The 128,201-nt window shown below is 42.9% G+C and overlaps 7 protein-coding genes across 11 annotated transcripts in view; 4 read left to right on the top strand and 3 right to left on the bottom strand.

The window, feature by feature from the left end:
* Positions 1-1,467, top strand: part of LOC120030609 (arrestin red cell-like) — a 97,476-nt gene extending 96,009 nt beyond the window's left edge. Inside the window, exons 13-15 of the mRNA XM_038976034.1 lie at positions 1-8; positions 108-162; positions 286-1,467. The exon at positions 1-8 is cut by the window's left edge and continues 69 nt beyond it. Of these exons, the coding sequence (XP_038831962.1) occupies positions 1-8; positions 108-162; positions 286-379 (157 nt within the window). The 3' untranslated portion in view covers positions 380-1,467. The remainder of the gene's footprint in view (positions 9-107; positions 163-285) is intronic.
* Positions 1,468-6,875: 5,408 nt separating this feature from the next.
* LOC120030712 (mediator of RNA polymerase II transcription subunit 11) lies at positions 6,876-10,406 on the bottom strand. The gene is made up of 3 exons (XM_038976163.1): positions 10,161-10,406; positions 9,357-9,487; positions 6,876-7,419 (listed from the first exon to the last, which is right to left on the bottom strand). Exons 1-3 carry the CDS (start codon positions 10,228-10,230, stop codon positions 7,276-7,278), a joined length of 345 nt encoding a protein of 114 aa, XP_038832091.1. The 5' UTR covers positions 10,231-10,406; the 3' UTR covers positions 6,876-7,275.
* Positions 10,407-10,490: 84 nt separating this feature from the next.
* On the top strand, positions 10,491-30,569 carry LOC120030288 (proline-, glutamic acid- and leucine-rich protein 1-like). Its single transcript, XM_038975624.1, has 16 exons — positions 10,491-10,641; positions 10,888-11,058; positions 11,700-11,849; positions 18,588-18,659; positions 20,061-20,277; positions 20,397-20,529; positions 20,702-20,789; positions 20,879-20,967; positions 21,314-21,427; positions 21,530-21,680; positions 21,932-22,091; positions 22,305-22,360; positions 22,462-22,692; positions 26,024-26,863; positions 27,440-28,426; positions 29,653-30,569. The coding sequence occupies exons 1-16, from the start codon at positions 10,498-10,500 to the stop codon at positions 29,749-29,751; spliced, it is 3,702 nt and encodes a 1,233-aa protein (XP_038831552.1). The 5' UTR covers positions 10,491-10,497; the 3' UTR covers positions 29,752-30,569.
* A 2,798-nt stretch (positions 30,570-33,367) lies between these two features.
* LOC120030395 (polyunsaturated fatty acid lipoxygenase ALOX12-like) lies at positions 33,368-56,497 on the top strand. 2 transcript variants are annotated; one of them, XM_038975783.1, is made up of 15 exons: positions 33,368-33,654; positions 42,044-42,190; positions 42,439-42,640; positions 42,859-42,940; positions 43,108-43,230; positions 44,824-44,930; positions 46,148-46,320; positions 50,431-50,574; positions 50,713-50,916; positions 53,642-53,728; positions 53,990-54,159; positions 54,324-54,445; positions 54,735-54,835; positions 55,051-55,221; positions 56,223-56,497. In XM_038975783.1, the coding sequence occupies exons 2-15, from the start codon at positions 42,044-42,046 to the stop codon at positions 56,400-56,402; spliced, it is 2,013 nt and encodes a 670-aa protein (XP_038831711.1). In that variant the 5' UTR covers positions 33,368-33,654; the 3' UTR covers positions 56,403-56,497. The 2 variants fall into 2 exon arrangements, with proteins under 2 accessions (XP_038831711.1, XP_038831712.1); XM_038975784.1 differs by lacking the exon at positions 50,431-50,574 and having other exon boundaries at positions 33,372-33,654.
* Positions 56,498-59,016: 2,519 nt separating this feature from the next.
* LOC120030453 (ribonuclease kappa-A-like) lies at positions 59,017-61,699 on the bottom strand. The gene is made up of 3 exons (XM_038975866.1): positions 61,458-61,699; positions 60,884-60,966; positions 59,017-60,141 (listed from the first exon to the last, which is right to left on the bottom strand). Exons 1-3 carry the CDS (start codon positions 61,533-61,535, stop codon positions 59,997-59,999), a joined length of 306 nt encoding a protein of 101 aa, XP_038831794.1. The 5' UTR covers positions 61,536-61,699; the 3' UTR covers positions 59,017-59,996.
* Positions 61,700-62,507: 808 nt separating this feature from the next.
* Positions 62,508-71,016, top strand: LOC120030322 (chromatin complexes subunit BAP18-like). Of its 4 annotated transcripts, none has more exons than XM_038975685.1 (6): positions 62,508-62,847; positions 63,548-63,642; positions 64,728-64,829; positions 65,374-65,597; positions 65,872-65,967; positions 69,811-71,016. In XM_038975685.1, exons 1-6 carry the CDS (start codon positions 62,827-62,829, stop codon positions 69,873-69,875), a joined length of 603 nt encoding a protein of 200 aa, XP_038831613.1. In that variant the 5' UTR covers positions 62,508-62,826; the 3' UTR covers positions 69,876-71,016. The 4 variants fall into 4 exon arrangements, with proteins under 4 accessions (XP_038831613.1, XP_038831612.1, XP_038831615.1 ...); XM_038975684.1 differs by having other exon boundaries at positions 65,869-65,967; positions 69,811-70,552; XM_038975687.1 differs by lacking the exon at positions 64,728-64,829 and having other exon boundaries at positions 69,811-70,552.
* A 13,687-nt stretch (positions 71,017-84,703) lies between these two features.
* LOC120030604 (schwannomin-interacting protein 1-like) lies at positions 84,704-94,146 on the bottom strand. Its single transcript, XM_038976029.1, has 7 exons — positions 93,723-94,146; positions 91,013-91,304; positions 90,274-90,413; positions 87,357-87,450; positions 87,065-87,220; positions 85,870-85,987; positions 84,704-85,535 (listed from the first exon to the last, which is right to left on the bottom strand). The coding sequence occupies exons 2-7, from the start codon at positions 91,232-91,234 to the stop codon at positions 85,435-85,437; spliced, it is 831 nt and encodes a 276-aa protein (XP_038831957.1). The 5' UTR covers positions 91,235-91,304; positions 93,723-94,146; the 3' UTR covers positions 84,704-85,434.
* Positions 94,147-128,201: the final 34,055 nt, after the last annotated feature.

Raw genomic sequence — 128,201 nt, 5'->3', positions numbered from 1 at the left:
TCAATCAGGTACAGACCAATGTGTGTTTAATAGAGAAAAATATGGATTAGAAAAGTGTTTTGCGGGAATATTTACCTGTTTTGAAATGTCATTACTTTCACCCACAGTCGTCCCAGAAACATATGCCCCAGTTGGCAGTAACCTGATAGAGTTTGAGACAAAGTAAGAGAGAGAAAGTGTTTGTGTATCTCAAATTTAAATGTAACCTTGTTTGTTGAACACAATTTTAATCTCTCTTCCTCCTTCTCCCTCCCTCCATCCCTCCTCCATCTCTCTCTCTGTCAGTAATTTCTCTCAGGATGATGACTTTGTGTTCGAGGACTTTGCCCGTCTGCGGCTGAAAGGAACGAAGGACGATGAGGATGACCACTTGTGCTAGCTCTCCCTCCCCCAGGACCATGCACCTGAACCTGGGGAGAGGTGCTAGGCGAGTCCCTGGTCTCATGTTGTCTCCAGGCCAGTAGGCTAAACTTCAGAAAGGGGGAGCAGGAGCACTCATTTATATTCTATTTTTCATTTCCCCCCCTTCTACTTCTTCTTCTTCTCCTTCTTCTTCTTCTCTCTTCTTTATTGTATATCTTTGATTGCATTTTCCATTTCTACTCCTTTGTTTTGTCACGCGTTTGTTTGCGAAACAGAGAGAATGAGAGATGAAACACAGAGAGATGAGAGATTTATAGGAGTGTCGAGTCGACAGTCTCTGCTTTAGGAAATCCTTCTATATGTTTTGGATCCATTCTTTGATTCAGGGTTGATGTTATATGTTCTATACGCTCTATAGGTCCCAGCTTTATAAGAAGTGGGTAGACAGACAGATATACATTTGTCATTATTTACATGATTGAATACCATGGAACCTAAGGTTGCAAAATTCCCCAAATTCCCAGATTTTCCAAACATTCTGGTCAGAAGAATCTGGATTTCCAACTTATTCTCTCCTGATTCTGGGAATCTTCCAACCAAGATTTCTGGGAAAACCTGGGAATTTTGAGGAAAGTTTGGGGAATTTAGGCAATCCTCTATGTAACTGTAATGTACAGGACTGCGTTGCTGCACAACTACTTAGAGGGAACATGAGTTTAATATTTTAGTTAATTACATTGTTATGACATAGTTATAACCAGTTATTACACTGTAATTACATTGTTATTATGCTACTATTATTACACCTTTACCTTATCCTTGACACCCATTATACCCAATATGTAACTCAATACTTTACCCCTTTATGGCAAGTGTGAAACGATTACATATCCTCACAGTGAGGGAGTGAGTGTGTAAGTGTACTGTGTGTGCAGTGCACTTACAGTTATTGTCGCAGGGTGTAAAGTGTACTTACAGTCAGCTACAGTGAGCGTTTTAGTGTAGTGCAGTTACACTAAGGGTGTGAGTGTGATGCATTCAGCGTGAGGATGCAGGTGATCGTATGTACAGACAGTGTATTCTGTTAAGGACTACATAGGAGACTTCAGGCAGCAAAACCTACACACACACACCCACACACACACACACACACACACACACACACACACACACACACACACACACACACACACACACACACACACACACACACACACACACACACATGCACAGATACACACACATACACACACCCACACCGCCTACATTCAGCGGATGCCATGAACACGATAAATAGCTATTCTTTTACGTTCATGATTTTTCCAAAAGTCGTTTTCTTGGTAGGTCAGGTGTCAGTTTGATCGAACTCATCTGTCAATAAGATCAGGGCTCATGTCTATGACGATAGCCTACTGTACTGTACTGTACTGTACTGTACTGTACTGTACTGTACTGTACTGTACTGGGCCAATTATAAAGCTGTGGTTTTCTAGAGGAGTAGGAGTGCTGATCTAGGATCAGATCCCCCCGTCAATATAATCTTATTCATTTTGATCGACCAGGCCAAAAGTGATTGTAGATCAGCCAAGGATATTTTTTGACAGCTCACAAAGGGTGCCCCCTGGTGTGTGAAAAGCTGTAGTCTTCTGCAGGTCTATTAATAGAGTATTTAAAGGAGGTTGAAGGTGGAAGTTTCCCCCTCCACTGATACAGGGTAAGATTATTTTAGTGTAGGGCAGCGGTTCTCAAACTTGGTCCTCTGGAGCTGATTCAAATGATCAAAGCTTGATGATTAGTTGAGTATTTGAATCAGCTATGTAGTGCTAGGGCAAAAACCAAAACGTGCTCCCAGAGGGGGCCCCAGGACTGAGTTTGGGAAACCCTGTTGTAGGGTAATCTGATCCTAGATCTGTGGTTAGGGAGTGACTTCTACCTCAATTGTGCTAAGTTTAACATTGACCAACCTCTTAAACCTACTAGCATCCAACTTTAGCCCCAATCATCAGAATCACCAATGTAGGGAGCAGGGGAAAGGGGGGTGGGAGGAAAGGGGGTGGGAGGAAAGGGGTGGGAGGAAAGGGGGTGGGAGGAAAGGGGTGGGAGGAAAGGGGTGGGAGGAAAGGGGTGGGAGGAAAGAGGGTGGGAGGAAAGGGGTGGGAGGAAAGGGGGTGGGAGGAAAGGGGTGGGAGAAAAGGGGTGGGAGGAAAGGGGGTGGGAGGAAAGGGGTGGGAGGAAAGGGGTGGGAGAAAAGGGGTGGGAGGAAAGGGGGTGGGAGGAAAGGGGTGGGAGGAAAGGGGGTGGGAGGAAAGGGGTGGGAGAAAAGGGGTGGGAGGAAAGGGGTGGGAGGAAAGGGGTGGGAGAAAAGGGGTGGGAGGAAAGGGGTGGGAGAAAAGGGGTGGGAGGAAAGGGGTGGGAGGAAAGGGGGTGGGAGGAAAGGGGTGGGAGGAAAGGGGGTGGGAGGAAAGGGGTGGGAGGAAAGGGGTGGGAGAAAAGGGGTGGGAGGAAAGGGGGTGGGAGGAAAGGGGTGGGAGGAAAGGGGGTGGGAGGAAAGGGGTGGGAGGAAAGGGGTGGGAGAAAAGGGGTGGGAGGAAAGGGGGTGGGAGGAAAGGGGTGGGAGGAAAGGGGTGGGAGGAAAGGGGTGGGAGAAAAGGTATGGGAGGGTGGGAGGAAAGGGGTGGGAGGGAAATTAATGGAGAAAAAAACATTTATTTTTGTTGTAATAATCGGCAGAGATATATATGTACTTAAATGTTGCCATTATTTGTATTTTATTCTTAAGACATTGTTTTATTTTTTATTATTAAAAAGTCATAGGTGATAGGTGATATGAACCAACTGCTGTAAATATTCGTACTGTTCCGTTCAACTCAACAGCCAATAGGTGTTCACTATAGAACACTGCAGTCCAATGACCGAGCAAAGTTTATAGGATAATCAGTCACAGAATCCCACGGTTTATAGGATAATCAGTCACAGAATCCCAGTTTATAGGATAATCAGTCACAGAATTCCACAGTTTATAGGATAATCAGTCACAGAATCCCACAGTTTATAGGATAATCAGTCACAGAATCCCACGGTTTATAGGATAATCAGTCACAGAATCCCAGTTTATAGGATAATCAGTCACAGAATCCCACAGTTTATAGGATAATCAGTCACAGAATCCCACGGTTTATAGGATAATCAGTCACAGAATCCCAGTTTATAGGATAATCAGTCACAGAATCCCAGTTTATAGGATAATCAGTCACAGAATCCCACGGTTTATAGGATAATCAGTCACAGAATCCCACGGTTTATAGGATAATCAGTCACAGAATCCCACGGTTTATAGGATAATCAGTCACAGAATCCCACAGTTTATAGGATAATCAGTCACAGAATCCCACGGTTTATAGGATAATCAGTCACAGAATCCCACGGTTTATAGGATAATCAGTCACAGAATCCCACAGTTTATAGGATAATCAGTCACAGAATCCCACGGTTTATAGGATAATCAGTCACAGAATCCCACGGTTTATAGGATAATCAGTCACAGAATCCCACGGTTTACAGGATAATCAGTCACAGAATCCCACGGTTTATAGGATAATCAGTCACAGAATCCCACGGTTTATAGGATAATCAGTCACATAATCCCACAGTTTATAGGATAATCAGTCACAGAATCCCACGGTTTATAGGATAATCAGTCACAGAATCCCACAGTTTATAGGATAATCAGTCACAGAATCCCACGGTTTATAGGATAATCAGTCACAGAATCCCACAGTTTATAGGATAATCAGTCACAGAATCCCAGTTTATAGGATAATCGGTCACAGAATCCCAGTTTATAGGATAATCAGTCACAGAATCCCACGGTTTATAGGATAATCAGTCACAGAATTAACAGTTTATAGAATAATCAGTCACAGAATCCCACGGTTTATAGGATAATCAGTCACAGAATCCCAGTTTATAGGATAATCAGTCACAGAATCCCAGTTTATAGGATAATCAGTCACAGAATCCCACGGTTTATAGGATAATCAGTCACAGAATCCCAGTTTATAGGATAATCAGTCACAGAATCCCAGTTTATAGGATAATCAGTCACAGAATCCCACGGTTTATAGGATAATCAGTCACAGAATCCCACGGTTTATAGGATAATCAGTCACATAATCCCACAGTTTATAGGATAATCAGTCACAGAATCCCAGTTTATAGGATAATCGGTCACAGAATCCCACAGTTTATAGGATAATCAGTCACAGAATCCCACGGTTTATAGGATAATCAGTCACAGAATCCCACAGTTTATAGGATAATCAGTCACAGAATCCCAGTTTATAGGATAATCGGTCACAGAATCCCACAGTTTATAGGATAATCAGTCACAGAATCCCACGGTTTATAGGATAATCAGTCACAGAATTAACAGTTTATAGGATAATCAGTCACAGAATCCCACGGTTTATAGGATAATCTGTCACAAAATCCCACAGTTTATAGGATAATCAGTCACAGAATCCCACAGTTTATAGGATAATCAGTCACAGAATCCCAGTTTATAGGATAATCAGTCACAGAATCCCAGTTTATAGGATAATCAGTCACAGAATCCCAAATCCAGGTTCTCAAGGACCCCTTAGTATGCTGGTCTTAGTTCTGAAACTGTTTCAGTTAGTTAACTTACAATTATCTATCAACTTAATTTAAACATACCTCATCAATTGAATGTAGTTTCATAAGTCCACTTTAAATTTGATAAATAAGTTCCGTTTTGAATTGTATAGGAAATCAGAATAACCAGGGGCCCCTTGGGACCAGGATATGGAAAGATGGGCTAATACTGTATAATCTAGATTGTAGACACTTCATAGGCTATTACAGAGTACGTTGCAGTCAGTTATGGGTATACTGTATGTCTGTAAAGGTGTTTAGGTGCAGAATGAAGATAGATAGGGAGGATTGATTGATCGATTGACACTTGGCTCATTTATCAGATTGGAAATCACGGTGTTTGAACAGGTTATATATGTATATAACATAAAAGCGGAAAACTATCCACCTAATATATCATTTCAAAGAGGGACAAGCTTCAACTATGGCAAGCCAAGAGGAACAAATGACTAAGCCAGCAAATGCAATGTAACAACACTGATCACCTCTTCTTATGAAAAGTGTTGAATTGATTGTAGCCGTCGCCATTTTGGTTCAATGACAATAATGTTTTTTCTTAACATGAAATGTGTGGCTTCATTCAACTTGTGTAAACCCATCAACAATTGTCCATGGTTAATGAGATTTATATTGATGGTCACGTTAACAAACAATGTTGCACATTAGTTTTTACCCCTTTTAAATGCACCAGACTGTTACTAACACCCAGAGGATGACGTCATAGGCTGAGGTTATAAACAGGGTGTAATCATAGAAAGAGAATTTCTAGAATTGACATCTCCATTCAAGTCATGTTTATTTCCCTTCTTGTAATTATATTTCTATGGGTGTGATGATGTCAATCAAAACACACTAGTCATGAAGCTTCACAATTAGGTTATAAAGGTTCATAAGAAGGTAATAAACGTCATACTGTGTTCATGTTATGAATGGATCGACGCATGGCATTCTAAAAATGCAGTGTCTTAAAACATTATGAACAATTTAGTGATATAGAACTTTCAGAACCTCCAGAAGCTCTCTTAGGGACCATGTAAATGTTACAATGAGCTAGTTTGTATTTAAAGTGGCCTCTTATGAAGCAGTATGCCTTATGAACCTTCATAGCACCCTTATAAACAGCCATAAAGGATGATGAAACTGTGTAAAAGAAATAAGGCATGAAAGGCTGTCATATATTGATGTCACAGCTAAGGGGCCTCTTGTGCTTGCTTTAATATTCAGTTATATCATGTTTTATGACTGCATCATAAGGTGCTATGAATGTTTATATGGCATTATAAGACTTTGCAAGAGACCACTTCAGGTAGTTGTGTTACCAGCTTTTCCTTTGTTTGTTAATCTGGATGGTGATCGTCCTCGTCGGTCTATAAACCAGTCAAGTGTAGAGAAAAACAAAAAAACTTAAAGTGGAAGTTCAGTATTTCACAACTTAACCATGGATTAGTTTCCCCACAGACTACTTTTAGGTTGAGGAACCATCTAAAACACTCAGTAAAATACTGAACTTCCCCTTTAAAAACAAAGATCTTCTATTTTTTCTCCCCCTTCCAACTTAGTTGAGGTATCCATGGAAATGGACGGAATCATGTTGGTTTGTAGACTATTGAGTCAAGACTTCTATTTTATTTTAAGGACAATTTTAAGCTACTACAACTATTACTACTGCTAAAATTGAGATTCATAGAGAACTATACTTAAACGCTACCTGATAATTTAATAAATTCACAGATAAAGTAAGACAAAGTATATTGTTATTAAGGAAACCAAGATACTGTATAAGCAATATGTTATTTTAGTCAATAAAATTGAACAAAATCACAATGAAAAAAAAAATGTAAAAGGTTTAAAAGCATTGGAGAATATATGTCGCTTCTTTATTTTTTACTGCATTTTAGAAAATGTCCATTTTTAAAAACAGTTAACATACAAAACAGGTCTCAGTGTGTTTATTTGTTAGTGTGTACTGTCTGTGTGTATAAAATATGAAGGAACGTATCAAATGAATAGGGAAATGTAATGAAACACTAACTTTATTACAAAACATAGCCATATACATTTTCTGACTAATATCATATAAAAATCAAAAACAAAAGAAAAGTATTTCAGTCCCCATCTCTCCGCGGCAGGTGGGGCTAACACACCACGGTGACGCTAACACACCACGGTGACAACAAGCCATGGACACGTCCACCTACTGCGCTCTCCCGACCATCGTTCTGGTGTGACTGTTTTCTCTCAGGGTTGTGGATCCAGCATGACTTCGCAGGTGCGTCCCAGCTCTCCCAGTTTGACCCTGGCGTACTCTGCTCTGTTCAGGGCCATCTGACAGTCCTTCCTAGCTGAGTATGTGGAGCCTTCGTGGGGCTGACCTGTGGCAACCTGCAGGGGAGAGAGAGAGAGAAGGCAGTGTGTGAAAGGGAGAAATGTAAGTGTTCAGTTAGGTGAATGTGGGCCGTTCTGACTAGCAGAATGCTACACTACCAGGTGAATGTGGGCCGTTCTGACTAGCAGAATGCTACACTACCAGGTGAATGTGGGCCGTTCTGACTAGCAGAATGCTACACTACCAGGTGAATGTGGGCCGTTCTGACTAGCAGAATGCTACACTACCAGGTGAATGTGGGCCGTTCTGACTAGCAGAATGCTACACTACCAGGTGAATGTGGGCCGTTCTGACTAGCAGAATGCTACACTACCAGGTGAATGTGGGCCGTTCTGACTAGCAGAATGCTACACTACCAGGTGAATGTGGGCCGTTCTGACTAGCAGAATGCTACACTACCAGGTGAATGTGGGCCGTTCTGACTAGCAGAATGCTACACTACCAGGTGAATGTGGGCCGTTCTGACTAGCAGAATGCTACACTACCAGGTGAATGTGGGCCGTTCTGACTAGCAGAATGCTACACTACCAGGTGAATGTGGGCCGTTCTGACTAGCAGAATGCTACACTACCAGGTGAATGTGGGCCGTTCTGACTAGCAGAATGCTACACTACTAGGTGAATGTGGGCCGTTCTGACTAGCAGAATGCTACACTACCAGGTGAATGTGGGCCGTTCTGACTAGCAGAATGCTACACTACCAGGTGAATGTGGGCCGTTCTGACTAGCAGAATGCTACACTACCAGGTGAATGTGGGCCGTTCTGACTAGCAGAATGCTACACTACCAGGTGAATGTGGGCCGTTCTGACTAGCAGAATGCTACACTACCAGGTGAATGTGGGCCGTTCTGACTAGCAGAATGCTACACTACCAGGTGAATGTGGGCCGTTCTGACTAGCAGAATGCTACACTACCAGGTGAATGTGGGCCGTTCTGACTAGCAGAATGCTACACTACCAGGTGAATGTGGGCCGTTCTGACTAGCAGAATGCTACACTACCAGGTGAATGTGGGCCGTTCTGACTAGCAGAATGCTACACTACCAGGTGAATGTGGGCCGTTCTGACTAGCAGAATGCTACACTACCAGGTGAATGTGGGCCGTTCTGACTAGCAGAATGCTACACTACCAGGTGAATGTGGGCCGTTCTGACTAGCAGAATGCTACACTACCAGGTGAATGTGGGCCGTTCTGACTAGCAGAATGCTACACTACCAGGTGAATGTGGGCCGTTCTGACTAGCAGAATGCTACACTACTAGGTGAATGTGGGCCGTTCTGACTAGCAGAATGCTACACTACCAGGTGAATGTGGGCCGTTCTGACTAGCAGAATGCTACACTACCAGGTGAATGTGGGCCGTTCTGACTAGCAGAATGCTACACTACCAGGTGAATGTGGGCCGTTCTGACTAGCAGAATGCTACACTACTAGGTGAATGTGGGCCGTTCTGACTAGCAGAATGCTACACTACCAGCTGAATGTGGGCCGTTCTGACTAGCAGAATGCTACACTACCAGCTGAATGTGGGCCGTTCTGACTAGCAGAATGCTACACTACCAGCTGAATGTGGGCCGTTCTGACTAGCAGAATGCTACACCACAAGGTGAATGTGGGCCGTTCAGACTAGCAGAATGCTACACTACTAGGTGAATGTGGGCCGTTCTGACTAGCAGAATGCTACACTACCAGGTGAATGTAGAATATGCATAACTTTGATGTAGAAAGAAACCTATGCAACTAATGTACTTAGAAAAGCCAATAGGCTGTAGTGTAGTCACATAATGAGAGTCATATCTACACTGGCAAGTTACATTTATACGTTTCAGTTCCCGGTGTGGCACACCATGTGTGTGTGTGTGTGTGTGTCTGTGTGCAAGGCCACACATGTTTGTGTCAGTCTGTGTGTCTGTCTGTCTCTTCTTTGTCCTACCTGTGTGAGGTATTTGATCTGTGAGCTGAGTTCAGTCTCCACTCTGCTGACCGAGCCAGTAAACTGACTAAGCTGTCTGTCCAGGAAACTGGCATTGTGCTTGTCTTTAGACAGCTCCAACACGATGTTACCTAGAGAAGATTAACACAGTAAACAGTATTAGGCAGATATGTATTTACGTACAGATACGTACAGATATTGTGCCTGTCTTTAACAACTCCGGGGGATGTTACCTGCAGGAGTCAGAATATGAGCACACAAATCAACATTATCAAAGAGTAGTCTAGTCTACAGATATAGAGATAATAGAGCGAAAATGAAAGTCTATTCCTTCGAGAGCTCTATTTCTAATAGAATAAATGTGTGGCTACCTACCGCTAACTAGTTATATAGAACATGACACCGGTATAGCTAGCTCTGGTGCAGCAAGCCGCACTATGGATCAGAGCTAACCCACTGGGCAAAAACTGGTTAAATAAATGTCGTTTCCAAGTCATAAACAAATCCATTTGATGACGTTGAATCAACGAGGGAAACTGATTAGATTTGCAAAGTCATGAACGTAAGGTAATTTCGTATTGTTTTAAACTTTTAACGTAAATCCAATTACATTGTGAAATGTTTTGTTGATTTCACTCAACCAGGTGTACTGTAAATCAAAACCAGACGTTGAACTGACGTCTGTTCCCAGTGGGAATATATAACGTTAGCTAGCTAGGTACGTGTTTCTTATTACAGAGTAGTTAAACAGTTGTTGCTGCAGGCAGGGATAACGTTATACACCAAGTAACGTTAGCTACTAACCGGCGCACTGCAGAATCGTTGCAATTTGATTCTCAACCTCCTCCAAAGCTCTCAGTCGGTCATTCGCCATCACTTTCACTCACTGGGAGTAATACAATCAGAGAAACGAATCTTCCCAGAAGCGGCTACAGCACAATATCGTAGCTAACAGGTTGTTAACTCAATGCATTAATCCAAAATGCTGCTAAACTCATTCATGTCAAAACCACACACTACAGAAAGCGAACATCAACAAAAACCCTTCTGAGAAAGGGCGCATAGAAATAACGTCAACACATTCGGTGTGTAAACATTTCCGTCGTACAATGATGACGTTATAGCGTGGCGAAGTGGCAAGATGGCTGCAACAGCGGCTTGGATGCATGGGCCCGCCAATATGCGGTTAGCCGAGGGTCTGGTGTCTGTTCTGAAAGAGCAGCGGCCCGAATATTTACCTGCACTTTTAGCAAATTACCGGGAGCATGGAGTGGTTTCGACTCAGGTAAAATTAGCCAGCTATTATTGGAAGTAGCCACGGATGGCAGCATCCTATCGGCGCTTCAATCCGTATCATCTGTCTCAATGCAATGGACTCGTGCTAGTCTTTGTTTTCCCGTTTACTGTTGTGTCATAGCTATATAGCTTGCTACATAGCTAACTCTATTGAAGTTTTGCTTCTAAAGTGTGTATAGTAGGGTCGATCGCCTGGTTGCTGTCACTTACTTCTCGCTCGGCTTCTAACCCCCAGAGTTCGGCAGCAGTTGGTGGTCTCGTGGGACTCAGCAATGCCAAACTCGGAAACAGCAAAACCAGGTTTGAGGGCCTGTGTCTGCTGTCAGTGTTGGTCAAGGATAGTTCTAGCGATGTGTTCCAGCAACACTGTCTGTCCTGGCTAAGGTCCCTACAGCAGGTCATACAGGTAAGACACACATGTATGGACTGGAAACACCTGTAGACTTTCACCATAAACACACACCTATGGCAAACATCTGGGGTGTATTCATTACTTCTTGCAATGGTTATTGTTTCAGAACCAAACGGATGCAAGCAGCACAAACGTAATAAAATGAGGACCTACCTGAATATGTCCAATTAAAAACTCTAAACGTTTTGCAGCAGACTAAATGTTTTGAAACAGAATCGGTGTAATAAGTACAGCGCTCGATTAAGAAATGCAGGTATTGTAACTAGTAACTTCATCGGTCCAAAACATTCACAATGAGACAAATCAAACCTGCACAACACAAAGAAATAAAACACCTCTTTCTCATCTGAAATCATGGGGACGTCAGAAAGAGCTGGGGTGTATTGATTAGTTGCAGACTGTAGCAAAACGTTTTGCAACGGAAAGTGTCTACTCCAAATGTAAAAAAAATATATATAAAAAATTGCAACAAAAACAAGAGTTTCTATTGGACAAATTCAGGTAGGTTTTGTTTGATTCCTAGAGTTTCCTTTGAAAAATGTTTTGCAATGATCCAAATGTTTTGCTATGGTCTTCAACTCGAGGGCTAAATGTATTCCATTTCACACTTTTTTTTCTTCTTCTCTCTCCCCCAGTCCCAGGCCCCTCTCCCGTCTATCCAGCTAGCGGTGGGTGTTCTCCAGGACCTGCTCCAGTACTCCTCCCAGCTACCTGAGCTGGCCAGGGAGGTGGGCCTCAACTCTATCCTGGGGATCCTCACCTCCCTGCTAGGTCTCAAGTCTGAGGTAAGACTAACGCTTAAATTGGGCCAGTACACATTTGTACTGAGTTCTGGCACCTCCTAATTTTCAACAGCTTCACTACCAGCAGTTCTTATGGAATATTGGCTGTAAAATATGATGAGTACCAACACTCAAAATGAGTACCTGCACCTATTTAATTCCACTTCAAGCACTGTAATTGCGTAGGCTGAAGAATACCATTTGAAGCAAATTGTGATGGTGGCAAAATCTGCAAGATTTATTCTCTGTTGTAGAATGTTTCAGGTTGTAGGTAGAGCTGTTGCAGTGACCGTATTTCCACCACACCGTCAGTCATGACCACAGTCTAATTCCAGGTGACCGTTGAGTCACGGTAATCTCCTCTTATGCACTCTGGATATGTGTTGGTAGTAGAGGTCGACCGATTATGATTTTTCAACGCCGATACTGATTATTGGAGGACCTAAAAAAGCCAAATCCGATTAATTGGACGATTTAAAAACAATTTGATTTAAACATTTGTAATAATGACAATTACAACAATACTGAATGAACACTTTTATTTTAACTTAATATAATACATCAATAAAATCAATTTAGCCTCAAATAAATAATGAAACATGTTCAATTTGGTTTAAATAATGCAAAAACAAAGTGTTGGAGAAGAAAGTAAAAGTGCAATATGTGCCATGTAAAAAAGCTAACGTTTAAGTTCATTGCTCAGAACATGAGAACATATGAAAGCTGGTGGTTCCTTTTAACATGAGTCTTCAATATTCCCAGATAAGAAGTTTTAGGTTGTACTTATTAAAGGACTATTTATCTCTATACCATTTGTATTTCATATACCTTTGACTATTGGATGTTCTTATAGGCACTTTAGTATTGCCAGTGTAACAGTATAGCTTCCGTCCCTCTCCTCGCCCCTACCTGGGCTTGAACCAGGAACACATCGAAAACAGCCACCCTCGAAGCATCGTTATCCATTGCTCCACAAATGCCGCGGCCTTGCAGAGCAAGGGGAACAACTACTTCAAGGTCTCAGAGCGAGTGCCGTCACCGATTGAAACGCTATTAGCGCACACGCCGCGAACTAGCTAGCCATTTCACATTGGTTACACCAGCCTAATCTCGGGAGTTGATAGGCTTGAAGTCATAAACGGCTCAATGCTTGAAGCACAACGAAGAGCTGCTGGCAAATGCACTAAAGTGCTGTCTGAATGAATGCTTACGAGCCTGCTGCTGCCTACCACCGCTCAGTCAGACTGCTCTATCAAATATCAAATCATAGACTTAATTATAACATAATAACACACAGAAATACGAGCCTTAGGACATTAATATGGTCAAATCCGTAAACTATCATTTCGAAAACTAATTTTTTATTCTTTCAGTGAAATACAGAACCGTTCCGTATTTTATCTAACAGGTGGCATCCCTAAGTCTAAATATTGCTGTTACCTTGTACAACCTTCAATGTTATGTCATAATTATGTACAATTCTGGCAAATTAATTACGGTCTTTGTTAGGGATAAATGGTCTTCACACAGTTCGCAACAAGCCAGGCGGCCCAAACTGTTGCATATACCCTGACTGTTTGCACGGAACGCAAGAGAAGTGACACAATTTTCCTAGTTAAAAGAAAGTCATGTTAGCAGGCAATATTAACTAAATATGCAGGTTTAAAAATATATACCTTTGTATTGATTTTAAAGAAAGGCATTGATGTTTATGGTTAGGTACATTGGTGCAACGACAGCGCTTTTTTCGCAAATGCGCTTGTTAAATCATCACCGTTTGGAGAAGTAGGCTGTGATTCAATAATAAATTAACAGGCACCGCATCGATTATATGCAACGCAGGACACGCTAGATAAACTAGTAATATCATCAACCATGTGTAGTTAACTAGTGATTATGTTAAGGTTGATTGTTTTTTATAAGATAAGTTTAATGCTAGCTAGCAACTTACCTTGGCTACTTGCTGCACTCGCGTAACAGGTAGTCAGCCTGCCACGCAGGCTCCTCGTGGAGTGCAATGTAAGGCAGGTGGTTAGAGCGTTGGACTAGTAACCGGAAGGTTGCAAGATCGAATCCCCGAGCTGACAAGGTAAAAATCTGTCGTTCTGCCCCTGAACAAGGCAGTTAACCCACCGTTTCTAGGCCGTCATTGAAAATAAGAATGTGTTCTTAACTGACTTGCCTAGTTAAATAAAGTGAGAAAAAAAAATGTGTGCTTGTACGTATTTATTTGAATGAGAGTGTGTATATGCATGTGTACAAACACCTGAACGGCATCAGCCTCAGGCAAACCGGCATTAGTTGTAAAAACACTGCCACTTAGTGTCATTCAAATGTACTTATTATTATGATTTATTGGACTTAAAAACATTTCTTTTTTACTTTTATCTTTGACCATCATTCTCTCTCACACAGCAACTCCACTCCCACTTGTCTCCAATTCCACATACCAACCCTCAGCTTCCCTCAGCCCATCCCATCTATCTCTGCTGGCCACCCACTTTGGGTTTCTACGCAACACATATCTTTCAACTATACTGTGATGTTTAATGTACAATTTCAATATATCTAATCGAATAGAATGCACTGCGCATTGGTTCTCCGATCCTTGTTACTCTTCATCCTCAGAGGAGGAAGAGGAAAGCCGTTACAATCGCTAAAGATATAAATAAGCTCTCCACAATGAATTTCAATAGAAAACTTGTAAAAATAGACAATATCCTGCAATCATGGAGAGGTAAATACCTGTCTATTTATGGGAAAATTTCCCTGATTAACTCCTTAGTCATATCTCAGTTTACTCACTTACTTATGGCGCTGCCTACTCCTGATTATTCGTTTTTCAAATCATATGAACAAAAAATATTTTGCTTTATCTGGGAAGCTAAAACAGACAAAATAAAACGTGCCTATCTATATAATGAATATGAATTGGGTGGGTTGAGATTATTAAATATAAAAGCACTAGACCTCTCTCTAAAAGCTTCACTCATTCAAAAGTTTTATTTGAACCCTAAATTGTTCTCCAGTAGATTACTAAGAACAGTTCATCCATTGTTTAAAACTTCTTATGGCTGAGATCCCGTTAACGGGATCGATATGACAACAGCCAGTGAAAGTGCAGGGTGCCAAATTCAAACAACAGAAATCTCATAATTAAAATTCCTCAAACATACAAGTATCTTATACCATTTTAAAGGTAATCTTGTTGTTAATCCCACCACAGTGTCCGATTTCAAAAAGGCTTTACAGCGAAAGCACCACAAACTATTATGTTAGGTCACCGCCAAGTCACAGAAAAACACAGCCATTTTTCCAGCCAAAGACAGGAGTCACAAAAAGCAGAAATGGAGATAAAATTAATCACTAACCTTTGATGATCTTCATCAGATGACACTCATGGGACTTCATGTTACACAATACTTGTATGTTTTGTTCGGTAAAGTTCATATTTATTTAAAAAAATCTCAGTATACATTGGCGCGTTATGTTCAGTAGTTCCAAAAACATCCGGTGATTTTGCAGAGAGCCACATCAATTTCCATAAATACTCATAATAAACGTTGATCAAAGATACAAGTGTTATACATGGAATTTTAGATCCACTTCTCCTTAATGCAACCGCTGTGTCAGATTTAAAAAAATCTTTACGGAAAAAGCAAACCATGCAATAATCTGAGTACGGCGCTCAGAGACCCAACAAGCCAAAAAGATATCCGCCATATTGTGCATTGTGCAGTCAACAGAAGTCAGAAATAACATTATAAATATTCACTTACCTTTGACACTCCCAGGAATCCCAGTTCCACAATAAATGTTTGTTTTGTTCGATAATGTGACATTTATGACATTTATGTCCAAATAGCTACTTTTGTTAGCGCGTTTTGTAAACAAATCCAAAGTCACGAAGCGCGTTCACTAGGAGCAGACGAAATGTCAAAGTTCCGTTACAGTCCGTAGAAACATGTCAAACGATGTATAGAATCAATCTTTAGGATGTTTTTAACATAAATCTTCAATAATGTTCCAACCTGAGAATTCCTTTGTCTGTAGAAAAGCAATGGAACGAGAGCTCGCTCTCACGTGAACGAGCGTCATGAGTTTGTGGCACTCTGCCAGACCACTGACTCAAAGAGCCCTTATGAGCCCCTCCTTTACAGTAGAAGCCTCAAACAAGTTTCTAAAGACGGTTGACATCTAGTGGAAGCCTTAGGAAGTGCAACATGACCAATATCCCACTGTATTTTCAACAGGGAATGAGTTGAAAATCGACCAACCTCAGATTTCCCACTTCCTGGTTGGATTTTTTTCTCAGGTTTTTGCCTGCCATATGAGTTCTGTTATACTCACAGACATCATTCAAACAGTAATATGCATATATTAGCAACTGGGACTGAGTAGCAGGCAGTTTACTCTGGGCACCTTTGGGCACCTTATTCATCCAAGCTACTCAATACTGCCCCCAGCCATAAGAAGTTAATTCTGAGTGCAATGCATTTTGCTTGTATTTTTGCATCACAACATTGAAGTGTAGGGGGCCTCCAGTTTTTTTTTTTTTTTTTTTTTTTTTTTTGTCTTTATATTTGCCATCTGGGTCTTGTTTTAATAATAGAGAAATCAGACGTTCCTGCTGAGTACCTGACAGACTACCATGTCTATAGGAGTAGTTAAAACAATCTAACAATGGAGCTTTTAGTATATCAAAAAATACTTGATATACCTCTACCGGTATGCCATCAAGCCCTGGGGTTTTTCCAGACTGAAAGGATTTAATAGCCTCAAAAAGTTCTTCCTCTGTAATTTGGCCTTCGCACTGATCTTTCTGTACATTTGTTAATTTTCCATTTTTTATATTATTTGGAAAGAATTCCTTACCATAATCTTCATTCAGTGGGAAAGGATGAGACGCAGAAGAGAACATCTGCCTAAAACAATTAGCTTCCTCTTTTAAAATATAATTCGGGGAATCATAGATGACTCCGTCTTCAGTAACGAGTTTCTGCAAATAATTTTTTGTTAGCGTTCCTGTATTGAAGATTCAGGAAGAATTTTGTGAAATTTTGAACATATTCCATCCAGTTTGCTTTATTTTTGTAATAGATTACATGAGATCGTTCTTGAATAAGTTCCTCAAGTTCTTTTTGTTTTTCCTCTAACTTATTTTGTATCTCTAGTATCCATCCACATGTTAGAGCTTTTGCATACTCCCAAGCCCCCCCCCTCCAAAAAAACCTGAATTAAAATAGGGATTGTGCCTTTCTATATACAATACGTAGCTTAATAGCCTACTGCATATTACGCACATAGATTTAAGATGTCTTTGGTACATAATTGGTCTAACCTATACTGTAAAAATAAAAAATTCTAGTTATATCCTTTGAGTGTGGGCTGTATTATTATGTGTTCTGGATGGACTGGTTACATTGTGCTGCGCTCCAAACTTCCTGTCCATGAGTCTGGGAGAGAACGTATAGGATAGGGGATGCTGTCGGTTCATTGATTGTTCAGGGCGGCTTACAGAGTTAGCCTTACAATTGTAGTGAACTTGTATTTGGGCATTTTTTTAAAATATTGACATAATGATTAGGCTGTCGCTTTGCCTTTAGCTATGTAATATCTCACCACTGTGCGTTGCCATCTCCTCTCTCCTTCATTTCTTTCTTGAGGATGCAGAGAGAGGGGCTGTCAGTAGTTTATTTAAATCGGTTTAGTTGTGAAAACATACAGATGGAACACTGGGTAACCACAGCAATGTGGTTGTAGAGCCCATGATGTATAGAGTTTTGGTGGAACATCACCTGTCGCCCAGCAGTTGATGTGTGACGTGAAATACGTGTTGTTATAAGCCTAGACATTTCTTTATGCAATGCCGTGTGAAAACAGACTTTTGATGATTTTCACTAACAAGAGGAGGATCCTAGCTGCTAATATGTTGAAGGCATATTTTTCAGCTGCTCGTTATACAACCAGAGTAGCCTACCCGGCATGATTTATTAAACTGCGGGAAAGCGGCCTCCATTCACTATTTTGCTGTTAACTACATGTATTTCCCCCCCCCTTTTCCTACCCATTTGATAATGGGCCATTTCTAAATCGAAACAAATTTGACATATTAGTAAAGACACGATTAAATTGAGAATGGTCTAATGGGTGAAAATATGATATGAATACGAAATATATCATTCACAACTAAAGTTGGCAAGTAACTCTAAATCTAGCGTATAGGACCTGTTTCAAATGATCACTTTTACGCTCAACATAGCCACCCGCTCCGGAATGGGAAAAATATCATTTCTATTTTATTCAGCTAAGTTCAATTTTATTCTTCTTACTATATAATAATGCCACAGGACTTATAAGCATATCTTCTTGTCTGCTAAATGAACAAGCCTACAGCCTATGGCATGGAGCATAGCCAGATAACATACAGCAGGACGACTCACATTCTGTTCTTCTGAAATACATTTTCTTCACATCATAATGTTTCTTTAGACTTTAGACATTTCCTGTGATGTTTTATAATATATATTTTTAACTTTTTAAAAAAATGTAGATGTTCCAAAGGCGTGTGGAGACCTGGAGATGCTGGAGATGCTAAACCTGTTTATGTTAATTAACGGTCAATTACCGTGAGAGGGCAGTCATTAGCATGACCATAACCTGGCTGGCGTTATTTCATAACCGCCACACTCCTAATTGTAGTTACAGTTTGGAAAATACTTGTGTTTTTGTCTCTCCCAGTTTCACCTAGCTGCCATGGAGGGGATGACTGCATGTATGACCTTCTACCCCAGAGCCTGTGGCTCCCTGAGGGTGAGTAGTAGACATCACCCATTCATTAGATTACAAATGAGATGCTTGTCTTTTTGTATTCTGTTTGTTTGGGAGACGCTGTGTTCTATTTCTGTCTCTGCCAATTGGTGTTCTTCTGAAGAAACCCTGAGGGATATATGAAGAAGCAGGATCAAGCCAGCTAACTTAAATGGAAATAACTTTTTTGAAAGATAAGCTTATCATGGGCATGGTCTAATTAACTCAACAACCAAAAACAGATATCCAAGTTTAGCTTTCTTAATGAACCCCAAAATCAGTAGTTATTTCTGGTTGTTTATCCAAGTTAACAGCTAAATCATTGAACCTGCTTTGTAGTATACCCCTCTGATGAAGGCTACGGGCTGAAAGGCATTGGTGTTAATCCTTTTATCTCTATCTCAAGTTATAAAATACATCTAACCAAATCTGCCCTACTACCCCCCCATGGAGGACTCCATCTCTCCTTATGGAATCTCAATCGTTTCCCATTTGAAATATTTGGGAGTAGATTCCTTCCCTAGAGCGCTCAAATCAATCAAATTCCACCTCAGTAGATGGACTAATATCTCAGTTGCTTTAACCAGCCAAATATCGATTGTTAAAATGAATATATTACCAAGGCTGAATTTCTGTAGTTCAATGATTCCCCAAGTCCCCCTTCTGGCTGTTGGGATCAAATCCATAGTGCGGTTTAAAATGTATATGACATGTAAGCAAACCCGGATAAAAGTAACAAACTCAACAAGAGGGAAAGACATTGGAGAACTAAACTTTAAATTGTATTTCCAGGCACTAGAATTTCTCTCCATCCTAAATTGGTTTAGACATGACTCTTCTGCCCCCTGGCTGAGTATAAAGAGAAATATGATGTCTCCTATGGCCCTGGAAGAACTGGTCTCCAATGATATTTCCCTTAAACAATGTGAACTACACGTTGGTCCTATTATTGACCACATCATTTCTATTTGGTGCAACATTTAAAAACAATGTAACTGGGAATCAAAATGGCATGCACACACTCCATTATTTCACAATAATGCCTTGCGATCTGGAGGGTGGCCTTTTGGTCCAAATGTAGAATACGTACCCTTACCGATATCATGGACAGGGATGGTTCGAGACGTTTTAGGGATGGAAGCCCACTTCTTTTTATGTTTTATTTTCCTGTTTATACTGAATGTATTATTCAGCTTTATTTCTTACCCCTTTATTTTCTTTTGAGTGGCAGCTTACATGTTTTATAAACTTATCATTTGAAATGGATAATGTACCTGTAACCCCTCCCAACAAACAAAAAATAACAAAACAAATACATATTTGATCAAGTTTTTTTTTAATCAACTTTCACTGCCCTTCCACTGCTGTGGAATTTCCTCTTCACTGACAATTAGTCTTCAACAGGACAAGCTGGGTGCCTGTTTCCTATCCAAAATGGACAGTGTCAACCCTGAAGTCCAAGAGGTGGCGTGTGAGTGTTATGGTCGTCTGCCTTGTCTGGGCGGAGTCTTGGAGAGAGGGGGAGGCGGGCGTAGAGCCGAGGGATGGACCAATCAGCTTCACTGCCTGCTGGCCTCGGCCAATTGCATGCTGGCACAGCTCTACCAGGGCACAGAGTCCGGTAAAAGAACACTTCTATGAACTGAAATCTTGGAACAACATGGTGGTCTTAGACCAGTGTGTTGCTCATCCATGTCATGAGTATCTGATGTGATTCTCTCTCTCTCTCCTGTGGTCTAGAAGGGATGGTGCCGTATGAGGGGCCAGGTGTAGAGCTACCCTACCCTCCTCTGGACGACACGGACCCCCTCGTCCTCCTCCAGCTCCAACACAGATACAGAGGTGTCTGCCTGGCACTCAAACACACCCTCAGGTAGGTGCACTTTCCTCCAGTGTATAGAATATTTTAACACACTCAAACATACACACTCTGACCTTTATTTGTCTACTGTTGTATTTGAACCAAAAAGTCACTTTTCCAAGTAAAAAAACGAACGTTTATTTCTGTAAGTGGTGAGTGTTTGACAGTGATTTGTTTCTCTCAGTGTGGACCCGGCCTCTGCAGTGCGTTTGCCTGTACAGCAGGTTCTCAACCTGGTCTGTCGCGCCCTGGCCGTCAGCTCCAAGAGCATAGTGAGTTAACTTCCAGAATGTACAAGAACTGAGCGACCGTGTAGTTGGTGTATGAACACTAGTGTATCTCTGTGTGTCTTGCCTTCCAGAATTTAACAGGTGATGGGTCTGTGCGACTGCTGGTGTTACCTTCCATACACAACCATTCTGTAAAGGTTCTGCATGCTCTCATCACAGCGTAAGTACCCTACTGAAGGCAACCCAAATGCTAGCTGGGTCAAATATGACAAGCTGTATCCCATCTAGTCAAAACCTGTATGAAAACAAGCAAATTTGTTTTTGGTTGCCTGGGCAACGACCCCAATAATGCAGCAGAACACCTCTGTTGTGCTCATGCCAACTCTATTGCTGTCATTTTGTAGTCAAGCAATGCGTTGGCATGACAACACATACAGATCTGGTACTCGGGCTACCCCAGTGCTGGCTTTTAAAATAAAAGTGATTTATTGGGTGTGTTTTATTCATTGGTGGACTGATGGACTTAGTGATGGACTTCTCTTTACTCCCTGCTGTATGTACCTCAGTGTAGGCAGTGGGTTGGTGCAGTACTCAAGTATGTTACAGAGACTGTTCTCTCAGACTCTGTCTGCCTGGACCCCTCTACCTGAAACCAATCTGGGACAACAGCGAGCATTCAGGTAACTTACTTATATATATATATATATACACACACACACACACACACACTTACTTTTAAATCTCTTAATTTGTTTCCTATGTGTTTCTACTTTGACCCATAGTGCAGTGCGAGTGTCCCTGTACCGAACCTTGGAACTCTGGGTCAAGGTGGGAGGAGCCTCAGCTGGTGTGCTGCAGGGAAGCCCCACCCATTCCGAGATCCTACTGGCCCACCTGCTGGGTGACATCACGCCGGGAGCGGACTCTGTCAGGGTGATAAGATCTGATTGGTTTATTGGCAAGGCGAAAGCTTAGGATGGTCATTACTATGGCTATGTCTGAAATGGAACCTATTCCCTATGTAGTGCACTGCTTCTGGTCAACATTATTCACTCACCCTCCTAATGACTCCTAATGATTCACTCACCCTCTGTCTAACGCCAACCTCCCTTCTTTTTATCCCCCTCCACTTCTCTCTCCCCCTCCACCTCTCTCTCGCTCTCTCTCCGCTCTCCACCCCTCAGCTCCGTGCGGGACAGTCGACAGTGGCTGATCTGGTTTCCAGCAAGCCCTGCCCTAAAAGCCGGAAGCCTGGATTGGGTATGGGCAATGGGGGCGGAGCCTCTCTCCAGAGGAAAGGAGACTCGCTGGCCAATCAGGACACATGCATGTCTGCACTCAGAGGTGAGGGGGTGGGGTTTATCTCAAGCATTTACATTATTAGAGAAGTGTAAACTAAATAAATGATTTTGGTTGTCTTTTTAAAATTTTCTTCTGAGTCATGTTGCCAGTGAATATTTGTAGCATTATTACAGACAATCACAGGTGAATGATATCTTGACTAGCCGTGCTGTGGTGAGAGTACAGGGCCATTTGACTCTCTCTACTTCTTTGCAGCACTGAGACAGATCATACTGACCAGTGGAACTCTGCTGAAGGAAGACGTACACAAGGTCAGTTCTGTGTGTGTGGTATTCTTCTATAAACCTTCCCCATAGTGTTTGTTCATGATACTGTGTGTGTGTGTGTTAATGCTTTCTCTATCTTCCCCCAGCGTCTCCACGATGTCGTCCTCCCGTTGTGTGTACGCCTGCAGCAGCAGCATGGGGGAGACTGTGGGACCGGGGCTGGGGGTGTTAGTGGTCAATACGGTAGTGCCCTCCCTCGTAGGGAGCTGTACCGTCTGCTCCTAGCCCTGGTTCTAGTGCCCCCACCTCGATGGCCCCCACCCCTCACCTGTACGGTGTCCATACTCAGTCACGGACGCAGGGATAGGAGCCTGGAGGTAGGGGGAAATATGAATGCAGGGACTGCACAGGCAGGGACCCCCCCTCACACACACACACACACTGGATGCAGTCTTTAGGTATGGAGGGAGAGTAGAAGGGTAGGTATGGAGGGAGAGTAGAAGGGTGGGTATGGAGGGAGAGTAGAAGGGTGGGTATGGAGGGAGAGTAGAAGGGTAGGTGTGGAGGGAGAGTAGAAGGGTAGGTGTGGAGGGAGAGTAGAAGGGTAGGTGTGGAGGGAGAGTAGAAGGGTGGGTATGGAGGGAGAGTAGAAGGGTAGGTGTGGAGGGAGAGTAGAAGGGTAGGTGTGGAGGGAGAGTAGAAGGGTGGGTGTGGAGGGAGAGTAGAAGGGTGGGTGTGGAGGGAGAGTAGAAGGGTAGGTGTGGAGGGAGAGTAGAAGGGTAGGTGTGGAGGGAGAGTAGAAGGGTGGGTGTGGAGGGAGAGTAGAAGGGTGGGTGTGGAGGGAGAGTAGAAGGGTAGGTGTGGACTGGTCTAAATGTATGACTCTCTCTCACACACGGCTCTGTCGATGTCCTGGTGTTTTGTTTTGTTGGTCTGTGTTTAAGCAACCAAGTAAACATTTCTCGTGCCTCATCAATTACACTTGAAATAAAAACATACTAATATACACACACAACTACACCACACACACTAACTGATATAACACACGCCCCATATTTATAAATGGGGCGGTTGTAGCCCTAAATGCTGATTGGCTGCCAGCTGTGGTATATCAGACCGTAAACCATGGGTATGACGAAACATTTATTTTTACTGCTCTAGTTACGTTGGTAACCAATGGCGATAAGGCACCTCGGGGGTTTGTGGACCCCTTGACTTTTCCCTCATATTGTTATGTTACAGCCTTATTCTAAAATATATTAAAAACAATTGTTTCCCCTCAATCTACACGCAGTAGCCTATAATGACAAATCATAAAGAGTTTAAAAAGATATATATGCAAATGTGTTAATAATAATAATAAACTATCACATTTACATAAGTATTTAGACCCTTTACTCAGTACTTTGTTGAAGCACCTTTGGCAGCGATTACAGCCTCAAGTCTTCTTGGGTATGATGCTACAAGCTTGGCACACCTGTATTTGGGGAGTTTCTCGCATTCTTCTCTGCAGATCCTCTAAAGCTCTGTCAGGTTGGATGGGGAGCGTTGCTGCCCATCCAACCTGTGCCTCGACATTCAGAGACTTGTCCCAAAGCCACTCCTGCGTTGTCTTGGCTGTGTGCTTAGAGTCATTGTCCTGTTGGAAGGTGAACCTTCTCCCCAGTCTGAGGTCCTGAGCACTCTGGGGAAGGTTTTCATCAAGGATCTCTCTGTACTTTGCTCCGTTCCTCTTTCCATCGATCCTGACTAGTCTCCCAGTCCCTGCCACTGAAAAACATCCCCACAGCATGATGCCCCCACCACCATGCTTCACCGTAGAGATGGTGCCAGGTTTCCTCCAGACATGACGCTTGGCATTCAGGCCAAAGAGTTCGATCTTGGTTTCATCAGACCAGAGAATCTTGTTTCTCATGGTCTGAGAGTCATTTAGATGCCTCCATGTGGGCTGTCATGTGCCTTTTACTGAGAAGAGGCTTCCATCTGGCCACTCTACCATAAAGGCCTGGTTGGTGATGTGCTGCGGAGATGGTTGTCTTTCTGGAAGGTTCTCCCATCTCCACAGAGGAACTCTAGAGCTCTGTCAGAGTGACCATCGTGTTCTTGGTCACCTCCCGGACCAAGGCCCTTCTACCACGATTGCTCAGTTTGGCCGGGCGGCCAGCTCTAGAAAGAATCTTGGTGGTTCTGAACTTCTTACATTTAAGAATGATGGAGGCCACTGTGTTCTTGGGGACCTTCAATGCTGCAGAAATGTTTTGGTACACTTCCCCAGATCTGTGCCTCGACACAATCTTGTCTAGGAGCTCTATGGACAATTCCTTCGACCTCATGGCTTGGTTTTTGCTCTGACATGCACTGTCAACTGTGAGACCTTAAATAGACAGGTGTGTGCCTTTCCAAGTCATGTCCACTCAATAGAATTTACCACAGGTGGACTCCAATCAAGTTGTAGAAACATCTCAAGGATGATCAATGGAAACAGGATGCACCTGAGCTCAATTTCTAGTCTCATAGCAAAGGGTCTGAATACGTATGTAAATAAGGTATTTCAGTTTTTTTGAATTTGTTTGCAAAAAATTCATAACCTGTTTTTACTTTGTCATTATGGGGTATTGTGTGTAGTAGATTGGTGGGAATTCTTTCTTAATTTAATGCATTTTAGAATAAGGCTGCAACATAATGTAGGGAAGGGGTCAGAATACTTTACAAATGCACTATATATATATATATATTTTTTTTTTTTTTTGTAATTTTATCCCATTTTCTCCTCAATTTTCGTGGTCATCCAATCGCTAGTAATTACTATCTTGTCTCATCGCTACAACTCCCGTACGGGCTCGGGAGAGACGACGGTCGAAAGCCATGCGTCCTCCGAAACAAATCCCAACCAAGCCGCACTGCTTCTTAACACAGCGCGCCTCCAACCCGGAAGCCAGCCGCACCAATGTGTCGGAGGAAACACCGTGTACCTGGCCCCCTTGGTTAGCGCGCACTGCGCCCGGCCCGCCACAGGAGTCGCTGGAGCGTGATGAGACAAGGATATCCCTACCGGCCAAACCCTCCCTAACCCGGACGACGCTATGCCAATTGTGCGTCGCCCCACGGACCTCCCGGTCGCGGCCGGCTGCGACAGAGCCTGGGCGCGAACCCAGAGACTCTGGTGGCGCAGTTAGCACTGCGATGCAGTGCCCTAGACCACTGCGCCACCCGGGAGGCCTCAAATGCACTATATTTAAAGGAAAACGCCACCCAAAAACTATCTTTTGGTATTTGTTTAATTCGTCCACTGTTGATATAGTCCCAAAATGTTTTGCAGGTCAGCAATCAAGTTTTCAATATGTATAACTTTCAAAATACACAAATATAGCCAGTATGATGTATTTTGAAAGTTATGTCTTGAAAAAGGGAAACTGTCAGCAATCAAGTTAACTGTGAATAAAAGGAATGTTTTGAGAGAGTCAACGAGAGTTTAGCTGTGTTATGTTACACTCAGGCTGTTGACTAGTTAGACAGGTTTAGAGATACTCTGGGAAGATTTGTATATATCGTAGGAGTATTTTCCACGTATACTGTTATTTTCTCCTTTTTCTTTGCTCAGGCACATTTGTGTCCATAGTGAAATGTACTGGACTAGTGACCTTTGGAATGCACTTGCTTACTGATCTTACTCTCCATCTGTGTCTCTGTTTCTCCCCCTCTCGTCAGGTCTCCTCCTTCTGCACTGAGGCCCTGACCGTATGCAACTCCCTTCTCCACCCCCGCACCCCATCCCTCTGCCTCCCCCTGCCCCCCCTCACCCTCAAACCCAGCCCTGCCGCCTCCCTCCTCACCCCTTCCCAGGCCTCCAACCTCACCCTCCCCACTCTCCTCGGAGGGCCCTTCCCTGGCCGACACTCACTCGGCCTAGGCCACACCCTCCTAGGTTCCCTGGACAACCACCTGTCTCTGGTTCCTCCGGGGCTCTCTGGCCAGGGCTCTACCCCAGGAGACCTGCTCCTTTCCCCCCATCAGGGCGAGCTGGCAGGGCTGGGGCTCTCAGAGGGCCAGAGACCCGTCTTCATCCGTTACGACAAAGAGGAAGCGGAGGATGTGGAGATTTCACTAGAGAGCGACTCAGACGATAGTGTTGTCATCTTCCCACGGGGGATGCTGATGTTAGAGAACCAAGATGGCACCAGCACCGTGGCCACTCTCCCCGTGTCTTCCTTAGTACCAGGTGGGGTCACTCTCCCCGTACCCGGTCCAGGGGACGACCCAGGCGGGGACATCTCTCTCCCCCTCGCCAATGACCTCCCCTCCACCTCCCTCCCTCACCCTCTACTCCCCTCCTCCTCCGCTCCTAACTCCATCAACTCATTCCCTCCAGCTCCACTAGCCTCTCTGGTTCCCCCCCTCAACTCCACCGGCGTGACCCAGCTCGGTGCTCCCTCTGTGGGGCTAGGAGTTGGGGCTGACTCCCTCCCTGGAGCCCAGCTCCAGCAGATGTTGCTTCAGGGCCAGCCACCAGTCCCAGGTCAACCCACACCACTGGGTCTCCCCATACAGGTAAAATCACAAAGAAATGTGAGTTATAGATATCTCATTAAAAGCAAGTCTGTGAAGCGGTAGATCTGTTCTATTTACATTTACATTTTAGTCATTTAGCAGACGCTCTTATCCAGAGCGACTTACAGTAGAGTGCATACATTTTATTACATTTACATACTGAGACAAGGATATCCCTACCGGCCAAACCCTCCCTAACCCGGGCGACGCTATGCCAATTGTGCGTCGCCCCACGGACCTCCCGGTTGCGGCCGGCTGCGACAGAGCCTGGGCGTGAACCCAGAGACTCTGGTGGCGCAGCTAGCACTGCGATGCAGTGCCCTAGACCACTGCGCCACCCGGGAGGTCTATGTGCACTATTTCTATGCTTCCCCCCTTAAGTTTAGTTTTTACGTCCGGTTTTGTACACCAGATTTAAATAGCTGAAAATACTATATTTTGGGTTATTTAAAAGATATATGTGGTACAATGGTTCTCTACACTAATGTATTGCTTGTTTCATTACATGATCCGACAGATGTTTTTAGAGATGCACCAGCGTTAGAACCCTTTAAAGTGTTCTATCTCTGTCTACAGATGCTCCAGAACCAGCTAGCTCAGCCCAGCAGAGCTCTACAGCAGCAACAGGCCAGTGAGGAAGATCATTCTGTTATTAATATCAACAGCTCTGATGAGGAAGAGGAGGAGGATGAAGAGATGGAGGATGAGGATGAGCTGGGAGAGGAGGAGGATGAGGAGGGGTTGGAGGATGAAGAGGAGGAGGAAGAAGGGAGCGATTTCCCCGATGAAGAAGAAGAGTTTTATGGAGAAGAGTTTGATGACTATGAGGAGGAAGAGGGGGAGGAGATGGAGGAGGAAGAAGAGGAGGAGGAAGAGGAGGAAGAGGAGGGAGAGATCAGGTCATTGGACAGAGAAGGGAGGAGAGGAGGAATGGGGAGGGAGGAAGGAGAGGTGCTCAGAGAAGTACCGGAGGATGGAGGGATGGGTGGATTCTGTGTGGAGGGAGAGATGGAAGGAGGTATAGAGGAGCTGGGGACTAACAGAAGGGTGTACGGGGAAGAAGGGGTGAAGGCTCAGGAGGTAGAGAGCATCGGCGTGCTGGAGGAAGAGAGGGAGGGAGAGGAGGATGACGCTGATGGAATGAACGACCCGACAATGCCTCAGATTCTGTGTGTGACGGGCGGAGCTCTGGAAGAGAGGGAGGAGCTAGGGGAGGGGCATGGGCAGGAAGTGGGGTCATGTGAGCAGCAGGGAGCCGATCGTCCAGAGGCAATGCCCTCTTCTGAAGGCCCCGCCCCTCAACACAAACAGGAGGCGGAGCCTGCACAGGAAGTGAGGGTGGGCGGCAGCGACCAGCCATCCAATCAGGGAGAAGAACCAGCAAAACAGGGCGGGGACTCTGCTAAAGAGGAAGTTAAGCCATCAGCAGCTCCGAGCGAGACAGAGGGGGAGGAGCCTGAACGAGAGAAAGGAGGAGAAGAGGGAGAGGAGGATGGGAGAGGGATGAAGAGGAAGAGGGAGGGAGAGGAGGAAGGAACAGGACAGGGCACAGAGAAGAAAAAGGTAAGAACTTTCTCAGACCATCCTTAACCATTCACTTTCCAAGCCTTTTAGCTGATTTTACAACATACACATTTTTTAATGAGTGACTTCCTTGGACATGGTTTGTGTGTAGATACAGTGAGCTCCATAAGTCTTGGGACAGTGAATGTTTTTTTTTGTGTCTGTACTCCAGCACTTTGATTTGAAATGATATAATGACTGTGAGGTTAAAGTGCAGACTGTCAGATTTAATTTGAGGTTCATTGGATGCTACTATGATTACAGATAATCCTGAATGAATCGTGAATAATAATGATGAGTGAGAAAGTTAGAAGCTCAAATATCATGTCCCCCCCAAAAATGCTAACCTCCCCAGTTCTTGTAATAGTGACAGGCTAGCATGTCGTGGGCGTATGATATTTGTGCATCTAACTTTCTCACTCATCGTTATTCACGGTTCATTCAGGACAATCTGTAATCATGGTAGCATCCACATTAATGTAGAAGTGTTTAGAAATGTATTCTATTCTTATTTACAATAAAAGTGACTCCAAATTGACACAATACATTATTTACCATTCATTTCTATTGGGCACAAAATAATCTGAAACACAACCAAAACAAACAGAAAATGTATCTAACAAGTTTGTAGAGTCACAAGCTTGATGTATCATTGCATGCTATGAATATGGGACCAAATACTAAACTTTTGACAACGTTAATAAACAGAAGTGAATTTTATCCCAATACTTTTGTTCCCCTAAAATGGGGGGGGACTATGTATAAAACGTGCTGTAATTTCTAAACGTTATGGATGAAAATACCCTCAAATGAAGCTGACAGCACTTTAACCTCAGTCATTGTATCATTTCAAATCCAGAGTACAGAGCCAAAACAACTGTCACTGTCCCAGTAGTTTTGGAGATCACGGTATAACAAGTATCTGTTTTTAAATACAAAATGTTACTTAATGACTGTTGTCCAGTTCCTCAGCCACAGAATAATGTACATCTAACCTCTCTCGTTCTCTCCCTTTCTCTCTCTTTCTGTCTCTCTCCCTCTCTCTGTTTCTGTTTTCTCTGTCTCTCCGTCTCGTCTGTCTCTCTCTCTGTTTCTGTGTTCTCTGTCTCTCCGTCTCGTCTGTCTCTCTCTCTGTTTCTGTGTTCTCTGTCTCTCCGTCTCGTCTGTCTCTCTCTCTGTTTCTGTGTTCTCTGTCTCTCCGTCTCGTCTGTCTCTTTCACACTCAGTTGGATGAAGAAGTCATGGCGTCCATGTTGGCTGATTTTGTAGCCTGCCCTCCGGACGACGAGGAAAAAGGTCCCTCAGCATCCAACCTCCCCTCTTAAAGATGTCCAGCCATGGCTTCGTCACAAAACCATCAGAACAACTTGATTTCTACCCCCTCTTATAGTCTCACATAAGGTTTCAAAATTCTCAGGTTTTCCCGAAATCTCGGTTGCGAAGACTCCGAGACTCGGGAGGGAATAAGCAGGAAATCCTCCGATCAGAATTTCTTGAAAACCTGTGTATTTTGAGAAAGTTCCCGCTGCATTTTGCATCCGTCTCACACATGTATTCATTACCAACCTGCAGCTTAGACAATGTTGAAAACATGGACATTTCCAACGTGAAAATTGCCATATAGTCTCTGTATGACTTGTTAATTTCATCTAAAATTGACTTCCACACTCTTAGATGTTGGAAATGGATTGTTCCTAAAATAAAAATTACGTTTTGACTTCCAGGAAAGTGAAAGAGTTTGGAATACACTCTGGACTCCATATTAAATTCATATTAAATTCATATTATATATATATAAAAAACACCAGTTAGGTTAGTTTACATCAACCTTAAAGTCTTGGACATCAAATGATTGAAAGACACAGCAGTGAAGACTGCAGCTCTTCAGTAGTGCTGTGTGGTACCCTACAGTTAGAGTGTGTAGTCGTGGTGGTGGTAGCACTGCTGTGTGGTACCCTACAGTTAGAGTGTGTAGTCGTGGTGGTGGTAGCACTGCTGTGTGGTACCCTACAGTTAGTGTGTAGTCATGGTAGTATTAGTAGTAGTGTGGTTTTGGTCACCTATCATGTTCATGTTTTTGAGGTCTTATATACAGTATCAATTCTTTTTGTTATAAAATAAATAAACTTCAAAGACAACTGCTGAAAGTCTCTCTATTGATGTTTCAGATGAAGTTTGACTTTGGGACTTTGTTAACTCACTACCTACTGTAAAAACTCACTACCTACTGTAAAAACTCACTACCTACTGTAAAAACTCACCCTACTGTAAAAACTCACCCTACTGTAAAAACTCACCCTACTGTTAGTATGAATGCTTCATTTAGGTTTCACTTTAAGAGGGGTTTTTTTCAGCCTACATAGCACTGTGCTACTCTGTACTTTTTAAAACAGGAAGTGTGTTGAGTGCTGCGCAATATCTAGTATATTAGTCTGCAATGCAGGCTGAGCTGTGATCATCTTATTACTCAACGCATAATCTCTCGTGGACAGACATCGTAAAGGTTTTAGTTCTGGGCTAACCAAGATTACTCATAGCAGAACTATCAGACATACGGAATCATGGGGCATCTTGACTGAAAGGTCCTGGAAGTGTCTTGTGTGACCAGTATTACTCGAAGAAGAACTATTGACGATGATAAACCAATGATAAGTGCAACTGACAAGAAGCCAATGGAAGGATGTTCACTAGTAGACAATCCAGTACCATGTTGACACTAGGTTATAACCTGGGGCATCTTGACCGAAAGGTCTTAAGTTCTTCATGAAGTGTGACTGTTGTTTCTGTGTCTTCACCCATTTTGTGTAGTGTGTGTCCAGCTTCCTCTATCCCTCTGAGTTGGGCCAGTCGAGTGCTAGGAACATACATGTTCCTATGTTGGTTGGAGATGTAACAGACTGAGACGGTCAGAATGTCACACACACACTTACACACTCTAGGGATGACATCACCATTTGGGGGGTGCTTCCAGAGAGTTTAGGCTGCAGATTTGGTCTGAGGGGAGTAGAATGGACCGGCTGTGTTCTTTAGAACACTACAGAATGTTTCAGAATGATGGAATGTTTAGAACAGACATGATTCTAATCCACACTATGGAGAAGATCTTGTCAATTCTACACATGACAAAATAGAACTTCCGATCTCTCCCACTTGAACTAAACCCACACGGCAGACAATCTATAGATATTCTCAGACCACATCTTAGATAGCAGCCTGGTCTCATAGACTAGATATAACATAGTAAACTAAGTCCGGAATACTCAAATGATTATGATATGTTACATTTGGTATGGTTACATGAGACAGAAATTTACTTCAGGCCAAAACGAAAGTAGGGTGGTTGGACGGTTGTGTGTATAACACGAACTTCTAGCAACCCAAAGGTTGTGTGTTAGAATCTCATAATTTTAGCTAATTAGCTACTTTTACTACTTTTTAGCTACTTTGCAACTGCTTATCATGTTAGCTAACAATTCCCCTAACCATTTAACCTAACTCCTAATCATTTAACCTAACTCCTAACCATTTAACCTAACTCCTAACCATTAAACCTAACTCCTAACCATTTAACCTAACTCCTAACCATTTAACCTAACTCCTAACCATTTAACCTAACCCCTAACCATTTAACCTAACTCCTAACCATTTAACCTAACCCCTAACCATTTAACCTAACTCCTAACCATTTAACCTAACTCCTAACCATTTAACCTAACCCCTAACCATTTAACCTAACTCCTAACCATTTAACCTAACTCCTAACCCTAACCCTTTAACCTAACTCCTAACCATTTAACCTAACTCCTAACCATTTAACCTAACCCCTAACCATTTAACCTAACTCCTAACCATTTAACCTAACCCCTAGCCTAGCTAACGTTGGCCACCTAGCCAACATTAGCCACAACACATTGGAATTTGTAACATATTGTACAAATTGTATTTCCTAACATATCATTTGAAATAGATGATGGACATCCACAAATGAATACATACCACACAAAACATATCATACAGTATCATACTAATTGGAGTGTTCCAGGATTTACATCTACCTATGTGCCTATGTTACGTCTACCCCTGAGTCCGGGCTGTGCATAGACGCTTTTAGCAGAGTGACTGACAGGATGCTTGTTGACATGCAGTACCAGTTACAAGTTTTAATATTTTCTACATTATAGAATAATAGTGAACACATCAAAACTATGAAATAACAAAAATGGAATCATGTAGTAACCAAAAAATTGTTAAACAAATAAAAACATGTTTTTTGATGTTTGACAGCTTTGCACACTTGAATGAGTAGGTTTGTCCAAACTTTTGACTGGTACTGTATGTATGTATATATGTATATATTATTTATTTTTTGATGCGTTGTACCTTTTAACTGAAATGTTTACTGCTGCAGGTCTAAAGCCACAGACACAGTCCTCTGTAATTTATCTCACTTTTCTAGCTATGTGTTATTTCATAGTTTTGATCTCTTCACTATTATTCTACAATGTAAAAAAATTCAGAAAAACCCTTGAATGAGTAGGTGTGTGCGAACTTGACTGGTACTGTATGTGAGAACCTCATTTGAATGTCAAGTCATATTTTCTCTGAAGGCATTTCCTTTTTTAAATTCTCGGTATTAGACTTCCCTACAGGGGTTGTCTAAAGACGACATCAGATATTACACTAATACACTATTATATATAACATCATAGTGCGTAAACTATTGTATGGAGGTGTATGTTGAGGAGAGATGCTTGTTGTGTTTACATATTTTTAGACTGCAGGTTTTGAAAGATCTCTCAGATAGTGATTGTTTGTCAACCTTATCTGTCTGTAGGGACTCGTTGAAGTTGGTGTACTTCCTTGTGCTAGAGTGAGAGAGTGGAAGGGGGAGCAGAGGAAGGGTGTGTGTAGACCTAAACAAAGTGAGAAAGAGAGGGTGAGAAGCCAATTCCTTAGTTTGGAAATGTGGACAGGTAGTAAGAGCATGTGAATGATCGAGAAAGGGAGAGATGTGGTCTCATCAGAGAGGATGTTTGCAACATAGCAGATTGCAGTTGGACCACTGAACTGGTACACAGTAGTGTGAACAAGCTAACTGTGATATTTCAGAGAGAGGGGGAAGAGAGAGAGAGTTACTGACACAGGAACAAAGAGCAGAGGGAGAAAGAGAGAGAGGCAAAGAGAAACGTTAGACAGTGGACTTTCTGTTCCTTTCACTAACAGCTGAGGTATGTCCTTCCTTTTACCTTTTTGTTTTTACTGTGGACTGGGTTTGTACCTAAGGGAATGCTATAGGAATGCAAGGTAGAAACATACTGAAACGCAAGGTAGAAAAGTATAGAACATTTTGAACAGTTTGAACTTGAAATCCTCTGTTCAGTAATTTGAGGAGAACAGAGAGTGTAGATGTGAGACTGTGCAGTAGTAGTTCTTACCAGTGTAGTTCTGTAAGCTACAGTCGGTACTCACATTGTCGTGTATGAGACTAAAACCAGACTGTGTAGTGTTATAAATAACTACCTGCATCCGAATGGTTGGCTTAACTGAATCTGCACTATGTTGTAATTTAAACATGGCAAACACAATACCACACAGTAATTTCCTTTATTGCAATGCTTGGTGTCCGAAATCTCTATCTGCATCTTTTCATCCTTGTCTTCGGAACAAGCTATGCTCAGAACCGCGCAGTATGGCACTCTTGCCTCTAACGGGGAAAACCTTTTTAAAGCTGATAGTTTAAACCTTTAAAACTACATGAATACCATCAACTGGTACATGATGTATTTCCCAATGAGCCACTGTTCCAGTTCATCCGCTAGCTGGCTCAACTCTCACCGTACAGTCTACTACAGCCTAAAGGATTGGGTTACTTCCAGAATGCTATAATAGAACACAAATACCACCTACACAAAGGGGTGATTATAGAAATAAAATTAATAGAATACATGAATAGAATTCTGGCTCAACTCTCACAGTAAATTGTAATGCCTGAAGGATTGGAATACCCTTAGAATGCTATTATAATAGAACACCAATAGCACCTACACAAAGATGTGATATTTCTGTTTAGCTGCTACTACACCTGCATTGCTTGCTGTTTGGGGTTTTAGGCTGGGTTTCTGTACAGCACTTTGAGATATCAGCTGATGTACGAAGGGCTATATAAATACATTTGATATCGTTGTTTTCGCTATAATATAGTAAAAATAGCACTTGCACCAAGGCATGTGGGTATTCATTTACTTGACTGTTGAAGTAAATTCTAAAGAAAGCCTACACGGGATTGTGCAACCGTTCAACGCTATTGTTTAATAACAATGGCACCACCTACACTGTATCACAGGCAAACATAACCTGTTCTGTGAGAGTTACACTGCATTTTTCACTTTAAATCATTTAGCAGGCACTCTTATCCAGAACAACTTACAGTAGTCCATTCCCATGGGAATTGAACCCACAACCCCAGTGTTGCAAGCACCCTGCTCTACCAACTGAGCCAATACGAAACTACTTGGCAACACTCTTTGGTTGCTTCACAAATAGCACCCTATGCCCTATATAGTGCACTACTTTTGACCAGGGTCCATAGGGGCCTGTTAAAAGTAGTGCACTACATATGGAATAGGGTGCCATTTTGGAGGCACTTAAGTTAATAAGTGACATCACTGTAGGGAAAGAGCTGAACCGACTACACACTAGAAAAAAATGACATCTAAAAGCACAGGTGCAAACAGCAGCTTAAAGTGAGGTAAGAGTCTGGCGTTTTCCCAGCTCACAGTACATCCGTAGGGGTACTGAGTATATCTACCTGTTTACCTGGATATCCTCATAGGGGTACTGAGTGTATCTACCTGTTTACCTGGATATCCTCATAGGGGTACTGAGTATATCTACCTGTTTACCCTCATAGGGGTACTGAGTGTATCTACCTGTTTACCCTCATAGGGGTACTGAGTATATCTACCTGTTTACCTGGATATCCTCATAGGGGTACTGAGTATATCTACCTGTTTACCTGGATATCCTCATAGAGGTACTGAGTGTATCTACCTGTTTACCTGGATATCCTCATAGGGGTACTGAGTATATCTACCTGTTTACCCTCATAGGGGTACTGAGTGTATCTACCTGTTTACCCTCATAGGGGTACTGAGTGTATCTACCTGTTTACCCTCATAGGGGTACTGAGTATATCTACCTGTTTACCTGGATATCCTCATAGGGGTACTGAGTATATCTACCTGTTTACCTGGATATCCTCATAGAGGTACTGAGTGTATCTACCTGTTTACCTGGATATCCTCATAGGGGTACTGAGTATATCTACCTGTTTACCCTCATAGGGGTACTGAGTGTATCTACCTGTTTACCCTCATAGGGGTACTGAGTGTATCTACCTGTTTACCTGGATATCCTCATAGGGGTACTGAGTATATCTACCTGTTTACCTGGATATCCTCATAGGGGTACTGAGTATATCTACCTGTTTACCCTCATAAGGGTACTGAGTGTATCTACCTGTTTACCCTCATAGGGGTACTGAGTATATCTACCTGTTTACCTGGATATCCTCATAGGGGTACTGAGTATATCTACCTGTTTACCCTCATAGGGGTACTGAGTGTATCTACCTGTTTACCCTCATAGGGGTACTGAGTATATCTACCTGTTTACCTGGATATCCTCATAGAGGTACTGAGTGTATCTACCTGTTTACCTGGATAGCCTCATAGGGGTACTGAGTGTATCTACCTGTTTACCTGGATATCCTCATAGAGGTACTGAGTATATCTACCTGTTTACCTGGATATCCTCATAGGGGTACTGAGTGTATCTACCTGTTTACCCTCATAGGGGTACTGAGTATATCTACCTGTTTACCCTCATAGGGGTACTGAGTGTATCTACCTGTTTACCCTCATAGGGGTACTGAGTATGTCTACCTGTTTACCTGGATATCCTCATAGGGGTACTGAGTATATCTACCTGTTTACCCTCATAGGGGTACTGAGTGTATCTACCTGTTTACCCTCATAGGGGTACTGAGTGTATCTACCTGTTTACCTGGATATCCTCATAGGGGTACTGAGTATATCTACCTGTTTACCTGGATACCCTCATAGGGGTACTGAGTATATCTACCTGTTTACCTGGATATCCTCATAGAGGTACTGAGTGTATCTACCTGTTTACCTGGATAGCCTCATAGGGGTACTGAGTATATCTACCTGTTTACCTGTTTACCCTCATAGGGGTACTGAGTATATCTACCTGTTTACCTGGATATCCTCATAGGGGTACTGAGTATATCTACCTGTTTACCCTCATAGGGGTACTGCGTGTATCTACCTGTTTACCCTCATAGGGGTACTGAGTGTATCTACCTGTTTACCCTCATAGGGGTACTGAGTCTATCTACCTGTTTACCTGGATATCCTCATAGGGGTACTGAGTGTATCTACCTGTTTACCCTCATAGGGGTACTGAGTCTATCTACCTGTTTACCTGGATAGCCTCATAGGGGTACTGAGTGTATCTACCTGTTTACCCTCATAGGGGTACTGAGTCTATCTACCTGTTTACCTGTTTACCCTCATAGGGGTACTGAGTGTATCTACCTGTTTACCCTCATAGGGGTACTGAGTGTATCTACCTGTTTACCCTCATAGGGGTACTGAGTGTATCTACCTGTTTACCCTCATAGGGGTACTGAGTGTATCTACCTGTTTACCCTCTTGGGGTACTGAGTCTATCTACCTGTTTACCTGGATATCCTCATAGGGGTACTGAGTGTATCTACCTGTTTACCCTCATAGGGGTACTGAGTCTATCTACCTGTTTACCTGGATATCCTCATAGGGGTACTGAGTGTATCTACCTGTTTACCTGTTTACCCTCATAGGGGTACTGAGTGTATCTACCTGTTTACCCTCATAGGGGTACTGAGTATATCTACCTGTTTACCTGGATATCCTCATAGAGGTACTGAGTGTATCTACCTGTTTACCTGGATAGCCTCATAGGGGTACTGAGTGTATCTACCTGTTTACCTGGATATCCTCATAGAGGTACTGAGTATATCTACCTGTTTACCTGGATATCCTCATAGGGGTACTGAGTGTATCTACCTGTTTACCCTCATAGGGGTACTGAGTATATCTACCTGTTTACCCTCATAGGGGTACTGAGTGTATCTACCTGTTTACCCTCATAGGGGTACTGAGTATATCTACCTGTTTACCTGGATATCCTCATAGGGGTACTGAGTATATCTACCTGTTTACCCTCATAGGGGTACTGAGTGTATCTACCTGTTTACCTGGATATCCTCATAGGGGTACTGAGTATATCTACCTGTTTACCCTCATAGGGGTACTGAGTGTATCTACCTGTTTACCCTCATAGGGGTACTGAGTGTATCTACCTGTTTACCTGGATATCCTCATAGGGGTACTGAGTATATCTACCTGTTTACCTGGATACCCTCATAGGGGTACTGAGTATATCTACCTGTTTACCTGGATATCCTCATAGAGGTACTGAGTGTATCTACCTGTTTACCTGGATAGCCTCATAGGGGTACTGAGTATATCTACCTGTTTACCCTCATAGGGGTACTGAGTATATCTACCTGTTTACCTGGATATCCTCATAGGGGTACTGAGTGTATCTACCTGTTTACCCTCATAGGGGTACTGAGTCTATCTACCTGTTTACCCTCATAGGGGTACTGAGTGTATCTACCTGTTTACCCTCATAGGGGTACTGAGTGTATCTACCTGTTTACCCTCATAGGGGTACTGAGTCTATCTACCTGTTTACCTGGATATCCTCATAGGGGTACTGAGTGTATCTACCTGTTTACCCTCATAGGGGTACTGAGTCTATCTACCTGTTTACCTGGATATCCTCATAGGGGTACTGAGTGTATCTACCTGTTTACCCTCATAGGGGTACTGAGTGTATCTACCTGTTTACCCTCATAGGGGTACTGAGTATATCTACCTGTTTACCTGGATATCCTCATAGGGGTACTGAGTATATCTACCTGTTTACCTGGATATCCTCATAGAGGTACTGAGTGTATCTACCTGTTTACCTGGATATCCTCATAGGGGTACTGAGTATATCTACCTGTTTACCCTCATAGGGGTACTGAGTGTATCTACCTGTTTACCCTCATAGGGGTACTGAGTGTATCTACCTGTTTACCCTCATAGGGGTACTGAGTATATCTACCTGTTTACCTGGATATCCTCATAGGGGTACTGAGTATATCTACCTGTTTACCTGGATATCCTCATAGAGGTACTGAGTGTATCTACCTGTTTACCTGGATATCCTCATAGGGGTACTGAGTATATCTACCTGTTTACCCTCATAGGGGTACTGAGTGTATCTACCTGTTTACCCTCATAGGGGTACTGAGTGTATCTACCTGTTTACCTGGATATCCTCATAGGGGTACTGAGTATATCTACCTGTTTACCTGGATATCCTCATAGGGGTACTGAGTATATCTACCTGTTTACCCTCATAAGGGTACTGAGTGTATCTACCTGTTTACCCTCATAGGGGTACTGAGTATATCTACCTGTTTACCTGGATATCCTCATAGGGGTACTGAGTATATCTACCTGTTTACCCTCATAGGGGTACTGAGTGTATCTACCTGTTTACCCTCATAGGGGTACTGAGTATATCTACCTGTTTACCTGGATATCCTCATAGAGGTACTGAGTGTATCTACCTGTTTACCTGGATAGCCTCATAGGGGTACTGAGTGTATCTACCTGTTTACCTGGATATCCTCATAGAGGTACTGAGTATATCTACCTGTTTACCTGGATATCCTCATAGGGGTACTGAGTGTATCTACCTGTTTACCCTCATAGGGGTACTGAGTATATCTACCTGTTTACCCTCATAGGGGTACTGAGTGTATCTACCTGTTTACCCTCATAGGGGTACTGAGTATGTCTACCTGTTTACCTGGATATCCTCATAGGGGTACTGAGTATATCTACCTGTTTACCCTCATAGGGGTACTGAGTGTATCTACCTGTTTACCCTCATAGGGGTACTGAGTGTATCTACCTGTTTACCTGGATATCCTCATAGGGGTACTGAGTATATCTACCTGTTTACCTGGATACCCTCATAGGGGTACTGAGTATATCTACCTGTTTACCTGGATATCCTCATAGAGGTACTGAGTGTATCTACCTGTTTACCTGGATAGCCTCATAGGGGTACTGAGTATATCTACCTGTTTACCTGTTTACCCTCATAGGGGTACTGAGTATATCTACCTGTTTACCTGGATATCCTCATAGGGGTACTGAGTATATCTACCTGTTTACCCTCATAGGGGTACTGCGTGTATCTACCTGTTTACCCTCATAGGGGTACTGAGTGTATCTACCTGTTTACCCTCATAGGGGTACTGAGTCTATCTACCTGTTTACCTGGATATCCTCATAGGGGTACTGAGTGTATCTACCTGTTTACCCTCATAGGGGTACTGAGTCTATCTACCTGTTTACCTGGATAGCCTCATAGGGGTACTGAGTGTATCTACCTGTTTACCCTCATAGGGGTACTGAGTCTATCTACCTGTTTACCCTCATAGGGGTACTGAGTGTATCTACCTGTTTACCCTCATAGGGGTACTGAGTGTATCTACCTGTTTACCCTCATAGGGGTACTGAGTGTATCTACCTGTTTACCCTCATAGGGGTACTGAGTGTATCTACCTGTTTACCCTCTTGGGGTACTGAGTCTATCTACCTGTTTACCTGGATATCCTCATAGGGGTACTGAGTGTATCTACCTGTTTACCCTCATAGGGGTACTGAGTCTATCTACCTGTTTACCTGGATATCCTCATAGGGGTACTGAGTGTATCTACCTGTTTACCTGTTTACCCTCATAGGGGTACTGAGTGTATCTACCTGTTTACCCTCATAGGGGTACTGAGTATATCTACCTGTTTACCTGGATATCCTCATAGAGGTACTGAGTGTATCTACCTGTTTACCTGGATAGCCTCATAGGGGTACTGAGTGTATCTACCTGTTTACCTGGATATCCTCATAGAGGTACTGAGTATATCTACCTGTTTACCTGGATATCCTCATAGGGGTACTGAGTGTATCTACCTGTTTACCCTCATAGGGGTACTGAGTATATCTACCTGTTTACCCTCATAGGGGTACTGAGTGTATCTACCTGTTTACCCTCATAGGGGTACTGAGTATATCTACCTGTTTACCTGGATATCCTCATAGGGGTACTGAGTATATCTACCTGTTTACCCTCATAGGGGTACTGAGTGTATCTACCTGTTTACCTGGATATCCTCATAGGGGTACTGAGTATATCTACCTGTTTACCCTCATAGGGGTACTGAGTGTATCTACCTGTTTACCCTCATAGGGGTACTGAGTGTATCTACCTGTTTACCTGGATATCCTCATAGGGGTACTGAGTATATCTACCTGTTTACCTGGATACCCTCATAGGGGTACTGAGTATATCTACCTGTTTACCTGGATATCCTCATAGAGGTACTGAGTGTATCTACCTGTTTACCTGGATAGCCTCATAGGGGTACTGAGTATATCTACCTGTTTACCCTCATAGGGGTACTGAGTATATCTACCTGTTTACCTGGATATCCTCATAGGGGTACTGAGTGTATCTACCTGTTTACCCTCATAGGGGTACTGAGTCTATCTACCTGTTTACCCTCATAGGGGTACTGAGTGTATCTACCTGTTTACCCTCATAGGGGTACTGAGTGTATCTACCTGTTTACCCTCATAGGGGTACTGAGTCTATCTACCTGTTTACCTGGATATCCTCATAGGGGTACTGAGTGTATCTACCTGTTTACCCTCATAGGGGTACTGAGTCTATCTACCTGTTTACCTGGATAGCCTCATAGGGGTACTGAGTGTATCTACCTCTTTACCCTCATAGGGGTACTGAGTCTATCTACCTGTTTACCTGGATATCCTCATAGGGGTACTGAGTGTATCTACCTGTTTACCCTCATAGGGGTACTGAGTGTATCTACCTGTTTACCCTCATAGGGGTACTGAGTGTATCTACCTGTTTACCCTCATAGGGGTACTGAGTGTATCTACCTGTTTACTTGGATATCCTCATAGGGGTACTGAGTGTATCTAGAGTACCTGGTACGATACACATAATAAAAGTGTTCTAAGTTACTAAATCTGTCCCCTCATATGTCAAGTTGATTTAAGAGCTTGAGGATGTATTTTCCCTCCATTGTAAGTCTAGGGTCCAAGTCTAGAGGTGCAGATATGTTCCTAACAGGTATATTCTCATAACTGTCTAACTGGTGTAGGCTACTCATCCATGCATGTCCTTAGACTCCTCGGTAGAATTGACCCTTAGGCACACAGATGTAGGCTCGTTCCTCCACTACGACAGGCCATTTCATGCCAAGTTGCCAGTAAATGTGGTGACAGTGTTTTGTCATTTTGGAGGTCATAAAATGTTTTGTCAACATTGTGTGTGTGTGTGTGTGTGTGTGTGTGTGTGTGTGTGTGTGTGTGTGTGTGTGTGTGTGTGTGTGTGTGTGTTTAGATGGAGGAGTATAATGTGACAGTTGCTACAGGCACATCAGAGTATTCAGGGACCAATAACTACATATACATTACTCTGGTGGGAGAGAAAGGAGACAGCGAGAAAACAACACTGGATAACCCTGGACTGGACTTCTGTAGAGGAGCGGTGAGTATAGCAGTACTGTGTGTGTGTGTGTGTGTGTTCTCTCGCACTCAAAAGGATCAGTATAACATCTCTCTCTCTCCCTCCCTCCCTATCTCTCCCTCGCTCATTCCTCTCTCCCTCCCTACCTCGTTCATTCCTCTCTCCATCGCTCCCTCTCCCCCCTCCCTCGCTCCCTCTCCCTCGCTCCCACTCCCTCCCTATCTTTCTCTCCCTCCCTCCCTATCTCCCACTCCCTCCCTCCCCTCCAGGTGGATGAATACAAGGTGTGTAGCCCGGCTCCTCTGGGTCGTGTCCTTTTGGTGCGTCTGGAGAAACAGAGGTACTGGGTAGAGGATAACTGGTTCTGTCTCTATGTCACCGTGGCGCCACCAGGTGGTGGTACAGCCCTCACCTTCCCCTGTTACCGCTGGCTCATAGGAAATGTCAAGGTGGAGCTACGAGAAGGCACAGGTAAAAGAAAGAGGTTGCCCTTCAAAATACTGATCTCAAGTTTTGTGATAAAGGTTAGGTTTTGGGGCGAGAAAGCTGATCCTAGATCTGTGTCCTAGATTTGGTGAAAACAAAGGATGAAGGTCAAATAGAGGTTAGAGAAGGATGTGAGTGAGTCATCTCTCTGTCTCTATCTTGTTCTCTTTCTCTCCCCCGCTCTCTCTCACTCCCTCCTTCAGCAATGAGACTCAGTGACGACACCTCTACTCAGCTTTTGGCTCACAGAAAAGCAGAACTGCAGGAGAGACAGGCGGTATACAGGTCAGTTACATTACAGAAATGTTGTTAGAGACACATGCATCCATTTACAGTATGTGTACATGCACAGACATGAATACACACAATTTTCCACACACACACACGTCTCAATTCCAATCCCTCCAGAAACTGAACCAAGTTCTTGCGGTTGTGTTTGTCTGTTTATCCAGATGGGTTGCATGGGCTCCTGGGATTCCCAAGTGTATTGATGCGAAGACCGAGGCAGACCTTCATCAGGATGTTCGCTTCGACAATGAGAAGAGGAGTGACTTTGAGGGCTCCTTACAGTACGCGTGAGTCATACAGACCCCCCCCCCTTAAGCCCTTCCCAAATTGCCTAATATACAGTTGAAGTCGGAAGTTTACATACACCTTAGCCAAATACATTTAAACTCAGTTTTTCACAATTCCTGACATTTAATCCTAGTAAAAAATCCCTGTTTTAGGTCAGTTAGGATCACCACTTTATTTTAAGAACGTGAAATGTCAGAATAATAGTAAAGAGAATGATTTATTTCAGTTTTTATTTATTTCATCACATTCCCAGTGGGTCAGAGGTTTACATACACTCAATTAGTATTTGGTAGCATTGCTTTTAAATTGTTTAACTTGGGTCAAACGTTTTGGGTAGCCTTCCACAAGCTTTCTACAAGTGAATTTTAGCCCATTCCTTCTGACAGAGCTGGTGTAACTGAGTCAGGTTTGTAGGCCTCCTTGCTCACACACACTTTTTCAGTTCTGGCCACAAATTTTCTATAGGATTGAGGTCAGGGCTTTGTGATGGCCACTCCAATACCTTGACTTTGTTTTCCTTAAGCCATTTTGCCACAACTTTGGAAGTATGCTTGGGGCCATTGTCCATTTGGAAGACCCATTTGCGACCAAGCTTTAACTTCCTGACTGATGTCTTGAGATGTTGCTTCAATATATCCACATAATTTTCCTGACATCTATTTTGTGAAGTGCACCAGTCCCTCCTGCAGCAAAGCACCCCCACAACATGATGCTGCCACCCCCGTGCTTCACGGTTGGGATGGTGTTCTTCGGCTTGCAAGCCTCCCACTTTTCCCTCCAATTATAACGATGGTCATTATGGACAAACAGTTCTATTTTTGTTTCATCAGACCAGAGGACATTTCTCCAAAAAGTATGATCTTTGTCCCCATGTGCAGTTGCAAACCGTAGTCTGGCTTTTTTATGGCGGTTTTGGAGCAGTGGATTCTTCCTTGCTGAGCGGCCTTTCAGGTTATGTTGATATAGGACTCGTTTTACTGTGGATATAGATACTTTTGTACCTGTTTCCTCCAGCATTTTCACAAGGTCCTTTGCTGTTGTTCTGGGATTGATTTGCATTTTTCGCACCAAAGTACGTTCATCTCTAGGAGACAGAACGCGTCTCCTTCCTGAGCGGTATGACGGCTGCTTGGTCCCATGGTGTTTATTCCAATTCCAATTGACTCAAATTATGTCAATTAGCCTATCAGAAGCTTCTAAAGCCATGACATAATTTTCTGGAATTTTCCAAGCTGTTTAAAGGCACAGTCAACTTAGTGTATGTAAACTTCTGACCCACTGGAATTGTGATACGGTGAATTATAAGTGAAATAATCTGTCTAAACAACTGTTGGAAAGATTTCTTGTGTCATGCACAAAGTAGATGTCCTAACCGACTTGGCAAAACTATAGTTTGTTAACAAGAAATTTGTGGAATGGTTGAAAAAACGAGTTTTAATGACTCCAACCTAAGTGTATGTATACTCTCGACTTCAACTGTAGTAGCTTCCTTATTTTAAGAAAATGTGTTTGAAAATGCTCTTTCCTGTTGTCTGTCTCCCCCCCCCTCCCTCCCCATCCCTCATTCCCTCCCCCCTCTTCCCCTCTCTCAGTCTTCTAGAGCTGTCTTTAAAGAAGCTAGCCATCATGTTCGGGAAGTCATGGGACAATCTGGATGACTTCAAACGATGCTTCTGGAAACTCAGGAGCCCCATATCTGGTAAAGTACAGTGGCACATAAATAGACTACTTAATAGAGCATTGTGGGTACTGTTGTACGTAATACTACAGGTAAACAACATGGCCAAAGTATTCAACCCGCCCGCCCTTCAGCCACACAATATTTAATGACTCCAAAACTGTCCGCCCTGCGGGATATAACCGTGGGGACTGGGGTTATGAGTCAACCCGCGCATCACTAGACTTTCAACGTGGCACCGTCATAGGATGCCACCTTTCCAACAAGTCAGTTAGTCAAATTTCTTCTCTGCTAGAGCTGCCCCGGTCAACTGTAAGTGCTGTTATTGTGAAGTGTACAGAAATGAGATTGTCGAGATCGGTGTGGAATAACTTGATTGGCCTGCACAGAGCCCTGACTTTAACCCCATTGAACACCTTTGGGATGAATTGGAACGCCGACTGTGAGGCAGGCCTAATCACCCAACATCAGTGCCCGACCTCACTAATGCTCTTGTGGCTGAATGGAAGCAAATCTCCGCAGAAATGTTCCAACATCTAGTGGAAAGCCTTCCCAGAAGAGTGGAGTATTTTATAGCAGCAAAGGGGGACCAACTCCATATTAATGCCCATGACTTTGGAATGAGATGTTCGACATACTTTGGAGAAGATGTTCGACATACTTTTGGCCATGTACTTAATTAGAGTTAGAGGTGCTATTCCTCGTAGAGTATAGGCCAACACTTTTTATAGCTGTCTCTTCCTGTTTCATTGGGGAAGTGAGGCCTCTGAATATTGTAACACCAGTGTTTGTAACTCGGTCAGTATTTAGCATTTTCAATCTTTGATTAAACAATTGTTTCTCCTTCAATATATAGTCCATTATTCATATTCTGACACTACAGATCACTCTTATGTTGCTTACAATTTTTCTGCACAGATGTAAATGCAAACTTGAAGGGTATTCAAGGTTTTAAAAGGCTTCTAAAGTTTGGTCTATTCCACTTTAAAATGTCAGACTTGATTTGCCCTAACCCTAATGAAAAATGTCCATGAATTATAATCCACATAATAATTCACATTTCCTGCTGTAGCAAACTGGTCAAACTAAGATCCTACATCTGTACGGTCTAAGCCTTCTCTGTCTTTACCCTGTCAGTCCTATTATATATTAGTGTAAATTGTTATATTAAGAATTGTTTATTCAGACAGTACTTTTTTATTTTGTGATTGATCAATTGATTCTCCCTATGGTTCCAGAGTACTGTATGGAGCACTGGAAGGAAGACTCATTCTTCGGATACCAGTGTCTGAACGGTTCAAACCCCAGAATGATCCAGTGCTGCAAGAAGCTTCCGGGAAACTTCCCCGTCTCTGGAGACATGGTGCAGGGGTCGCTGGCCCCAAGAACCACCCTAGAGAAGGAACTCAAGGTGGGGCCCCTCTGTCTCTCTGTCTGCATTCCAAATGTCACCCTGTACTAACCCTAATGCTAGCTTCATGTCCATATCCTGGTTCAACCCTAACTCCACCCTCAACCCTAACTCCACCCTAACCTAGAGAGGAAGACGTTGAACTTTAACCATAGCACTTATCTTTGGTGCACTTAGTCCCTTCATCCCTTGGGGGAATATCCAATTATGTATTTATTTAATGATTTATTTAATTGATCCAGTTTGCATGTTTTATGATTTTATTATATAACATTTGTTTTAAAATGTAACTTATTTTACCCTCAGCACTTTATCAATAATTGTCTTCCTCCTGTTGCTGAACTGTCATGAGTGACCCCTCGGAGCTTTCGGTCTATCATGTTCTCTCACCCTCTCTAGAACGGTCTGATGTATGTAACAGTATAACTTTAAACCGTCCCCTCGCCCCGACACGGGCGCGAACCAGGGACCCTCTGCACACATCGACAACAGTCACCCACGAAGCATCGTTACCCATCACTCCACAAAGGCCGCGGCCCTTGCAGAGCAAGGTGCAACACTACTTCTAGGTTTCAGAGCAAGTGACGTAACTGATTGAAACGCTAGTAGCGCGTACCCGCTAACTAGCTAGCCATTTCACATCCGTTACATGTACAATATAGAAACAGGGCAGAAGGTTGCAATAGGCCCGTAAAACCCAAGGTTTGATACCAGCATAAACAGAAACCCTCTTAAACCTAACCCTAGCCTCAACCCTAACCCTAGTCTCAACCGTAACCCTAGTCTCAACCGTAACCCTAGTCTCAACCCTAACCCTAGTCTCAACCCTAACCCTAGTCTCAACCCTAACCCTAGTCTCAACCGTAACCCTAGTCTCAACCGTAACCCTAGCCTCAACCCTAATCCTAGTCTCAACCCTAACCCTAGCCTCAACCCTAATCCTAGTCTCAACCGTAACCCTAGCCTCAACCGTAACCCTAGTCTCAACCCTAACCCTCAACCCTAATCCTAGTCTCAACCCTAACCCTAGTCTCAACCGTAACCCTAGTCTCAACCCTAACCCTAGCCTCAACCCTAACCCTAGCCTCAACCGTAACCCTAGCCTCAACCGTAACCCTAGTCTCAACCCTAACCCTAGCCTCAACCCTAATCCTAGTCTCAACCCTAACCCTAACCTCAACCGTAACCCTAGCCTCAACCGTAACCCTAGCCTCAACCGTAACCCTAGCCTCAACCCTAACCCTAGCCTCAACCGTAACCCTAGTCTCAACCCTAACCCTAGCCTCAACCCTAACCCTAGCCTCAACCCTAATCCTAGTCTCAACCCTAACCCTAGCCTCAACCGTAACCCTAGTCTCAACCCTAACCCTAGCCTCAACCGTAACCCTAGCCTCAACCGTAACCCTAGCCTCAAACGTAACCCTAGTCTCAAACCTAACCCTAGCCTCAACCGTAACCCTAGCCTCAACCGTAACCCTTACCTCAACCCTAACCCTAGCCTCAACCCTAATCCTAGTCTCAACCCTAACCCTAGTCTCAACCCTAACCTCAACCGTAACCCTAGTCTCAACCCTAGCCTCAACCCTAACCCTAGTCTCAACCCTAACCCTGGTCACAACCCTAACCCTGGTCACAACCCTAACCCTAGTCTCAACCCTAACCCTGGTCACAACCCTAACCCTGGTCACAACCCTAATCCTAGTCTCAACCCTAACCCTAGCCTCAACCGTAACCCTAGCCTCAACCGTAACCCTGTTTCAACCGTAACCCTAGTCTCACCCGTAACCCTAGTCTCAACCCTAACCCTAGTCTCAACCCTAACCCTAGTCTCAACCCTAACCCTAGTCTCAACCCTAACCCTAGTCTCAACCCTAACCCTAGTCTCAACCGTAACCCTAGCCTCAACCCTAACCCTAGCCTCAACCCTAACCCTGGTCACAACCCTAACCTCAACCGTAACCCTAGTCTCAACCCTAGCCCTGGTCACAACCCTAATCCTAGTCTCAACCCTAACCCTAGTCTCAACCCTAACCCTAGTCTCAACCGTAACCCAAGTCTCAACCCTAACCCTAGTCTCAACCGTAACCCAAGTCTCAACCCTAACCCTAGTCTCAGCCATAACCCTGGTCACAACCCTAACCTCAACCGTAACCCTAGTCTCAACCCTAGCCTCAACCCTAACCCTGGTCACAACCCTAACCCTAGCCTCAACCCTAACCCTAGTCTCAACCCTAACCCTGGTCACAACCCTAACCCTAGTCTCAACCCTAACCCTGGTCACAACCCTAACCCTGGTCACAACCCTAACCCTAGTCTCAACCCTAACCCTGGTCACAACCCTAACCCTAGCCTCAACCGTAACCCTGTTTCAACCCTAACCCTGTTTCAACCCTAACCCTAGTCTCAACCCTAATCCTAGTCTCAACCCTAATCCTAGTCTCAACCCTAATCCTAGCCTCAATCCTAACCCTGTTTCAACCCTAACCCTAGTCTCAACCCTAACCCTAGTCTCAACCCTAACCCTAGTCTCAACCCTAACCCTAGCCTCAACCCTAACCTCAACCGTAACCCTAGTCTCAACCCTAACCCTAGTCTCAACCCTAATCCTAGTCTCAACCCTAATCCTAGTCTCAACCCTAACCCTAGTCTCAACCCTAACCCTAGTCTCAACCCTAACCCTAGTCTCAACCCTAGTCTCAACCCTAACCCTAGTCTCAACCCTAACCCTAGTCTCAACCCTAACCCTAGTCTCAACCCTAGTCTCAACCCTAACCCTAGTCTCAACCCTAACCCTAGTCTCAACCCTAACCCTAGTCTCAACCCTAATCCTAGTCTCAACCCTAATCCTAGTCTCAACCCTAACCCTAGTCTCAACCCTAACCCTAGTCTCAACCCTAGTCTCAACCCTAACCCTAGTCTCAACCCCTAACCCTAGTCTCAACCCTAACCCTAGTCTCAACCCTAGTCTCAACCCTAACCCTAGTCTCAACCCTAACCCTAGTCTCAACCCTAACCCTAGTCTCAACCCTAACCCAAGTCTCATCCGTAATCCTAGCCTCAACCCTAACCCTAGCCTCAACCCTAACCCTAGTCTCAACCCTAACCCTAGTCTCAACCGTAACCCAAGTCTCAACCCTAACCCTAGCCTCAGCCATAACCCTGGTCACAACCCTAACCTCAACCGTAACCCTAGTCTCAACCCTAACCCTGGTCACAACCCTAACCCTAGCCTCAACCGTAACCCTAGCCTCAACCCTAACCCTGGTCACAACCCTAACCCTAGTCACAACCCTAACCCTGGTCACAACCCTAACCCTGGTCACAACCCTAACCCTACTCTCAAACCTAACCCTACTCTCAAACCTAACCCTACTCTCAAACCTAACCCTACTCTCAAACCTAACCCTACTCTCAAACCTAACCCTACTCTCAACCCTAACCCTACTCTCAAACCTAACCCTACTCTCAACCCTAACCCTACTCTCAACCCTAACCCTGTTTCAACCCTAACCCTACTCTCAAACCTAACCCTACTCTCAACCCTAACCCTACTCTCAACCCTAACCCTGTTTCAACCCTAACCCTACTCTCAAACCTAACCCTACTCTCAACCCTAACCCTACTCTCAAACCTAACCCTACTCTCAAACCTAACCCTACTCTCAAACCTAACCCTACTCTCAAACCTAACCCTACTCTCAACCCTAACCCTACTCTCAACCCTAACCCTACTATCAACCCTAACCCTACTATCAAACCTAACCCTACTCTCAAACCTAACCCTACTCTCAAACCTAACCCTACTCTCAACCCTAACCCTACTCTCAACCCTAACCCTACTCTCAACCCTAACCCTACTCTCAAACCTAACCCTACTCTCAAACCTAACCCTACTCTCAACCCTAACCCTACTCTCAACCCTAACCCTACTATCAAACCTAACCCTACTATCAAGCCTAACACTACTCTCAAACCTAACCCTACTATCAACCCTAACCCTACTATCAAACCTAACCCTACTCTCAAACCTAACCCTATTCTCAAACCTAACCATAGTCTCATACCGAACCCTAGTCTCAACCGTCTCTACATATTTTCATGCTCTCTCTAGGCGGGTAACATCTACTTGGTAGACTATGCCATCATGGATGGTGTTCCTACCAACGTAATCAGAGGGAAACCACAGTACATCGCTGCTCCTCTCTGTCTGCTGTATGAACACCCAGACCAGGGACTCATACCCATCGCCATACAAGTAGGGCTGGACACACACACACACTATCCTAATATTGAGTTGCACCCCCTTTTGCCCTCAGAACAGCCTCAATTTGTCATCTCAACAAGGATAGTAAAGCCATAAACATACACGTTATCTATCCCCCCTCTTCCCCAGCTAGGGCAGACTCCTGGCTTGGACACGCCCATCTTCCTGCCTAAAAACCCGCCCCTGGCCTGGCTATTGGCCAAGATCTGGGTCCGTCACTCAGAGTTCCAGGTGTTCCAGCTCCTGTCCCACCTGTTGAGAACTCACCTGGTGGTGGAGGTGTTCTGTGTGTCAACACTACGACAGCTCCCTGCTGTCCATCCAGTATATAAGGTAGGGGGGGGTGGGGGTGGAGTGGTGTGTGCTGTGGCTAACCCCTCTCTCTGTCTCTACTGTAGCTCCTGGCTCCTCACCTGGGGGTGGGGTGGTGTGTGCTGTGGGTAACCCCTCTCTCCGTCTCTACTGTAGCTCCTGGCTCCTCACCTGGGGGTGGGGTGGTGTGTGCTGTGGCTAACCCCTCTCTCTGTCTCTACTGTAGCTCCTGGCTCCTCACCTGGGGGTGGGGTGGTGTGTGCTGTGGGTAACCCCTCTCTCCGTCTCTACTGTAGCTCCTGGCTCCTCACCTGGGGGTGGGGTGGTGTGTGCTGTGGGTAACCCCTCTCTCCGTCTCTACTGTAGCTCCTGGCTCCTCACCTGGGGGTGGGGTGGTGTGTGCTGTGGGTAACCCCTCTCTCCATCTCTACTGTAGCTCCTGGCTCCTCACCTGGGGGTGGAGTGGTGTGTGCTGTGGGTAACCCCTCTCTCCATCTCTACTGTAGCTCCTGGCTCCTCACCTGGGGGTGGGGTGGTGTGTGCTGTGGGTAACCCCTCTCTCCATCTCTACTGTAGCTCCTGGCTCCTCACCTGGGGGTGGAGTGGTGTGTGCTGTGGGTAACCCCTCTCTCCGTCTCTACTGTAGCTCCTGGCTCCTCACCTGGGGGTGGGGTGGTGTGTGCTGTGGCTAACCCCTCTCTCCGTCTCTACTGTAGCTCCTGGCTCCTCACCTGGGGGTGGGGTGGTGTGTGCTGTGGCTAACCCCTCTCTCCGTCTCTACTGTAGCTCCTGGCTCCTCACCTGGGGGTGGGGTGGTGTGTGCTGTGGCTAACCCCTCTCTCCGTCTCTACTGTAGCTCCTGGCTCCTCACCTGGGGGTGGGGTGGTGTGTGCTGTGGCTAACCCCTCTCTCCATCTCTACTGTAGCTCCTGGCTCCTCACCTGGGGGTGGGGTGGTATGTGCTGTGGCTAACCCCTCTCTCCGTCTCTACTGTAGCTCCTGGCTCCTCACCTGGGGGTGGGGTGGTGTGTGCTGTGGGTAACCCCTCTCTCCGTCTCTACTGTAGCTCCTGGCTCCTCACCTGGGGGTGGGGTGGTGTGTGCTGTGGGTAACCCCTCTCTCCGTCTCTACAGTAGCTCCTGGCTCCTCACCTGGGGGTGGGGTGGTGTGTGCTGTGGGTAACCCCTCTCTCCGTCTCTACTGTAGCTCCTGGCTCCTCACCTGGGGGTGGGGTGGTGTGTGCTGTGGGTAACCCCTCTCTCCGTCTCTACAGTAGCTCCTGGCTCCTCACCTGGGGGTGGGGTGGTGTGTGCTGTGGGTAACCCCTCTCTCCGTCTCTACTGTAGCTCCTGGCTCCTCACCTGGGGGTGGAGTGGTGTGTGCTGTGGCTAACCCCTCTCTCCATCTCTACTGTAGCTCCTGGCTCCTCACCTGGGGGTGGGGTGGTGTGTGCTGTGGGTAACCCCTCTCTCCATCTCTACTGTAGCTCCTGGCTCCTCACCTGGGGGTGGGGTGGTGTGTGCTGTGGGTAACCCCTCTCTCCATCTCTACTGTAGCTCCTGGCTCCTCACCTGGGGGTGGGGTGGTGTGTGCTGTGGCTAACCCCTCTCTCCGTCTCTACTGTAGCTCCTGGCTCCTCACCTGGGGGTGGGGTGGTGTGTGCTGTGGGTAACCCCTCTCTCCGTCTCTACTGTAGCTCCTGGCTCCTCACCTGGGGGTGGAGTGGTATGTGCTGTGGCTAACCCCTCTCTCCATCTCTACTGTAGCTCCTGGCTCCTCACCTGGGGGTGGAGTGGTGTGTGCTGTGGCTAACCCCTCTCTCCGTCTCTACTGTAGCTCCTGGCTCCTCACCTGGGGGTGGGGTGGTGTGTGCTGTGGCTAACCCCTCTCTCCATCTCTACTGTAGCTCCTGGCTCCTCACCTGGGGGTGGAGTGGTGTGTGCTGTGGGTAACCCCTCTCTCCGTCTCTACTGTAGCTCCTGGCTCCTCACCTGGGGGTGGGGTGGTGTGTGCTGTGGCTAACCCCTCTCTCCGTCTCTACTGTAGCTCCTGGCTCCTCACCTGGGGGTGGGGTGGTGTGTGCTGTGGCTAACCCCTCTCTCCGTCTCTACTGTAGCTCCTGGCTCCTCACCTGGGGGTGGGGTGGTGTGTGCTGTGGCTAACCCCTCTCTCCGTCTCTACTGTAGCTCCTGGCTCCTCACCTGGGGGTGGGGTGGTGTGTGCTGTGGCTAACCCCTCTCTCCGTCTCTACTGTAGCTCCTGGCTCCTCACCTGGGGGTGGGGTGGTGTGTGCTGTGGCTAACCCCTCTCTCCGTCTCTACTGTAGCTCCTGGCTCCTCACCTGGGGGTGGGGTGGTGTGTGCTGTGGCTAACCCCTCTCTCCGTCTCTACTGTAGCTCCTGGCTCCTCACCTGGGGGTGGAGTGGTGTGTGCTGTGGCTAACCCCTCTCTCTGTCTCTACTGTAGCTCCTGGCTCCTCACCTGGGGGTGGAGTGGTGTGTGCTGTGTGTAACCCCTCTCTCTGTCTCTACTGTAGCTCCTGGCTCCTCACCTGGGGGTGGGGTGGTGTGTGCTGTGGGTAACCCCTCTCTCCGTCTCTACTGTAGCTCCTGGCTCCTCATCTGGGGGTGGGGTGGTGTGTGCTGTGGGTAACCCCTCTCTCCGTCTCTACTGTAGCTCCTGGCTCCTCACCTGGGGGTGGGGTGGTGTGTGCTGTGGCTAACCCCTCTCTCTGTCTCTACTGTAGCTCCTGGCTCCTCACCTGCGCTATACTCTGGAGATTAACTGCAGGGGGCGCACTCAGCTCCTCTCAGCCGACGGCATCTTCAAAAGGGTATGTCAGTCTTACCGTTCTATTCCTTGTTTACATTTTAGCAGACACTTACAGTAGAGTGCAAACATTTTTGTACAGGTCCCTCCCCCGTGGGAATTGAACCCATAACCCTGGTGCCACACAGGACCCCAGTATCTTGAGGGCTCAACTGACCCTATATTGTTGTATTGAGGCAGCTTCAGAAACAAACTGTTTTTAAAAACATAGAATAGTTTTGAAATAGACAAGAGTATAATTGATGATGAAATACTGTTCCTCCAGGTGGTGTCTACAGGAGGGGAGGGGCTTCTGATCCTAGCCCAGAATGAGTACAAAGTCCTGACCTACCGCTCTCTGCAGCCCTACCAGGACTTCCAGCAGCGCGGAGCCTCCAAGCTCAGAAACTACTTCTACAGGGAATACAGCCTGATGCTGTGGGACGCCATACACAGGTACATTACCCATTACCACTCCTTTATGACCACAGAGATATTGTTTATACGGTTGTCGGAGGAATGCAGGGAGAGGACATGGTCTTCAGGCCTGAAATATGGATATGTTGAAATGCACATTGGGAAAATAAGCTATTTCACCCCCCCCCTCTTTCCCTCCCCAGTTTTGTCTCAGGGATGGTGTCACTGTACTACCATTATGACAGTGATGTAGTGGAGGACACTGAGCTGCAGGCCTGGATAAAGGACATCGCTGAGGAGGGCTTCGTTGATGTGCCCAGATTTGGTCAGTCATCCACCACTACCCCCACCTCCTCAGACTCAGGACTGGATTCAATCCGGAAGCGTGGAAGATCTGCATGGCAGAGCGGTTGACATTTAAAGGCAACGGTACCGTGTTCGTGGAATTGCATTCTCAGAAAATGCTGCATATGTCGGCTGAACCCGAAATGACCTTTAAATGTCAACCGTGCTGCAACACAGATCTTCGGCGCTACGGACGGACCCTTAGTTGATCATGATGATTTCTTACTGGGTAATATTGACTGATGTGTGTGATGTTTCCTTCCTCTCAGGTCTGGCCAGGGAACTACACAACAAGACAGAACTGATCACACTGCTGAGTGTAGCTATCTTCACAAGCTCAGTACAGCATGCAGCCACCAACAATGGACAGGTACAGTACACACACACAGTCTTGTACAGCTAACCTTGTGGGGGCACACAATTCAGTCCCATTCCAAATCCTATTTTCCCTAACCAGTAATCCTAACCTAGCTCAAATGTTTGTTTGTTTACTATTCTTGTGGAGACTTCTGTCTGGTCCCCACAAGAATAGTAAAAAAAAAACACACACACACCTATTAAGTTACTCATCTCACTCTAACATAGTTTGACTGGTGTGCGTGGGTACCCAACACCCCGTGCACAATGCGCCACCCTCCCCCGACGGACAAGGACGCTGTTACCATGGAGATGATCATGGACACCCTCCCAGACGTCAGCCAAACATGTTTGGAGATGGCGATCACATGGCACTTGGGTCGGCCACAACCGGACGCAGTAAGTTAAGACAACAACAGTGGGTCACATTTATAGTATGAAATGGGATGAAACTAGAATGCAACGCTCGTCTCCCACCTCCTTTCATTTTTCTTTCCCACCTTTGGTTATAAACATAGAAACTCTGATCACCAGGCGCAGTGAAAAAAGTAACACTCCTTGTACTTTCAATCATAAAATAAAACCAGAGAGATTCATGTAGCTAAATGTAAATATTTCAAGCTAGGATTCTTCACTTCTCCATTTTGCATTTTCTCTCTAGTCTTGGAATTCCCAGATGTAGGGCAACAGCTCATTGGTACATCTTCAGGCAGACTATTTCCTCTCCACTCTCTTTTCATGCTTTTTAGTTCCCCCTCTCTCCCTCCAGGTCCCATTGGGTCAGTACCAGTACCAGTATAGAGCCTTACTCCTCCTCCTTTCGCCCATTTTTCTCATTGGGTCAGTACCAGGAGCAGTACTTTACTGAGCCCCAAGCCCATACTAACCCTACACAACCTCCTTCTCCCCCTCTCTCCCTCCCTCCTTCCTTCTCCCCCTCTCTCTCCTTCCTTCTCTCCCTCTCTCTCCTTCCTTCTCTCCTCTCTCCCTCCTTCCTTCTCCCCTTCTCTCCCTCCTTCCTTCTCCCCTTCTCTCCCTCCTTCCTTCTCCCCTTCTCTCCCTCCTTACTTCTCCCCTTCTCTCCCTCCTTACTTCTCCCCTTCTCTCCCTCCTTCCTTCTCCCCTTCTCTCTTCCTCCTTCCTTCTCCCCTTCTCTCTTCCTCCTTCCTTCTCCCCTTCTCTCTTCCTCCTTCCTTCTCCCCTTCTCTCTTCCTCCTTCCTTCTCCCCTTCTCTCTTCCTCCTTCCTTCTCCCCTTCTCTCTTCCTCCTTCTCCCCTTCTCTCTTCCTCCTTACTTCTCCCCTTCTCTCTTCCTCCTTACTTCTCCCTTCTCTCTTCCTCCTCCCCTTCCTCCTCTCCCACCTATCTCCTTCCTTCTCTCCTTCCTTCTCTCTCCCCCAGATCCCATTGGGTCAGTACCGGGAGCAGTACTTCACAGAGTCCCAGGCCCAGGAGGTGATTGACAAGTTCAAACAGGAACTGAAGGAGATAGAGGAACACATCCTGACCCAGAACGAGGGACTAGAGCTGCCCTATCTTTTCCTCCTGCCCAGCCGCATCGAGAACAGCATCACTATATAATATACTGAACAAAAATATAAACGCAACATGCAACAATTTAAAAGATTTTACTGTGTTAGTTCATATAAGGAAATCAGTCAATTGAAATAAATGAATTAGGCCCTAATCTATGGATTTCACATGACTGGGAATACAGATATGCATCTGGACACAAATAAATATATATTTTTAAATAGGGGCGTGGATCAGGAAACCAATGAGTATCTGGTGTGACCACCATTTGTCTCATGCAGCGCGACACATCTCCTTTGCAGAAAGTTGATCAGGTTTGATTATGGCCTGTGAAATGTTGTCCCACTCCATTTCAATGGCTGTGCGAAGTTGCTGGATATTGGCAGGAACTGAAACACGATGTCGTACACGTCGATCCAGAGCATCCCACACATGCTCATTGGGTTACATGTCTGGTGAGTATGCAGGCCATGGAGGAACTGGGACATTTTCAGCTTCCAGGAATTGTGTACAGATCCTTGCCACACGGGGCCGTGCATTATTATAGTGAAACATGAGGTGATGGTGGTGGATAAATGGCACGACAATGGGCCTCAGGATCTCGTCACGGTATCTCTGTGCATTAGAATTGCCATTGATAAAATACAATTGTGTTGGATGTTCGTAGCTTATGCCTGCCCATACCATAACCTGTTTACAATGTTGACATCAGTAAACCGCTTGCCCACAACGTCATACATGTGGTCTGCGGTTGTGAGGCCGGTTGGACGTACTGCCAAAATCTCTAAAATGACATTGGAGCCGGCGTATGGTAGAGAAATTAACATTAAATTCTCTGGCAACAACTCTGGTGGACATTCCTGCAGTCAGCATGCCAATTTCACGCTCCCTCAAAACTTGAGACATTTGTGGCATTGTGTTGTGTGACCTTTTATTGTCCCAAGCACAAGGTAATGATCATGCTGTTTAATCAGCTTCTTGATATGCCACACCTGTCAGGTGGATGAATTATCTTGGCAAAGGAAAAATATCCACTAACAGGGATGAAAACTCATTTTTTTCTGTGTATGGAAAATTTTTGGGATCTTTTATTTCAGCTCATGAAAAATGGGACCAACACTTTACATGTTGCGTTTATATTTTTTTGTTCGATGTAATAACAGAACCAAAAGCTTACCTTGACTAGGGAAGAGTTCCCGATGTTGAATAGTCATAGCCACCTAGCTATCTTAGCATCCCTCTCTGTTTGAGCTGGGTGTTTGAGTAGGCTAAACAAGCTAACTGCATTCACTAGCTGTGAAAGTGAACAAAAAATACAACAAAATATAGCTCTCTCTCGCTCACTTGCTTCTCCTTAATTTTGGAATAGAAATTAATTTGTTCAAAACTGTTGTCTACTCACCACATTTTAAGCACTGCCCTGCTAGCTAGCTGTAGTTAATGCTTTCAGCACTAGATTAATTCTCTGGTCCTTTGATTGGGTGGACAACATGTCAGTTCATGCTGCAAGACCTCTGATAGGTTGGAGGACATCCTCCGGAAGTTTTCATTATTACTGTGTAAATCTATGGAAGGGGGTGAGAACCACAATTCTCCTAGGTTTTGTATTGAAGTCAATTTACCCAAAGGACAGAAACTAGATGTCCACCAGCTACATCATGGTGCTACCCGGCAAAGTGCTGTTGAGGCTACTGTAGACCTTTATTGCAAAAGTGTGTTTTAATCAATTATTTGGACGCATATGAATATATTTAGTATAGTTTTAACTTTAATGTTTCAATATTTTTCTTTTTCTGAAATTCACTAATGAGGATGGTCCACCCCTGTGAAGCCTTCACTGATACATACAGTGCAATAACATAGACCATACATACTATATAGATTAAAACCAGGGACTGGAGCTGCCTTACCTTTTCCTACTGCCCAGCTGCATCGAGAACAGCATCGCTATAGAAGAACAGCATCACTATAGGGAACAACATCACTATAGAAGAACAGCATCACTATAGAGAACAGCATCACTATAGAGAACAGCATCACTATAGAGCAGGGATTCACAAACTCGGTCCTGCCCCCTCTCACCCCCCAGCTGCACGTTTAGTTTTTTTGCCATAGGACTACACGGCTGATTAAAATAATCAAAGCTTGATGAGTTGGTTATTTGAACCAGCTGTGTAGCGCTAGGGCAAACCCCAAAAAGTGCACCCGGGGGGGGGGGGCAGGACAGAGTTCAGGAAACCGTTGAGAACAGAATCACTTGACCTATTGGGTCTTATCACCATGACCACAAAAATGGACAATGGGTGACATCTCATTCCCAACAGTCTAAAGTGCCTTACCTCTTCCTACTGCCCAGCCGTATAGAGAAAAGCATGTAGACCCCTGTGTAGTCTTATCCTCTCTTTAATGTATGGGGCTCAAACTACACTGGTCGATAGGAGATACACTGTGATTATTACCTGTAACATTTAGAATAACGTAATAAGGTAATGTTCTGTAACTATGCTATTACACTTGGGGATTTTCTTGCCATGTTACTGTCTATCCAGGGACGGCACTGTAAATTAGCGCAAGCTAATGTGTTATGGTGCAATGCATCTTACTGTCGTAAATTTCTACGTGTCAATGTTATTGCATATGACCCTACTCAAATAAAACGTTATTTTTAAAACTACTCAACAATCAGGATTTATTACATCAAACTGTATCAAGGCTGGACAAAATTCAAAACTTTTGATTAGATTTCCAAAACTACAAAGCCAAGAGATCTGACTGAACAGTCCATGAGAAAGCAGAGAAATGAACATATTCTGTCCAATAAGTCACTAGATTAGAATAGAACATTCTGAGAAGCACTAGAACACACAAAGAACAGCTTCTGTCGCATAATAAGGCACAACATCTAGAAGTTCTAAAAAACACTAGAAGTTCAAACTTCTGTGCAGCTTCTAAAACAAGTTAAGGCTTCAAACAAATACAACTATAATTTGAGAAATTGCAAGATAATTTTTACCTGAGGGGAAGACAGGCACAGTGAATTAACAGAATGCAGTTATTATTCCTAATTCTGTAGACGCTAGCAAGGAAATAATACAACTCTGGTGATTTGATTTCAGTAGATAAATAATAGCACGGCGTTAGTGATTAACCTATGTATGTGAATGATCAATATATTTGTTAACTCCCAAATCTCCACCCTTCTTCCAAAGTGTGCACTTGCACAATCCCGCCCATGGATTTAAGAGTGCTGGAAACTCCCTCCAGCCAATGCTTACATCAATCCCATGCTTTAAGTCCATGATGGCGACTGTACAAGTGCACACTTGGGAGAAGTGTGGAGAATCAGGACACAAGCCAGACAATAACAATGCTACCATCAGGGCTTGGGTCAATTCCATTTCAATTAAAAAAGTCAACCAAATTCCAATAAAAAATTTTCCTCATTGCAATTTCAGGGTACTTCCTGAATTGTCTGGAATCGGCCCCAACCCTGGCTACCATTCATTCATATTTAAAACAGAACATGTATGGAAAAAGACACTTCTCCAGACAGTGTAAGGCAGTGCTGCAGCCTGCAGTACCATGGCAAGTCCAGCAGGTGGTATCAGTCCTGCAGTACCATAGCTAGTCCAGTAGGTGGTGCTAGCGCACCATGTACTCCTTGCGATGGTTGAGTTTAATCTGGCAAAAGGAGAGAGCGGCAACCAGCACATAGATACCCGCTGCGATGAAACAGTTGTATCCAACCTGGTTATAGAGGCCGTAGATGGCGTGGAGAGACTCTTGACTGGGAGAGAGAGAGAGAGAGGGGGACAGCGGTCAAGGGGTGAGAAAAGAAAGAGTGGGAAAGGGACACAGGTGACAAATTGTAAAAACCGAGACACTAAAAACGCCGGAGATGCACTTTTGAAGCCCTCTACTCCACAAGGAGCTGAAAGTAATAAATCAAGTAAATCAAAACACAAAGGAAAATTCTACTCAAACTATATTTTGGTATCCGTTTCATTAGTCCACTGTTGACACAGTCCCAACATGTTTTGCATGTCAGTCAAGTTTTGGACTTTCAAGAAGCAAAGTGTCTCTTGCCCCATCATGATGATGATGATGATGATGATGATGATGATGCAATATGTATCGATGTGGCAAGTGACACTTCTTGAAAATCGTACATCTTGAAAACTTGACATGCAAAACATTTTGGCACTGTATCAACCGTGGACTAACAAAATAAAAAAATAATTTGAGTGGTATATTCCTTTAAAAAGAAGCAACAGCATCCAGCCTCCTATGGTCAGTTTTGAGTTTCCTCCCCTAATTAATAAGGATAGGATTGAGGGAGAGAAAGCTGACCCAGAACCATCCTGAACATATACACACACTACTCTACTGTGTATCCTCCACTATGTTACATTAGAGCCACATTTGTGTGTCTCCTGAGTGTGTAACATTTCTGACGCTATTCTTCCACTGTGAGTCATGTGTCCAGAGACTGACTGTGTGACTGCATGTGTGTGTGTGTGTCGACTCACTCATTGTGCATGTCTTCCTCTTTGAAAGGGACATCCTCTATCAGCACTGCAGAGTGGGTGGTGAAGAAAATACCCAACATTGCCTAGAGACAGACAGACAGAGAGAGCAATTATTTGTAGGGAACAAATGACAGTAGTAGTATGTATGTCTTATGTTGCTTGTATCAGCAGTGCAGAGTGCATAATACTAGAACACATGTGAATGTCATGAGAAGAACAAACACCCTGAAGTGAAACTGAACTTCTCAACTCTAGACAGTTTCTTTGACTACAAGAAACATATATAGTCAGTGGCTGTAGAATAACACTACAACAAACACCATCAGTACCTGTCTGTCTAGGTCTTAATGAGGCAAACCAAGCGATAGATGGCTATACAATTCAGCTGTAATAAATGAGCTAGTTAACGTTATGTATACTGGGCTGGGGCTCACACATTGTCATATGCAATGCAAAAAAACATGACCATACTATCTCGGTTGTCTATCAATAACCTAGTCATTTAACAATCACTGTACACATTCTGATAATAAGCAACTAAAACCACTGTACTTTAAGTTACAAGTTATATTACCAGCATTATGACTCCCCAGATGCTGATGACAATACCGCAGGCGGCCAACTTGGGACCGCAAAATAAACACGAAACCATCGTTTAACGACTCAAACAACGACGTAAACTCAAAAATAGACTTATCACTACGGAAACTGTCGTAATTCCCAAGTTAAATAGTAGAAAAAAGGCAATTGGGCAGCCGTTTGTCGTCTAACCAGTTGTTCCGAGAAGCTCGAGCTCAGTCACAAGTGTGTCAGGTGACTTGTGGAAACCGGAAAAACGTTTTTCTATGGATATGTTCAAGAATAAAAAACGTTGCTAAAATTGACAGCGATGATGTTTATGGAAATATGTGTATATAACTAAGAATATTTTAAAATATTTTAAATTCCACTTATTATTTTTCCGATGAGATAACTACACAAAACAGTTCCAGCGATATGGCCAAGTGCTTAGGGTGTGTTCGTAAATTCACTCTGGAGTCCCTGAGTGCACTCTGGCGTTCGTAAATTCAGAGCGTTGTCAGATTGTCCGTTCTTAAATACGGAGCGTTTCGCTCTCGGAGTGTTCAGAGCGCACAAAGCCTGTAGTGCAACCAAGCTAGCTAAACCTTAAACTACACTAGCTAGCTACGTTAGTTAGCATCTCTAAACAGTGGAAAATCTAGAGTGTCGGTGACTGTAACTGTGCTGCTGGCAACAATTTAATAACGTTTTTTTTGTTGCCGACATTGCATATTCAACAGGTGTTGCGTGTTCATAAATTCCTCAATTATTCTCCCCTCTGGCGCACTCGGACGAGAGTGCTCTGAAATCGGAGTAGATTGCCAGAGTGCATTTACGAACGCACCCTTATTAACTGTGTCGAAATGTAGCAATAACGTTTTTGAAACCACACGTAATGTTATTATGTTGCCACTGCTATAAGATAACATGACATTACAATATTTATTTTCCTTTATTCGCTACAATGTTTAAAAGGGGATAAAGAAAATTGAAACAAGTTATGAATTTGGACCAATCGTGAACACATCGCGTGGATTTTGGACCAATCATCGCTTGGAATTTACCAGCGCACGTTAGGACTTCCGTTTGTCTATTGATGTCGTTTGTGTGTGTTATTTATTTAATTGTACGTAAAAATAGCTGATTATTGCACACGAAACACATGGACTGTGTTACTAAAATGTAACGGGTCACTGAAACCATTAACACATTGCCAACACGAATATCAATATTGTAGGACGCGTCGCGGACGAAGTTGTCCTTTGTTTTGCCAGCCTGCAGTGCAAGCAAGCAAGCTAGCTAAACCTGAAACTAAACTAGCACCTCTAAATAGTGTTCTTTCTTGGAAAATCTGAGTCAGTTCAGCAACTACAAAAAGCAAAATGACTTCAGCCTCAACGAAGGTAGGTTGGTTTTAGCCCTAGTTATCTAACGTTATATTTGTTATTTAGCAAGATGCTGCAAAACAAATCTAGCTAACGTTCAAAATAGCAAGCTAACGTCGTTAATTTCAATTTGTAACGTTACCTGTGTAGAATAGCTAGATTTATTCCAAAGAGAAACGTAATGTATTTTACTGTCTTTGCTATACCAAGGAAACTCTTTTGAAAATGCATAATTCGTTTTATGATAAGTCAAGCACCAAGGACGTGGCTGAATGAAAGTTTTGGCAAAGTTGTCCTTTATGCGTGTATATAAGCCACCACATGGTGGCGCTGTCTACATGGTGCAAAACCCCCTCAATTATCTGCTCTTAGAATAAACATTTAATTCTGCATTAGAACAGTACAAAATACCAAATCTGTAAAAGATGGACAAGTCCTGTATTGCTATAATATGCCATCAGGCATTGCCTTGCAGTTGTTATACAGTTGGTCATACATACCAGGGTTGGGTTCGATGCTAGTCAAATCAGATAGTAAACCAAATTCCAATTGAAAATGTTCCTCATCCAAAATCATTGAAGAGAATTGGAATTAATGGAATTGACGCCAACCCTGATACATACTGTACACCAAACAACCTTAGTTACTGCATCAAAATAACATAGGAGAGGATAATTCAAATGTATTTGTGTTTGGGTTTTCTGGGTTCATGTCTCAGGTTGGAGAGATCTTCTCAGCAGCAGGAGCAGCTTTCACTAAGCTGGGTGAGCTGACCATGCAGCTGCATCCCGTGGCTGACTCCAGCCCTGCAGGGTGAGGGGAACACACACAGTAGGGTTGGGCCGATATAGGATTAAACCGAATATTGTGATATTTGACATTGACAATATATTATGAAGTGCAAGACTATACTCTATTTGAACTTTACAAATCAAAACTGTGGTTTTATCAGTTAGTATGTTAAATTAATTAAGTCATATTTGTTCGCTATATGAAGATCATATATTGAGAATGCAACTATAATATCAACTGTAGTCGGTATCATTTAGTCATTATATATATTATATCGCAGAATTATTATATCGGCTATCGCGATATTTGGAATAGCATGTTGTAGAAGAGGTCTCCCCAAATATCACCTAACACATACACACACACCAAGTTGCATGTAGATAAAGAACTGTATCGATTGGCCTATGTGGCGTTCCATGTCTCTAGTCTACATTATAAGTCTGTCTACTGACCACGACTTGGTTATTTCTGGGCTTGTGTCACTGGTAGTAGACTCTCTGATTCATTTGCTGTGCTCTGTGGAATATTCCTGCCAAGAAAAACACAGAGGGAACACTGCTGCGTCATTACCACGAAGCACATGACACCCTCTCTTAGTCACTGGGCGGTGGAGGTGATCCTCTGTCTGAGGGGTTCTGAATGCCCATGAGGAAATAGAGCATTAATTGCTGATCACCTACTGAGTGTTACTGGTGTGAAATGGATAGCTAGTTAGCGACTGAGTGTTACCGCTGTGAAATGGCTAGCTAGTTAGTGACTGGGTGTTACCGCTGTGAAATGGCTAGCTAGTTAGCGGTGGTGATGTCACTCGCTCTGAAATGGCTAGCTAGTTAGCGGTGGTGATGTCACTCGCTCTGAGACCTTGAAGTAGCTGTTTCCCTTGGGTAACAATGCTTCGTAGGTGACTGTTGTCGATGTGTTCAGACTTTGGGGCAAAGAGAGGAATGGAAGCAACAGTGTTAGGTGAGCAGAATGACTGATCTATAATTATAATGGGTAGTTATTTAGGATGCAAGGTGATTTGTAGATCAGGGATTCTGCAATCTGTGCAATCCAACTGCAATGTAGCTTAGTGGATCTGAAACACGCCCTGTGTGTCGTTGCAGAGCTAAGTGGACGGACACTGAGATTGAGCAGCTGAGATCGACGGTGGTGAGATTTGGTGATGACCTGAACTCTCTCAGCTCTGTCATCAAGGAGCGTACCGTGTAAGGACACACTCTCCCTCTTCTTCGTCTTTCCCCTTTCTCACCCTGCCTTCTCATTCCCAATGGCCTCTTATCCAGTTATATTTGTCTCATTCACAAGTATAGTGAAATGCTTAACTTGCAAGCTCTATCCAACAGTGCAGTAATATCAAAGTAGTATAACAAATAATAATACAACAAAATAGATCTAATAAAGAAACATGTCTCTCTACGTGTCATTTATTCTCTTTCTCCTTCACCCGGTCTCGCTGACTTACCCCTTGTATCTCTTTCTCTCATTGAACACTTCACGTCCAAGTGGTGTCCAGTCGTATCTTTTAAGAGGTAGCTAGCTCCAAAGCTAAGAAGATAGATGGACTATCAGTGACACAGGCCCTGATGAGATAAACCATCACTAGAAGATAATCCGTTGTACTGTCTGTCTACTAGTGCTAAAGATCTGTATCAAATTGTGATGGTTTCCTTTTTTAAAAGTGTTTGATGACAGGTTACTGGTTGAATCCCCACCACCACGCTAACCTCCCACCTTGTCTCTCCTCATCAGGGCTCAGATTAAAACCACAGTCAAGAGGAAGCTCTATGACGAGAGTGGGATGCCCATCTCCACCGACTCCCCAAAGAAGACTGTGAAGAAGACCGCTGTCACCATGGCCACCACGGCTACTCCAACTGTCATCGCTGTGCCAACTGCTCAGGTCGTCTTGCCGGCAGGTCTCCAGGGCAATGTGACAGTGGCTCCTCCCGCTATGAAGAAACAGAAGACCTCAGGTGAGTGGAGATGGATGGATGAAGGAATCAGTCAGCTTTGTAGTTATAATCATCTTGGCAATGTTTTTTATTCACTCCACACACTGAAATCTACTTAGGGCACTTAATAAAGACATGAAGTGCGGGAACATCCATTTATTGGCATTATATCAAAGTGTGATAACTGATGTATTGTTTTTCAACAAAATGTCCATATCATATTTCAGAGGTTTTTACATGTAGCTAACCATCCCGTCCTCTCTTCCTGCCTGGGTGTTATAACGTGTTCCAGCAGACGTGACCCTGAGCGCTCTGAATGACTCTGATGTGAACTCTGACCTAGAGGGACTGGGAGAGGGATCCAACTCCAAGAAACTCAACTTCGATCAGGGTGAGAGACACAACGGCCTTCTTTACTACTAGGGATGCACCTATATGTTATTTTTGGCCGATATCCGATAATTTCCTTGCCAAAAAACCCTGATAGCGATAACCAATATTAAAACTGTTAGCAACATTTTAAGCATTCTAGTACAGTTAAATATTTAACACACACACGGACGCAGAGGTCTAAGGCACTGCATCTCAGTGCAAGAGGTGTCACTACAGTCCCTGGTTCGAATCCAGGCTGTATCACATCCGGCCGTGATTGGGAGTCCCATAGGGCTGCGCACAATTGGCCCAGCGTCATCCGGGTTTGGCCTGGGTAGGCCGTCATTGTAAATAGGAATTTGTTCTTAACTGACTTGCCTAGTTTAAATAAAGGTTACACACCACACTGACCAAAAAGTGATTTTGTTGGCATTTATGTATGTCCGCATTGCCAGTAAAACATAACCAAAACCTATTTCTTTCACTTACTTGTTGTGCTGTTTCATTGTTCATTTGTTCAGTCGTTTCATTCTCATCCAGGATTTCATCATTCAAGCAGTGAAGTTTCAGCTCTGTCTGTCCGTGGCCTCTCTTCCTCGGTGCGCACTGTCACTGTGTCCGTGTCCATTTTGTCCAGCTGTGTCTGTAACATTTCATGTAAAACTAGTTTCTTGTCTGCATCGAAGTAGCGGTCCTTGTACATAGCATCCAGCATGGTGGCGACACAGTAAAGAGGCTCAGAGAGAATGCCACTGAATCGCATGTTCACAGCCTCTAGTACTTTTGCAAGTTTTAACCCCACGGTCTGTGTGGACAGTTTTGTTGAGCAGGCGTTTCAATGCAATGACAGAGGATATCACGTCTGCTGCAGTCGATGAGCTTATTTCAAACAGGTTGTCAAATGCCATTGAAATGGCAGCAGCGGTTTTGAGAACCAGCACATTCTTGAGCATGCAATACGGCTTTCCTCCTTATCGACCCACTGTGCTGTCAGACTCAGCATGCTCATGGGGCTGACATCGCTGGTCCAAATGTCAGTCGTGAAGCTAATAGCAGTGACGCCCATAGCAAGTAGCTCATGGATGTGTTTCAACAATACTGTGTAACTCCGGTAGGGCAACATCTGAAAATAGCGCACTTAGTAGTGTGCACCGGTGCTCGACCAGTCGGCAAAAGCCAACAACATCCATGACAGAGAACAGTGGATTGTCAAGGGCAATGAATTCCATTATCTTGGCTTTAATGGATTTTGCCTTTTGAGTTGTCTCACTGAAATGTTCTTACTCTTTCAAATGACTGCTGGACTTCAACTTGTTTAGTTGTTGGAAGTGTGCACCTAGTATTTTTCTGCTTTTGTTCTGTGTAGAGCTGTATTTTTCTGCTTATGATCTGTGTAGAGCTGTATTTTTCTGCTTTTGTTCTGTGTAGAGCTGTATTTTTCTGCTTATGATCTGTGTAGAGCTGTATTTTTCTGCTTTTGTTCTGTGTAGAGCTGTAGTTTTCGTGGCGTCATTACATCATCTACTTATGTTATATAGGTATGCACTTCAGCTTCGACATTAAAATAGACCGACATCAGGCCGATGTTGTCATTTTTAGCTAATATCGTCCGATTCCGATATGCTCACCAATATATCGTGCATCCCTAGTTACTACTATTCACTACTGCTGATCGTGATAATGCACAGCCTTTGCTATTGACTGATTGAGGGGAACCCAAGAATTAGGCTATTGTTCATTAAGATCAATCTATTTGGCCGGGGTAGGCCGTCATTGTAAATAAGAATTTGTTCTTAACTGACTTGCCTAGTTAAATAAAGGTTTAAAAAATACTGTATCTGAGAACTGTAGGGCAATTCCACGGTAAAGGAATTGTGCGGAGACTCCTGAATTTTCAGTTAAAATGTATGCCAAACAAAAAAACATTGATTTTCGAAATTTAACAAACCATTACAACTCTACGCGCAACGACTGAGCTTTTTACAAACACACATTTACTGAAAGAACTGCGCAGATGCCGCGTTTGGTAACAGAAAATCTCCCTCATTATGCGACCCGCGTTTTCCAAAAACTCAGTTAAATAACTGCTCTGAATTTAAGATTCAACAAAATAATGGGGCATCAAAATAATGACACATTGACTTTGAAAAAGTATCTTTTTAGTTATTGAACTACAGTAAGTGAAGTGGGTTTCACCCAGTTATGGAATTTCATCATGGTTCACTGATCTGTACTAGACAGAAATGCATAATTATAGATATGAATGTCATTGTTTTCATGGTGTTGTATCCTAAATAGGTATATAAATATGCAATATCCTCCTTTGCATAACTGGGGATTATTCTACACACTGGCTATTATTTTAATGAGCAAACAAGACCAAATTTGGTTGGTCCGAACCAAATCTGAACCAATCATAGACGTCTATGGTTCACAAGTTTGGACATCAAAGTTCAGCACAGTAGTGTACTCAACTGTACTGTACTTTTCTTTACTGTCCAAACTTGTGAACCCAACTGTAGTTTGTGACTATGATTTCCCCATTGTAGCTAATTCAATTGCAGAAATTCCGTTACTGATTTGGTAATGGAATAAAGTTTTAATCACTTAATTCATAAACAACATTTAATATCATCAAAAACACTTTTTGATAGGTCTACCCATTCTTGTTACTTATGTGAACTTTCATAAAAAATATATGGGCTTAGATATACTGAACAAAAATATAAACGCAACATGCAACAATCAGCGATTTTACAGTTCATAAGGAAATCAGTCAATTGAAATGAATTCATTAGGCCCTAATCTATGGACTTCACATGACTGGGCAGGGCTGCAGCCTTAGGTGGGCCTGGGAGGGCATAGGCCAATCAGAATGAGTTTTTCCCCACAAAAAAGTGCTTTATTTCAGAAATAAATACTCCTTGGTTTCATCAGCTGTCGGGGTGGCTTGTCTCAGAAGCCTGATGTGGAGGTCCTGGGCTGGCATGGTTACACGTGGTCTGCGGTTGAGGCCGGTTGGACGTACTGCCAAATTCTCTAAAACGGTGTTGGTAGAGAAATGAACATTACATTCTCTGGCAATAGCTCTGGTGGACATTCCTGCAGTCAACATGCTAATTGCAGGCTCCCTTAAAACTTGAGACATCTGTGGCATTGGGTTGTGTAACAAAACTGCACATTTTAGTGGCCTTTTGTCCCCAGCACAAGGTGCACATGTGCAATGACCATGCTGTTTAATCAGCTTCTTGATATGCCACACCTGTCAGATGGATGGATTATCTTGGCAAAGGAGAAATGCTCACTAAGAGGGATGTAAGAAAAATTGTGCACAACATTTTAGAGAAGCTTTTTGTGTATGGAAGATTTCTGGGATCTTTTATTGCAGCACATGAAACATGGGACCAACACTTTACATGTTGCGTATATATTTTTGTTCAGTGTTTTTGGTAACGGAATTAAAGCACAAGGCAATGTTTCTTAAACTTACAGAAGGCAGAACATTTTCTCAAATGAAAGTGTTATATGTTGACAGGGGTCTGTACTTCACCATTGTTTTGATGTATTTTTCTGGAAGATGTTTAAGACCCCTTTTCCATCTGTTTGACCATAAAACAAAGCCTTGGCTTAATTCAAATGTTGGGGATGGAAAATGGTTGAATGTATATATGCTGTAATTTCCCCCCAAAATAGAGATCCTTAGTTTTCATTTAACATGTTCCTTTTCTTTATCTAGACTATACTTTTTACATCTTGCAGAAACTATACTGTATAACAGAGTTTCTGGGGAAAAAGTAAATTCTATGATCTTCCACTATTTTTCAACTAAAGTGTTTGCCCCCCCTGTTGTTTTTCTCTCCAGACAACCTGAACCTCGATTCTGGCCTCATCATGAACTCAAGTGACCTGCCGCTCCTCTCTCGTTGACCTCTCACCATTTGACCTTCAGAAGACCTCTTGGCTCCATCCCAAATGGCACCCTATTTCCTACATAGTGTACTACTTTTGACCAGATCCCCATGTACCCTGGTCAAATGCAGTGCACTTAATAGGGTGCAATTTGAGCAGCCCAGGCATCTCTTCTATGAACAACAGCTGAGATCCTTCAGAAGATTTGCTTTGGCAGATCTCTATGGGTGTGTCTAAAAAGGCACCCTATTCCCTATTTAGTGCACCGCTTTTGGCCAGGGCCTACGATGCTATTGCTCTGGCAAAATAATTATTTCAGACACAAATTTCTCTTGCATGAGGAATGTGTTGGTGGATGTAAATAGTGTTATTTTCTTGCATACCTAGTTTTTTTGTACCATGCAAAAAGCCACTGTGCAGTGAGTCTAGGGTCCAGGCCGATACGAGTGACCAAGGCCTGTAGTGTGTCAATTGCCACTCTTGGTTTATGGCTATACATGAATTATGATGTTGATACCCATCGTCAAAAATATTCCTTTATCTAGGCAGCCCTGCGAATGTCCCTTTGACAATGCCACAATTGTAAACTGTTGTATACTTAAGCAATAAGGCCTGGTATATGGCCAATATACCACGGCTAAGGGTTGTTCTTATGCATGATGCAATGCGGAGTGCCTGGCTACAGCCCTTAGCTGTGGTATATTGGCCATATCACAAACCCCAGAAGAGCCTTACTGCTATTATAAACTGGTTACCAATGTAATTAGAGCAGTAAAAATACAGTCACCCCTGTGGTATATGGTCTGATATACCATGGCTTTCAGCCAATCAGAATTCAGGGCTCAAACCAGTTTATAATGGATCATTGAGTTATTCATGAAATCCACCACTAAAGACAACTGTTTGAAATTCCTACTGGATAATGTCGCTATGAACTCAGAATTGTTTAGTGTACAGTATTTTCCTTTCTATGAAACACTGTGGCAAATAACATTGATCAAAACATGACCCACCTTCATCCTTCAGTTTCCCCCCAAAAAAAACATTTGTCCCTGCCAAACCTTTGAAGTTTTGTATAGAGGCCTCTCTAAAGACAGTGATGATAAAATTACTTGTGTGACTTGCTGAATTATGGTGAATAAAGTTGAATTTAATACAACTAATGTAGTTGGCAGTAATATTTATCAGGAGTCTTTATTAAAATAAAATGCTTTACAATTGAAGATACTGGTGGACACAGTAAAGGGGAAACTATTTGTCCATTTACACTACCACACAATAGCCCCCATTTTTCTTTTCAAAAGCTATGAATCAAAGTAAATATCAACCCTCAAAAATGAGGGACAGCCACAACATAAATAGTCCACCATGATACCACTAACACAGCTTCTGCTGATAACTCACTACTGAGTAAAAGAATAGTGGTAAAGAATATGATCACAGCAATTGATGCCATTCCAGGCTGATGGGTGGATGAAGATGTATTGTAGACAAGTGTGTGTCTGGCGTTAGCAGAACAAGCCATACTGGTAGCCCAGAGACAGGCTAGCTACCAGTAATGATGTGCTGCTAACGCCAGACACACTGGAGACAGGGCAGCTAGCTACCAGTAATGATGTGCTGCTAACACCAGACACACTGGAGAGAGGAGGAGAGACCAGCAGGCAGACCAAGGGAGAGCCCAAGAGCCAGGCCGACAGAGACGGATAGACCTCTCTTTGGAGCCAGAGACACTAAAGACCGAAGAGACCAGCCAAGTCGACTGTCAGATTGGAGGAAGAGAGTAGAGACCACCTGGCCTTAGTTTGGAGCGAGACGCCACAAGGCAGGTCGACAGGCCTCAGTCTCCAGACAAACTGAGGAGAGAGACCAGTAGCCAGGCCAACCAGCAGGACTACCAGGCCCCTCTGTCATTAGGAGTGTCAGACTGGGAGGGATCAACACTGAATCATGGTATTTTTAATGACTAGATAAATGTAACAATGGAGTGTGGCTTGATTCATTCCTAGACTAGAAATAACTGGAACATTGTCTTTCCTTTGAGTAATATCGGATTATAAAAGGTCACACTGATAATCAAGTTGTGTTTAGATACATAAAAGTATTTTTTTCCAATGAGAGGAATAACCATTTCATGCTGAAAAGCTAGCAACAAACTGAATGACAATCTAAAAAGGGGCAAAACACATGACATTGAGATAACAGTAAAACTGTCATGCTGACAACATTACAGATTATACAAACACCACTGACATCAACTGCCAGTGCAGATAAGAGGGGTCCTGCTTAGGAACAGAACATTGATATCTGTCAGAATTGGAATTGCAGAACTCTTCTTTTGGAATGGGCGTGATTCCAAGGGCTCCCAGTGACAGCACATAATGATTTGGAGTTGCTTTTATATGCCTGCAAAACATGATGTGCTGCTAGAGGGTACCCTGGAGAAAGACAGAGAGAGGGGATTCTCCATGGTATGGAGCTGTGGAGACAAAAAAACAACTGATAAATTACATAACATTGACAAGATTTTCCCACTCATAGTTCAGTATAAGCTTATTCTAGCACTTTCTTTAAATTACACAGAACTGAACCAAGATATTACATATAGGCCTGTAACATAGTTGAAAGACATGTCATTTTTACACTCGTGGCAAATTGCTTCTAGAGTTATATCACAGAAACAGGAGTTGTGAGTAGTACAACAGTAGTTATGCTTTCTTAAATAAAAAAATAAAGAGCAAAGAGATAGTGAAATGATTTTCTTGGCAAATGCAATACTGAGTAAATTCAATATAATTGATAGGAATTTAAATTATAACACAAATGTATTTACATAACTTCAATTATTTGAGACCACAAAATGGACGGTGGGAAAGTGGACAAAATGGTGGATGAAGATAACTAACGAGAAGTAGAGAAGACACTTTCTGAACAGTTCACTAACTACACCAAAGGTGCTTACATTCATCTATTCACATTTTACCAGAATGTAAAGAAACCTAGTCCGTAAAAATATATTTAAAAAAAACACAGTAAAAAAAACAACACTATTTGTATAATATTTAATCGTTACCATTTTTGCCTGTTTTACCCTTTTCTCTAGGTTTTTACAGAGGTTGTGTACTGAAAAGACTGCTACAAGCAACAGAAAAATACAAATACAAGCCAACAGGACCACATCCCCATACATTGAAAATAATTCTGATGACTTCATAATGATTATTGGTTGCAACAACAAAGATCACCTTTTGCCTAGAACATAGTCCAACATATTTACCCCCCCCCCCCTTTCCCCCACCACCACCACACCGAAACAATAACATTATGTACTGCAGACTGCCGAACAGATCCACAAAAATAATGTGTTGAAATTAACACATTTAACTCGATATGTAGAATCATAGCTATAAAGTGTGCCAAGCAGTGCCTATTCTAAATGAGAGAGCACCTGAGGAGACAGTGATTCTCATCAAGACAAACTCCCCACCATCTATCCCAATAGTAAAAACAGGAATAGGAATTTTAACATGTCTATTTAAAAAAATATATATAGAGATATTTGAGAGAACAGAAAAAGGGCCTGATCATAGAAATGACAGACACCACAATGAAACCGGATTGAAAATGTTCCTGGAACACCCTGTGCAGCAAAGACCAATGGAACGTGGTAGGGCCTCGTTGGACCTCACTGTCTTCAAGACAAGATCATCTTCAAATATGAGTAGACTGTGCATGTGTGTGAGGAAATGTGTGTGTGTGTGAGAGAGAGAGAGTTTGTGGACGGAAAAGGAGGGGGAGAGGAAAAGAAGGGAGAAAAAGAGAAGTGAAAAGGAGGGAGACATAGAGGGTGAAGAGAGAAATTGCCCCCACAGGTGTGAGCGTGACAATGAAATTGACTAGTGGCGATGCACCTGAGCTCCAACTATCGTAGCAACCACAAGACACACACCTCAGAGAGAGGGAGGGAGAGGGGGTGAAAATCAGTGGGCAGAGGATGCACGACAGGCCTCTCTGACTGTGTGGCTACAAGGGGTCAGTTCTTGGCTCTAGCAGTTGAAATAGAACTGATGTGGCCCCCAAATCAGGCTAATCAAACACATAATTGAATATACATTTGAGACAAGTCATACATGCACTACAGTATTGTGTTATCAAGACACAGAAGGGTCACTTGGCAGTTTAAACAGAACTGATGTGTCCCTCAAATCAGGCTAAGCTAACACGATTCCAGTTTAAGAATACAGATAAGAGACAACAAATTCATACATCTTTTGTTGTTTTATCAAGACACATATCTGGAATCCGTTTTGTGATCTGTTGAAAAAAAGTCAGAGAGACAACCTAGGAACAGTAATTAGCCAATGAAGCTAATTACTGAAATATGGAAAAATCTCTAAAAGCTACAAAAAGTATTACCTAAGTAGTGCTGGATTTTAAAAATTGTAATTGTAGTGATAGTCGTTGTATTAAGTAAGAAAAATATTTGGTTTTTAGGAAGGGGGGGTAGAAAAAAAATATTGCACACACCACACCCTGTGGTGTGCTTAAACTTTTTACACTTAGAAAAGTTGGATTTCCAAGGCATAAAGTTTACCGAAATGAAACTTTTTCACAGAGATACTATTGATATGAATTCATTTTAACCAAATTAAACACTAATTAACCATACTTTTAGACTTTAAAACAAAATCACAATTTGAACCCTACAATGTGGAAGAGAGAAAACAACTTCAAGGTCAAATAGCAAGCATTTGTCCTAGTCGGGCAAGAGACTAAAACCAACACCTATTAATTAATTGCAACCTAATTCACAACTTTCATGCAATTAGACATTCAAAACCATGTAAAGAGCAGAAGGGTATAAACTACTAGCTTATTTGAGACTAGTGCCACACGACCACATTCATAGTAGTATTGAAATCAGAAAAAGTAGGCTTATTAGACGACATTTAAACACGCCAGTGATCACATCAGAATGCAGTCATCAAGCATCCGTTTCTGTCTCTCCCTGTTGCCAGATAGGCTCATTCAAAAAGAGTAAGGACAGAAAGAGCAGGGTAGAGAGAGGAGGACTGACAGAGAACAAACGAGAACGAGCAGGGTAGAAGGAAAGGAAGAGAGAGGGAGGGCAGGGGAGAGAGAGAGAGAGATGTACAGGGTAGTAGAAAGAACACATTTTTCAGTCTCTCCCTCTCTGGCCTATACTTGTCACTCTCCATTCAAACCAGAGACCATTTTAAAATACCTGAAACAGAGAGGAGAGGGAAAGAAAAGAAGGAGAAAAAGGGATTCACTTACCTCGGGGGAATGGTTGGGAGCCAATAACAATCTGAACACCACCTTCAAATTCAATCCAGCTCACACCTTGTGTGTTAGCAGACTATTTCTCCTTATATTAATGCACCTCTTCAAAATGTCCTAAAGGCCAATTGTTCTCTCTACACACACACACAAGTAGCTTCAACTAAAACTTCACTAATAACACTGACTCTAAACGAGAAAAAAATAACATTTAGATTCTTAAAGAAAATTTGTTTCACTTGGGGAATTACCCAACCTAAAATAATAATAATAAAAAAATAAAAAAAGTAAAATAAGCTTTGGGGTCTCCCCTTTCTAATTGGGGGGCTTCCCTTTCTAATTGGGGACGCTTCCTGAACCAAGTCCTAGAATTTTGCCCAAAAACCTTTGGTCCTCTTACACCCCCCCCAACTACCCCTCCCTCTCTCCATACATCTCCCTTGTAAAAAAAGAGGTCTTCTGACCTCAAATGGGACTTCTTGGATAAATAAAGGTAAAAAAATAATAAAATGAAATGCCCCCGTACTACACCCCAAACCATAGTCCCACTTACCCTCCCGCCCCCCCTCCCCTCCGCTTCACCCCCACCGGGCCCCAGGGCAGGCTCCTGTGCTGTGCTGTGCTGTGCTGTGCTGTGTGCAGTCCCTCTCGGCTCTACGCTGAAGCTAGTGAGGAGGCTTGGGAACTTAGTAGGCATAAAAAGGCAAGGGGAGCTGTTACTCTTTTTCCCTCGGCATCACTTTCTACAATAAAAATTGACATTTTCGGAGCCGCAAAAAAATCAGAAAAAAAATCTGGGGGTCGACGAGGTATCGGGGGAGACCGGTGTGAAATTTGGGGGTCGTGGGGTGAAGCGTCCGGCTGGAAAAAATTAATTAGCGAGGGTAAGTTTTTGTCTAGTCTGGGCTACACTAGTGCAAGCTGCAGACGCCACTCGCTTCGGTTTCTTGACGTCTTGCCAAGGCTTTCACTCTGCCAACGAAGGGAGAAAGAGAGAGGGAGGGAGAGAGAAGGGAGGGGGGACAAGAGGGAACAGGCTAGACTGCGGAAAAGCACAGAGAGAGAGGGAAATAAAAATTAAGGAAAGTGTTGTTGCGCGTTTGTGTGTTTTTTTTGCCACAGCGACAATGCTGAGTTTCGCAGCAAAAAGTCATTAAAAAAAGTAACAAGCCACAAACCACAAATGAACGTCCCCGAGCTGAACAATAAAAATTTGAGATACGACTACTTTCCAAGATTGGCCCGAGTCCCATTTCGCATTTAACAGAAAAGAAAAGGACGAGCGAGCGAGTGAAAAGACGAGGAGAAAAATACAACAAATATTTAAAATTGCAATCGGAGTCTCACCGACCTTTGAGGTGTCCGGCATTGTCGATAGAACAGAAAAGCAGCATTGAAATAATTTGAGTAGGTTCAGTGAGGAGTGGAAGGAAGAGAGCAAGCACACAACGTGGAGAAAATGTAGTACTGGATCTACAGATAGTTTTACCGAGGACAGAGGGCCTCAAATGCAGACACACACACACACACACACACACACACACACACACACACACACACACACACACACACACGAGTGCACGTACAAACACGCGCACACACAATACGAAAATAAAAGACAAAGGCCTAGAATGCCAGAATAATAAATAGAATGTTGAAACTTCACACACAATTCTGAGATTCTGACTCAAAAGTAAACCATATCATAGTTGACTTGGCAGAATCCAAATACTTCTGAATAGGTTATTGTCTGGTTATTCTGGTAACTGTTGGTAACCGGGACCAGTACAAAAGCTTAATCATTACATTCTAGATTTTTTTTTTTATGCCACAGCATTCAACTGGCAAGCACAAATGAATCCAGTCACAGAAAATCATTATTAGCCTACCAGTATATGCCATGTGGTGTAAGCTAAGAAGACAGTCAATATATCCAACCTCAGAACTATCAATGAAATATCAAGTCTAAAATCTTACCCTCAGCAAGCCAAGCACACAACCCAAATCAACTCAGTTGTGAAAATAGCTTCAGATAATATACACACAAACCTCACAAAATGCACCGTGACGCAGAAGCATCAGAAAAAGACTCTACAACTAGCCAGTCAGTCACCTGGGAATAACGTAGCCATGCAAATAGGGCCCATGATACAGCAATGCTCTGTGTCTTACTGTCTGACGTTCTATACTCAAAATTAGGCCATGTTAAAAGAAGAGATATATTTCACTCCACATATGGAATGTTGTATGCATTTAATCAACCTCGATTTGAAAGAACACCTGTTTCATAGTAGTGCCATATGATAGCCTGAATATATTGTGGTTCTGTAGAAGTCAAAAGTCTGAGCTGAGTTAGATTGTATATTTCTTGTCTATTTTTGTAGGGCTTGTGCTAAAATGGCGCACACGCACACACTGCACTAGAATAGAAGATACTAGTGGACGTTTTAGCAATAGTATACAGAATTCTGAACCTCAAACAAATAGTGACCAGACACTATATCATACTTTATATATATACACAGTTTAGATTAAAAGGTTAGGGTGTGGTATTCAGTAAAATCCGTGACATATTGTTTAGTACTGTAATGCCTTTTCAAAACCAAGGCAACTGTACACTATATTATTTTGGATTCATAGACACGCATACGTTTTCCTTTACCAGAAAATACATGCAAAGTAGATGAATGATTTGCTCCACGAAATATGAATCTATTCTTGAATGAATGGGACTATTTGAAGTTATGAAAAGGACCAAAGGAAACAATATATTTGTATTGTACAAGTACAGTACGTGGCATCGACCGTGACGCAGTTACAAACGCACGCACCTAGAAGATTCGATATGGAGGTCTGTTTTTAACTAGTATCAATTCAATAATCCCTTCACATTGACCTACCTATTCAATCTATCCTGTGCATTATTCTAAATATTTCATGAAACAAATGCAACTAAATGTACCTCTATCAACCAACAAATTCAAATCTTGAGAATGTGAAATGATGCACAGACTAAAACATTTACGGTTTAAATCTAAAACTTGATGCTTGAACGGTATCATTTATCAGAGGAAAATCTTAAGTAAGCAGGTGGCAACATAGCTACGGTCAAAGAGACAGACAGGCAACTGTCGTCAGCACACGTTACAGGGAACTAGATGGCTATTTAGTATCATTTGCACATCAAAGAAAGTAACAATGTTGCAAGCTAATTCAAATTAAGGGAGCACTGATCTGTTAGCTAGTCGGCCAATTCAACCTTGTAAAGACGTTAGGTAACATTTTATGATGTTAGCTATATCCATATATTCTGTTTAGTGTTTATATGGCACAGTACGGGGGTTGGGTCGAGAAGAAAAATGCTGATTCAGATCATGTCTTTGCGATTTGTTTTCCACTTGTCCCCCCACCCCACATTTGATCGTTCATACTACACATTTAATTCATTTGAACGATGTATTCAACCCTTTTCTAATATTTTGTAATTGAATGCAGTTTATTTTGATTATGTTCTAGTTCAGCAAATATTTCATTTGAACATACATACGGGGGGGGGGGGGGGGGGGGGGGGTGGAGTAGATTCTCGAGAGGGGTGTCATAAGCGGATTTTGGGGAGGGGTCCGCGAACCAAACCTTTGATACTCTAAAACGTGGGTGTGACAGCGAGGTAGTAAAATCTGTTCTGGAAATAAAGTCATTATCCGTAACTTTTAATAAACGTATTTTAGCAACTACATCGACTGGCTTGCTTCCTTTGACAATGTAAAAAAAAAATCGTTTGCAATTCGCCTCAATCTAGTTTCGGTGTCAAACTAAAGCTTTCAACATCAACTAAACGTGGCTATCCCACCAAAGTCATATTAACGTAATAATAGCCGAATTGCTAGTCATCCTTGCTAGCTACAGTAGATTTAGATTGAAATACTAGGTTACAATTATTGTTGAAAATGTATATTTCATGGCTAACGAACATAAACTACAGTTAGCGTTTGTTTATTTTTAGTTAGTTACTATACTATTACTAACAATGCAACTAGCTAGCTATTTAGCCTGCTAAAATGCGTACCTTGAGAAAATACATCCTCGTCCGATGAAGAAACGATCATTCTTGCAAAAAAACATAACCCTTCTAAATGCAATTCAAAAAATATGAATTAATTCGTTAAATATGTTTTTCAACCCAGACATTCATTCTCTTGCAGAAGAAGTTTGAAAATGGCGCCAATGCCGTGCATCGGCAGCTCTACACACACTGGTGACACGGAGAAAAAGGGGAAAAAAATTAATATAAATGTAAACGGTAGAATTATATTTTTTTACAAAATGAATGAGGTGTGTAATCGTTGGCCTAATCCATATTGCTATTCACTTTTGCTTAAAATTGCTCCTATGATTTTATTTAATTTTTTTGTTCAATTGTAATAACCGTCAAAGCTTGTTCTAGTCGTAATGCAGCACGGGAAATGACATAATCGGTTTTGTTTTGAATTTCCAAGCCGGGAAAGGGTGAAATGGGAGGATTTGTCGCCCCCTCTAGCATGAGTTCATCAACGCATTTGTTCACCAACGTATGCCTATGAATTTCACTCCTCAATCGGGCCAGAAGATAGGCGTTGAGCTGTAGAGCAGGGTCCTGCCCCCCCCCCCCCCCCCCCCCCCTGCACATTTTGGGGTTTGTCCTTTGATTATTTGAATCAGCTATGTAGTGCTGGGAGAAAAAACCAAACGTGGATGCAGGACCAAGTTTGGGAAACCCTGGCCTAGAGGACATAAAACGCCTTGACTAGTATGGTAAACCATTTGTTTAACCACCATGTAATATGCATTAGATGTATTTTCAGATAAGAATACGCTGTCTTCAAAATATGTACGCTACTATGTAGTTCTGTGTGTGTGTGTACAAAGATGGAACTCAGCCTTTCAGTTGGGATCCGGCCTGCTACATTCTCCTGTTTCTTAGATGCCTTGCTCAAATGATGAACAATAAATAGCTCTTCATCCAATGTTGATACTTGTTTTTCTGGAACAGAGAGTGAAGGGGGAGAGAGAGCCAGAAAGAGATGAGGAGACTGAGAGGGAAAGAGAGAGAAACTCACAACAGTGGAACTATTTTACTAGAAATTAAAGCATAAATGTCATACCATATCTCTGGTATGCTCCTGTACAAGGCATCTAGTGGTTCAGAATGGTAGGCCTTATTTCTTCTTCTTCGGTGAGGTTTAACGGCGGTTGGCATACAATATGTTGCATTACCGCCCCCAACTGAACTATAGTATAAATCCATTACACTTTGTGATACAAAATGGTGAAGGGGAACCGGGAAAAATAAAACAATAAAATAAATGTATATTTGTATTTTATAATTGTTTTATTTTTCCCAGTTCCTCTTCCCCATTTTGATGCACAAAATACTAATTCAAACCCCTATACTCATTCAAACCCATTACCTTATTCTACTACTTTAACCCAATTTGATCCTACCCCAGGCCAACGACCTGAGAAGACCGGGACACTACCACTCAACACACCCTGTGACTTTTCTGAAGTCAAATCTCGTACCCCCAAGTACTTCTCTGCAGCTGCTACCACAACATCTATTTTCTGTGACTTACGCTGACTTACTTACGGGTTGTGACCATTGTGGATCAAGGGGATAGTCAGTCAACAACATATGAAATTCCAGAAGGAAACAGTGTGTTTATTTAAAAAATGTGTAGTTTTCCATTCAAACAGCAGATTATTATGTGTACTTACACAACCAAAATGACAGCTTGATCATTTACCCAGAGCTCAGAACTAAAAGCAACAACACCCGTAGCTAGGTCTTTACAGTCCACCAGTCTCACCTCACCTTCATTTGCGCAAACAGAAGGACAGAGTAGAGTAGAGTAGGTCCCATTATCCATAGTTCCTGACAAGTGCTTGTGACATCACTATGGTCTCTAGATTGTAGAACGTAGATAATTAGATCATTGTTTTTAAATGGATCTCTATGTATTTATTGTTATAAATATGTGACTTATGTCTTTGGCTGCTCTCTACCCAGCATTGAAGTTTTCTGATATGTATGAACTGTAAAAAAATATATATATTCTAGAATGTACAACCCCATTCCATGTTAAGTCAAGTATATATGAACTGTAATATCTTTCCTGCTAAAATAAAGTATTATGAAAAAAAAACATGTGTTTTTTATATATATATATATATATATATATACAGTGAAGTCGGAAGTTTTTATATATATATATATATATATATATATATATATATATATATATATATATATATATACAGTCGGAAGTTTACATATACATTTAAACTCAGTTTTTCACAATTCCTGACATTTAATCCTAGTAAAAATTCCCTGTCTTGGTCAGTTAGGATCACCACTTTATTTTAAGATTGTGAAATGTCAGAATAATAGTAGAGAGAATGATTTATTTCAGCTTTTATTTCTTTCATCACATTCCCAGTGGGTCAGAAGTTTACATATGCTCAATTAATATTTGGTAGCATTGTCATTCCTCCTGACAGAGCTGGTGTAACTGAGTCAGGTTTGTAGGCCTCCTTGCCCGCACACGCTTTTTCAGTTCTGCGCACAAATTTTCTATAGGATTGAGGTCAGGGCTTTGTGATGGCCTCTCTAATACCTTAACTTTGTTGTCCTTAAGCCATTTTGACACAACCTTGGAAGTATGCTTGGGGTCATTGTCCATTTGGAAGACCCATTTGCGACCAAGCTTTAACTTCCTGATTGTTGTCTTGAGATGCTGCTTCAATATATCCACATAATCTTCGTTCCTCATGATGCCATCTATTTTGTGAAGTGCACCAGGCCCTCCTGCAGCAAAGCACCCCCACAACATGATGCCGCCACCCCCGTGCTTCACGGTTGGGATGGTGTTCTTCGGCTTGCAAGCTTCCCCCATTTTCCTCCAAACATAACGGTTCTATTTTTGTTTCATCAGACCAGAGGACATTTCTCCAAAAAGTACGATCTTTGTCCCCATGTGCAGTTGCAAACCGTAGTCTGGCTTTTTTATGGCGGTTTTGGAGCAGTGGCTTCTTCCTTGCTGAGTAGCCTTTCAAGTCATGTCGATATAGGACTCGTTTTACTGTGGATATAGATACTTTTGTACCTGTTTCCTCCAGCATCTTCACAAGGTCCTTTGCTGTTGTTCTGGGATTGATTTGCACTTTTCGCACCAAAGTACGTTCATCTCTAGGAGACAGAACGCGTCTCCTTCCTGAGCGGTATGACGGCTGCGTGGTCCCATGGTGTTTATACTTGCGTACTATTGTTTGTACAGATGAACGTGGTACCTTCAGGCATTTGGAAATTGCTCCCAAGGATGAACAAGACTTGTGGAGGTCTACACATTTTTTTCTGAGGTCTTGCCTGATTTTGATATTCCCATGATGTCAAGCAAAGCGGAACTGAGTTTGAAGATAGGCCTTGAAATACATCCACAGGTACACCTCCAATTGACTCAAATGATGTCAGTTAGCCTATCAGAAGCTTCTAAAGCTATGACATAATTTTCGGGAATTTTCCAAGCTGTTTAAAGATACAGTCAACTTAGTGTATGTAAACTTCTGACCCACTGGAATTGTGATACAGGGAATTATAAGTGAAATAATCTGTCTGTAAACAATTGTTGGAAAGATTACTTGTGTCATGCACAAAGTAGATGTCCTAACCGACTTGCCAAAACTATAGTTTGTAAACAAGAAATTTGTGGAGTGGTTGAAAAACGAGTTTTAATGACTCCAACCTAAGTGTATGTAAACTTCCGACTTCAACTGTATATAGATATATATATTCTAGAATGTACAGTGCCTTGCAAAAGTATTCACCCCCTTGGAATTTTTCCTATTTTCTTGCATTGCAACCTGTAATTTAAATTGATTTGGATTTCATGTAATGGACATACACAAAATAGTTCAAATTGGTGAAGTGAAGAAAAAAAAAATATTTCTAAAAAAAAATATTTTTTTAAACTGAATAGTGGTGCGTGCATATGTATTCACCCCTTTGCTATATATCTGTTATATCTGTTACATACTGTCACTGTCCCTTCCTCCCTCCCTCCTGTCTCCTGTCCCTCCCCCTTCCTTCTATTTTGCTGATCTAGACATTTGGTTAAGGCAAACTCTGACCAGGGCAAATCACACACACGCACACGCACACCTCACAACAACCAGGCAATGTAAATAATTTACATCCGTGCTAAATACATTACGCAAATAGCTACTTATTTAATTAATCTACAGATACAGCTACATGCAAAATAGCACTAGCACAGCTACATATGTATGTATCATTGACAACCTGTTTATTCAATACAAAATTATTGTAGAATAGAACGTCAAAAGGAAGTGACATCAAACTCACTCCTGTGATGATGTGTAAATGCATGTAAACCAGCACACAATCCCAACGCTCCCTGTGTGTATATCTACAGTATGTGTGTGCATATCTATGCATGTGTGTGTATATCTATGTGTGTATGTGTATATCTATCTATGTGTGTGTGTATGTGTATATCTGTGTGTGTGTGTGTGTTTGTGTATATCTATGTGAGTGTGTGTGTGTATATCTATGTGTGTGTGTGTGTATATATCTATGTGAGTGTGTGTGTGTTTGTGTGTATATCTATGTCTGTGTGTACATCTATGTGTGTGTGTATATCTATGTGAGTGTGTGTGTGTTTGTGTGTATATCTATGTGTGTGTGTGTATATATCTATGTGTATCTATGTGTGTGTGTATATCTATGTGAGTGTGTGTGTGTGTTTGTGTGTATATCTATGTGTGTGTGTGTGTGTATATCTATGTGAGTGTGTGTGTGTGTGTGTGTATCTGTGTGTGTGTGTTACTCCCTCACAGAACTGTATTATGCCAACAGTCCCAAACAGGAACCTTGTCGGTCGGCTGATCGGTAGACGTTGTTGTCATTACAACCACCATGTATGCAGGCTGATATAATCAATAGCCCCAAGTCATTGAGTTGAGCTGTGCTCACGCTACTTTGTTCTCCTGTTTGGTTTTAGTAATGTCCCTTTCTGTGACTCCTTTGATGATCATCATACATTAAAACATGCAGGAGACAGAACTGAAGACAATGAAATGTTTACCGACAACATTCATCTAAACAAACAATTAAATGTGTCCAAACAACAAGAATAAAAACTAATCGGTAACACTTTGTTTGAACTCTACGTCATAACACTCATTATTATTATTTTATTTAACAAGGCAAGTCAGTTAAGAACAAATTATTATTTACAATGATGGCCTAGGAACAGTGGGTTAACTGCCTTGTTCAGGGGCAAAATGACAGATTTTTACCTTGTCAGCTTGGGAATTCGATCTAGCAACCTTTCAGTTACTGGCCCAACGCTCTAACCACTAGTCTACCTGCCGCCCCTACACTCTAACCACTAGTCTACCTGCCGCCCTACACTCTAACCACTAGTCTACCTGCCGCCCCTACACTCTAGCCACTAGTCTACCTGCCGCCCCTACACTCTAACCACTAGTCTACCTGCCGCCCCTACACTCTAACCACTAGTCTATCTGCCACCCCTACACTCTAACCACTAGTCTACCTGCCGCCCCGGTAGCCTAGTGGTTAGATGATTATTATGCAATCAGAATCAACTTTATTTGGTGTAATATGACGCATAGTTCGAATAATGAGCTAGCAAACAACCATTACATTTCAACACTTGGATGACAATGACATTAGAGCAAGATCAATCCATGGGAAGCAATGGTAATTTATGAATCCCTTATAATATTCCAGTTATTTCCCCCTAAAACACTAAAACATTAACAGTCCAGAACTACACATTTAATTTCCCACAAACAAAAATGACACAGAGGGCAAACAAAACTGGTTGACGTGATGTCATAATGAATGTAAAACTGGGTGTAATGATGTCATTTCAACCAGTTTTGCTCACTGGGTATAAAAAGAAAAAGAAAACGCTGTGCAATTCAATTCAACAGTCTTTAGGAGTGATGCAGTCTCTTCACAGTGATTTGACTCATCCTTTCGTTTGAAGAAGCGGTGTCTAATCCGTCATCGATTAATTGTGACATCACCGACACCAGGATTCCATTTTATGTGATGACGACTCACCATAGAATTAGAATGATTAGAAGGATTCTATAGTGATGGGCCTTCTCATAGAGATAGAAACCTGGAGAGGAATTTCTAGTACGAAATCCGCGGCACAAACTGTCCCCCATCTTGCCTGGGACTGGGTCAGAGTGATGTCATATCCTGTACCTCCAGCAGCATGGCGTCCTGTTCCATCCTCAGCTGGTCTCGAGCCTGGAGGTGAACCACCAGCTCAGTGCTCAGGTCTGATGACACACACACACACACACACACACACACACACACACACACACACACACACACACACACACACACACACACACACACACACACACACACACACACACACACACACACACACACACACACACACACACACACGCACACACACACGCACACAAAATGTAAGGTCAAAGGCAGTGTTTAACAGATCATTTGATAAAGGTGAAATTAAGGTAAAATAATGAGGTTGGTATAACTTCTTAATGAAAAAGGTGAAATATACTGCATCTATTAAATATAATGTAGCCTATATCTAATATCAAAGTATATCAAGTGTATTAGCTGAGTGACCCTCACCTTGTATTGCCTTATTAAGAGAGTTTCTGTGAGTGTTGAGTTCTTTGAGACTGGTGGCCTGCAGGTCACTATGGTCTCGCTTTCTATTCTTCCACAGTGGATCATCACACGCTACGCTCTGAGACACAGGGGACATGGTGAAGGGCAGAATAACTGGTTAGACCCTGAGACACAGGGGACATGGTGAAGGGCAGAATAACTGGTTAGACCCTGAGACACAGGGGACATGGTGAAGGGCAGAATAACTGGTTAGACCCTGAGACACAGGGGACATGGTGAAGGGCAGAATAACTGGTTAGACCCTGAGACACAGGGGACATGGTGAAGGGCAGAATAACTGGTTAGACCCTGAGACACAGGGGACATGGTGAAGGGCAGAATAACTGGTTAGACCCTGAGACACAGGGGACATGGTGAAGGGCAGAATAACTGGTTAGACCCTGAGACACAGGGGACATGGTGAAGGGCAGAATAACTGGTTAGACCCTGAGACACAGGGGACATGGTGAAGGGCAGAATAACTGGTTAGACCCTGAGACACAGGGGACATGGTGAAGGGCAGAATAACTGGTTAGACCCTGAGACACAGGGGACATGGTGAAGGGCAGAATAACTGGTTAGACCCTGAGACACAGGGGACATGGTGAAGGGCAGAATAACTGGTTAGACCCTGAGACACAGGGGACATGGTGAAGGGCAGAATAACTGGTTAGACCCTGAGACACAGGGGACATGGTGAAGGGCAGAATAACTGGTTAGACCCTGAGACACAGGGGACATGGTGAAGGGCAGAATAACTGGTTAGACCCTGAGACACAGGGGACATGGTGAAGGGCAGAATAACTGGTTAGACCCTGAGACACAGGGGACATGGTGAAGGGCAGAATAACTGGTTAGACCCTGAGACACAGGGGACAGAGTGAAGGGCAGAATAACTGGTTAGACCCTGAGACACAGGGGACAGAGTGAAGGGCAGAATAACTGGTTAGACCCTGAGACACAGGGGACAGAGTGAAGGGCAGAATATAAGATAACTGAGGATAAAACTGAAGAACCAAACACTGTGGGCCTCGAGGACAGTACGATGATCAGCCCTTAGTCCCTCCTTCCTAACCACTCCAGTAGATGTCAAGGGTTGTATCAGAAGGCAAGGGAAAGCAAGCACCATATTGCTTAAACCTATACTCTCTCTCACCTTCCGTTTTTGTTCTGTTCTCAGCTTGTTTTTGAGTGCACTCAGCGCAGCCTTGAAGCCTGAGGATTTGCTTTTGGTTGCAGCCAGGGACTGGGGCTGCTGGGACACTTGCGCGCTGGAACCGTTGGAACCATTCTTTACCGCCATTTTGGAATTCTGTAGTGGCCAAAACAATATGGTGACAGGGCTTTAAGATCAAGATCTGGAATAAAATAAAACAATTTTCTTTCTGATTGATATGAGTTGTAGCACTCTACCTATGACTGACCTTACCTTTTGAGTGTGTACTTACCTTTGTGCAAATAGTTACCCCAGAATCCTCCTCCTCTTCTTCGCTCCCGCTGTCATTGATGAAGCACAGCTGGAGGTTCATCTGATTTGAAAGACTGAGGAGGACGAACCATTTTTTTGTTGGTGTTAGAATCATAAACAAATCCCACTTGTGTGATGAAACGGAGGGAGAAGCGTAAAGGTCAAAGGTGAGACGCAAACTCACAAACCTTGTTGGCAAGAATCAGTCTAGACTGTAGTTTTATTTTAGTAATCGGTCTAGATGTAGTTTAATTTTAGTAATCGGCCTAGATGTAGTTTTAGTTTATTCATCTGTCCAGATGTAGTTTTAGTTTATTAAATCTGTCCAGATGTAGTTTTAGTTTATTCATCGGTATAGACTGTAGTTTTAGTTTATTAAATCTGTCCAGATGTAGTTTTAGTTTATTAAATCGGTCTAGATGTAGTTTTAGTTTATTCATCTGTCCAGATGTAGTTTTAGTTTATTAAATCTGTCCAGATGTAGTTTTAGTTTATTAAATCTGTCTAGATGTAGTTTAGTTTATTTGTCACGGATCCCCCCGGTACTGCTGCTCATTCTGTTTACCAGTTCCGGAGGTCTACGTCACTAGCTTTCTAGGCTTCACTGAACGGGATTCATTATCATCAACCCCGGACTGTCTTGTCTGATAACACACACCTGGTTCCATTATCATCAACCCCGGACTGTCTTGTCTGATAACACACACCTGGTTCCCATTTCCCCTGATTAGTATGTTATATATGTGCCCTCTGCTCCCTCTGTCCTTGTCGGTTATTGTTCCCATGTCCATTGGTGGTGTGAGTACCTATGCGGTGGTGCAGCGGTTATACTGCGTGCTTTATATATATTGTGTATTACAGGTATTGTCCCGTGTCGTTCAACAAGGTTTACCCTCCTCTTTTGTTTGGTACAGCCCAGTGTTTTGTATACGTGTTTGTTTTGGGTGTTTTAAAAACCCTTATTGTGTATTCCTGCCCCTGTATCCAAAATCCTTTATACCAGTGTGACATAGTTTTAGTTTATTCATCGGTCTAGATGTCGTTTCAGTTTATTCATCGGTCTAGATGTCGTTTTAGTTTATTCATCGGTCTAGATGTCGTTTTAGTTTATTCATCGGTCTAGATGTCGTTTTAGTTTATTCATCGGTCTAGATGTCGTTTTAGTTTATTCATCGGTAAAGATGTCGTTTTAGTTTATTCATCGGTAAAGATGTCGTTTTAGTTTATTCATCGGTAAAGATGTCGTTTTAGTTTATTCATCGGTAAAGATGTCGTTTTAGTTTATTCATCGGTAAAGATGTCGTTTTAGTTTATTCATCGGTAAAGATGTCGTTTTAGTTTAATAAATCTGTCCAGATGTCGTTTTAGTTTATTAAATCTGTCCAGATGTGGTTTTAGTTTATTCATCGGTCTAGATGTAGTTTTAGTTTATTAAATCTGTCCAGATGTAGTTTTAGTTTATTCATCGGTCTAGATGTAGTTTTAGTTTATTAAATCTGTCCAGATGTCGTTTTAGTTTATTCATCGGTCTAGATGTCGTTTTAGTTTATTAAATCTGTCCAGATGTCGTTTTAGTTTATTCATCGGTCTAGATGTCGTTTTAGTTTATTAAATCTGTCCAGGTGTAGTTTTAGTTTATTCATCGGTAAAGATGTCGTTTTAGTTTATTCATCGGTAAAGATGTCGTTTTAGTTTATTCATCGGTCTAGATGTCGTTTTAGTTTGTTAAATCTGTCCAGATGTCGTTTTAGTTTATTCATCGGTCTAGATGTAGTTTTAGTTTATTAAATCTGTCCAGGTGTAGTTTTAGTTTATTCATCGGTAAAGATGTCGTTTTAGTTTATTCATCGGTAAAGATGTCGTTTTAGTTTATTCATCGGTCTAGATGTCGTTTTAGTTTATTCATCGGTCTAGATATAGTTTTAGTTTATTCATCGGTAAAGATGTCGTTTTAGTTTATTCATCGGTCTAGATGTCGTTTTAGTTTATTAAATCTGTCCAGATGTCGTTTTAGTTTATTCATCTGTCTAGATGTAGTTTTAGTTTATTAAATCTGTCCAGGTGTAGTTTTAGTTTATTCATCGGTAAAGATGTCGTTTTAGTTTATTCATCGGTCTAGATGTAGTTTTAGTTTATTAAATCTGTCCAGGTGTAGTTTTAGTTTATTCATCGGTAAAGATGTCGTTTTAGTTTATTCATCGGTAAAGATGTCGTTTTAGTTTATTCATCGGTAAAGATGTCGTTTTAGTTTATTCATCGGTCTAGATGTCGTTTTAGTTTATTCATCGGTAAAGATGTCGTTTTAGTTTATTCATCGGTAAAGATGTCGTTTTAGTTTATTCATCGGTAAAGATGTCGTTTTATTTTATTCATCGGTAAAGATGTCGTTTTAGTTTATTCATCGGTAAAGATGTCGTTTTAGTTTATTCATCGGTAAAGATGTCGTTTTAGTTTATTCATCGGTCTAGATGTCGTTTTAGTTTATTCATCGGTCTAGATGTCGTTTTAGTTTATTCATCGGTAAAGATGTCGTTTTAGTTTATTCATCGGTAAAGATGTCGTTTTAGTTTATTCATCGGTAAAGATGTCGTTTTAGTTTATTCATCGGTAAAGATGTCGTTTTAGTTTATTCATCGGTCTAGATGTCGTTTTAGTTTATTCATCGGTCTAGATATAGTTTTAGTTTATTCATCGGTAAAGATGTCGTTTTAGTTTATTCATCGGTCTAGATGTCGTTTTAGTTTATTCATTCAACCATTGTAAAAAAACTATTCAAAGACATGTTTATCAATGCCAGGGTTGCTGCATTACTATCTGGCTGGGTACTGGACTTTTGCTATACTGTTTAACAACACTATCATAACATTATGTTTTGTAGACAGCGTCATGCTTCGTACCGAGCGGTCAGGGCTGTCACGCGGCTATCGCAGTCCTCCGCCTCTCCTCCGTCCTCCCAGCTCTCTTTACTCTTCCCTCGATCTCTCTCTCCTGGCCGGCTCATGGACAGCATCTTCCCTCGTTCCAGGACACTGGAAGACTGGAGATGAATCAGATTTAGGAAGCGCAAGATATGGAGAGTATCCCTTGTATGTAAAACCTAACTTTAGTTACTAACTATTGTGTATGTAGTATCGTTCAACCAGAGATGTAGGGTTAACTCACGTAAACGCTGTTTCAGCACCTTTTTTATTTTGAGTGAGTGTTGAGTCACCTATTTTCTATTTCAGAAACATACTTTAAAAGTAAAGGGAGCGGTACTTTATTCACTGTGACCAGCGTTTACCCATGTTATTTTATGTTGAACTACATCACTGCTTTCAATGCAAAACTAGCCACTGAACAGAGCACTTGACTTAATGAAATTCCATTCATGGAAACATTTGTTTGTAACACAGCTTCACTGATACACATAGCACACTTCCCTCCAACAAACAGATCACAGGCCTAAACTGCATCACCTGTCCCCATCCATAAGTAACTGACAGTATTCAAACCCTGACCCTTACCTTCTCCCACCTCATCCCCCTCTGCTCTCTATGTCCCCATCTCCTCTCCCTGTCCAAAAACACCTGCCCCATCCATAAATAAGACAGCATTCAACTGTAACCCCTGACACACATACACACACACACACACCTTTGTCTTCTCTCTCTTTTCCTCTTCCTGTTTCTCTAGCTCGGCGATGTGCAGGCTCAGCGCCTCCCAGTGCATTATGGGTAGGCCCAGGTCATCCTCTCCGTACGAGCCCTCCTGCCACAACAACGCTGCTCCCTCTGCATCTTCATCCTCCTCCTCTTCAGCCTCGTCGCTCTCTTTCTCCTCTCCCCACTCCCTCTCTCTCTCCTTTACTCCCTCCATCTCTTGTGTCAGTAGGAGAGAGTTCCAGGGTGGGTAGATTTCACACTGCTCTGGGGAGGAGGGTGCGGTTCTGTTGGTATAACAGAAAGACTAAATAGTTGTTTATTAATACTTTATAAACAGGTTATAAATAAATATTAACCTACTGTTATAACAACTATATTACACTGCTTGGTGTTAGGCCTGTTACTTCAAAATTATGATATGCAAGGAGACAATTTGACTTTGAAGAAGCTATAAACATTATTCAAAGGAACATATTTTAGGATGACTTGAAGTTAGTGACAACAGAGGAGTCAAGATACGTTTGTTTTTAAAAATATTTTATTGAACCTTTAACTAGGCAAGTCAGTTAAGAACAAATTCTTATTTACAATGACGTCCTACCGCGGCCAAACCCTAACCCGGACGATGCTGGGCCAATTGTGCGCCGCCCTATGGGACTCCCAATCACGGCTGGTTGCAATACAGCCTGGAATCGAACCAGGGTATGTAGTGACGTCTTGAGCACTGAGATGCAGTGCCTTAGACCGCTGCACCACTCGGGAGCCCATGGAAAATGGACATGGAACATTGACATGGAAAATGGACATGGAACATACTGAATCCTTGGAAAACTAATATCAAGAGTTCCAATGTAATAATGATACTATGTTAACTGTGTCTATTATGTGGCAACAGCAGTAGTGTAAAGTACTTAAGTAAAAATACTTTAAAGTACTAAACACCAGTCTCAACTTCAACAGTGAAGAGGCGACTCCGGGATGCTGGCCTTCTAGGCAGAGTTGCAAAGAATAAGCCATATCTCAGACTGGCCAATAAAAAGAAACGATTAAGATGGGCTAAAGAACACCGACACTGGACAGAGGAACTCTGCCTAGAAGGCCAGCATCCCGGAGTTGCCTCTTCACTGTTGACGTTGAGACTGGTGTTTTGCGGGTACTATTTAATGAAGCTGCCAGTTGAGGACTTGTGAGGCGTCTGTTTCTCAAACTAGACACTCTAATGTACTTGTCCTCTTGCTCAGTTGTGCACTGGGGCCTCCCACTCCTTCTATTCTGGTTAGTGCCAGTTTGCACTGTTCTGTGAAGGAAGTAGTACACAGCGTTGTACGAGATCTTCAGTTTCTTGGCAATTTCTCGCATGAATAGCCTTCATTTCTCAGAACAAGAACAGACTGACGAGTTTCAGAAGAAAGTACTTTGTTTCTGCCCATTTTGAGCCTGTAATCAAACCCACAAATTCTGATGCTCCAGATACTCAACTAGTCTAAAGAAGACCAGTTTTATTGCTTCTTTAATCAATACAACAGTTTCCAGCTGTGCTAACATAATTGCAAAAGGGTTTTCTAATGATCAATTACCCTTTTAAAATGACAAACTTGGATTAGCTAACACAACGTGCCATTGGAACACAGGAGTGATGGTTGCTGATAATGGGCCTCTGTACACCTATATAGATATAACTTTAAAAATCTGCCGTTTCCAGCTACAATAGTCATTTACAACATTAACAATGTCTACACTGTATTTCTGATCAATTTGATGTTATTTTAATGGACCAAAAATGTGCTTTTCTTTCAAAAACAAGGACATTTCTAAGTGACCCCAAACGTTTGAACGGTAGTGTGTGTATATATATATACAGTGCATTCGGAAATTATTCAGACCCCTTGACTTTTTCCACATTTTGTTATGTTACAGCCTTATTCTAAAATTGATTAAATTGTCCCCCCCCTCACTCTACACACAATACTCCATAATGATGAAGCAAAACAGGTTTTGATAAATTTTAGCAAATTTATTGAAAAAAATTCAAACGGAAATATCACATTTACATAAGTATTCAGACCCTTTACTCAGTACTTTGTTGAAGCATCTTTGGCAGCGATTACAGCCTCGGGTCTTGGGTATGATGCTACAAGCCCACCCATGGCTATACCCCTGCCCAGTCATGTGAAATCCGTAGATTAGGGCCTAATGAATTCATTTCAATTGACTGATTTCCTTATATGAATTGTAAAATCGTTCAATGTTGCGTTTCTTTTTTTCAGTGTATACATTTATATGTCTACTACGGACTCTGACATTGATCATCCTAATATTTCTTAATTCCATTCTTTTACTTTTACATGTGTGTGTATTGTTAGGTATCACTGCACTGTTGGAGCTAGGATCACAAGCATTTCGCTACACCCTGCAATAACATCTGCTAAATATGTGTATGTGACCAATAACACTTGATTTGAAGTGTGTACAGTGCAAGACTGCATAATCATATAATTAAATTAAATAAAGTTATATCAAGGAAAAGTGTTTTCAAGACTGAAATACTAGAAAAACTACAGTAAGTGAGTGTGTAGGTCTAGGGGAAGCCTAGAGAAAACGAGAAGTGACACATGCCACGTATCGATAGAAGTAGGACATAAGTATATTGTTTAGTAGCTATTGGGTTACACAATCGATCACTGGCTATCAGAATCACTTACCAAATTCCCCCAGTAGAAACTTCTTGACCTGTCAAACCGGGGGAGACGATGATTGTGCCCACATAACTTTCTATCTCTTCCTTGAGCAAAAAATCTTCCTAGCCAACCTTCCAACCTTATTTTCATTCCCCGGTTCCTTAATTCTGAATTTCTTGCTCACTTTAACCGGAGTAGGGCGTTGAACTGCAAGACTATCCAACGTGTGTTCCGCAGCTATGATTGAAATGATCGTTTGTTACAAGTGGCGCAGTTACGTTAGTAGCCTATAACGGTTTTTAGTAGCCAAGAAAATCCACTAATTTGTGCGCCAAAAGAATAAAACAAAAGCGTAAACATTCAGGAATTTCACGGCTTTTCGGTAAGGACACACAGGGAGCAAGAGAGATGAGGGGTGGAGAGAAATGACAGGCTGAAGAAGTAACGAAAAAAGGCTAGGTGTCCAATTTCACCGTTTTTAGTGGACTACTGACATTCAAATGATTGAAGAAAGTACATTTGATTGGGTGACTTTAAATTCTGATTGACAGGGAGATGACAGCAAGGAGAACTCAGACAATTTGTTCGTAAACTTTGTTTAGTAACTTCGTAGGCTATTCCCTTTGTACCATTAGTATTTGGGCAAGAAGTCACACGCCAGCAAATCCTTACAAGTTGATAATATATGCACACTAATAATTCGATGTTGAAATGAGCATGGCAGTAGGCAGGTTATGCAATAGGGTGTAAATACCTTACTCTGTTTATCTTAGTCGATGTAAGGTCAAAATACATCGATTAAATATATTCTGAAAGTGAATAATTTTGTGATTCTAATGCAGTTTATTTTATATGTAGAAGTTTAGGTCTAACTATTGTGATTCTCGCCACGATTTGAATTCTTCCAAATGGAGCTGATTTATTTACATGTAATCTATTATCTATATTAATGATTTGGTTTAAATCCCACTAAAACCAAGGGATTAGTTAAATGTCATTATGTCATCGTAGTGGAGATGATTTACGATGACTGGTGTTTGTGTGTGCGTGTATGTGTGTGACAAGACAGGAACACACATAGTGACGCCCAGTTTTAGGCCTTAAGGGTGATTCCTCACGTAATCCTCTATTTCTGTGCTTACACTGCCGTCTTGTGGCCGAACCAAGACACTACAACCTCCTTTACGAAACATGATAGATTGTAATTTATTAGAAACTGGAAGAGGTTAAATGTGTTAAAAATGTATTTTGTCTTGTACATGTACTTAGGATATACTGCAGTCAGAGGGGAAATGAATACTTGTACAAGTGGCCTACAGTACAGTGCAGTCAGGCTCCTGAGTGGCGTAGGCACTGCATCTCAGTGCAAGATGCGTCACTACAGTCCCTGGTCGGAATCCAGGCTGAATATCATCCGGTCATGATTGGGAGTCGCATAGGGTGGTGTACAATTGGCCCAGCGTTTGTAAGTAAGAATTTGTTCTGACTTGCCTAGTTAAATAAACATTGAATAAAAAAATAGCACAGTTGTCTGAAGCTTATGATTTTGGGAGACTCAGCAATACTTTTAATTTATATTTAACCAGGCAAGTCAGTTAAGATCAAACTCTTTATGTACAATGACAGCCTACCCCAGACGACACTGGGCCAGTTGTGCATCACCCTATGGGACTCCCAATCAACACTGGTTGTGATACAGCCTGGAATCGAACCAGGGTCTCTAGTGACGCCTCTAGCACTGAGATGTAGTGCCTTAGACCGCTGCACCACTCGAGAGCCACAATTTGCTTTTAGCAAAAATGGACCTTCCACAGTAAAGATATACAGTATACTGGGTTGTATAGACTGTAGGTAATATGATTTTGGTTTTCAGTCTGTTTGTTGTGACATTTTCCTCACAAATTATCCGATGTAAATAGATGAAAGATTCAATATGAGAGTTAATATAAAATGACTCTGTATCACAGGTCAGAGAGAGAGACTAAAATCAAATACAATTTTATTAGTCACATACACATGAACTCAGCAAAAAAAGAAATGTCCTCTCACTGTTAACTGCGTTTATTTTCAGCAAACTTAACATGTATAAATATTTGTATGAACATAACAAGATTCAACAACTGAGACATAAACTGAACAAGTTCCACAGACATGTGACTAACAGAAATGGAATAATATGTCCCTGAACAAAGGGGGGGTCAAAATCAAAAGTAACAGTCAGTATCTGGTGTGGCCACCAGCTGCATTAAGTATTGCAGTGCATCTCCTCCTCATGGACTGCACCAGATTTGTCAGTTCTTGCTGTGGGATGTTACCCCACTCTTCAACCAAGGCACCTGCAAGTTTCCGGACATTTCTGGGGGGAATGGCCCTAGCCCTCACCTTCTGATCCAACAGGTCCCAGATGTGCTCAATGGGATTGAGATCCGGGCTCTTTGCTGGCCATGGCAGAACACTGACATTCCTGTCTTTCAGGAAATCACGCACAGAACAAGCAGTATGGCTGGTGGCATTGTCATGCCTGTAACGCACAGCGTTGAGATTGCCTGCAATGACAACATGCTCAGTCCGATGATGCTGTGACACACCGCCCCAGACCATGACGGACCCTCCACCTCCAAATCGATCCCGCTCCAGAGTACAGGCCTCGGTGTAACGCTCATTCCTTCGACGATAAACGCGAATCCGACCATCACCCCTGGTGAGACAAAACCGAGACTCGTCAGTGAAGAGCACTTTTTGCTAGTCCTGTCTGGTCCAGCGACGGTGGGTATGTGCTCATAGGCGACGTTGTTGCCGGTGATGTCTGATGAGGACCTGCCTTACAACAGACCTACAAGCCCTCAGTCCAGCCTCTCTCAGCCTATTGCGGACAGTCTGAGCACTGATGGAGGGATTGTGCATTCCTGGTGTAACTCGGGCAGTTGTTGTTGCCATCCTGTACCTGTCCCGCAGGTGTGATGTTCGGATGTACCGATCCTGTGCAGGTGTTGTTACACATGGTCTTCCACTGCGAGGATGATCAGCTGTCCGTCCTGTCTCCCTGTAGCGCTGTCTTAGGTGTCTCACAGTACGGACATAGCTATTTATTGCCCTTGCCACATCTGTAGTCCTCATGCCTCCTTGCAGCATGCCTAAGGCACGTTCACGCAGATGAGCAGGGACCCTGGGCATATTTCTTTTGGTGTTTTTCAGAGTCAGTAGAAAGGCCTCTTTAGTGTCCTAAGTTTTCATAACTGTGACCTTAATTGCCTACCGTCTGTCAGCTGTTAGTGTCTTAACGACCGTTCCACAGGTGTATGTTCATTAATTGTTTATGGTTCATTGAACAAGCATGGGAAACAGTGTTTAAACCCTTTACAATGAAGATCTGTGAAGTTATTTGGATTTTTACAAATTATCTTTGAAAGACAGGGTCCTGAAAAAAGGACATTTCTTTTTTTGCTGAGTTTATTTAGCAGATGTTATTGCAGGTGTAGAGAAATGCTTGTGTTCCTAGCTCCAACAGTGCAGTAATATCTAACAATACACTAATCTAAAAGTAAAAGAATGCAATTAAGATACATAGAAATATTAGGATGAGCAATGTCGGAGTCAGAGTGAATATATACAGTACCAGTCCAAAGTTTGGACACACCTACTCATTCCAGACTCCTTTATTTTTTTTACTATTTCTACATTGTAGAATAATAGTGAAGACATCAAAACTATGAAAAAACACATATAGAATCATGTAGTAACCAAAAAAGTGTTAAACAAATCAAAATATATTTTATAGCCACCCTTGATGACAGCTTTGCACATTCTTGGCATTCTCTCAACTAGCTTCATGAGGTAGTCACCTGGAATGCATTTCAATTAACAGGTGTGCATTGTTAAAAGTTAATTTGTGGAATTAATTTCCTACTTAATGCGTTTGAGCCAAACAGTGGTGTTGTGACAAGGTAGGGGTGGTATACAGAAGATAGCCCTATTTGGTAAAAGACCAAGTCCATAAAATGTCAAGAACAGATCATTTAAGCAAAGAGAAACAACAGTCCATCATTATTTTGAGACATGAAGGTCAGTCAATCCAGAAAATTTCAAGAACTTTTAAAGTTTCTTCAAATGCAGTCGCAAAAACCATCAAGCGCTATTATGAAACTGGCTCTCATGAGGACCGCCACAGGAAAGGAAGAACCAGAGTTACCTCTGCTGCAGAGGACAAGTTCATTAGAGTTAACTGCACCTCAGAAATTGCCGCCCAATTAAATGTTTCACAGAGTTCAAGTAACAGACATCAACATCAACTGTTCAGAGGAGACTGCGTGAATCAGGCCTTCATGGTCTAATTGCTGCAAAGAAACCACTACTAAAGGTCACCAATAATAAGAAGAGACTTGCTTGGGCCAAGAAACACGAGCAATGGACATTAGACCGGTGGATATCTGTCCTTTGGTCTGATGAGTCCAAATTTGAGATTTTGGTTCCAACCGCTGTGTCTTTGTGAGACGCAGAGTAGGTGAAGGTATGATCTCCATAGGTGTGGTTCTTACCATGAAGCATGGAAGAGGAGGTATGATGGTGTGGAGGTGCTTTGCTGATGAAACTATCAGTGATCTTATCGGCTCTTAACCAACCATGCTATTTTGTTTGTCTTTTCGTGGTGTACGTAACTTGTTTTGTGTATAATGCTGCTGCTACCGTCTCTTATGACCGAAAAGAGCTTCTGGACATCAGAACTCACCTCAAGTTGGACGAGGAGTTATTTTTCAGTCGGATGTGAGGGATATACTACTGACGCCCGACCAGGCCCAGATCCCCGTGATTCGCTGGAAAAGGAAATGTAGGTTTCGCAGAAAGAGATCGGATGCCTTGTGAGGATCAGGCGACGAGTGGCTAATCTGCCCATGCCTTTCGTTCTGCTAGCTAACGTTCAATCGCTGGAAAATAAATGGGACGAATTGAAAGCACGTATATCCTACCAACGGTAGATTAAAAACTGTAATATCTTGTGTTTCACCGAGTCGTGGCTGAACGATGACATTTAAGAACATACAGCTGGCGGGTTATACACTATCGGCAGGACAGAACAGTAGCCTCTGGTAAGACATGGGGCGGGGGCCTATGCGTTTATGTAAACAACAGCTTGTGCATGATATCTAAGAGTATCTCATGATAAGCTGTAGACCACACTATCTACCTAGAGAGTTTTCATTTGTATTTTTCATAGCTATCTACATACCACCACAGACCGAGGCTGGCACTAAAACCGCACTCAATGAGCTGTATTCCGCCACAAGCAAACAGGAAAACGCTCATCCAGAGCCGGCGCTCCTAGTGGCAGGCGACTTTAATGCAAGGAAACTTAAATCAGTTTTACCTCATTTCTATCAGCATGTTAAATGTGCAACCAGAGGGAATACATTCTAGACCACCTTTACTCCACAAACAGAGACACGTACAAAGCTCTCCCTCACCCTTCATTTGGCAAATCTGACCATAACTCTATCCTCCTGATTCCTGCTTACAAGCAAAAATTTAAGCAAAGACCACCAGTGACTCGGTCCATAAAAAAAGTGGTCAGATGAAGCAGATGCTAAACTACAGGTCTGTTTTGCTAGCACAGACTGGAATATGTTCTGGGATTCTTCCGATGGCATTGAGGAGTACACCACATCAGTCACTGGCTTTATCAATAAGTGGATCGAGGATGTCGTCTCCACAGTGACTGTACGTAAATACCCCAACCAGAAGCCATGGATTACAGGCAACATTCGCACTGAGCTAAAGGGTAGAGCTGCCACTTTCAAGGAGCGGGACTCTAACCCGGAAGCTGACAAGAAATCCCGCTATGCCCTCCGACAAACCATCAAACAGGCAAAGTGTCAATACAGGAATAAGATCGAATCGTACTACACCGGCTCTGACGCTGGTCGGATGTGGCAGGGCTTGCAAACCATTACAGACTACAAAAGGGAAGCACAGCCGAGAGCTGCCCAGTGACAAGAGCCTACCAGATGAGCTAAATAACTTGTATGCTCGTTTCGAGGCAAGTAACATTGAAACATAAATGAGACACCTCATAAATCGCTCCCTCTGCAACTGGATCCTGGACTTCCTGACGGGCCGCCCCCAGGTGGTAAGGGAAGGTAACAACACATCCACCACGCTGATCCTCAACACGGGGGTCCCTCAGGGGTGCGTGCTCAGTCCCCTCCTGTACTCTCTGTTCACTCATGACTGCATGGCCAGACACCATCATTAAGTTTGCTGATGACACAACAGTGGTAGGCCTGATCACCGACAACAATGAGACAGCCTATAAGAGACCTGACCGTATGGTGCAAGGACAACAACCTCTCCCTCAATGTGATCAAGACAAAGGAGATGATTGTGGACTACAGGAAAAGGAGGACCTTGCAGGCCACCATTCTCATCAACGGGGCTGTACTGGAGCGGATTGAGAGCTTCAAGTTCCTTGGTGTCCACATTACCAACAAACTAACATGGTCCAAGCACACCAAGACAGTCGTGAAGAGGGCATGACAAAATCTATTCCCCCTCAGGAGACTGAAAAGATTTGGCATGGGTCCTCAGATCCTCAAAAGGTTTTACAGCTGCACCATCGAGAGCATCCTGACGGGTTGCATCACTGCCCGATACGGCAACTGCTCGGCCTCCGACGCAAGGCGCCACAGAGGGTAGTGCATACGGTCCAGTACATCACCAGGTCCAAGCTTCCTGCCATCCAGGACCTCTATACCAGGCGGTGTCAAAGACCCCAGCCACCCTAGTCATAGACTGTTCTCTCTGCTACCGCATGGCAAGCAGTACCAGAGCGCCAAGTCTAGGTCCAAGAGGCTTCTAAACAGCTTCTACCCCCAAGCCATAAGACTCCTGAACAGCTAACCAAAAGGCCAACCAGGACTATTTGACTAAGAAGGAGAGTGATGGAGTGCTGCATCAGATGACCTGGCCTACACAGCTACACGAACTCAAACCAATTGAGATGGTTTGGGATGAGTTGGACCGCACAGTGAAGGAAAAGCAGTCAACAAGTGCTCAGCATATGTGGGAACTTTTTCATGACTGTGGAAAAGCATTCCAGATGAAAAGGATGGCTACTTTGAAGAATCTCAAATATAAAATATTTTTTGATGTAACACTTTTTTGGTTACTACATGATTCCATATGTGTTATTTAATAGTTTAGATGTCTTCAGTATTATTCTACAATGTAGAAAATTGTAAAAATAAAGAAAACATCTTGAATGAGTAGGTGTGTCCAAACTTTTGACTGGTATTGTATATACAGTACATTCGGAAAGAATTCAGACTCCTTGACTTTTTCCCACGTTATTACATTACAGCCTTATTCTAAAGTGGATTCAATATTTTTTCCCTCATCAATCTACACACAATACCCTATAATAAAAAAGTGAAAAAACAAAAACACCATATTTACATAAGTATTCAGACCCTTTGTTATGAGACTCGAAATTAAACTCTTGTGCATCCTGTTTCCATTGATAGTCGTTGAGATGTTTCTTCAACTTGGAGTCTACCTGTGGTACATTCAATTGATTGTACATGATTTGTAAAAGCACATACCTGTCTATATAAGGTCCCACAGGTGACAGTGCATGTCAGGCCTTCAGGGTAGTGGCCAGACGGAAGCCACTCCTCAGTAAAAGGCACATAAAAGCCCCCTTGGAGTTTGCCAAAAGGCACTTAGACTCTCAGACCATGAGAAACAAGATTCTCTGGTGAAACCAAGATTGAACTCTTTGGCCTGACTGCCAAGCGTCACGTCTGGAGGAAACCTGGCACCATCTCTACTGTGAAGCATGGTGGTGGCAGCATCATGCTGTGGGGATGTTATTCGGCAGCAGGGACTGCGAGACTAGTCAGGATCGAGCGAAAGATGAACAGAGCAATGTACAGAGAGATCCTTGATGAAAACCTTCTCCAGAGTGCTCAGTACCTCAGACTGGGGCGGAGGGTAACCTTCCAACAGGACAACAACCCTAAGCACACAGGCTGTAACTTAACAAAATGTGGAAAAAGTCGAGGGGTCTGAATACATATGTCGGCTCAATCGTAAATTACCTTTACACATATATATATATTCACACAACTGGTGACCGAAGTCAGCGTGCGACCGAAGTCGGCCTGCCACAAGGAGTCGCTAGAGCGTGATGGGACAAGGACATCCCGGCCTCAAGCACTGCGATGCAGTGCCGTAGACCGCTGCGCCACTCGGGAGGCCCCTTACCTTTACCTTTCTATCATACAATCTGTAATGCTTCAGCAGTACAAACCTGAGAGAGATGGAGAAAAGAGATGTAATATACTATAACATAATGATTTTATTCTGTATGACAGGTAAGAGAGGAGAGAGAGACTGAGAGAGTAAGGAAAGAGAGAGGCGAGAGCGAGAAAGAGAGATACTCAGTATGACTGGTAAGAGAGGAGAGAGAGACCGAGAGAGAGTAAGGAAAGAGAGAGGCGAGAGCGAGAAAGAGAGATACTCAGTATGACTGGTAAGAGAGGAGAGAGAGACCGAGAGAGTAAGGAAAGAGAGAGGCGAGAGCGAGAAAGAGAGATACTCAGTATGACTGGTAAGAGAGGAGAGAGAGACCGAGAGAGAGTAAGGAAAGAGAGAGGCGAGAGCGAGAAAGAGAGATACTCAGTATGACTGGTAAGAGAGGAGAGAGAGACCGAGAGAGAGTAAGGAAAGAGAGAGGCGAGAGCGAGAAAGAGAGATACTCAGTATGACTGGTAAGAGGAGAGAGTAAGGAAAGAGAGAGGCGAGAGCGAGAAAGAGAGATACTCAGTATGACTGGTAAGAGAGGAGAGAGAGACCGAGAGAGAGTAAGGAAAGAGAGAGGCGAGAGCGAGAAAGAGAGATACTTAGTATGACTGGTAAGAGAGGAGAGACCGGGAGAGAGTAAGGAAAGAGAGAGGCGAGAGCGAGAAAGAGAGATACTCAGTATGACTGGTAAGAGAGGAGAGAGAGACCGAGAGAGAGTAAGGAAAGAGAGAGGCGAGAGCGAGAAAGAGAAATACTCAGTATGACTGGTAAGAGAGGAGAGAGAGACCGAGAGAGAGTAAGGAAAGAGAGAGGCGAGAGCGAGAAAGAGAGATACTCAGTATGACTGGTAAGAGAGGAGAGAGAGACCGAGAGAGAGTAAGGAAAGAGAGAGGCGAGAGCGAGAGAGATACTCAGTATGACTGGTAAGAGAGGCGAGAGACCGAGAGAGAGTAAGGAAAGAGAGAGGCGAGAGCGAGAAAGAGAGATACTCAGTATGACTGGTAAGAGAGGAGAGAGACCGAGAGAGAGTAAGGAAAGAGAGAGGCGAGAGCGAGAAAGAGAGATACTCAGTATGACTGGTAAGAAAGGAGAGAGAGAGATACTCAGTATGACTGGTAAGAGAGGAGAAAGAGAGATACTCAGTATGACTGGTAAGAGAGGAGAAAGAGAGATACTCAGTATGACTGGTAAGCAGCAAGGTGTCTTTATTTTGTTGCAATTTCACAAACAACAAGCTAGCATTCATGAATACATACTTCTACAAAAGCCATTCTAATGTATTATTTAAAGTACTAGTGACCATAACAAATGAGGATGCAGGAGTAGTAGTAGTACTAGTATACTGTATATACTATATAAAGTAAATAGTATACTGTATAAACATAATAATAATTTGGTCGGTGCTTATAGTTGTTCTAATTGGAAATGTGTTTTTTGCATTCCCAACTACCCCTGAGACACCCTCGGAGAGTGGGGTCATGGCCAGGGTCATAATCTATATACTAGTATACTGTAGTAATAATCTAGTAGTACTAGTATACTGTCTATACTGTGTATACCATTATACTATACTCTATGTACTAGTATACTGTAGTAATACTGTTGGATTGAAAAAAATGTATATAACAAAAGATAAATAAATAAATAAGAGAAAAATAAATAGAACATAAGATAAATAAATAAATAGAACAATTCAAATCAAAAGATGTCACACACACACACACACACACACACACACACACACACACACACACACTGATTTATCCAGGTATAGCCTCCCTTTCATTGTTAATGGTAATAATATCCATCATCATCATCATCACACAATAAATGTCAATGCATTTAAATATCAAATATATTTTCATCATATGTGTTATATTATTGCTAACGTCAACTGTAATCTCAAAGCTATAATATTTGATAATAGTAGTCGTAATAATCGTAATAATAATCAAAATACAAATCAGTACATCAGGGAATATATCGCGACAGAAAATAACAGTCATACATTTGGAGTAGAATACAGAGAAAGGGGGTGGGTGCTCGGGACATGCATCAGGGGATATTATTGGAGGAGAAAGGTTAAGCAGACTCTCTTTAATGGACAAGAGGTGCTTGAGCAGCTGTCACTCACTCATCATCGGAACACTCATGCACACAGCCATTCATACACACCAGTGGAGGCTGCAGAGGGCAGAACGGCTCATAATAATGGCTGGAGCAGAGCAAATGGTTTGGCATCAAATACCTGGAAACCATGTGTTTGATGTATCTGATACCATTCCACCTATTCCGCTCCAGTCATTACCACGAGCCCGTCCTCCCCAAGTAAGGTGCCACCAGCCTCCTGTGATACACACATGCATTATTTTCAGTCAAACAAAGTGGACATGTCCCAAATAGCATCCTATTCCCTACATAGTGCACTACTTTTGACCAGGGCCCACTACCTTTGACCAGGGCCCTATCGGAATAGGGTGCCATTTGGGACTCATACAGTATCTAAATAATTACAGACAGTCTTTCACTTTTTACAATTCTTTTCAATATACATTATATATATATATATTTTTTTTAAAGCTAGACTACTCTACTCCAGTCATTAAATAGGAGTTCTACATGCCAGGTAAATAAACCAATCACAATGCTTCACAGGAAGACCCACTGACCAATCACAAGGCTGATCCTGATTTCTTCCACAGTGTCAACGGACGCGAGTTCAAATCAATATGACATCACGCACATATGACATCACAAATAGACGACGTCACACACCATCACACAGATGGACACAGACAGACATACGAATAGACAGACAGACAGCTGTAGAGTTATACAGACAGAGGTGGACAGAGGTTCAGACTGACAGTAAACATACACAGTCAGTCAGGCTGATGGACTTATCACAAAGCCCTCGAGAGAGTAGCCAAACTCACAACAGTCCATTATACTGACACAGTAGTCGGTGTAAACCTGAAGCATGCAAGTGTAACACTAAAATAACATACTGAAAAAGAGGAATCAAAACCCACACAGAGGTATTATGAATATGTCCCATTAAAGATCAATAACTGTGGTACAGACAGGAGGAGCACAGAACCCTGTTTTATTATTTTTCTATCCCTCTCTTCCCTTTCTATCTCTTTGTTCCTCCATCTCTCGCTCTCTCCTCCCCCTCTACCTGATCTCTCTCTCATCTCACCCCTATTCCACCCCCCTCTCCCTCTCCACCCTCTCTCTCCTTCAAACCCAGCCACCGCAGTATACAGCACAGCCAGGCCTGTCACTCATAGCCAGTGAAGGGCAGACGCAGCGTCCTGCTGTTTCACACACGCTCTAAGTGAATTACACACACACACACACACACTCTGAGTGTATTACTTCAGCCTCCATTAGACTAACGAGAACGTTCATCCTCTGGGGACACGGAGAGATGGATGGATGGAAGAGAGAGATGGATGGATGGATGGATGGAAGAGAGAGAGATGGATGGATGGAAGAGAGAGAGATGGATGGATGGAAGAGAGAGAGATGGATGGATGGAAGAGAGAGAGAGATGGATGGAAGAGAGAGAGATGGATGGATGAAAGAGAGAGAGATGGATGGAAGAGAGAGAGATGGAGAGAGAGATGGATGGATGGAAGAGAGAGAGATGGAGAGATGGATGGATGGATGGAAGAGAGAGATGAATGGATGGAAGAGAGAGAGATGGATGGATGGAAGAGAGAGAGATGGAAGAGAGAGAGATGGATGGAAGAGAGAGAGAGATGGATGGATGAGAGAGAGAGATGGATGGAAGAGAGATGGAGAGATGGATGGAAGAGAGAGATGGAAGAGAGAGATGGATGGATGGAAGAGAGAGAGATGGATGGATGGAAGAGAGAGAGATGGATGGAAGAGAGAGAGATGGAGAGATAAGAGACAGTGAGGTGTAAAGAGTGGGGAGTGGAAAGGGGAGAGAGATGTATAGGAATAGAGAGAAAGATGATGGGAGGGAGCGAGATAGGAATAGAAGAGAGAGAAGGAGGGATGGATGGAGAGGGGGATGGAGGAGCGAAACACATCAACCGTTGGTACAGAGACAACATCAGTAGTACACACACACACACACACAATATAATAATACGCACTAAAACAAACATGGGGGTTAGCTTAGCTACATATAGGTGATTGACAGAGGTATGTGAATATATGCAGACAAGTGCATACACAGTTCATAAACACACTATGGATTGAAAACCAATACTAAAGCAGAGTTCAGCGATCAACAAGATGGACATGTAACATAACACATGATTACATACAGTGTAACACACACGCACACACACACACACACACACACACACACACACACACACACACACACACACACACACACAAACTGTTTCAGTGCAGTTCTTTTCTAACCCAGAACACAGGGATTTACATGGCTCCAGATTCCTAGACTAACATAACAGTTGATCAGTGGTTTTAGGTTTTACATTTGGACCCACACAGACTCAATCCCAAACCACACTCTATTCCCTATGTAGTACTCTTCCTAGTGCACTACTTTGACCAGAGCCAAGTGGTGCACTATTTGAGACAGCTGAAGACACTACACAGAGATACAATGAACAGCACTATATAACCAGAGGGAAGGATATATGAGATCAAGACATGTGAACAGATACATAGACAGACAACACTAGCTGTTTTAAATAAAGATCATTTCAAATGAGCAGATCATGAAATTTGTATCAACTGGAAAATAATAAAGTTAAGTAAAAAAAAAAGTGAGGTGGGTGGGACCCAGAGGTTCAGTCGTACCACACACACACACACACACACACACACACACACACACACACACACACACACACACACACACACACACACACACACACACACACACACACACACACACACACACACACACACACACACACACACACACACACACACACCTATTCAAACTCTTCATCAATGACCACCTCCTTCCATAACTCCTGTCTGATGGATAGTCTTATGGACCTGCTATAACCTCCGCAATGGAAACCAGAAAAAACACATTGAGTTAAATATAATAACCTCAACATATCAAGCCTCAACATACCAAGCCTCAACATATCACATGAAGACATGTAGGATAATATGGAAGGACATGGTCGGCATCTCTCTCTCTCTCCCCTTTCCTCAGAGGTCAGTGCAGCGCTCCTGCTTGCTGTAATGGTCGAACTGGCTCTTCCAATGCATCATGTAGGAGGACCAACGATGGAACTCCACCTTCCACTGACGCTCTGCCTCGTCTATGTTATCTGGGGAGGAAGAGAAAGCGACGGAGGAGAAAGGGAGCGAGAGAGATATTATTACAAGTGAAAGACAGAGTTACCACTCTCACCCACAGATGGAATCACACACTATCAGTCAGAGTCCTAGTCAGAGAGGAACCCAGGGTGGGAGACCCTGTTTTTCTGACCAGATGTCATAGGTTAGGGTCAGAGGATTACCAGACATGAATACTGACGAAGGAGGAGGGAATACTGAGGAAGGAGGAGGGAATACTGACAAAAGAGGGAATACTGATGAAGGAGGAGGGAATACTGAGGAAGGAGGATGGAATACTGAGGAAGGAGGAGGGAATACTGAGGAAGGAGGAGGGAATACTGAGGAAGGAGGAGGGAATACTGATGGAGGAGGGAATACTGATGAAGGAGGAGGGAATACTGGCGAAGGAGGAGGGAATACTGATGAAGGCGGAGGGAATACTGGCGAAGGAGGAGGGAATACTGATGAAGGAGGAGGGAATACTGATGAAGGAGGAGGGAATACTGACGGAGGAGGGAATACTGACGAAGGCGGAGGGAATACTGACGAAGGCGGAGGGAATACTGAGGAAGGAGGAGGGAATACTGATGAAGGAGGAGGGAATACTGAGGAAGGAGGAGGGAATAATGAGGAAGGAGGAGGGAATACTGAGGAAGGAGGAGAGAATACTGATGGAGGAGGGAATACTGATGAAGGAGGAGGGAATACTGATGAAGGCGGAGGGAATACTGGCGAAGGCGGAGGGAATACTGGCGAAGGAGGAGGGAATACTGATGAAGGAGGAGGGAATACTGATGAAGGAGGAGGAGGGAATACTGACGGAGGAGGAGGGAATATTGATGAAGGAGGAGGGAATACTGATGAAGGAGGATGGAATACTGATGAAGGAGGATGGAATACTGGCGAAGGAGGAGGGAATACTGATGAAGGCGGAGGGAATACTGGCGAAGGAGGAGGGAATACTGATGAAGGAGGAGAGAATACTGATGAAGGCGGAGGGAATACTGATGAAGGCGGAGGGAATACTGATGAAGGAGGAGGGAATACTGGCGAAGGAGGAGGGAATACTGGCGAAGGAGGAGGGAATACTGATGAAGGAGGAGGGAATACTGATGAAGGAGGAGGGAATACTGATGAAGGAGGAGAGAATACTGATGAAGGCGGAGGGAATACTGATGAAGGCGGAGGGAATACTGATGAAGGCGGAGGGAATACTGGCGAAGGCAGAGGGAATACTGATGAAGGAGGAGGGAATACTGATGAAGGAGGAGGGAATACTGATGAAGGAGGAGGGAATACTGACGGAGGAGGGAATACTGATGAAGGAGGAGGGAATACTGACGAAGGCAGAGGGAATACTGATGAAGGAGGAGGGAATACTGATGAAGGAGGAGGGAATACTGATGAAGGAGGAGGGAATACTGATGGAGGAGGGAATACTGATGAAGGCGTAAGGAATATTGGCGTAGGCGGAGGGAATACATGATGTTGGCAGAGGGAATACTGGCGAAGGAGGAGGGAATAATGAGGAAGGAAGAGCGAATACTGAGGAAGGCGGAGGGAATACTGGCGAAGGCGGAGGGAATACTGAGGAAGGCGGAGGGAATACTGGCGAAGGTGGAGGGAATACTGACGAAGGCGGAGGGAATACTGACGAAGGCAGAGGGAATACTGGCGAAGGAGGAGGGAATACTGATGAAGGCGGAGGGAATACTGGCGAAGGCAGAGGGAATACTGGCGAAGGAGGAGGGAATACTGATGAAGGCGGAGGGAATACTGGCGAAGGCGGAGGGAATACTGAGGAAGGAAGAGGGAAGGAAGGGGAGATTAAATATAAGAGTTATAAATTAAAGATGATAGTTTGCGATAGTTTGACTATGATTGGTGTTAAAACAATTCCAATTAAATTATTAAATGAAATCATACTCTACCTTAACCACAATGTATTTAAAAATGCATTGGTTTGCTATGAAAAATAATGCTATTAAACATTCGCTTTTAAAGTATAACTTTTTAATGTATATAAACAAGGTGCATATAAATGTAACAATTCAAAACAAATACAATCTGAACAACATAATAATAGAATATTGCACCATATCAAAGAAAAATAAATAACAATGTGCAAAACTGCAGCATCCCACTTAAAACATTAAACTGGTCCCTCTTTTCTTTCTCTTCTTTATTGCTGTCACGAATCCCGCTTCCTGAGTCTGTTTTTGCCTGTGTTCTGTCCTGGAGTGTTTTTTCCGGTGTCCTGGAACGCACCCTGTCTGGTTGCCGGGCGACGTAGCTAGTTGGAAGATCTCTGAGTACCCGCACCTGTATCCCATCAGCTATCTGCACACCTGGTCCTGATCATCACCCCTCCACTTCATAATCGCTGACCTGACATCCATTCCCTGCCGGATCGTTAGCCATGAACAGTATGTTGTGCCAGCGTATCAGCCTCCAGTTTGATAGAGTTTGTTTTGTTGTTTTGTACGTCTTGCTTGCCTTGAACTTACCTCCGTTTGTTCTGTCTACAGTAATTCACCCGGAACACTCACCCCATTCCTGCCTGGTTGTCGGTGGCTTCTGTTACTCCCTTGGATCTGCCTATTCACTCCCATCAACTCACCTCCGCTGCCCGCTCCGCCACCTGGATCTTTCTACCTCTACATTTAAACTTGTAAATAAATACTCACCTTCGTCCTACTCTTCTTGTCCTGGTCTGCTTCTGGGTTCTACTTTAGAAAAAGCGTGACAATTGCCATGTTATAACCAGCAGCACACAGCAATGCTGACCATATTTTGCTTTTATGAGAGATTTGCATTCAGAAATGCAAGCTTCCTCACTTTCGAGGGGCTGATGCGGTTTCTTCTCTCAGTAATTATTTGTCCCGTTTTCGAGAAGACCCTCTCAGAGGGAACGGATGTGGCCACTATGCAGAGTCTCCCTGTTCTGACTTTAGTTAGCCGTGTGTAGACAGAGGCCTTGTTCTTCCACCAGCTCAGAGGATCTGCAGATCTTTGGAGGGGCTCCTCCAAATAGGATCGGACCTCCATTATGGCATCTGCTGAGAGATTCCTTCGTGCTGCATCCCCAGTTGCTCTCTCGTCAAACAGCATCCAAACAGCAGACGTTTGTGGCACTACTGCTGGTGCTTCTGCTCCATCTGATCCCTCTTCTTCCTGTTGCCCTGGTGCCTGAGCCAGCTGACTGCTGGGGCCGTCCCTCCCTCTTCTTCCTGTTGCCCTGGTGCCTGAGCCAGCTGACTGCTGGGGCTGTCCCTCCCTGCTGCTGAGGTTATTCTTTGAAGAGCCTCATCAATCGCTTTGGCATCACTGAAGGCTAACTTCTTTCACCTGGGGTCAAATGCAGCAGTTTCTGATAGCACGTGATTATATTCCATTCTGTGGAACTTTCTGTCCATTGATGAACATAGGGTGTCCATCAACTCTGTCACATGTCCTGTGGTTACATTTGCTTCTCTCTGGCGGCTGGCTGTGATTCGCTACAGACGAATGAAAGTTCATTTCAGTTGCCTCTTCGTTAATTTTCCTGCCCCCTCAAAAAAACGTTATGTGAAAAAGTAGATTTTCAGCCCGGGCCTAATGCGTTTAAAAAAGACCACATTTTTCACAACTTTTTGTTCAACTTCTGTAAGTGCCTCTACTGCTCTATGCCACTACGCAAATGCAATGATATGCAATGCTTTACTATAAAAGTGATTTAGTTTGCTCGTGCGTTCTGGTACCTCAGAACTCCTCAGGTCACCCCCCTCTCACACTCACTTTTTGTGCCCCACCTCCCGATTGACAAATTAACCACTGGATGCAACATCTGGTTCCCAAGAATGTGTGCATGGCATTTAGATTCCGGAACTAACCGAAAATCTATGACATCATTGTCCTATACTTCTTCATCCAATCTGACTCTGGGTCAGTTTAGCAGGGAGGGGATTAGCTATAGTTCGCAATACTGACCATGAACAAAGTTCCACTGCAAAACCAAACAATCTACACCATCTCACCCTCTCACTCGCCCCTTCTCTCTCACTGTCTCTCCTCCCGCCCCCCCGCCCCCCCCCTCTCCTGTCTCAGTTCTTTTTATAGTTCTGTCAGTCAGTTGAGTATTTTTCTCTGTAAAAGACAGTTAGCTGCACAGAGCTCCCTCAGAATACTCATTAACCCTCTGTATAAATCAGTTGAATATATACTTGCAGCCCAATAATTAATTCAATAGTGAATATGTGTGTGTAACCCCCTTACCGGTGATATTGAGGAGGCGTGGCAGAAAGCGGTTCCAGAATGCACACAGCTGGTTCCGCAGGCCCTTGTGGATCTTCAGAGATTCTGTGTTCAGCCCCACGTGTTTTTGCTCACTGTTGGTGAACTGCGGCCACCTCTGCCTGCTATCCACACTGCCGTCAAAATTGATGTTGGGGTTACTGGAGAGAGAGGTGGAAGGAAGGAGTCAGAGAGAGAGGAAGAAAGATATGTCCCCTTTTTCTCTCTCTCTCTCTCGCTCTCCCTCTTTCTTTCTTTCTTTCTTTCTATCCCCACCTCTCCTTCTCTCTCTCTCCCCTTCTCGTTCTCTCTCTCCCCAATTTCTCTTTCTCTCTCTCCCCCCTCTTTCTCTCTCCCCCCTCTTTCTTGCTCTCTCCCCCCTCTCTCGCTCTCTCCCCCCTCTCTTTCTCTCTCTCTCCCTCTCTTTATTTGCCCTCTCTCTCTCGCTCTCTCTCTATCCCACCCACCCTCTCTCTCTCTCTCTATTACCCGGTGCGTGCGAAGTTAGCCCAGTATCTCATCATGCGTCGGCTCAGTTTCTCCTCCTCGGCTGTGTAGTTGAGTCTCTTCTCCAGTGGCATGCCGAACACAAACTCTATCTCGTAACCATGGATAACGCCCATCCACCCAGGCCACGCCAGGTTAGATGCACGGTGGTCAAACAGGTACAGGTACACTCCACCTATAGAGTTTGGGGTAGAGCATACAATAAAATAGGACACCAGAATGAATCCCTGACCAAGATGGCTGCCGAGAGCTATGCAGGTCTATGACATCAACCACTCTGGTGTATTATACTTTATATCTGTAACAGGCAAAGGTACACTCCACCTGGGATCAATGGAGGTAAAGGAGAGGCAATGGTAGAGCATGGTGCTTGTAACACCAGAGTAGTGGGTTTGATTCCTGGTGCCACTCATTCATCAAATGTATGCACGCATGGCTGTAAGTCGCTTTGGATAAAAGCGTCTGCTAAATGGCATATATTATATTATAACACAGGACTTTGAGTTAGACTTTTTGTTTGAACAACATCAATTACATTATAAGTGAAATAGTTTTCCTTCCAAAAAATGGCAATTTAGTATGTTAAAAACCAGCTTTCTGTGTTGGAATGAAGTGGGCGTATAGATACACAGGGCGAGGCGTGGCTTAACGTGACCACGCCCCCGAGGAGGGTACAGACACAGGTTACTCCCTTCACTTCCATGTTAAATGTATCAGGTTACTCCCTTCACTCCCATGTTAAATTTCTCAGGTTACTCCCTTCACTCCCATGTTAAATTTCTCAGGTTACTCCCTTCACTCCCATGTTAAATTTATTAGGTTACTCCCTTCACTCCCATGTTAAATTTCTTAGGTTACTCCCTTCACTCCCATGTTAAATTTATCAGGTTACTCCCTTCACTCCCATGTTAAATTTCTCAGGTTACTCCCTTCACTCCCATGTTAAATTTATTAGGTTACTCTCTTCACTCCCATGCTAAATGTATCAGGTTACTCCCTTCACTCCCATGTTAAATTTATTAGGTTACTCCCTTCACTCCCATGTTAAATTTCTCAGGTTACTCCCTTCACTCCTATGTTAAATTTATTAGGTTACTCCATTCACTCCCATGTTAAATTTCTCAGGTTACTCCCTTCACTCCCATGTTAAATTTATTAGGTTACTCCCTTCACTCCCATGTTAAATGTATTAGGTTACTCCCTTCACTCCCATGTTAAAATTCTCAGGTTACTCCCTCCACTCCCATGTTAAATTTATTAGGTTACTCCCTTCACTCCCATGTTAAATGTATTAGGTTACTCCCTTCACTCCCATGTTAAATGTATTAGGTTACTCCCTTCACTCCCATGTTAAATTTATTAGGTTACTCCCTTCACTCCCATGTTAAATGTATTAGGTTACTCCCTTCACTCCCATGTTAAATTTATTAGGTTACTCCCTTCACTCCCATGTTAAATGTATCAGGTTACTCCCTTCACTCCCATGTTAAATTTCTCAGGTTACTCCCTTCACTCCCATGTTAAATGTATTAGGTTACTCCCTTCACTCCCATGTTAAATTTCTCAGGTTACTCCCTTCACTCCCATGTTAAATTTATTAGGTTACTCCCTTCACTCCCATGTTAAATTTCTCAGGTTACTCCCTTCACTCCCATGTTAAATGTATTAGGTTACTCCCTTCACTCCCATGTTAAATTTCTCAGGTTACTCCCTTCACTCCCATGTTAAATTTCTCAGGTTACTCCCTTCACTCCCATGTTAAATGTATTAGGTTACTCCCTTCACTCCCATGTTAAATTTCTCAGGTTACTCCCTTCACTCCCATGTTAAATTTCTCAGGTTACTCCCTTCACTCCCATGTTAAATTTCTCAGGTTACTCCCTTCACTCCCATGTTAAATTTCTCAGGTTCCTCCCTTCAACCCCATGTTAAATTTATTAGGTTACTCCCTTCACTCCCATGTTAAATTTCTCAGGTTACTCCCTTCACTCCCATGTTAAATTTCTCAGGTTACTCCCTTCACTCCCATGTTAAATTGAGTAGTTACTCCCTTCACTCCCATGTTAAATTTCTCAGGTTACTCCCTTCACTCCCATGTTAAATTTCGCAGGTTACTCCCTTCACTCCCATGTTAAATTTAGTAGTTACTCCCTTCACTCCCATGTTAAATTTATTAGGTTACTCCCTTCACTCCCATGTTAAATTTCTCAGGTTACTCCCTTCACTCCCATGTTAAATTTATTAGGTTACTCCCTTCACTCCCATGTTAAATTTCTCAGGTTACTCCCTTCACTCCCATGTTAAATTTATTAGGTTACTCCCTTCACTCCCATGTTAAATTTATTAGGTTACTCCCTTATCTCCCATGTTAAATTTATTAGGTTACTCCCTTCACTCCCATGTTAATGGTATTAGGTTACTCCCTTCACTCCCATGTTAAATTTCTCAGGTTACTCCCTTCACTCCCATGTTAAATTTATTAGGTTACTCCCTTCACTCCCATGTTAAATGTATTAGGTTACTCCCTTCACTCCCATGTTAAATTTCTCAGGTTACTCCCTTCACTCCCATGTTAAATGTATTAGGTTACTCCCTTCACTCCCATGTTAAATTTATTAGGTTACTCCCTTCACTCCCATGTTAAATTTATCAGGTTACTCCCTTCACTCCCATGTTAAATTTATTAGGTTACTCCCTTCACTCCCATGTTAAATTTATTAGGTTACTCCCTTCACTCCCATGTTAAATGTATTAGGTTACTCCCTTCACTCCCATGTTAAATGTATCAGGTTACTCCCTCCACTCCCATGTTAAATGTATCAGGTTACTCCCTTAACTCCCATGTTAAATGTATCAGGTTACTCCCTCCACTCCCATGTTAAATGTATCAGGTTACTCCCTTAACTCCCATGTTAAATTCTCAGGTTACTCCCTCCACTCCCATGTTAAATTTATCAGGTTACTCCCTTCACTCCCATGTTAAATTTCTCAGGTTACTCCCTTCACTCCCATGTTAAATTTCTCAGGTTACTCCCTTCACTCCCATGTTAAATTTCTCAGGTTACTCCCTTCACTCCCATGTTAAATGTATTAGGTTACTCCCTTCACTCCCATGTTAAATGTATCAGGTTACTCCCTTCACTCCCATGTTAAATGTATCAGCTTACTCCCTTCACTCCCATGTTAAATGTATTAGGTTACTCCCTTCACTCCCATGTTAAATTTATTAGGTTACTCCCTTCACTCCCATGTTAAATTTATCAGGTTACTCCCTTCACTCCCATGTTAAATTTATTAGGTTACTCCCTTCACTCCCATGTTAAATTTATTAGGTTACTCCCTTCACTCCCATGTTAAATGTATTAGGTTACTCCCTTCACTCCCATGTTAAATGTATCAGGTTACTCCCTCCACTCCCATGTTAAATGTATCAGGTTACTCCCTTAACTCCCATGTTAAATGTATCAGGTTACTCCCTCCACTCCCATGTTAAATGTATCAGGTTACTCCCTTAACTCCCATGTTAAATTCTCAGGTTACTCCCTCCACTCCCATGTTAAATTTCTCAGGTTACTCCCTTCACTCCCATGTTAAATTTCTCAGGTTACTCCCTTCACTCCCATGTTAAATTTCTCAGGTTACTCCCTTCACTCCCATGTTAAATTAACTACTTTACTCATAACCCAACAATGGCTGAATTCTATGAGAATTCTATGAACATTTTGTAAATGATTGGTTGGTCATTTTTAAGATACTTTCATGTCATCTTTTAAATCAACAAACTACATCATACCTAAAAACACTGATTCTATCCGTAAAAATGTTAGCGTGAACAGATGTACATTCCATGCGACAGTCTGTCATGATTATCAGCCAAAGAGCCAATTCCAATGGACTTTCTTCAGCTAGCTAAGGATAGCTGACTAACCCTGCTTTCATAGCTAAGATGCCCACAAGCTGCTGCGTACCGTTTTGTTTGAACAATAGTAGGAGAAATGACCGTCAAATTAAGTCATCAACTGCCCATGGACCAGGTTAGACGAACCTCATAGTTTCAGGCTATACGACGCAATGATGATGGAAAGCTGTGGGCTCCGGTTACTCAATACATTTGTGTGTTTCGAAGCACTTCATTCACGGTGTGTCGCTAGCTAATACTTGTTTGTATCTAACTAGCTATGTGTATTGCCTGTGTAACCCTGGAGATTCCACCATGTAGGTGTAGATATCACCATAGTCTACTAAGGTTGTCTCCCCAGCTGGTCTCCAGCAAGTTGAAAGGACATATAGTCAGGCCAACAATAATCAACTTTTCTAGATACCTAGACCTAGACTGCAGGCAAAGACAGGAAGCAGTTACACGGCATATCTAAGACTAGCAAATTAGATCCAGATTAATTTCTCTCACTAGCCTGCCAGCTAACGTCAGTTAACCGTGAGGTCAGTATAATGTAACAGCTTTACTGTCAGTGTTAACCTGTTTGGGCTGCAGGGGCAGTATTGAGTAGCCTGGATAAAAGGTGCCCATTTCAAACGACCTCGTACTCAATTCTTGCTCGTACAATATGCATATTATTATTACTATTGGATAGAAAACACTCTCTAGTTTCTAAAACCGTTTGAATTATATCTGTGAGTAAAACAGAACTCATTTTGCAGCAAACTTCCTGACAGGAAGTGGAAAATCTGAAATCGATGCTCTGTTCTAGGGCCTGCCTATAAATGTCCTTGATATATATCAGTATACATGCACTTCATACGTCTTCCACTAGATGTCGACAGGCAGTGAGAGAAGAAATGGAGTGTATAACTTGATCTGGGGTCGAATAAAAGCTCTTTGTATGACGTGTCACCAGTTTCCTGTTTTCTGGAGAGCGCGTGAAGGGACCTGGTTTTGCCTTCTGTACAGCTGTCGTTATAGACGACTAATATCTCCGGCTTTGATTTTATTTGATACATGTGACAATATCATCGTAAAGTATGTTTTTTCAATATAGATTTATTAGATTATTGAAATTTTTTCGGGATGTTAGGCGTGTTGCTTTGTCTGCGTATGTTCAGGAAGGAGAGCTTCGCGCCACTTTGCTAGCTTTCCGTGCTAATTGACTGGAGAAGAGGACATTCTAAATCCAAACAACGATTGTTCTGGACAAAGGACCCCTTGTACAACATTCTGATGGAAGATCATCAAAAGTAGGACCCATTTTATGATGTTATTTCATATATCTGTCGAACATGTTGTACTAGTAGTTTGCGGCCAGGTTTTGGGCACGCTCTCGCCATAATGTAAACTGCATATCGTAATGAAGTTATTTTTAGAATTCTAACACGGCGATTGCATTAAGAACTAGTGTATCTATCATTTCCTATACAACATGTATTTTTTAGTTATGTTTATGAATAGTTATTTGGTCAGAATATGTGAGTGTCAGAAAAATATCCGGACATTGTGGGAAAAATATGCTACGTTAGCACAATGTATAACCACTGATTTCAGCTCTAAATATGCACATTTTCGAACAAAACATAAGTGTATGTATAACCTGATGTTATAGGACTGTCATCTGATGAAGCTTATCAAGGTTAGTCAAAAATTATATATCTTTTGCTGGTTTGTTACGATCGCTAACTTTTGCTGCTGGGGAATGGCTTGTGTTTCTGGCTATTGTGGTAAGCTAATATAATGCTATATTGTGTTTTCGCTGTAAAACACTTAAGAAATCGGAAATATTGGCTGGAATCACAAGATGCCTGTCTTTCATTTGCTGTACACCATGTATTTTTCAGAAATGTTTTAAGATGAGTATTTAGGTATTTGACTTTGGTGTCTGTAATTACTCTGGCTGCTTCGGTGCCATTTCTGACGGTAGCTGTGATGGTAGCTGCAATGTAAAACTGATTTATAGCTCAAATATGCACATTTTTCGAACAAAACATAGATTTATTGAATAACATGTTATAAGACTGTCATCTGATGAAGTTGTTTCTTGGTTAGTTTGGTTGGTTCTTGGTTAGTTAGGTTGGATTTGTGCATGCTACCTGTGCTGTGAAAAATGTCTGTCCTTTTTGTATTTGGTGGTGAGCTAACAAAAATACACGTGGTGTTTTCGCTGTAAAACATTTTAAAAATCGGACATGTTGGCTGGATTCACAAGATGTTTATCTTTCAAATGCTGTATTGGACTTGTTAATGTGTGAAAGTTAAATATTTCTAAAAAATATATTTTGAATTTCGCGCCCTGCACTTGGCCTGGCTGTTGTCATAAGTGTACCGACCTCGGGCTTGCAGCCAGAAGAAGTTAACAGGTCAGTATAATGTGACAGCTTTACTGTCAGTGTTAACAGGTCAGTATAATGTGACAGCTTTACTGTCAGTGTTAACAGGTCAGTATAATACCACAGCTTTACTGTCAGTGTTAACAGGTCAGTATAATGTGACAGCTTTACTGTCAGTGTTAACAGGTCAGTATAATGTGAAAGCTTTACTGTCAGTGTTAACAGGTCAGTATAATGTGACAGCTTTACTGTCAGTGTTAACAGGTCAGTATAATGTGACAGCTTTACTGTCAGTGTTAACAGGTCAGTATAATACGACAGCTTTACTGTCAGTGTTAACAGGTCAGTATAATGTGACAGCTTTACTGTCAGTGTTAACAGGTCAGTATAATACCACAGCTTTACTGTCAGTGTTAACAGGTCAGTATAATACCACAGCTTTACTGTCAGTGTTAGCAGGTCAGTATAATGTGACAGCTTTACTGTCAGTGTTAACAGGTCAGTATAATGTGACAGCTTTACTGTCAGTGTTAACAGGTCAGTATAATGTGACAGCTTTACTGTCAGTGTTAGCAGGTCAGTATAATACGACAGCTTTACTGTCAGTGTTAACAGGTCAGTATAATGTGACAGCTTTACTGTCAGTGTTAACAGGTCAGTATAATGTGACAGCTTAACTGTCAGTGTTAGCAGGTCAGTATAATGTGACAGCTTTACTGTCAGTGTTAACAGGTCAGTATAATGTGACAGTTTTACTGTCAGTGTTTTAGCAGGTCAGTATAATATGACAGCTTTACTGTCAGTGTTAACAGGTCAGTATAATGTGACAGCTTTACTGTCAGTGTTAACAGGTCAGTATAATGTGACAGCTTTACTGTCAGTGTTAACAGGTCAGTATAATGTGACAGCTTTACTGTCAGTGTTAACAGGTCAGTATAATGTGACAGCTTTACTGTCAGTGTTAGCAGGTCAGTATAATGTGACAGCTTTACTGTCAGTGTTAACAGGTCAGTATAATACCACAGCTTTACTGTCAGTGTTAGCAGGTCAGTATAATGTAACAGCTTTACTGTCAGTGTTAACAGGTCAGTATAATGTGACAGCTTTACTGTCAGTGTTAACAGGTCAGTATAATGTGACAGCTTTACTGTCAGTGTTAACAGGTCAGTATAATACGACAGCTTTACTGTCAGTGTTAACAGGTCAGTATAATACGACAGCTTTACTGTCAGTGTTAACAGGTCAGTATAATACGACAGCTTTACTGTCAGTGCTAACAGGTCAGTATAATACCACAGCTTTACTGTCAGTGTTAACAGGTCAGTATAATGTGACAGCTTTACTGTCAGTGTTAACAGGTCAGTATAATGTGACAGCTTTACTGTCAGTGTTAACAGGTCAGTATAATACGACAGCTTTACTGTCAGTGTTAACAGGTCAGTATAATACGACAGCTTTACTGTCAGTGTTAGCAGGTCAGTATAATGTGACAGCTTTACTGTCAGTGTTAACAGGTCAGTATAATGTGACAGCTTAACTGTCAGTGTTAGCAGGTCAGTATAATGTGACAGCTTTACTGTCAGTGTTAACAGGTCAGTATAATGTGACAGCTTTACTGTCAGTGTTAACAGGTCAGTATAATACGACAGCTTTATTGTCAGTGTTAACAGGTCAGTATAATGTGCCAGCTTTATTGTCAGTGTTAGCAGGTCAGTATAATGTGACAGCTTTACTGTCAGTGTTAGCAGGTCAGTATAATGTGACAGCTTTACTGTCAGTGTTAGCAGGTCAGTATAATGTGACAGCTTTACTGTCAGTGTTAGCAGGTCAGTATAATGTGACAGCTTTACTGTCAGTGTTAGCAGGTCAGTATAATGTGACAGCTTTACTGTCAGTGTTAGCAGGTCAGTATAATGTGACAGCTTTACTGTCAGTGTTAACAGGTCAGTATAATGTGACAGCTTTACTGTCAGTGTTAACAGGTCAGTATAATGTGACAGCTTTACTGTCAGTGTTAACAGGTCAGTATAATGTGACAGCTTCACTGTCAGTGTTAGCAGGTCAGTATAATGTGACAGCTTTACTGTCAGTGTTAACAGGTCAGTATAATACGACAGCTTTACTGTCAGTGTTAACAGGTCAGTATAATGTGACAGCTTTACTGTCAGTGTTAGCAGGTCAGTATAATGTGACAGCTTTACTGTCAGTGTTAACAGGTCAGTATAATACGACAGCTTTACTGTCAGTGTTAACAGGTCAGTATAATACGACAGCTTTACTGTCAGTGCTAACAGGTCAGTATAATACCACAGCTTTACTGTCAGTGTTAACAGGTCAGTATAATACCACAGCTTTACTGTCAGTGTTAACAGGTCAGTATAATGTGACAGCTTTACTGTCAGTGTTAACAGGTCAGTATAATGTGACAGCTTTACTGTCAGTGTTAACAGGTCAGTATAATGTGACAGCTTTACTGTCAGTGTTAACAGGTCAGTATAATGTGACAGCTTTACTGTCAGTGTTAACAGGTCAGTATAATGTGACAGCTTTACTGTCAATGTTAACAGGTCAGTATAATGTGACAGCTTTACTGTCAGTGTTAGCAGGTCAGTATAATACCACAGCTTTACTGTCAGTGTTAACAGGTCAGTATAATACCACAGCTTTACTGTCAGTGTTAGCAGGTCAGTATAATGTGACAGCTTTACTGTCAGTGTTAACAGGTCAGTATAATGTGGAAGCTTTACTGTCAGTGTTAACAGGTCAGTATAATACGACAGCTTTATTGTCAGTGTTAACAGGTCAGTATAATGTGCCAGCTTTATTGTCAGTGTTAGCAGGTCATTATAATGTGACAGCTTTACTGTCAGTGTTAACAGGTCAGTATAATGTGACAGCTTTACTGTCAGTGTTAACAGGTCAGTATAATGTGACAGCTTTACTGTCAGTGTTAGCAGGTCAGTATAATGTGACAGCTTTACTGTCAGTGTTAACAGGTCAGTATAATGTGACAGCTTTACTGTCAGTGTTAGCAGGTCAGTATAATGTGACAGCTTTACTGTCAGTGTTAGCAGGTCAGTATAATGTGACAGCTTTACTGTCAGTGTTAGCAGGTCAGTATAATGTGACAGCTTTACTGTCAGTGTTAACATGTCAGTATAATGTGACAGCTTTACTGTCAGTGTTAGCAGGTCAGTATAATGTGACAGCTTTACTGTCAGTGTTAACAGGTCAGTATAATGTGACAGCTTTACTGTCAGTGTTAGCAGGTCAGTATAATGTGACAGCTTTACTGTCAGTGTTAACAGGTCAGTATAATGTGACAGCTTTACTGTCAGTGTTAACAGGTCAGTATAATACCACAGCTTTACTGTCAGTGTTAACAGGTCAGTATAATGTGACAGCTTTACTGTCAGTGTTAGCAGGTCAGTATAATGTGACAGCTTTACTGTCAGTGTTAGCAGGTCATTATAATAGCACAGCTTTACTGTCAGTGTTAGCAGGTCAGTATAATGTGACAGCTTTACTGTCAGTGTTAACAGGTCAGTATAATGTGACAGCTTTTCTGTCAGTGTTAGCAGGTCAGTATAATGTGACAGCTTTACTGTCAGTGTTAACAGGTCAGTATAATACCACAGCTTTACTGTCAGTGTTAACAGGTCAGTATAATGTGACAGCTTTACTGTCAGTGTTAACAGGTCAGTATAAAACCACAGCTTTACTGTCAGTGTTAACAGGTCAGTATAATACCACAGCTTTACTGTCAGTGTTAGCAGGTCAGTATAATGTGACAGCTTTACTGTCAGTGTTAGCAGGTCAGTATAATGTGACAGCTTTACTGTCAGTGTTAGCAGGTCAGTATAATGTGACAGCTTTACTGTCAGTGTTAACAGGTCAGTATAATGTGACAGCTTTACTGTCAGTGTTAGCAGGTCAGTATAATGTGACAGCTTTACTGTCAGTGTTAACAGGTCAGTATAATGTGACAGCTTTACTGTCAGTGTTAGCAGGTCAGTACAATGTGACAGCTTTACTGTCAGTGTTAACAGGTCAGTATAATACGACAGCTTTACTGTCAGTGTTAACAGGTCAGTATAATGTGACAGCTTTACTGTCAGTGTTAACAGGTCAGTATAATGTGACAGCTTTACTGTCAGTGTTAACAGGTCAGTATAATGTGACAGCTTTACTGTCAGTGTTAACAGGTCAGTATAATGTGACAGCTTTACTGTCAGTGTTAGCAGGTCAGTACAATGTGACAGCTTTACTGTCAGTGTTAACAGGTCAGTATAATACGACAGCTTTACTGTCAGTGTTAACAGGTCAGTATAATGTGACAGCTTTACTGTCAGTGTTAACAGGTCAGTATAATGTGACAGCTTTACTGTCAGTGTTAACAGGTCAGTATAATGTGACAGCTTTACTGTCAGTGTTAGCAGGTCAGTATAATGTGACAGCTTTACTGTCAGTGTTAGCAGGTCAGTATAATGTGACAGCTTTACTGTCAGTGTTAACAGGTCAGTATAATACCACAGCTTTACTGTCAGTGTTAACAGGTCAGTATAATGTGACAGCTTTACTGTCAGTGTTAGCAGGTCAGTATAATGTGACAGCTTTACTGTCAGTGTTAACAGGTCAGTATAATGTGACAGCTTTACTGTCAGTGTTAACAGGTCAGTATAATACCACAGCTTTACTGTCAGTGTTAACAGGTCAGTATAATGTGACAGCTTTACTGTCAGTGTTAGCAGGTCAGTATAATGTGACAGCTTTACTGTCAGTGTTAGCAGGTCAGTATAATAGCACAGCTTTACTGTCAGTGTTAGCAGGTCAGTATAATGTGACAGCTTTACTGTCAGTGTTAACAGGTCAGTATAATGTGACAGCTTTACTGTCAGTGTTAGCAGGTCAGTATAATGTGACAGCTTTACTGTCAGTGTTAGCAGGTCAGTATAATGTGACAGCTTTACTGTCAGTGTTAACAGGTCAGTATAATACCACAGCTTTACTGTCAGTGTTAACAGGTCAGTATAATGTGACAGCTTTACTGTCAGTGTTAACAGGTCAGTATAATGTGACAGCTTTACTGTCAGTGTTAGCAGGTCAGTATAATGTGACAGCTTTACTGTCAGTGTTAACAGGTCAGTATAATGTGACAGCTTTACTGTCAGTGTTAGCAGGTCAGTATAATGTGACAGCTTTACTGTCAGTGTTAGCAGGTCAGTATAATGTGACAGCTTTACTGTCAGTGTTAGCAGGTCAGTATAATGTGACAGCTTTACTGTCAGTGTTAACAGGTCAGTATAATACGACAGCTTTACTGTCAGTGTTAACAGGTCAGTATAATGTGACAGCTTTACTGTCAGTGTTAGCAGGTCAGTATAATGTGACAGCTTTACTGTCAGTGTTAGCAGGTCAGTATAATGTGACAGCTTTACTGTCAGTGTTAACAGGTCAGTATAATACGACAGCTTTACTGTCAGTGTTAACAGGTCAGTATAATGTGACAGCTTTACTGTCAGTGTTAGCAGGTCAGTATAATGTGACAGCTTTACTGTCAGTGTTAACAGGTCAGTATAATGTGACAGCTTTACTGTCAGTGTTAACAGGTCAGTATAATACCACAGCTTTACTGTCAGTGTTAACAGGTCAGTATAATGTGACAGCTTTACTGTCAGTGTTAGCAGGTCAGTATAATGTGACAGCTTTACTGTCAGTGTTAGCAGGTCAGTATAATAGCACAGCTTTACTGTCAGTGTTAGCAGGTCAGTATAATGTGACAGCTTTACTGTCAGTGTTAACAGGTCAGTATAATGTGACAGCTTTACTGTCAGTGTTAGCAGGTCAGTATAATGTGACAGCTTTACTGTCAGTGTTAGCAGGTCAGTATAATGTGACAGCTTTACTGTCAGTGTTAGCAGGTCAGTATAATTTGTGACAGCTTTACTGTCAGTGTTAGCAGTCAGTATAAGTTACCACAGCTTTACTGTCAGTGTTAACAGGCCAGTATATAGCCGACAGCTTTACTTGTCAGTGTTAACAGGTCAGTATTAATGTGACAGCTTTACTGTCAGTGTTAAGCAGGTCAGTATTAATGTGACAGCTTTACTGTCAGTGTTAAGCAGATTCAGTATAATGTGCAGCTTTTACTTCAGTGGTAGCAGCGTCAGTGTTAATGACCACCGCTTTACTGTCAGTGTTAGCAGGTGCAGTATAATGTGACAGCTTTACTGTCAGTGTTAAGCAGGTCAGTATAATACGACAAGCTTTACTTGTCAGTGTTTAACAGGTCAGTTATAATACTGACAGCTTTTACTGTTCCGTGTTAACAGGTCAGTACTAATGTACACAGCTTGTACTCGTCAGTGTTAGCAGGTCAGTATAATTTGACAGCTTTCCTGTCAGTGTTAGCAGTGTCAGTATAATGTGACAGCTTTACTGTCAGTGTTAGCAGGTCAGCTATAATACGTGACAGCTTTCTGTCAGTGTTAACAGGTCAGTATAATGTGACAGCTTTACTGGTCAGGTTTTTAAGCAGGTCAGTATAATGTGACAGCTTTACTGTTCAGTGTTTAAGCAGGTCAGTATAATGTGACAGCTTTACTGTGGCAACTCTAGTCTACTCTGGTAAACTCTAGTCTACTCTGGTCAACTCTAGTATACTCTGGTCAACTCTAGTATACTCTGGTCAACTCTAGTCTACTCTGGTCAACTCTAGTCTACTCTGGTCAACTCTAGTATACTCTGGTCAACTCTAGTATACTCTGGTCAACTCTAGTATACTCTGGTCAACTCTACTATACTCTGGCCAACTCTACTATACTCTGGTCATCTCTAGTATACTCTGGTCAACTCTAGTATACTCTGGTCATCTCTAGTATACTCTGGTCATCTCTAGTATGCTCTAGTAAACTCTAGTAAACTCCTTCCTTTTACCTTGTACAGTGATGGTGAGGTGGCAGGTGCGGTTGTTGCCTGCCTGATCCGTAGCTGTGTAGCTCACCACCGTCTCTCCGACAGGGAATAGAGAGCCTGGTGTGTGCGTGGTGGACACACCCAGACGCCCACCTGAGAATGGTACACAACACACAAAAACAATAACTAACACGTATATATGATCTTGCAGACCGTCTCTGGGACATTAAAGCACAGACAAACTCTGTACCAACTATGTACTTTGGCTTTCTTATCATTTGTTGGATCACGGGTTTACATCCTTGGTTTAACACTCGAAAGTCAAATGTCTTGTCATTGTCACTGCTGCTCCCGAGTGGCACAGCGGTCTAAGGCACTGCATCTCAGTGCTAGAGGCGTCACAACAGACCTTGGTTCGATTCCAGGCTGTATCACAACCGGCCGTGTTTGGAAGTCCCATAGGGCGGTGCACAATTGGACCAGTGTCTTCCGGGTTAGAGTTTGGCCGGGGTAGGCCGTCATTGTAAATAAGAATTTGTTCTCAACTGACATGCCTAGTTAAATAAAGGTTAAATAAAAATAAAATACAAAATAAATAATGTTTGAAAGACACCTAGATAAAGTACAGTATCATTAATAGCCCTGCAGAGAGCAGTGTTGGGTCAGTTACCATAGATGGCAGAATGAGTCACTCTAGTCCTGGTTAACCATAAAAGTCATACAAAGGCAGGGCATGTTGAAACATGTTGAAATGGCTGGTCTCTCTCTCAGAGCATCACATGGCACCAGAATAAATAATATCATAATCATCTGGGCACACTGGGGGTAATTGCTACTGTCTGGAAAAATTAATGGATGGAGGGATTGATGAAGGGATGGATGGATGAGAGAAAGAGAGAGAGAAAAATAAAGATGCTGTCCTAGGCACACACACACACACACACACGCACACACAAAGACCCAGCCGTCCCCCTCTCCAGGGGAAGCCTTGTACTACAGTAGTTCACTTGATTCACCTGGTCAAGGGCTTGATGATTACTTGACCAGTTGAATCAGGTGTGCTAGCTCTGGAATAGATCAAAAACATGGAACGGCTGGAGGGCCCCGAGGAGAGGTTTGAGAACCACTGGTCTAATACAGACACAGTAGAGTAGAGGAGAACCACTGGTCTAACAGACACAGTAGAGTAGAGTAGAACCACTGGTCTAACAGACACAGTAGAGTAGAGGAGAACCACTGGTCTAACAGACACAGTAGAGTAGAGTAGAACCACTGGTCAAACAGACACAGTAGAGTAGAACCACTGGTCTAACAGACACAGTAGAGTAGAGTAGAGTAGAACCACTGGTCTAACAGACACAGTAGAGTAGAACCACTGGTCTAACAGACACAGTAGAGTAGAGTAGAACCACTGGTCTAACAGACACAGTAGAGTAGAGGAGAACCACTGGTCTAACAGACACAGTAGAGTAGAGGAGAACCACTGGTCTAACAGACACAGTAGAGTAGAGGAGAACCACTGGTCTAGCAGACACAGTAGAGTAGAACCACTGGTCTAGCAGACACAGTAGAGTAGAGTAGAACCACTGGTCTAACAGACACAGTAGAGTAGAGTAGAACCACTGGTCTAACAGACACAGTAGAGTAGAGTAGAACCACTGGTCTAACAGACACAGTAGAGTAGAGTAGAACCACTGGTCTAACAGACACAGTAGAGTAGAGTAGAACCACTGGTCTAGCAGACACAGTAGAGTAGAGGAGAACCACTGGTCTAACAGACACAGTAGAGTAGAACCACTGGTCTAACAGACACAGTAGAGTAGAGGAGAACCACTGGTCTAACAGACACAGTAGAGTAGAGTAGAACCACTGGTCTAGCAGACACAGTAGAGTAGAACCACTGGTCTAACAGACACAGTAGAGTAGAGGAGAACCACTGGTCTAACAGACACAGTAGAGTAGAACCACTGGTCTAGCAGACACAGTAGAGTAAACACTGGTCTAACAGACAGTAGAGTAGAACCACTGGTCTAGCAGACACAGTAGAGAAGAACCACTGGTCTAACAGACACAGTAGAGTAGAGTAGAACCACTGGTCTAACAGACACAGTAGAGTAGAGTAGAACCACTGGTCTAACAGACACAGTAGAGTAGAACCACTGGTCTAACAGACACAGTAGAGTAGAACCACTGGTCTAACAGACACAGTAGAGGAGAAATACAACCACTGGTCTAACAGACACAGTAGAGTAGAGGAGAACCACTGGTCTAACAGACACAGTAGAGTAGAACCACTGGTCTAACAGACACAGTAGAGTAGAGTAGAACCACTGGTCTAACAGACACAGTAGAGTAGAGTAGAACCACTGGTCTAGCAGACACAGTAGAGTAGAGTAGAACCACTGGTCTAACAGATACAGTAGAGTAGAGTAGAACCACTGGTCTAACAGACACAGTAGAGTAGAGTAGAACCACTGGTCTAACAGACACAGTAGAGTAGAGTAGAACCACTGGTCTAACAGACACAGTAGAGTAGAGTAGAACCACTGGTCTAACAGACACAGTAGAGAAGAACCACTGGTCTAACAGACACAGTAGAGTAGAGTAGAACCACTGGTCTAACAGACACAATAGAGTAGAGTAGAACCACTGGTCTAACAGACACAGTAGAGTAGAGTAGAACCACTGGTCTATCAGACACAGTAGCGGAGAGGAGAACCACTGGTCTAACAGACACAGTAGAGTAGAGTAGAACCACTGGTCTAACAGACACAGTAGAGTAGAGTAGAACCACTGGTCTATCAGACACAGTAGAGTAGAACCACTGGTCTATCAGACACAGTAGAGTAGAGTAGAACCGCTGGTCTAACAGACACAGTAGAGTAGAGTAGAACCACTGGTCTAACAGACACAGTAGAGTAGAGTAGAACC

The sequence above is a fragment of the Salvelinus namaycush genome, chromosome 36, assembly GCF_016432855.1.
Source record: "Salvelinus namaycush isolate Seneca chromosome 36, SaNama_1.0, whole genome shotgun sequence".
NCBI classification, from domain to species: Eukaryota; Metazoa; Chordata; class Actinopteri; order Salmoniformes; family Salmonidae; genus Salvelinus; species Salvelinus namaycush.
This window is presented reverse-complemented; position numbering and strand designations above follow the sequence as displayed.

Bases quoted from the DNA above. Each gene is read 5' to 3' on its own strand.
- LOC120030712 (XM_038976163.1), bottom strand. From the start codon at position 10,230: ATGGCGAATGACCGACTGAGAGCTTTGGAGGAGGTTGAGAATCAAATT. The intron at 9,488-10,160 runs GTTAGTAGCTAA...AATCTTCTCTAG, and splicing joins AACGATTCTGCAGTGCGCCG to GTAACATCGTGTTGGAGCTG. The intron at 7,420-9,356 runs GTAGGACAAAGA...TCTCCCCTGCAG, and splicing joins AGATCAAATACCTCACACAG to GTTGCCACAGGTCAGCCCCA.
- LOC120030288 (XM_038975624.1), top strand. From the start codon at position 10,498: ATGGCTGCAACAGCGGCTTGGATGCATGGGCCCGCCAATATGCGGTTA. The intron at 21,681-21,931 runs GTGATAAGATCT...TCCACCCCTCAG, and splicing joins CGGGAGCGGACTCTGTCAGG to CTCCGTGCGGGACAGTCGAC. The intron at 22,693-26,023 runs GTAGGGGGAAAT...CCCTCTCGTCAG, and splicing joins GCAGGGATAGGAGCCTGGAG to GTCTCCTCCTTCTGCACTGA.
- LOC120030395 (XM_038975783.1), top strand. From the start codon at position 42,044: ATGGAGGAGTATAATGTGACAGTTGCTACAGGCACATCAGAGTATTCA. The intron at 46,321-50,430 runs GTGGGGCCCCTC...TGCTCTCTCTAG, and splicing joins CCCTAGAGAAGGAACTCAAG to GCGGGTAACATCTACTTGGT. The intron at 54,160-54,323 runs GTACATTACCCA...TTCCCTCCCCAG, and splicing joins CTGTGGGACGCCATACACAG to TTTTGTCTCAGGGATGGTGT.
- LOC120030453 (XM_038975866.1), bottom strand. From the start codon at position 61,535: ATGGTTTCGTGTTTATTTTGCGGTCCCAAGTTGGCCGCCTGCGGTATT. The intron at 60,967-61,457 runs GTAATATAACTT...GTCTGTCTCTAG, and splicing joins TCTGGGGAGTCATAATGCTG to GCAATGTTGGGTATTTTCTT. The intron at 60,142-60,883 runs GTGAGTCGACAC...TCTCTCTCCCAG, and splicing joins GAGGAAGACATGCACAATGA to TCAAGAGTCTCTCCACGCCA.
- LOC120030322 (XM_038975684.1), top strand. From the start codon at position 62,827: ATGACTTCAGCCTCAACGAAG. The intron at 62,848-63,547 runs GTAGGTTGGTTT...TTCATGTCTCAG, and splicing joins TGACTTCAGCCTCAACGAAG to GTTGGAGAGATCTTCTCAGC. The intron at 64,830-65,373 runs GTAAGGACACAC...TCTCCTCATCAG, and splicing joins GTCATCAAGGAGCGTACCGT to GGCTCAGATTAAAACCACAG.
- LOC120030604 (XM_038976029.1), bottom strand. From the start codon at position 91,234: ATGGAGGGAGTAAAGGAGAGAGAGAGGGAGTGGGGAGAGGAGAAAGAG. The intron at 90,414-91,012 runs GTGTGTGTGTGT...ATTCATCTCCAG, and splicing joins AAAAGAGAGAGAAGACAAAG to TCTTCCAGTGTCCTGGAACG. The intron at 87,451-90,273 runs GTACGAAGCATG...CGTCCTCCTCAG, and splicing joins GTGACAGCCCTGACCGCTCG to TCTTTCAAATCAGATGAACC.